This window comes from Epinephelus lanceolatus, chromosome 12 (assembly GCF_041903045.1).
Source record: "Epinephelus lanceolatus isolate andai-2023 chromosome 12, ASM4190304v1, whole genome shotgun sequence".
NCBI lineage: Eukaryota > Metazoa > Chordata > Actinopteri > Perciformes > Serranidae > Epinephelus > Epinephelus lanceolatus.
This window is the reverse complement of record NC_135745.1, coordinates 44,873,070-45,017,248: the sequence shown is the minus strand read 5'-3', so window position 1 is coordinate 45,017,248 and position 144,179 is coordinate 44,873,070. Positions and strand designations below refer to the sequence as shown.

The window sequence follows — 144,179 nt, the reverse complement described above, 5'->3', positions numbered from 1 at the left end:
GTTAACACACTCAGAGTTTCCTTCATCTCAGAGTTAACACACTCAGAGTTTCCCTCATCTCAGAGTTAACACACTCAGAGTTTCCCTCATCTCAGAGTTAACACACTCAGAGTTTCCTTGATCTCAGAGTTAACACGCTCAGAGTTTCCTTGATCTCAGAGTTAACACGCTCAGAGTTTCCTTCATCTCAGAGTTAACACACTCAGAGTTTCCTTGATCTCAGAGTTAACACGCTCAGAGTTTCCCTCATCTCAGAGTTAACACACTCAGAGTTTCCTTGATCTCAGAGTTAACACACTCAGAGTTTCCCTCATCTCAGAGTTAACACACTCAGAGTTTCCCTCATCTCAGAGTTAACACACTCAGAGTGTCCCTCATCTCAGAGTTAACACACTCAGAGTTTCCCTCATCTCAGAGTTAACACACTCAGAGTTTCCCTCATCTCAGAGTTAACACACTCAGAGTTTCCCTCATCTCAGAGTTAACACACTCAGAGTTTCCCTCATCTCAGAGTTAACACACTCAGAGTTTCCCTCATCTCAGAGTTAACACACTCAGAGTGTCCCTCATCTCAGAGTTAACACACTCAGAGTTTCCTTGATCTCAGAGTTAACACACTCAGAGTTTCCCTCATCTCAGAGTTAACACACTCAGAGTTTCCTTGATCTCAGAGTTAACACACTCAGAGTTTCCCTCATCTCAGAGTTAACACACTCAGAGTGTCCTTCATCTCAGAGTTAACACGCTCAGAGTTTCCCTCATCTCAGGGTTAACACACTCAGAGTTTCCCTCATCTCAGAGTTAACACACTCAGAGTTTCCCTCATCTCAGAGTTAACACACTCAGAGTTTCCCTCATCTCAGAGTTAACACACTCAGAGTTTCCCTCATCTCAGAGTTAACATATTCAGAGTGTCCCTCATCTCAGAGTTAACACACTCAGAGTTTCCCTCATCTCAGAGTTAACACGCTCAGAGTTTCCCTCATCTCAGAGTTAACACACTCAGAGTTTCCCTCATCTCAGAGTTAACACACTCAGAGTGTCCTTCATCTCAGAGTTAACACACTCAGAGTTTCCCTCATCTCAGAGTTAACACACTCAGAGTGTCCTTCATCTCAGAGTTAACATATTCAGAGTGTCCCTCATCTCAGAGTTAACACACTCAGAGTGTCCCTCATCTCAGAGTTAACACACTCAGAGTTTCCCTCATCTCAGAGTTAACACACTGAGTTTCCCTCATCTCAGAGTTAACACACTGAGTTTCCCTCATCTCAGGGTTAACACACTCAGAGTTTCCCTCATCTCTGAGTTAACACACTCAGAGTTTCCCTCATCTCAGAGTTAACACGCTCTGAGTTTCCCTCATCTCAGAGTTAACACACTCAGAGTTTCCCTCATCTCAGAGTTAACACACTCAGAGTTTCCCTCATCTCAGAGTTAACACACTCAGAGTTTCCCTCATCTCAGGGTTAACACACTCAGAGTTTCCCTCATCTCAGGGTTAACATACTCAGAGTTTCCTTGATCTCAGAGTTAACACGCTCAGAGTTTCCCTCATCTCAGGGTTAACACACTCAGAGTTTCCCTCATCTCAGGGTTAACATACTCAGAGTTTCCTTGATCTCAGAGTTAACACGCTCAGAGTTTCCCTCATCTCAGGGTTAACACACTCAGAGTTTCCCTCATCTCAGAGTTAACACACTCAGAGTTTCCCTCATCTCAGAGTTAACACACTCAGAGTTTCCCTCATCTCAGAGTTAACACACTCAGAGTTTCCCTCATCTCAGAGTTAACACGCTCTGAGTTTCCCTCATCTCAGGGTTAACACACTCAGAGTTTCCCTCATCTCAGAGTTAACACACTCAGAGTTTCCCTCATCTCAGAGTTAACACACTCAGAGTTTCCCTCATCTCAGAGTTAACACGCTCAGAGTTTCCCTCATCTCAGGGTTAACACACTCAGAGTTTCCCTCATCTCAGAGTTAACACACTCAGAGTTTCCCTCATCTCAGAGTTAACACACTCAGAGTTTCCCTCATCTCAGAGTTAACACACTCAGAGTTTCCCTCATCTCAGAGTTAACATATTCAGAGTGTCCCTCATCTCAGAGTTAACACACTCAGAGTTTCCCTCATCTCAGAGTTAACACGCTCAGAGTTTCCCTCATCTCAGAGTTAACATATTCAGAGTGTCCCTCATCTCAGAGTTAACACACTCAGAGTTTCCCTCATCTCAGAGTTAACACGCTCAGAGTTTCCCTCATCTCAGAGTTAACACGCTCAGAGTTTCCCTCATCTCAGAGTTAACACACTCAGAGTTTCCCTCATCTCAGAGTTAACACACTCAGAGTTTCCCTCATCTCAGAGTTAACATATTCAGAGTGTCCCTCATCTCAGAGTTAACACACTCAGAGTTTCCCTCATCTCAGAGTTAACACACTGAGTTTCCCTCATCTCAGAGGTAACACACTCAGAGTTTCCCTCATCTCAGAGTTAACACACTCAGAGTTTCCCTCATCTCAGAGTTAACACGCTCTGAGTTTCCCTCATCTCAGAGTTAACACACTCAGAGTTTCCCTCATCTCAGAGTTAACACACTCAGAGTTTCCCTCATCTCAGAGTTAACACACTCAGAGTTTCCCTCATCTCAGGGTTAACACACTCAGAGTTTCCCTCATCTCAGGGTTAACATACTCAGAGTTTCCTTGATCTCAGAGTTAACACGCTCAGAGTTTCCCTCATCTCAGGGTTAACACACTCAGAGTTTCCCTCATCTCAGGGTTAACATACTCAGAGTTTCCTTGATCTCAGAGTTAACACGCTCAGAGTTTCCCTCATCTCAGGGTTAACACACTCAGAGTTTCCCTCATCTCAGAGTTAACACACTCAGAGTTTCCCTCATCTCAGAGTTAACACACTCAGAGTTTCCCTCATCTCAGAGTTAACACGCTCTGAGTTTCCCTCATCTCAGAGTTAACACACTCAGAGTTTCCCTCATCTCAGAGTTAACACACTCAGAGTTTCCCTCATCTCAGGGTTAACACACTCAGAGTTTCCCTCATCTCAGGGTTAACATACTCAGAGTTTCCTTGATCTCAGAGTTAACACACTCAGAGTTTCCCTCATCTCAGGGTTAACACACTCAGAGTTTCCCTCATCTCAGAGTTAACACACTCAGAGTTTCCCTCATCTCAGAGTTAACACGCTCTGAGTTTCCCTCATCTCAGAGTTAACACACTCAGAGTTTCCCTCATCTCAGAGTTAACACACTCAGAGTTTCCCTCATCTCAGAGTTAACACGCTGTGAGTTTCCCTCATCTCAGAGTTAACACGCTCAGAGTTTCCCTCATCTCAGAGTTAACACACTCAGAGTTTCCCTCATCTCAGAGTTAACACGCTCTGAGTTTCCCTCATCTCAGAGCTAACACACTCAGAGTTTCCCTCATCTCAGAGTTAACACACTCAGAGTTTCCCTCATCTCAGAGTTAACACACTCAGAGTTTCCTTCATCTCAGAGTTAACACACTCAGAGTTTCCCTCATCTCAGAGTTAACATATTCAGAGTGTCCCTCATCTCAGAGGTAACACACTCAGAGTTTCCCTCATCTCAGAGTTAACACACTCAGAGTTTCCCTCATCTCAGAGGTAACACACTCAGAGTTTCCCTCATCTCAGAGTTAACACACTCAGAGTTTCCCTCATCTCAGAGTTAACACGCTCTGAGTTTCCCTCATCTCAGAGTTAACACACTCAGAGTTTCCCTCATCTCAGAGTTAACACACTCAGAGTTTCCCTCATCTCAGAGTTAACACACTCAGAGTTTCCCTCATCTCAGAGTTAACACACTCAGAGTTTCCCTCATCTCAGAGTTAACATATTCAGAGTGTCCCTCATCTCAGAGGTAACACACTCAGAGTTTCCCTCATCTCAGAGTTAACACACTCAGAGTTTCCCTCATCTCAGAGTTAACACGCTCTGAGTTTCCCTCATCTCAGAGTTAACACACTCAGAGTTTCCCTCATCTCAGAGTTAACACACTCAGAGTGTCCCTCATCTCAGAGTTAACACACTCAGAGTTTCCCTCATCTCAGAGTTAACACACTCAGAGTTTCCCTCATCTCAGAGTTAACACGCTCAGAGTTTCCCTCATCTCAGGGTTAACACACTCAGAGTGTCCCTCATCTCAGAGTTAACACACTCAGAGTTTCCCTCATCTCAGAGTTAACACACTGAGTTTCCCTCATCTCAGAGGTAACACACTCAGAGTTTCCCTCATCTCAGGGTTAACACACTCAGAGTTTCCCTCATCTCAGGGTTAACACACTCAGAGTGTCCCTCATCTCAGAGTTAACACACTCAGAGTTTCCCTCATCTCAGAGTTAACACACTGAGTTTCCCTCATCTCAGAGTTAACACACTCAGAGTTTCCCTCATCTCAGGGTTAACACACTCAGAGTTTCCCTCATCTCAGGGTTAACATACTCAGAGTTTCCTTGATCTCAGAGTTAACACGCTCAGAGTTTCCCTCATCTCAGGGTTAACACACTCAGAGTTTCCCTCATCTCAGGGTTAACATACTCAGAGTTTCCTTGATCTCAGAGTTAACACGCTCAGAGTTTCCCTCATCTCAGGGTTAACACACTCAGAGTTTCCCTCATCTCAGAGTTAACACGCTCTGAGTTTCCCTCATCTCAGAGTTAACACACTCAGAGTTTCCCTCATCTCAGAGTTAACACACTCAGAGTTTCCCTCATCTCAGGGTTAACACACTCAGAGTTTCCCTCATCTCAGGGTTAACATACTCAGAGTTTCCCTCATCTCAGGGTTAACACACTCAGAGTTTCCCTCATCTCAGGGTTAACACACTCAGAGTTTCCCTCATCTCAGAGTTAACATATTCAGAGTGTCCCTCATCTCAGAGGTAACACACTCAGAGTTTCCCTCATCTCAGAGGTAACACACTCAGAGTTTCCCTCATCTCAGAGGTAACACACTCAGAGTTTCCCTCATCTCAGAGTTAACACGCTCTGAGTTTCCCTCATCTCAGAGTTAACACACTCAGAGTTTCCCTCATCTCAGAGTTAACACACTCAGAGTTTCCCTCATCTCAGAGTTAACACGCTCTGAGTTTCCCTCATCTCAGAGTTAACACACTCAGAGTTTCCCTCATCTCAGAGTTAACACACTCAGAGTTTCCCTCATCTCAGAGTTAACACCCTCAGAGTTTCCCTCATCTCAGAGTTAACACGCTCTGAGTTTCCCTCATCTCAGAGTTAACACACTCAGAGTTTCCCTCATCTCAGAGTTAACACACTCAGAGTTTCCCTCATCTCAGAGTTAACACACTCAGAGTTTCCCTCATCTCAGAGTTAACATATTCAGAGTGTCCCTCATCTCAGAGGTAACACACTCAGAGTTTCCCTCATCTCAGAGTTAACACACTCAGAGTTTCCCTCATCTCAGAGGTAACACACTCAGAGTTTCCCTCATCTCAGAGTTAACACACTCAGAGTTTCCCTCATCTCAGAGTTAACACGCTCTGAGTTTCCCTCATCTCAGAGTTAACACACTCAGAGTTTCCCTCATCTCAGAGTTAACACACTCAGAGTTTCCCTCATCTCAGAGTTAACACGCTCTGAGTTTCCCTCATCTCAGAGTTAACACACTCAGAGTGTCCCTCATCTCAGAGTTAACACACTCAGAGTTTCCCTCATCTCAGAGTTAACACGCTCAGAGTTTCCCTCATCTCAGGGTTAACACACTCAGAGTGTCCTTCATCTCAGAGTTAACACGCTCAGAGTTTCCCTCATCTCAGAGTTAACACACTCAGAGTTTCCCTCATCTCAGAGTTAACACACTCAGAGTGTCCCTCATCTCAGAGTTAACACACTCAGAGTTTCCTTGATCTCAGAGTTAACACACTCAGAGTTTCCCTCATCTCAGGGTTAACACACTCAGAGTTTCCCTCATCTCAGAGTTAACACACTCAGAGTTTCCCTCATCTCAGAGTTAACACACTCAGAGTTTCCCTCATCTCAGAGTTAACATACTCAGAGTTTCCTTGATCTCAGAGTTAACACACTCAGAGTTTCCTTGATCTCAGAGTTAACACACTCAGAGTTTCCCTCATCTCAGGGTTAACACACTCAGAGTTTCCCTCATCTCAGAGTTAACACACTCAGAGTTTCCCTCATCTCAGAGTTAACACACTCAGAGTTTCCTTGATCTCAGAGTTAACACACTGAGAGTTTCCCTCATCTCAGGGTTAACACACTCAGAGTTTCCTTGATCTCAGAGTTAACACGCTCAGAGTGTCCCTCATCTCAGAGTTAACACACTCAGAGTTTCCCTCATCTCAGAGTTAACACACTCAGAGTTTCCCTCATCTCAGAGTTAACATACTCAGAGTGTCCCTCATCTCAGAGTTAACACACTCAGAGTTTCCCTCATCTCAGAGTTAACACACTCAGAGTTTCCCTCATCTCAGAGTTAACACACTCAGAGTGTCCTTCATCTCAGAGTTAACACGCTCAGAGTTTCCCTCATCTCAGAGTTAACACACTCAGAGTTTCCCTCATCTCAGAGTTAACACACTCAGAGTGTCCTTCATCTCAGAGTTAACACACTCAGAGTGTCCCTCATCTCAGAGTTAACACACTCAGAGTTTCCCTCATCTCAGAGTTAACACACTCAGAGTTTCCCTCATCTCAGAGTTAACACACTCAGAGTTTCCCTCATCTCAGAGTTAACACACTCAGAGTTTCCCTCATCTCAGAGTTAACACACTCAGAGTGTCCCTCATCTCAGAGTTAACACACTCAGAGTTTCCCTCATCTCAGAGTTAACACACTCAGAGTTTCCCTCATCTCAGGGTTAACACACTCAGAGTTTCCCTCATCTCAGAGTTAACACACTCAGAGTTTCCCTCATCTCAGAGTTAACACACTCAGAGTTTCCCTCATCTCAGGGTTAACACACTCAGAGTTTCCCTCATCTCAGAGTTAACACACTCAGAGTTTCACTCATCTCAGAGTTAACACACTCAAAGTTTCCCTCATCTCAGAGTTAACACACTCAGAGTGTCCCTCATCTCAGGGTTAACACACTCAGAGTTTCCCTCATCTCAGGGTTAACACACTCAGAGTTTCCCTCATCTCAGAGTTAACACACTCAGAGTTTCCTTCATCTCAGAGTTAACACACTCAGAGTTTCCTTCATCTCAGAGTTAACACACTCAGAGTGTCCCTCATCTCAGAGTTAACACACTCAGAGTGTCCCTCATCTCAGGGTTAACACACTCAGAGTTTCCCTCATCTCAGGGTTAACATACTCAGAGTTTCCCTCATCTCAGGGTTAACACACTCAGAGTTTCCCTCATCTCAGGGTTAACATACTCAGAGTTTCCTTGATCTCAGAGTTAACACGCTCAGAGTTTCCCTCATCTCAGGGTTAACACACTCAGAGTTTCCCTCATCTCAGGGTTAACACACTCAGAGTTTCCCTCATCTCAGGGTTAACATACTCAGAGTGTCCCTCATCTCAGAGTTAACACACTCAGAGTTTCCCTCATCTCAGAGTTAACACACTCAAAGTTTCCCTCATCTCAGAGTTAACACACTCAGAGTTTCCCTCATCTCAGAGTTAACACACTCAAAGTTTCCCTCATCTCAGAGTTAACACACTCAGAGTTTCCCTCATCTCAGGGTTAACACACTCAAAGTTTCCCTCATCTCAGAGTTAACACACTCAGAGTGTCCCTCATCTCAGGGTTAACACACTCAGAGTTTCCCTCATCTCAGGGTTAACATACTCAGAGTTTCCTTGATCTCAGATTTAACACGCTCAGAGTTTCCCTCATCTCAGGGTTAACACACTCAGAGTTTCCCTCATCTCAGGGTTAACACACTCAGAGTTTCCCTCATCTCAGGGTTAACATACTCAGAGTGTCCCTCATCTCAGAGTTAACACACTCAGAGTTTCCCTTATCTCAGAGTTAACACACTCAAAGTTTCCCTCATCTCAGAGTTAACACACTCAGAGTTTCCCTCATCTCAGGGTTAACACACTCAAAGTTTCCCTCATCTCAGAGTTAACACGCTCTGAGTTTCCCTCATCTCAGAGTTAACACACTCAGAGTTTCCCTCATCTCAGAGTTAACACACTCAGAGTTTCCTTCATCTCAGAGTTAACACACTCAGAGTTTCCTTCATCTCAGAGTTAACACACTCAGAGTGTCCCTCATCTCAGAGTTAACACACTCAGAGTGTCCCTCATCTCAGGGTTAACACACTCAGAGTTTCCCTCATCTCAGGGTTAACATACTCAGAGTTTCCCTCATCTCAGAGTTAACACACTCAGAGTTTCCCTCATCTCAGAGTTAACACACTCAGAGTGTCCCTCATCTCAGGGTTAACACACTCAGAGTTTCCCTCATCTCAGGGTTAACATACTCAGAGTTTCCTTGATCTCAGAGTTAACACGCTCAGAGTTTCCCTCATCTCAGGGTTAACACACTCAGAGTTTCCCTCATCTCAGGGTTAACACACTCAGAGTTTCCCTCATCTCAGGGTTAACATACTCAGAGTGTCCCTCATCTCAGAGTTAACACACTCAGAGTTTCCCTCATCTCAGAGTTAACACACTCAAAGTTTCCCTCATCTCAGAGTTAACACACTCAGAGTTTCCCTCATCTCAGAGTTAACACACTCAAAGTTTCCCTCATCTCAGAGTTAACACACTCAGAGTTTCCCTCATCTCAGGGTTAACACACTCAAAGTTTCCCTCATCTCAGAGTTAACACACTCAGAGTGTCCCTCATCTCAGGGTTAACACACTCAGAGTTTCCCTCATCTCAGGGTTAACATACTCAGAGTTTCCTTGATCTCAGATTTAACACGCTCAGAGTTTCCCTCATCTCAGGGTTAACACACTCAGAGTTTCCCTCATCTCAGGGTTAACACACTCAGAGTTTCCCTCATCTCAGGGTTAACATACTCAGAGTGTCCCTCATCTCAGAGTTAACACACTCAGAGTTTCCCTTATCTCAGAGTTAACACACTCAAAGTTTCCCTCATCTCAGAGTTAACACACTCAGAGTTTCCCTCATCTCAGGGTTAACACACTCAAAGTTTCCCTCATCTCAGAGTTAACACGCTCTGAGTTTCCCTCATCTCAGAGTTAACACACTCAGAGTTTCCCTCATCTCAGAGTTAACACACTCAAAGTTTCCCTCATCTCAGAGTTAACACACTCAGAGTTTCCCTCATCTCAGGGTTAACACACTCAAAGTTTCCCTCATCTCAGAGTTAACACGCTCAGAGTTTCCCTCATCTCAGAGTTAACACACTCAAAGTTTCCCTCATCTCAGAGTTAACACACTCAGAGCTTCCCTCATCTCAGAGTTAACACACTCAGAGTTTCCCTCATCTCAGAGTTAACACACTCAGAGTTTCCCTCATCTCAGAGTTAACACACTCAGAGTTTCCCTCATCTCAGAGTTAACACACTCAGAGTTTCCCTCATCTCAGAGTTAACATATTCAGAGTGTCCCTCATCTCAGAGGTAACACACTCAGAGTTTCCCTCATCTCAGAGTTAACACACTCAGAGTTTCCCTCATCTCAGAGGTAACACACTCAGAGTTTCCCTCATCTCAGAGTTAACACACTCAGAGTTTCCCTCATCTCAGAGTTAACACGCTCTGAGTTTCCCTCATCTCAGAGTTAACACACTCAGAGTTTCCCTCATCTCAGAGTTAACACACTCAGAGTTTCCCTCATCTCAGAGTTAACACGCTCTGAGTTTCCCTCATCTCAGAGTTAACACACTCAGAGTGTCCCTCATCTCAGAGTTAACACACTCAGAGTTTCCCTCATCTCAGAGTTAACACGCTCAGAGTTTCCCTCATCTCAGGGTTAACACACTCAGAGTGTCCTTCATCTCAGAGTTAACACGCTCAGAGTTTCCCTCATCTCAGAGTTAACACACTCAGAGTTTCCCTCATCTCAGAGTTAACACACTCAGAGTGTCCCTCATCTCAGAGTTAACACACTCAGAGTTTCCTTGATCTCAGAGTTAACACACTCAGAGTTTCCCTCATCTCAGGGTTAACACACTCAGAGTTTCCCTCATCTCAGAGTTAACACACTCAGAGTTTCCCTCATCTCAGAGTTAACACACTCAGAGTTTCCCTCATCTCAGAGTTAACACACTCAAAGTTTCCCTCATCTCAGAGTTAACACGCTCAGAGTTTCCCTCATCTCAGGGTTAACACACTCAGAGTGTCCTTCATCTCAGAGTTAACACGCTCAGAGTTTCCCTCATCTCAGAGTTAACACACTCAGAGTTTCCCTCATCTCAGAGTTAACACACTCAGAGTGTCCCTCATCTCAGAGTTAACACACTCAGAGTTTCCTTGATCTCAGAGTTAACACACTGAGAGTTTCCCTCATCTCAGGGTTAACACACTCAGAGTTTCCTTGATCTCAGAGTTAACACGCTCAGAGTGTCCCTCATCTCAGAGTTAACACACTCAGAGTTTCCCTCATCTCAGAGTTAACACACTCAGAGTTTCCCTCATCTCAGAGTTAACATACTCAGAGTGTCCCTCATCTCAGAGTTAACACACTCAGAGTTTCCCTCATCTCAGAGTTAACACACTCAGAGTTTCCCTCATCTCAGAGTTAACACACTCAGAGTGTCCTTCATCTCAGAGTTAACACGCTCAGAGTTTCCCTCATCTCAGAGTTAACACACTCAGAGTTTCCCTCATCTCAGAGTTAACACACTCAGAGTGTCCTTCATCTCAGAGTTAACACACTCAGAGTGTCCCTCATCTCAGAGTTAACACACTCAGAGTTTCCCTCATCTCAGAGTTAACACACTCAGAGTTTCCCTCATCTCAGAGTTAACACACTCAGAGTTTCCCTCATCTCAGAGTTAACACACTCAGAGTTTCCCTCATGTCAGAGTTAACACACTCAGAGTGTCCCTCATCTCAGAGTTAACACACTCAGAGTTTCCCTCATCTCAGAGTTAACACACTCAGAGTTTCCCTCATCTCAGGGTTAACACACTCAGAGTTTCCCTCATCTCAGAGTTAACACACTCAGAGTTTCCCTCATCTCAGAGTTAACACACTCAGAGTTTCCCTCATCTCAGGGTTAACACACTCAGAGTTTCCCTCATCTCAGAGTTAACACACTCAGAGTTTCACTCATCTCAGAGTTAACACACTCAAAGTTTCCCTCATCTCAGAGTTAACACACTCAGAGTGTCCCTCATCTCAGGGTTAACACACTCAGAGTTTCCCTCATCTCAGGGTTAACACACTCAGAGTTTCCCTCATCTCAGAGTTAACACACTCAGAGTTTCCTTCATCTCAGAGTTAACACACTCAGAGTTTCCTTCATCTCAGAGTTAACACACTCAGAGTGTCCCTCATCTCAGAGTTAACACACTCAGAGTGTCCCTCATCTCAGGGTTAACATACTCAGAGTTTCCCTCATCTCAGGGTTAACACACTCAGAGTTTCCCTCATCTCAGGGTTAACATACTCAGAGTTTCCCTCATCTCAGAGTTAACACACTCAGAGTTTCCCTCATCTCAGAGTTAACACACTCAGAGTGTCCCTCATCTCAGGGTTAACACACTCAGAGTTTCCCTCATCTCAGGGTTAACATACTCAGAGTTTCCTTGATCTCAGAGTTAACACGCTCAGAGTTTCCCTCATCTCAGGGTTAACACACTCAGAGTTTCCCTCATCTCAGGGTTAACACACTCAGAGTTTCCCTCATCTCAGGGTTAACATACTCAGAGTGTCCCTCATCTCAGAGTTAACACACTCAGAGTTTCCCTCATCTCAGAGTTAACACACTCAAAGTTTCCCTCATCTCAGAGTTAACACACTCAGAGTTTCCCTCATCTCAGAGTTAACACACTCAAAGTTTCCCTCATCTCAGAGTTAACACACTCAGAGTTTCCCTCATCTCAGGGTTAACACACTCAAAGTTTCCCTCATCTCAGAGTTAACACACTCAGAGTGTCCCTCATCTCAGGGTTAACACACTCAGAGTTTCCCTCATCTCAGGGTTAACATACTCAGAGTTTCCTTGATCTCAGATTTAACACGCTCAGAGTTTCCCTCATCTCAGGGTTAACACACTCAGAGTTTCCCTCATCTCAGGGTTAACACACTCAGAGTTTCCCTCATCTCAGGGTTAACATACTCAGAGTGTCCCTCATCTCAGAGTTAACACACTCAGAGTTTCCCTTATCTCAGAGTTAACACACTCAAAGTTTCCCTCATCTCAGAGTTAACACACTCAGAGTTTCCCTCATCTCAGGGTTAACACACTCAAAGTTTCCCTCATCTCAGAGTTAACACGCTCTGAGTTTCCCTCATCTCAGAGTTAACACACTCAGAGTTTCCCTCATCTCAGAGTTAACACACTCAGAGTTTCCTTCATCTCAGAGTTAACACACTCAGAGTTTCCTTCATCTCAGAGTTAACACACTCAGAGTGTCCCTCATCTCAGAGTTAACACACTCAGAGTGTCCCTCATCTCAGGGTTAACACACTCAGAGTTTCCCTCATCTCAGGGTTAACATACTCAGAGTTTCCCTCATCTCAGAGTTAACACACTCAGAGTTTCCCTCATCTCAGAGTTAACACACTCAGAGTGTCCCTCATCTCAGGGTTAACACACTCAGAGTTTCCCTCATCTCAGGGTTAACATACTCAGAGTTTCCTTGATCTCAGAGTTAACACGCTCAGAGTTTCCCTCATCTCAGGGTTAACACACTCAGAGTTTCCCTCATCTCAGGGTTAACACACTCAGAGTTTCCCTCATCTCAGGGTTAACATACTCAGAGTGTCCCTCATCTCAGAGTTAACACACTCAGAGTTTCCCTCATCTCAGAGTTAACACACTCAAAGTTTCCCTCATCTCAGAGTTAACACACTCAGAGTTTCCCTCATCTCAGAGTTAACACACTCAAAGTTTCCCTCATCTCAGAGTTAACACACTCAGAGTTTCCCTCATCTCAGGGTTAACACACTCAAAGTTTCCCTCATCTCAGAGTTAACACACTCAGAGTGTCCCTCATCTCAGGGTTAACACACTCAGAGTTTCCCTCATCTCAGGGTTAACATACTCAGAGTTTCCTTGATCTCAGATTTAACACGCTCAGAGTTTCCCTCATCTCAGGGTTAACACACTCAGAGTTTCCCTCATCTCAGGGTTAACACACTCAGAGTTTCCCTCATCTCAGGGTTAACATACTCAGAGTGTCCCTCATCTCAGAGTTAACACACTCAGAGTTTCCCTTATCTCAGAGTTAACACACTCAAAGTTTCCCTCATCTCAGAGTTAACACACTCAGAGTTTCCCTCATCTCAGGGTTAACACACTCAAAGTTTCCCTCATCTCAGAGTTAACACGCTCTGAGTTTCCCTCATCTCAGAGTTAACACACTCAGAGTTTCCCTCATCTCAGAGTTAACACACTCAAAGTTTCCCTCATCTCAGAGTTAACACACTCAGAGTTTCCCTCATCTCAGGGTTAACACACTCAAAGTTTCCCTCATCTCAGAGTTAACACGCTCAGAGTTTCCCTCATCTCAGAGTTAACACACTCAAAGTTTCCCTCATCTCAGAGTTAACACACTCAGAGCTTCCCTCATCTCAGAGTTAACACACTCAGAGTTTCCCTCATCTCAGAGTTAACACACTCAAAGTTTCCCTCATCTCAGAGTTAACACACTCAGAGTTTCCCTCATCTCAGAGTTAACACACTCAGAGCTTCCCTCATCTCAGAGTTAACACACTCAGAGCTTCCCTCATCTCAGAGTTAACACACTCAGAGTTTCCCTCATCTCAGGGTTAACACACTCAAAGTTTCCCTCATCTCAGAGTTAACACACTCAGAGTTTCCCTCATCTCAGGGTTAACACACTCAGAGTTTCCCTCATCTCAGGGTTAACACACTCAGAGTTTCCCTCATCTCAGGGTTAACACACTCAGAGTTTCCTTCATCTCAGAGTTAACACACTCAGAGTGTCCCTCATCTCAGGGTTAACACACTCAGAGTTTCCCTCATCTCAGAGTTAACACACTCAGAGTTTCACTCATCTCAGAGTTAACACACTCAAAGTTTCCCTCATCTCAGAGTTAACACACTCAGAGTGTCCCTCATCTCAGGGTTAACACACTCAGAGTTTCCCTCATCTCAGGGTTAACACACTCAGAGTTTCCCTCATCTCAGGGGTAACACACTCAGAGTTTCCCTCATCTCAGAGTTAACACACTCAAAGTTTCCCTCATCTCAGAGTTAACACACTCAGAGTTTCCCTCATCTCAGAGTTAACACACTCAGAGTTTCCCTCATCTCAGAGTTAACACACTCAGAGTGTCCTTCATCTCAGAGTTAACACACTCAAAGTTTCCCTCATCTCAGAGTTAACACACTCAGAGTTTCCCTCATCTCAGAGTTAACACACTCAAAGTTTCCCTCATCTCAGAGTTAACACACTCAGAGTTTCCCTCATCTCAGAGTTAACACACTCAGAGTTTCCCTCATCTCAGAGTTAACACACTCAGAGTTTCCCTCATCTCAGGGTTAACACACTCAGAGTTTCCCTCATCTCAGGGTTAACATACTCAGAGTTTCCTTGATCTCAGAGTTAACACACTCAGAGTTTCCCTCATCTCAGGGTTAACACACTCAGAGTTTCCCTCATCTCAGAGTTAACACACTCAGAGTGTCCCTCATCTCAGGGTTAACACACTCAGAGTTTCCCTCATCTCAGAGTTAACACACTCAAAGTTTCCCTCATCTCAGAGTTAACACACTCAGAGTTTCCCTCATCTCAGAGTTAACACACTCAGAGTTTCCCTCATCTCAGGGTTAACACACTCAAAGTTTCCCTCATCTCAGAGTTAACACACTCAGAGTGTCCCTCATCTCAGAGTTAACACACTCAAAGTTTCCCTCATCTCAGAGTTAACACACTCAGAGTTTCCCTCATCTCAGAGGTAACACACTCAAGAGTTTCCCTCATCTCAGAGTTAACACACTCAGAGTTTCCCTCATCTCAGAGTTAACACGCTCTGAGTTTCCCTCATCTCAGAGTTAACACACTCAGAGCTTCCCTCATCTCAGAGTTAACACACTCAAAGTTTCCCTCATCTCAGAGTTAACACACTCAAAGTTTCCCTCATCTCAGAGTTAACATATTCAGAGTTTCCCTCATCTCAGAGTTAACACACTCAGAGTTTCCCTCATCTCAGAGTTAACACACTCAGAGTTTCCCTCATCTCAGAGTTAACACACTCAGAGTTTCCCTCATCTCAGAGTTAACACACTCAGAGCTTCCCTCATCTCAGAGTTAACACACTCAAAGTTTCCCTCATCTCAGAGTTAACACACTCAAAGTTTCCCTCATCTCAGAGTTAACATATTCAGAGTTTCCCTCATCTCAGAGTTAACACACTCAGAGTTTCCCTCATCTCAGAGTTAACACACTCAGAGTTTCCCTCATCTCAGAGTTAACACACTCAGAGTTTCCCTCATCTCAGAGTTAACACACTCAGAGTTTCCTTCATCTCAGAGTTAACACGCTCAGAGTTTCCCTCATCTCAGAGTTAACACACTCAGAGTTTCCCTCATCTCAGAGTTAACACACTCAGAGTTTCCTTCATCTCAGAGTTAACACACTCAGAGTTTCCCTCATCTCAGAGTTAACACACTCAGAGTTTCCCTCATCTCAGAGTTAACACACTCAGAGTGTCCCTCATCTCAGAGTTAACACACTCAGAGTTTCCTTCATCTCAGAGTTAACACACTCAGAGTTTCCCTCATCTCAGAGTTAACACACTCAGAGTTTCCCTCATCTCAGGGTTAACACACTCAGAGTGTCCCTCATCTCAGAGTTAACACACTCAGAGTTTCCCTCATCTCAGAGTTAACACACTCAGAGTTTCCCTCATCTCAGAGTTAACACACTCAGAGTTTTCACTCTCTGTTAACCCCCAGGTCGGGGTGGAGAAACCTCTGAGGCACAACTTTACATGAAGAAGGCAACGCATTGTTTAACTTTCTCCTGAAACCTGGCACCTCTTCTAGTCACCTGGTGGGCCGCGTCTGGCCCGCGGGCCATATGTTTGACACCCCCGGTTACATTGTTTGAATATTTATCTTTCTGAATATTTATTTTTATAGTTGTGTCAGTGTTGGGTCAGTGGATGCTAACACGGATCCAAATTAAAAAAATAAGATTAATATTGTTGTTATTATTTGTTCCATTTGTTAATTACTCTTTATTAAAATAATGCACATGAAATATTCTCATTCAGGGACGGTTCTTTATTTATCAGAGGTGGGGGTGAAGCTACAGGTATTTTTTTCTTGACCCTGACAGGCTGAATGAAATGTCACTATTTTAAATTCATATTCATTGATTCATCTTCTAACCACTTCATCCTCTTGAGGATGACCATCACTGGCTTCAGGACCAACAACCACAGAGGAGCTGAAGGCAGCATGGACAGGGCCAATGAACTGAATCTGTTTTTTAACAGATTTGACACTGCTGGACCTGCCCATCCCCCCCCTGACTCTTCTGCTGTCTGTCTTGGTCAACCATCTCCCACTCTGCCCTCCTCCCCCACTCCTCCCTCTCACACCTCAACACCCTCCTGCTTGACCCCCCCCCCCCCCTCCTCCTCACACCTCCTCCCCCCATGGTCAGACTGACTGCTCTCTCCATCATGAGGACTACACCCCTCCCCCACGTGTCGTCACCTCCACAATGTGCTTCACTGCTGACCATGTGAGAAGACAGCTGATGAGACTCCACTCAAATAAGGCTGCAGGCCCTGATGGTGTCAGCCCCAGGGTGCTCAAAGCCTGTGCCCCCCAGCTATGTGGAGTACTTCAGCATGTCTTCAACATGAGCCTGAGTCTCCAGAGGGTCCCCTTGCTGTGGAAGACATCCTGCCTCGTTCCTGTGCCAAAGACGTCACGTCCCAGTGGCTCCAAGGACTACAGACCCGTGGCATTGACCTCCCACATCATGAAGACCCTGGAGAGACTCGTCTTGGAGCAGCTCCAGCCCATGGTCAAGCCACTTTTGGACCCCCTCCAGTTCGCCTATCAGCCCCGACTTGGAGTTGAGGACGCCATCATCTACCTGCTCAACCGCGTCTACGCCCATTTGGACAAGCCGGCGAGCACTGTGAGGGTCATGTTTTTTGACTTCTCTAGTGCATTCAACACCATCCGTCCAGCTCTACTGGGTGACAAGCTGACAGCAGTGCAGGTGGATGCCCCCCTGGTGTCCTGGATTGTAGACTACTTGACTGGCAGACCACAGTATGTGCGCTTGCAACGCTGTGTGTCAGACAGAGTGGTCAGCAATACCGGGGCCCCGCAGGGGACTGTCCTCTCTCCCTTCCTCTTCACCCTCTACACCATGGATTTCAGCTATTGCACTGAGACCTGCCATCTTCAGAAGTTTTCTGATGACTCTGCTATAGTTGGATGTATCACCAAGAGTGATGAGGATGAGTACAGGGCTGTTGTGGATAACTTTGTCACATGGTGTGAGCAGAACCATCTGCAGCTCAACGTGGCAAAGACAAAGGAACTGGCTGTGGATCTGAGGAGGACCAAGACATCGGTGACCCCTGTTTCCATCCAAGGGGTCAGTGTGGACATTGTGGAGGACTATAAGTACCTGGGGGTACACACTGACAATAAACTGGACTGGGTTAAGAACACTAACGCTCTCTACAGGAAGGGCCAGAGCCGTCTCTATTTTCTGAGGCGACTGAGGTCCTTCAACATCTGCCGGACTATGCTGAGGATTTTCTATGAGTCTGTGGTGGCCAGTGCTATCCTCTATGCTGTTGTGTGCTGGGGCAGCAGGCTGAGGGTGGCGGACGCCAACAGACTCAACAAACTGATCCGCAAGGCCAGTGACATTGTGGGAACGGAGTGTGACTCTCTGATGGTGGTGTCAGAGAGGAGGATGCTGTCTAAGCTACGAACTGTCTTGGACAATGTCTCACACCCACTCCACCATGTGCTGGTCAGGCACAAGAGTACTTTCAGTGGGAGACTCATACCACCAAGATGTACCACTGAGCGCCACAGGAAATCATTCCTGCCTGTGGCCATCAAACTGTACAACTCCTCCCTCTGAGTGGCCCTGAGACTTTCACACACTGCAATAATTTAATTTAACTTGTGCAATAACCCCATTCACCCTGACTGTATATATTCTGTTTGTGTAAATTTTGTTTACAATATATATATATATGTATATATATACATACATATATATATATATATATATATATATATATATATATATATATGTATATATATATATATATATATTTATTTACGTTTATGTTTGTTAATAATTCCTGTTTATTTAACTATATATTTGTTAATACTATTGTTTAAATTTCTTATATTTTCATGTATCTTTCCTCTCTTGCAAGGAGCACCTGTAACATAAATAATTTCCCCTCGGGGATCAATAAAGTATTTCTGATTCTGATTCTGAGGGTCACAGGGGGTGGAGCCTATCCCAGCTGACACTGGGCGAGAGGCAGGGTTCACCCTGGACAGGTCACCAGACTATCACAGGACTGACACATAGAGACAGACAACCATTCAGGCTCACATTCACACCTACGGACAATTTAGAGTCACCAATTAACCTGCATGTCTTTGGACTGTGGGAGGAAGCTGGAGCACCTGGAGGAAACCCACGCTGACACAGGGAGAACATGTCAGAGCACCTGGAGGAAACCCACGCTGACACAGGGAGAACATGTCAGAGCACCTGGAGGAAACCCACACTGACACGGGGAGAACATGTCAGAGCACCTGGAGGAAACCCACGCTGACACAGTGAGAACATGTCGGAGCACCTGGAGGAAACCCACACTGACACAGGGAGAACATGCAAACTCCACACAGAAGGGCTCCCACGCCCGGGATCGAACTGGCAACCCTCTTGCTGTGAGGCGACAGTGCTAACCACCACACCACCGTGCCGCCCTAAATTCACATCTGGTTATGTTGTTTTGTAAATGATGGAAGCGTCGTCACACATGTGTCCAAGGGTTGTCGGAGAGCTGACAATTCAACAAAAAATAATATTTTTTATTTCTGGCTGTGATAAACGGTGTCATGGTGTACTTTAATTACTTTTCCAAAGCTTCCACTGATTTCTTTTTACTAATTCCATTATTTTTCCAGGCCTGGAAAATGTGATTATGAAGTTCCATGACTTTCTCCAGTTTTCCATGACTCCAGTCAGCAGTGAAATAAAAACAAAATACAACGTGGGGGGGGTTGAACTTTTCCCCGGAAGTCGCCAGCTACTGCTGCTGCAGGAGGAGGAGAAGAAGAAGAAGTTGGCGCTGTTAGCTCAACACTCAACTTTACAAACGGAGCCGTCGTTGAGCAGTTGGACCGGAGGGATGGACATCGACACGGCTTCACCGGTAAACACACCGACCGACCCCCCGTCCTAACGCCAACCGGAGAGTCTCACAGCGAAGCTGTTAGTGGAGCTAAGCTAACGGTGCTAGCCTCCAGACCTGAGGGGAGCGACCTGTCCCACCAGACTCCATTCAGAAAACACAGCATTTAAGGACCGGCGGCCAGTTCTCTAGCGGTGCACACTAACGTTACCGGACACAAAGATGATAGAACACGTTATTACGGTGCCGCCGTTAATTCGGCCTCAACCCAACAGAACTCCGCTCCAGTTAAACGTTAATGATCCGGTAAAGTTTGGTGCTGCAACAAGACACAGTGAGGACAAACAGGTGAGGCGGCGTTAAGTTTGAATCAATGTGGTGTTAGCCGAATGAAAGAGTCACGTGCATTCATCTGACTTCACCCAAATTTATTGATCTGTCTGTCTGCGTGTGTCTGTCACTGAGGGCAGAAAATACAATGGTCGGATTCTGAATGGAGTTTGGTTCAGGTCCTGTCTGCTGTGGGTCTGCCTGATGTCCACTGCTGTAGAGGCCTGAACCCAGTGTTTCAAACACCAGGATTAACATCTAATACTGCAGGAACAATACTAACACTGGTACTGCACACTAACACTAACACTGGTACTGCACACTAACACTAACACTGGTACTGCGCACTAATACTAACACTAGTACTGCACACTAACACTAACACTGGTACTGCGCACTAATACTAACACTAGTACTGCACACTAACACTAACACTGGTACTGCGCACTAATACTAACACTAGTACTGCGCACTAATACTAACACTGGTACTGCACACTAACACTAACACTGGTACTGCGCACTAATACTAACACTAGTACTGCACACTAACACTAACACTGGTACTGCGCACTAATACTAACACTAGTACTGCACACTAATACTAACACTGGTACTGCGCACTAATACTAACACTAGTACTGCACACTAATACTAACACTGGTACTGCACACTAATACTAACACTAGTACTGCACACTAATACTAACACTAGTACTGCACACTAACACTAACACTGGTACTGCACACTAATACTAACACTAGTACTGCACACTAATACTAACACTGGTACTGCACACTAATACTAACACTAGTACTGCACACTAATATTAACAGTACTGTGCACTAATACTAACACTAGTACTGCACACTAATACTAACACTGGTACTGTGCACTAATACTAACACTAATACTGCACACTAACACTAGTACTGCACACTAATATTAACATTAGTACTGCACACTAATACTAACACTAGTACTGCACACTAATACTAACACTGGTACTGCACACTAATACTAACACTAGTACTGCACACTAATACTAACACTGGTACTGCACACTAATACTAACACTGGTACTGCACACTAATACTAACACTGGTACTGCACACTTGTACTGCGCACTAATACCAACACTGGTACAGCACACTGGTACTGCACACTAATACCAACACTGGTACTGCACACTAATACTAACATTGGTACTGCACACTAATACTAACACTAGTACTGCGCACTAATACTAACACTGGTACTGCACACTAACACTGGTACTGCACACTAATACTAACACTAGTACTGTGCACTAATACTAACACTAATACTGCACACTAACACTAGTACTGCACACTAATATTAACACTGGTACTGCACACTAATACTAACACTAGTACTGCGCACTAATACTAACACTGGTACTGCACACTAATACTAACACTGGTACTGCACACTAATACTAACACTGGTACTGCACACTGGTACTGCGCACTAATACCAACACTGGTACAGCACACTGGTACTGCACACTAATACCAACACTGGTACTGCACACTAATACTAACATTGGTACTGCACACTAATACTAACACTAGTACTGCGCACTAATACTAACACTGGTACTGCACACTAATACTAACACTGGTACTGCACACTGGTACTGCGCACTAATACCAACACTGGTACTGCACACTGGTACTGCGCACTAATACCAACACTGGTACTGCACACTGGTACTGCACACTAATACCAACACTGGTACTGCACACTAATACCAACACTTGTACTGCACACTAATACCAACACTGGTACTGCACACTAATACTAACACTGGTACTGCACACTAATACCAACACTGGTACTGCACACTAACACTGGTACTGCACACTAATACTAACACTGGTACTGCGCACTAATACTAACACTGGTACTGCACACTAATACCAACACTGGTCCTGCACACTAATACTAACACTGGTACTGCACACTAACACTAACACTGGTACTGCGCACTAATACTAACACTGGTACTGCACACTAATACCAACACTGGTACTGCGCACTAATACTAACACTGGTACTGCGCACTAATACCAACACTGGTACTGCACACTAATACTAACACTGGTACTGCACACTAATACTAACACTGGTACTGCACACTAATACTAACACTGGTACTGCACACTAATACCAACACTGGTACTGCACACTGGTACTGCGCACTAATACTAACACTGCGCACTAATACTAACACTGGTACTGCACACTGGTACTGCGCACTAATACTAACACTGGTACTGCACACTAATACTAACACTAGTACTGCACACTAATACTAACACTGGTACTGCACACTAATACTAACACTGGTACTGCACACTAATACTAACACTGGTACTGCACACTTGTACTGCGCACTAATACCAACACTGGTACAGCACACTGGTACTGCACACTAATACCAACACTGGTACTGCACACTAATACTAACATTGGTACTGCACACTAATACTAACACTAGTACTGCGCACTAATACTAACACTGGTACTGCACACTAACACTGGTACTGCACACTAATACTAACACTAGTACTGTGCACTAATACTAACACTAATACTGCACACTAACACTAGTACTGCACACTAATATTAACACTGGTACTGCACACTAATACTAACACTAGTACTGCGCACTAATACTAACACTGGTACTGCACACTAATACTAACACTGGTACTGCACACTAATACTAACACTGGTACTGCACACTGGTACTGCGCACTAATACCAACACTGGTACAGCACACTGGTACTGCACACTAATACCAACACTGGTACTGCACACTAATACTAACATTGGTACTGCACACTAATACTAACACTAGTACTGCGCACTAATACTAACACTGGTACTGCACACTAATACTAACACTGGTACTGCACACTGGTACTGCGCACTAATACCAACACTGGTACTGCACACTGGTACTGCGCACTAATACCAACACTGGTACTGCACACTGGTACTGCACACTAATACCAACACTGGTACTGCACACTAATACCAACACTTGTACTGCACACTAATACCAACACTGGTACTGCACACTAATACTAACACTGGTACTGCACACTAATACCAACACTGGTACTGCACACTAACACTGGTACTGCACACTAATACTAACACTGGTACTGCGCACTAATACTAACACTGGTACTGCACACTAATACCAACACTGGTCCTGCACACTAATACTAACACTGGTACTGCACACTAACACTAACACTGGTACTGCGCACTAATACTAACACTGGTACTGCACACTAATACCAACACTGGTACTGCGCACTAATACTAACACTGGTACTGCGCACTAATACCAACACTGGTACTGCACACTAATACTAACACTGGTACTGCACACTAATACTAACACTGGTACTGCACACTAATACTAACACTGGTACTGCACACTAATACCAACACTGGTACTGCACACTGGTACTGCGCACTAATACTAACACTGCGCACTAATACTAACACTGGTACTGCACACTGGTACTGCGCACTAATACTAACACTGGTACTGCACACTAATACCAACACTGGTACTGCGCACTGGTACTGCGCACTAATACTAACACTGGTACTGCACACTGGTACTGCGCACTAATACTAACACTGGTACTGCACACTAATACCAACACTGGTACTGCGCACTAATACTAACACTGGTACTGCGCACTAATACTAACACTGGTACTGCGCACTAACACTAACACTGGTACTGCACACTAATACCAACACTGGTACTGCACACTAACACTGGTACTGCACACTAATATTAACACTGGTACTGCGCACTAACACTAACACTGGTACTGCACACTAATACCAACACTGGTACTGCACACTGGTACTGCTCACTAATATTAACACTGGTACTGCACACTAATACCAACACTGGTACTGCGCACTAATACTAACACTGGTACTGCGCACTAATACCAACACTGGTACTGCGCACTAATACTAACACTGGTACTGCACACTAATACCAACACTGGTACTGCGCACTGGTACTGCGCACTAATACTAACACTGGTACTGCACACTAATACCAACACTGGTACTGCACACTGGTACTGCGCACTAATACCAACACTGGTACTGCGCACTAATACTAACACTGGTACTGCGCACTAATACTAACACTGGTACTGCGCACTAATACCAACACTGGTACTGCGCACTAATACTAACACTAGTACTGCGCACTAACACTAACACTGGTACTGCGCACTAATACTAACACTGGTACTGCACACTAATACCAACACTGGTACTGCACACTAACACTAACACTGGTACTGCACACTAATACTGGTACTGCACACTAAAACTGGTACTGCACACTAATACCAACACTGGTACTGCACACTAATACTAACACTGGTACTGCACACTAATACCAACACTGGTACTGCGCACTAACACTAACACTGGTACTGCACACTAACACTAACACTGGTACTGCACACTAACACTGGTACTGCACACTAATACTGGTACTGCACACTAATACTAACACTGGTACTGCGCACTAATACCAACACTGGTACTGCGCACTAATACTAACACTGGTACTGCACACTAATACCAACACTGGTACTGCACACTAATACCAACACTGGTACTGCACACTAACACTAACACTGGTACTGCACACTAACACTGGTACTGCACACTAACACTGGTACTGCACACTAAAACTGGTACTGCACACTAATACTAAAACTGGTACTGCACACTAATAGTAACACTGGTACTGCGCACTAATACCAACACTGGTACTGCGCACTAATACCAACACTGGTACTGCGCACTAATACCAACACTGGTACTGCCCACTAATACCAACACTGGTACTGCACACTAACACTGGTACTGCACACTAATACTAACACTGGTACTGCGCACTAATACTAACACTGGTACTGCACACTAATACTAACACTGGTACTGCGCACTAATACCAACACTGGTACTGCCCACTAACACTGGTACTGCACACTAATACCAACACTGGTACTGCACACTAACACTGGTACTGCACACTAATACTAACACTGGTACTGCGCACTAATACCAACACTGGTACTGCCCACTAACACTGGTACTGCACACTAATACCAACACTGGTACTGCACACTAACACTAACACTGGTACTGCACACTAACACTAGTACTGCACACTAATACTAACACTGGTACTGCGCACTAATACTAACACTGGTACTGCACACTAATACCAACACTGGTACTGCACACTAATACCAACACTGGTACTGCACACTAATACCAACACTGGTACTGCACACTAATACCAACACTGGTACTGCACACTAATACCAACACTGGTACTGCACACTAACACTAACACTGGTACTGCACACTAATACTGGTACTGCACACTAAAACTGGTACTGCACACTAATACCAACACTGGTACTGCACACTAATACTAACACTGGTACTGCACACTAATACCAACACTGGTATTGCGCACTAACACTAACACTGGTACTGTGCACTAATACTAACACTGGTACTGCACACTAATACTAACATTGGTACTGCACACTAATACCAACACTGGTACTGCGCACTAACACTAACACTGGTACTGTGCACTAATACTAACACTGGTACTGCACACTAATACCAACACTGGTACTGCGCACTAACACTAACACTGGTACTGTGCACTAATACTAACACTGGTACTGCACACTAATACCAACACTGGTACTGCATACTAACACTAACACTGGTACTGCGCACTAACACTGGTACTGCACACTAATACTGGTACTGCACACTAAAACTGGTACTGCACACTAATACTAACACTGGTACTGCACACTAACACTGGTACTGCACACTAATACTGGTACTGCACACTAAAACTGGTACTGCACACTAATACTAACACTGGTACTGCACACTAATACTAACACTGGTACTGCACACTAATACTAACACTGGTACTGCGCACTAACACTAACACTGGTACTGCGCACTAATACCAACACTAGTACTGCACACTAATACCAACACTGGTACTGCACACTAACACTAACACTGGTACTGCACACTAACACTGGTACTGCACACTAATACTAACACTGGTACTGCGCACTAACACTAACACTGGTACTGCACACTAACACTGGTACTGCGCACTAACACTAACACTGGTACTGCACACTAACACTGGTACTGCACACTAATACCAACACTGGTACTGCGCACTAATACCAACACTGGTACTGCGCACTAATACTAACACTGGTACTGCGCACTAATACCAACACTGGTACTGCGCACTAATACTAACACTGGTACTGCGCACTAATACTAACACTGGTACTGCGCACTAATACTAACACTGGTACTGCGCACTAATACTAACACTGGTACTGCGCACTAATACTAACACTGGTACTGCGCACTAATACCAACACTGGTACTGCGCACTAATACCAACACTGGTACTGCGCACTAATACCAACACTGGTACTGCGCACTAATACCAACACTGGTACTGCGCACTAATACCAACACTGGTACTGCGCACTAATACCAACACTGGTACTGCGCACTAATACTAACACTGGTACTGCGCACTAATACTAACACTGGTACTGCGCACTAATACTAACACTGGTACTGCGCACTAATACTAACACTGGTACTGCGCACTAATACTAACACTGGTACTGCGCACTAATACTAACACTGGTACTGCGCACTAATACTGGTACTGCGCACTAACACTGGTACTGCACACTAACACTGGTACTACACACTAATACTAACACTGGTACTGCACACTAACACTGGTACTGCGCACTAATACTAACACTGGTACTGCACACTAATACTAACACTTGTACTGCATACTAACACTAACACTGGTACTGCACACTAATACTAACACAGGTACTGCACACTAATACTAACACTGGTACTGCACACTAACACAGGTACTGCACACTAATACTAACACTGGTACTGCACACTAACACAGGTACTGCACACTAATACTAACACTGGTACTGCACACTAATTACGAGTTCAGGTTTATTTAAATGAAGTCTGTTTCATGATGGTAGAGATCAGGTTTGGTGAAAGAGATTTCGGGGCTGTTTCTGGTGAAACAAAAAGGATCTTCCTGTTTAACACAAAGCTCTGTTTCTTTAGAGATCCTTTCCATTGTCAGGGTTCCCACAGTCATGGAAAACCTGGAAAAGTCATTGAATTTTTACAGCCTCATTTCTCAGGCCTGTAAAAGTCCTGGAAATTTTGTTTTGTGTAGTAAAATGTATTGTTACAATAATCTGTGGAAAACATTCAGTGTACCATCAGATAACAGTGAATTTACTTTCTGTAGCTGTTGGCTTATCGGAGTTCTGACGTGATTCATTTAGTCTCTGCGTTCGTGTCCACATCTGTCAGTCAGCTGGACTTACGTTTGACTCTTGTAAAGGACAGTGTGCTGAATTTAGACGGTTCTGTTTGTGTTGTATGTTGTGAATCGTCATGGAAACATTATTATGGGTCCTTGAAAGTCATGGAAATGTTTTTAATGTTGACATAATGCGTGGCAACCCTGCAGAGCGTTGTCAGACACAAACACCATGAGCCCGTCAGCCGTCACGTCAGAGTCCACGTTACAAAGTTATTCTTTAATGTCACGTTTGTGTCGCTGACTCTGGATCAGACTGATCAAAGGTGTGATTTCAGGACGCAGCCAAAGATGTTCGGATCAAAATGGAACCAGACGGTGATGTGGAGATCCAGTCGTATCCCGTCCTCATGAAGCTTTGCGTCAAACTGACCGACTGCAGGCTGTGGCTACAGGGGCGGGACTTCCTGTCTCTTGGTAAGAATCAGTCGATAAAATCTAGGGCTGTCCCAAATAATTATTTTTCTAGTGTTTAATCTAGCAGTTATTTTTTTGATTAATCGACTAATCTAACGACAAATTTTTTTTATTAGTTTAACGATTATTTTTTTCAATTATTTGATTAATGAGGCAATTTAAATTTGAATTTGAATTAGTTTTTAAATAATTTGAATACCAAAACATTTCTTATTGACATTAACATTTATTGACACATTAACACTTCAACGCTGCCTTGCAGAGCATTAGTATTCAAGAAAATCATCTTTTACGTGAAATAAAATTCAAGTTGTAGATATTATTTTATCCAAAAAAATAAATTAAATATTCAAGTCACTCGGGGGTAATACAAAAATCAATCAATTTTATTTATAAAGCCCAATATCACAAATCACAATTTGCCTCACAGGGCTTTACAGCATACGACATCCCTCTGTCCTTATGACCCTCACAGCTGATCAGGAAAAACTCCCCAAAAAACCCTTTAACGGGGAAAAAAAACGGTAGAAACCTCAGGAAGAGCAACTGAGGAGGGATCCCTCTTCCAGGACGGACAGACGTGCAATAGATGTCGTACAGAACAGATCAACATGATAAAAAATAAAAATAAAAAATCTCACTTAAGAGTCGGCATTCTTTTTTTCTTTTAGAACAAACAGTAGTAACATTCGAACACAAGCTCAGAACGCCGGTCCCCCTCGCTTTCTCTTTTCTGGCAGCTTTCCTCTTATCTTATGCCAAAAAGTGCAACTTAACTATATAATGAAAACAACAATCTTCTAGTGTAAAGTATTACACTTTAGACCCTCTCTCCCTTTTGCCCTTTTCCTCCTCTCCTTTCTCTATCTCTTAGGAGGATGATGTGTATGTAATTCCTGTGCGTGTGTGTGTGTGTGTGTGTGTGTGTGTGTCTGTTTCAAGACACAGTTAGGCATTCATGTGGAGGAATGTCAACATATCCACATGGTCAGCAGTCAGGCTGGCCATTTTCTTGGTCACTATGTTTCCTGCAGCTGAAAAAAGCCTTTAAGATGGCGTTGATGTAGCAGGTAGAGCCAAATAAGACTTGGCTAGAATAAAGAGGGTGGGGAACCTACCCTCATTTTCCCTCCACCACTGAAGGGGGTCGTTCTCCCTCGGCATACAGTTCTCCCCAAAATAAAGAAGTGCCTCGTTCCTCACCATCACCATCATCATCCTGGCTCATGTCATCGCCACTGTTGCTTTCCTTTGCTTGTGTGTCTGCGTGCGTGGGGGGGTGTTCAGATGTAGCATCTTTTGTGCGCACAAGCCCATTACTTTCAATGTAGACGTGCGTTGTGTGTGCTCACAACCCAAAGCAACACCATAGCGGTGTGCATTTGGTGCTACGTGCTTGTTTTTTTGTCCGGCGCTCAGCTCCACAGACCTGCTTCTCCCTTCGGTGTTGTGTCAGATCCCAGTTCCCCCTCGGGCTGTGTCTCTCCTACTGTTTCCCACGGAGCTCTGCCCCGTTTGAAAGGTGAAGGAAGCCCGTACGTAGAAAGACGTTGCCTCCGAGAATGTGTATTATAGAAGAGAAACACACATTTCAGGTCTGCTGACTTGTATCATCAGAACAGACATGTCCTGTGATTTCCAGCCTCCATTCATATTTAATAGAGGGGGGACAATACCTGACAGTAATATTCTCAGCTGTCAGGATGTGCTTGCTGTAAAGAGTAAATATAATCATAGGAGGCTGAAAATCACAGGACATGTCTGTTCTGATTATACAAGTCAGCAGTGTAAAGCTCAAGCATGTGGGGGCCTCCTTTCATATTTAATAGAGGGGGGGGACCGTATCTAAAAGTACAGCTGTCAAGATGCCCCCCGCCACAGGCCTTTGCCACCTTGGTCTTGAACAAACCCAGGGAAAACCCTGGTCCACTGGTGACCGGTAACTGGTGAGTGTGATTTTAGATGTGACATGTTTTAGCTTAGTTTTCATGGTGTCCATTGAAGTCACACATTTCTTCTCCATCAAATCTGTTAAAGGGGAGTCTAGAGTGAAATGTGTTGACCATTTCACGGTAACCTACTCCTTCCACAATAGCAAGGGGCCTCATGTCATGACAGTCATTGATAGAATGCTGTCTGTCAACACAGCAGCCATCTGTGTGTCGGTGTGCAGGGAGTAGGGGTCTTCTTATGGAAAAAATCCTTCACACTTCTTTGCTGGCTCCTAAAAAGGTGACAAACCCCAAACACAAGGGTCAATGAACTTACTCTTATAACTTATGGTTTAGTTTGTCAATGTACAGTCCACATCATTGCATGTGCTGGTATGCCAGTCATTTGTCAGACATGTAATCAGAACATAGGCTACTGGACCTCAACTTCAGAAAGGATTGCTATTGATTAGACAGTAATCAATAGCAGATCAAGTTAATTGTATTTGGTTTTATTTCCTGTATAGCTCCAGATCACAACAGAAGTCATGTAAGGTTACCTTTCCTATAGAACAGGTCTATACCTGTCCTTTTATTAAACTAACTAAAGAGACTTATGTTATTTATCTTATTCACATGACTGCATGTCATTTCTGTCTCTACATGGTCGCACCTTTACAACTCTCCTCTGCTCTATGTGTCATGCACACAAACACACACACACACACACACACACACACACACACAGGCGGCTCGGGCCGCATTTTCCTAACCGAACCCGACCCAAGTCCGAGACAATTATAACCAATCCCGGCCCAAACCTGCAGCACAACACAGTACACACACTCACAGAAACATACCCGGATGATAAACTGCAAATTTAAACTAGCCTACATTAGTGAGGGTAGGGTACATAAGTAGGCTAACAAAGCAACAGTCAAACGTTACAGTGGACTTAAACTTAGACTAAAACAAACACCCAACATGGGAAAGGGAAAAACTTGACAGAACTTACGGTGTTTTGCCATCTTGATTCACGGCTCCAGGGTGTCGTCTTTTTAGTTGCTCACTCATCGCTGACATGCTTGTATGGTACGACAGCTGCGTTTTACACAATCGCCAAACCTTGGTATCTGCTCCGCTGAATGTGAAGTGTTCCCAAACTTTTGAAGAGCATGTACGACATGATTTTTTAGTTTGTTGAAGCCCTGAGGAGTCGATACCAGCACTGCTGCTGCTGCACACCGCCATTTTTTTGTTTGAACCGACGCGTCCACGCAAATAATTTGTGTCGACGTATTAGCGTAGTTGATGACGTCGACGCATCGCCCCAGCCCTATTAAAATCTGTTGTGATATAAACTCATCAGGAGAATAAATGAATTCTAAAGATTTGGGTCAAGAACAAAAACAGTTTTATGGTTTATTTAGACTTTTATATTAAAGCAGATTTTCAGTGCAGAGCTGCAGAATATGTCATTTATTTATCGTCACCGTGAAGTCGACCTGCGCCATGAACGCATCATGAAACTCAGATTTATTGAGTTAGTTTAAAGAGAGTTTGAGGGGTAAAATGTACGTAACAGAATATTGGAAATAATTTCATTTGATTTTTTTAATTTTCAGTTGTATTTTAGCACTTTGATATCTGTTTATTTATCACAAGTATCATCACATCATGGTGCCGCCATGTTTTACTGTGTCCGTCTGTGAGTCACTTGTTAAAGAAGTTGACCTCTGACCTCTCCTTCCCGCAGACGACCACCCTCAGCTGTGTCCCCAGAGGCCGAGGCAGCACCGGCCGACCAACACGGGCAGGAAGATGGTGTACTGCTGCGACTGTAACAAAGGCTTTTACAAACAGTCCCATCTGGAGGCTCACCGCAGGACCCACCGAGGACAGAAACCCAACGAGTGCTGGCAGTGCGGGAAGACCTACCCGACCCTTATGAGCCTCGTCGTCCACCAGCAGATCCACGACCGCAAGGAGCCCTACCGCTGCTCCTACTGCGACAAGACTTTCGCCCTGAAGAGGGACTGGAAGACCCACCACCGGACGCACTCCGGCACCAAACCCTTCAAGTGCTGGTTCTGTGGGGATGGCTTCAGCGAGCAGGGCGAGCTCAACGATCACCTGGAGCAGCACAAGGGGGAGAAGTGCTACCACTGCAAAATCTGCAACAAGATGTTCGTCTCCTACCAGGGCTTCAACTTCCACCGCAAGTCGCACAAGAACCCGAAGCCGCTGCCCTGCCTCAAGTGCAAGAAGACCTTCAGCAACCCTCAGAGCCTGAAGCTCCACCAGGTGACCCACTCCAACAGGAAGCCGCACAAATGCTCCACCTGCGGCAAAGGCTTCAAGCTGCTGAGCGGCCTGCGCTGCCACCAGCGAACCCACGAGGACCTGAAGGACTACCACTGCACTGAGTGCGGCAAGTGTTTCTCCAGCCTGCAGGGGCTGAAGCTGCACAACCGCACGCACACTGGACTCAAGCCCTACAAGTGCACAGAGTGCGGGAAGAGGTTCACCCAGTCACCGCACCTCAAGTCTCACATGGTCACCCACACCGGAGAGCGACCGTTCCTCTGCATCACCTGCGGCAAGAGATTCACCCAGTCGTCCCACCTGAGGTCTCACATCACACTGTTCCACGTGGGCGAGAAGCCATTCACCTGCGACGACTGCGGCAAGAGCTTCACCATCGCTCACTACCTGAAGATGCACCGGCTGAGCCACACCAAGGAGAAGCTGTACCAGTGCTCATACTGCGAGAAGTCCTTCTCCTACCACAATTCCTGGAGGGCCCACGAGAGGATCCACACCGGTGAGCGTCCCTTCACCTGCAGAGACTGCGGTCAAAGCTTCATCACGTCGGGCTCGCTGCTGAGCCACCAGAGATCCAAACACACGGGAGAGAAGAGCCACTACTGCATCACCTGTGGAGAGTTCTTCTTCACCAGCTCGCTGCTGCGGGTCCACCAGCTCGACCACACCGGAGAGCGGCCGCATGCCTGCAGCTGCGGCAAGACCTTTAAAACCAAAGGAGTGCTGCGCTACCACCTGAAAAGGTTCATCCACCACCGGCCGGCCCAGTGAACGCCTGCTGCTGCTGCTGCTGCTGCTGGGAGTGTGTATGGAGGGCGGGGACAAAGGGACAGGTGCATGCAGGTGGTCTAACAGGAAGTTAGTTATTGTAGTTTATCGGCAGAGGCACACAGATCATAGAAATGAAGATACTCCAACAGTCGTCTTCATCACTCAGTGAAACACGTGTTGATATCAGTCAGTGAGGCTTCATCTGAGTCATCGTCCATAAATCAGCTGAGAAATTGGAGAACAAACAGTTATCATGTTTTCTCCAGAGACAGTCACTCCCTCCACGACTTCACACTGTCTCACACTCATTCAGCCAATCCCTATCAAGTCTGCACGACCTTGTCATTTTGTCCAATCACCACAACTTCACCACAAATCATTACCACATACCACAGAGTGTTTAAAACAGTCACATCTGGTTTTATTGTAGAGCTGCGTGCGGCTCACTGATCCGCTCAGCCCCACTCTGTTTATCATGACGCTGCTGCTCTGGGACAGACTCACTCGCACAGTGACAGGGATAACTATTAGCGTCACACGGCTAATGCTACCCAGTGTTTATGAAGGGGTTTAATGACAGGTCGAGGTGTTAGGGCGTCGATGTGAGCAACACTGGAACTCAAACATGAAAGGCCCTTTTCCTGCAGCTCAGAGCAGGTGAATCTGTCACAGTAAGAACACTCATCATTTAAGACACACAACCACATTTAAAGGTCCAGTGTGTCATATTCAGGAGGATTTAGTGGCGTCCAGCAGTGAAGAAACTTCTCCTGCTCAGAATTCCTTCAGTGTTGATTGTTCAGGAGCTGAATGATTCTCAGAGGAACAGACTAGGAAACACACTGAAGGAAGACGTTTCACAGTAAAACATCTGTTTCTCAGATGCTGTCTGGCTCGTCACAGCTGGGCCGCTCCGCACAGCACCTGATAATGTCCGCTCAACTTTTTTCTCTTTTAACTTCACATTTAAATAAAATGTTTTTCTGATGCTGCTCATCATGGAGGAGCTGCTAACCACGGTGTCCAACATGAACACATGAATGTCTCTATCTAGAGTCAGTGTTTGGTTTGTCCGTTCTGGGCTACTGTAGAATCATGGCGGTGCAACATGGTGATCTCTGTAGACGAGGACCTGCTCCCTGTGGAGATATAAACATTAGATTCTATTTAAATCTGACACACTGGAGCTTTAAGTGTCGACTGTAGAACGCTGTACGCAGATTAGTGTTTAACTGTTGGAACTTTCTGACTTTTCAAACTATCAATTGTCTCAAGCTGTCGAAGGCACAGCGGACTCTCCTTCACCTGACGCTGACGCCACTGTCTGCCTCATCTGTAATGGATTCTATTCTTCCTGTATCACCAGGTCGGCCTGTTTCATCCTCACCGACCTGTCTGTCACCTTCCAAATTTCACTCTGACGGTTGTAACAAAACAAACTTCGGACCAGCAAAGATGTTTTTCAAATATTTGTCTTATTTGACACCAATATGGATTCAGATATTTTTTTTTAAATTCTTATCATGGTAGAAGAAAGTCCTAAAAAATATCACAACATATGTCCTAATGTTTTGTAGACAGGTTGCAGTGAGATCAGACGTTTCAGGCTGCAACAATCACAAAACAACCAGTGAAGTTGTTGAGTGACCGAAGAGCTCTGAGTCAATCAGGTCAGATCACTACCAACGTCACAGCGATTTGTTGCTGCTCAGTTATCAAAGGTTTTTCTCATTGTTGTGGTTCTTTAAGGTCAAAGCTGCTTCTGATGAACTCTGAACATTTTAGTTTTTGTTGTTCAACCTTCCTGTTCTTTTTTTGTTTTTAACAGAAAATGAAATGATTTAAATGATTAAAACGTCTTCTCTGTTTAAAAACTGTTGTTACAAAGAATCAAACACTAAGAAACATTCCAGAGACAAAAGTCCTGACACACAGATCAACTCAGCGTTTTAGGAACGATGTCTCAAACTGAATCACTGACAGATCGACTCTAAAGGAACAGTCCAACATGTCTGTTCAACTGTCCTGTGCGGGTTGTAGTGCCAACGTAAACCATCACTATGAGGACTTTTCTGTATTACGGGGACATTACTACGTTGTGAGGACATTACTACATTGTGTTTGGTCCTCACCTCTTCAGAGGAATGTTTAAGGGTTCAGGGTTAAGCTGCTGGCAGGTGATGACGAGGGCAGGTGATGGCGGCAGGTGATGAGGGCGGGTGATGGCGGCAGGTGATGAGGGCGGGTGATGGCGGCAGGTGATGAGGGCAGATGATGGCGGCAGGTGATGACGGCAGGTGATGAGGGCAGGTGATGGCGGCAGGTGATGAGGGCGGGTGATGGCGGCAGGTGATGAGGAGGGCGGGTGATGGTGGCAGGTGATGAGGAGGGTGGGTGATGGCGGCAGGTGATGAGGAGGGCGGGTGATGGCGGCAGGTGATGAGGAGGGCAGGTGATGGCGGCAGGTGATGAGGAGGGCAGGTGATGAGGAGGGCGGGTGATGGCGGCAGGTGATGAGGGCAGGTGATGGCGGCAGGTGATGAGGGCAGATGATGGCGGCAGGTGATGACGGCAGGTGATGAGGGCAGGTGATGGCGGCAGGTGATGAGGGCAGGTGATGACGGCAGGTGATGACGGCAGGTGATGAGGGCAGGTGATGGCGGCAGGTGATGAGGGCAGGTGATGGCGGCAGGTGATGGCGGCAGGTGATGACGGCAGGTGATGGCGGCAGGTGATGAGGGCGGGTGATGGCGGCAGGTGATGAGGAGGGCGGGTGATGGTGGCAGGTGATGAGGAGGGTGGGTGATGGCGGCAGGTGATGAGGAGGGCGGGTGATGGCGGCAGGTGATGAGGAGGGCAGGTGATGGCGGCAGGTGATGAGGAGGGCAGGTGATGAGGAGGGCGGGTGATGGCGGCAGGTGATGAGGGCAGGTGATGGCGGCAGGTGATGAGGGCAGATGATGGCGGCAGGTGATGACGGCAGGTGATGAGGGCAGGTGATGGCGGCAGGTGATGAGGGCAGGTGATGACGGCAGGTGATGACGGCAGGTGATGAGGGCAGGTGATGGCGGCAGGTGATGAGGGCAGGTGATGGCGGCAGGTGATGGCGGCAGGTGATGACGGCAGGTGATGAGGGCAGGTGATGGCGGCAGGTGATGAGGGCAGGTGATGGCGGCAGGTGATGAGGGCAGGTGATGACGGCAGGTGATGAGGGCAGGTGATGGCGGCAGGTGATGAGGGCAGGTGATGACGGCAGGTGATGAGGGCAGGTGATGGCAGCAGGTGATGAGGGCAGGTGATGACGGCAGGTGATGAGGGCAGGTGATGGCGGCAGGTGATGGCAGCAGGTGATGGCAGCAGGTGATGAGGGCAGGTGATGGCGGCAGGTGATGGCGGCAGGTGATGGCAGCAGGTGATGAGGGCAGGTGATGGCGGCAGGTGATGAGGGCAGATGATGGCGGCAGGTGTCTCTGTGAATGCCGGCAGAAGTGAACGTAACGTGAAGCTGCAGACTGAAACAAAACAACAGAAACCAGTGAAACGACCAAAGAGTTTTACGTATGTGAACAACTTCCTGTCTGATGTTTGGCGGACATGGTGTCACAGGTCCAGTTTTTTTGTCCTGATAAGTTTCCGGCGCTGTGACTCAGACACCGACATCATCAGCTCCTCCTCACGTTGTCTCTCTGCTTCACTGATGCTGTGAAGCAAAATCTGTGCACGAGGGCGGCAACCACTTCATCCCCTGACGGCTGTGTTTAAAACGCCGAGAGGCGGTGAGTTACCACGGCGATGTGGCGGTAGCTTCAGGAGCGATGGAATGTAACAGTGCGTGTCAGGTCATGGATGTTAAAACAAACACGTGTGAAAAACTTTACTTCCTGGGTTCAACGTGAACTGAACAAGTTTTTTTCTTTAATCTCTGTTTGTGTTTTGGTGATGTCATCGTCCAACTGACCTCGGGTCAGAGGTCAAACGTGTCCCAGTGACCTCGCCCTCAGCAAAGGTTGATGGGACAGAATCTGATCACGTCAGACGTACAGGCGTCAGATCTGATCAGCAGTGACGCTGAACTCTTGACTGAACGACTCGACTTCATCCTCCAATTAAAATCAAGTTTAAAAGGCTTCAGCCAATCAGGTGACTCCACTGCCAACAGAGACGTGACGCAGGACTTCATGTGTAGACTTGAGACTGACTCGTGACCTGGTGAACAGTGACTTGGTCCTGTATGAACAGAAACACGTTAAACATCCTGTTTCTTCATCATCATCATCATCATCATCATGTTCTTTCTTCTGTTAAACAATAAAAACTGAATATTGAACATGAATCTGTTTCCTTCAGTTTGTTTGATCAGACTGCTGATAGTCATTAGTTTATCAGGGTTATTGATCACAGTCTGATCTGAATCACATCCTGCAGTAACTTTATTTTTAATCTCAGTTAATGTTGAGACTTCACATTCACACAGTTTCAGGTTTGGATTTTTGCAAGACAATAATTGTTCAGAATATTTTATAAATTCAGGGATCTTGTTTTTCTGGAGTTTGTCTTGGTGATCACAGTGACAGCAGAGGAGATCTATATATCGTTACGTAAAATTAAAATCAGTAGTTTTAATTCAACAAACCCTTTGTTGTTTCTTATTTATGAAACATCGCAGGTTGAACAAAAATATTCCAAATGATACAAATAAAATAAAACACATAAGGAAGTGAATACAAATATGTAATTGTGTTAATAGATAAATATTAAATAGACTTCCTGTGAAATTTGTCATTAAGATTTTGACGTGTTTTATCAGTGAACTGTTTGCAGGGAATCTTGTCATGAGAAAATAAACACACACTTCAGAGTTCAAGAAAATTAGTAATTGTATTTTACCACTAATGCCAATCAGAATCAGAAACACTTTATTAACCCTCACACTGATGTGTTACAGTCGCTCTGATGTAAAGTGTAGAGAATTGTAGAGAGTAGAAATAAGATTATGATTCAGTTTCACTGCAGTATGTAAAATGTTTAAAAAACATGTGTAATGTGCTGAGTGTGTAAAGTCCGTTCAAAGTATGTGCTACATGTCAGTGTGTAGAACTAGTATGTAGGTTAGAAATATAAAATATGGACATTATGCTCCAGTGCACATTATAAACAGAAATAGTTTTAAAATAAGACATATACAGTGAGTGCATCAATATCCTGTAAATATGAATATATTTGTGCAGTAGGAGGATTACATTCCAACTCAGTAACGTTTTTTTTTATTAATAAACTATTTAATTAAAATTGTTCCACAGCTTATAAAGATCATTCACGTGTTGTCTTCCGGTGCTTTTATTGTGAAGGTGTGGAGTCAGACCTCGTGACTTCCGCTCCTTATATAAACAGACAAGATGGCGGGGTCCTGTGTGCGCCGCTCCGTCCTCAGTCTGAGCAGGTTCAGGTGTTCAGGAGTGCACGCGACCCGGAGCTCACCTGGAAGGTCAGTGTGTGTGCGACTCACCTGAGGTGCGTGTCACGTGTCACGGCTTCTTCTACAGTTTGTGTGAACCCGTGTGAACCCGTGTTAAACGGTGTGAAACGGAGTCTTTTCCTGTCGTCCGGTGGGTGCGTCAGAAGTGTCAGCCAATCAGCAGCGACCTGTTCATAAACCAAATTCTGTCAGATGTTTATTTGTTGTCTGTTGTTTGGTTTTTATTTCAGTCTGTCAGTGACGTCAGTAAAGATATTTGAATGGAATTAAACCCGCCATATTGAAAGACAATGCGCCTGCGCGACACAATCAGGTGTTTAACTCACCTGCGTTTGTGTTTAGATGTATAAACGGAGCTGACGAGGACAGACGGACAGACGGACAGACAGGTGTCCGTTTCAGGACAGAGTCACTCACTAAAGTGAATCAGATTTTCGAGTCACTTGAGTCAGACACCCAGAGTGAGCACACTCCTCAGGTGAGGGAGGGGCTCTGTGAGCAGGGAGAGAGTGCGAGGGAGCTTTGTGCTGCCGGTGAGCCGGAGCTACTGAGTGAGTGAAACACTGAGAGGCCGTTTACACGTACACGGTGATTTTGATAAACGGAGACATCTTCCTTCGTTTGTGCCCTTCGTTTACACGCAAACGGAGATTTCTCCTCTGAAAACGAGTCTTTCTAAAAACTCCGGCCAGAGTGGAGATTTTGGAAAACTCCGGTTGCGCGTTTGCATGTAAACTGAGATAAACGCAGATAAACGGAGTTATAGGCAGCTGACGTCACAACATGCGCCGGAAGTTGCGCCTGTGTCAAAAGTGCGACCTATGTTGCTATGGTGACAGTGGATACATGGAAGGCTTGAGCCTCTCGTTACACTGCCACCTACAGGTTTGGCATGCTCTTGTGTATATATACACGGGTAAGTGTAAACGAAGATCTTTTTGAAAACGGAGATGGTGAAATGTCCGTTTATGAAAATAGCCGGCGGCGTGTAAACTGCCTCTGAGCCTGTGACTCAGCTCAGAGACGAGACGAGACGAGACGCACACACATTAACTCAGTGTACAGTGAGAACAGCTGTCTGGTCTCTCTCTGCAGTTAGCGAGTCAGTGAACAAGTTAATGGAGACGATGACTTGTAACTCCTGAGTCAGTAAAAAGAATCCCGGGTTTCAAACAATTCGTTCATGACTCGCACATCGCTAATCTATTGATCTCTTGATGTGACAGAAACATGAAGGCTGCTCTTCATCAGCTTCATCACTCTGCCTCACTGTGTCTCTGCTGTCTCTCCTACAGAGGAACTATCAGACCAGAGAAACGCTCGGCCTGCTGGGTAAATCTCAGCAGACATGAGTCCTTTACCAGAAACTTCCACAACACACAGAGAAGAGGAGGAGGAGGAGGAGGAGTGCTGTGGGCGGCTGTCGGTAAGTTCAGTCACACCCATCTTCATCAGACCAAACTGCAGTCAGAGTTTTGAATATTTTACACCTTTGGTTTTTAATCTGAACTCCAGTCACAGACCAACAGACGTCACACTGACCTGTCCATCAGTAACATCACTGTGTGTGTGTGTGTGTGTGTGTGGGTGTGTGTGTGTGTGTGTGTGTGTGTGTGTGTGAGCAGCATTCTCCTTGTTCAGCAGTACAGATGAAGACCAACGAGATGAAGCTCAGAGGAAAGAGGATGACATGATCCTGCTGCTGAAGAAGGCCAAGGTACCAGGACCTGTAGTAGTACCATCATCAGCAGTATCGTCAGCAGTATTGTTGGTATTACGCCAGGGCCACACCGCCCGCGAAGCGCTGCGAATAGCCTCGACGCGAAGCCAGTTTCCTTTTTTAATTTTAATTTAATTTTTAATTTTATATACTTTATTAATCCCCCTGAGGGGAAATTCAATTTTTCAGTCTGTTGTCAATTACACACAGGTCCGAACACACATGCACAAACTGGACCTATACATGCACTAAGTGGAGAGATGTCAGAGTGAGGGGGCTGCCCTTGGTCAGGCGCTCTGGGTGGTTGGGGGTTTCGGTGCCTTGCTCAGGGGCACCTCGGCAGTGCCCAGGAGGTGAACTGGCACCTCTCCAGCTACCAGTCCACGCTCCATATTTTGGTCCGGACGGGGACTCGAACAGGCGACCCTCCGGTTCCCAACCCAAGTCCCTATGGACAGAGCTACTGCCGCCCCCTTAAATTTAAAAAAAATAAATAAATCAGGGGAGACCACCAGATTCCCACATTTGGGTAATTTGCAGAGGTCAGCTCAATCGGAGTGCAATGACTGAGCCTTGCCGTGGGTGAACCACCTTCTTGATCATGGTATCTCCCCTGCTAGGTGAGTTTCGGCGCCCATGTTAACCGATTGTGTCATCCACACCGGCAGGCGCTGCAGCGATCAGTTTGGCATCTGGTCTATTTTCTGCGCAAGCCATGAGCGAATGTGTCAAGCCGGGCAGGAAGTCAAACAAAGGAACAACAACAGCATCCGGTCAATTTTCAGAATAAAACAAATTTCAAAATAAAACACCCCATTTGATAAATGCGTTGTATATGTGTGTGTGTGTGTGTGTTCATATACATATACTCATTACTAAGAAGTGGACATACAGGTACAGTTGTTTGGAAAACATGGCGTATAATTTTATGAAGTTATTTACTTACCCACGATGGATAAACAGCCTCAGATGTGACGGAGACAACAGCTGGGAGCAGAAGCTCTTGTCGACCAGCGTGGAGAAATGCGTGTCTGATGTGAACGGAAATGCTCAGGCCCGTGCGAGAATTTCGGTGAGCTGCGCTCCGCAGCACTTTGTTGTCAGTGTGGCCCTGGCGTTATTGTCAGCAGTATCATCAGTACTATCGTCAGTAGTATCATCAGTATTATCGTCAGCAGTATCATCAGTACTATCGTCAGTAGTATCGTCAGCAGTATCATCAGTACTATCGTCAGCAGTATCATCAGTACTATCGTCAGCAGTATCATCAGTATTATCGTCAGCAGTATCATCAGCAGTATCATCAGTACTATCGTCAGCAGTATCATCAGTACTATCGTCAGCAGTATCGTCAGCAGTATCATCAGTATTATCGTCAGCAGTATCGTCAGCAGTATCATCAGTACTATCGTCAGTATTATCGTCAGCAGTATCATCAGTACTATCGTCAGCAGTATCATCAGTACTATCGTCAGCAGTATCATCAGTTCTATCGTCAGTAGTATCGTCAGCAGTATCATCAGCAGTATCATCATTATTATCGTCAGCAGTATCATGAGTATTATCGTCAGCAGTATCATCAGTACTATCGTCAGTAGTATCGTCAGCAGTATCGTCAGCAGTATCATCAGTATTATCGTCAGCAGTATCATCAGCAGTATCATCAGTACTATCGTCAGCAGTATCATCAGCAGTATCATCAGTACTATCGTCAGCAGTATCGTCAGCAGTATCATCAGTACTATCGTCAGTAGTATCGTCAGCAGTATCATCAGCAGTATCATCATTATTATCGTCAGCAGTATCATGAGTATTATCGTCAGCAGTATCATCAGTACTATCGTCAGTAGTATCGTCAGCAGTATCGTCAGCAGTATCATCAGTATTATCGTCAGCAGTATCATCAGCAGTATCATCAGTACTATCGTCAGCAGTATCATCAGCACTATCATCAGTACTATCGTCAGCAGTATCATCAGCAGTATCATCAGTACTATCGTCAGCAGTATCATCAGTACTATCGTCAGCAGTATCGTCAGCAGTATCATCAGTATTATCGTCAGCAGTATCGTCAGCAGTATCATCAGTACTATCGTCAGTATTATCGTCAGCAGTATCATCAGTACTATCGTCAGCAGTATCGTCAGCAGTATCATCAGTACTATCGTCAGTAGTATCGTCAGCAGTATCATCAGCAGTATCATCATTATTATCGTCAGCAGTATCATGAGTATTATCGTCAGCAGTATCATCAGTACTATCGTCAGTAGTATCGTCAGCAGTATCGTCAGTATTATCGTCAGCAGTATCATCAGTACTATCGTCAGTAGTATCGTCAGCAGTATCATCAGTACTATCGTCAGTAGTATCGTCAGCAGTATCATCAGTATTATCGTCAGCAGTATCATCAGTACTATCGTCAGTAGTATCATCAGTATTATCGTCAGCAGTATCATCAGTACTATCGTCAGTAGTATCGTCAGCAATATCGTCAGCAGTATCATCAGTACTATCGTCAGCAGTATCATCAGTACTATCGTCAGCAGTATCATCAGCAGTATCATCAGTACTATCGTCAGCAGTATCATCAGTACTATCGTCAGCAGTATCGTCAGCAGTATCATCAGTATTATCGTCAGCAGTATCGTCAGCAGTATCATCAGTACTATCGTCAGTATTATCGTCAGCAGTATCATCAGTACTATCATCAGCAGTATCATCAGTACTATCGTCAGTAGTATCGTCAGCAGTATCATCAGCAGTATCATCATTATTATCGTCAGCAGTATCGTGAGTATTATCGTCAGCAGTATCATCAGTACTATCGTCAGTAGTATCGTCAGCAGTATCGTCAGCAGTATCATCAGTATTATCGTCAGCAGTATCATCAGCAGTATCATCAGTACTATCGTCAGCAGTATCATCAGTACTATCGTCAGCAGTATCGTCAGCAGTATCGTCAGCAGTATCGTCAGCATTATCGTCAGCAGTATCATCAGTACTATCGTCAGTATTATCGTCAGCAGTATCATCAGTACTATCGTCAGCAGTATCATCAGTACTATCGTCAGTAGTATCGTCAGCAGTATCATCAGCAGTATCATCATTATTATCGTCAGCAGTATCATCAGTACTATCGTCAGTAGTATCGTCAGCAGTATCGTCAGCAGTATCGTCAGTACTGTCGTCAGTATTATCGTCAGAAATATCGTCAGCAGTATCGCCAGTAGTATCATCAGTACTATCGTCAGCAGTGTCATCAGTATTATCGTCATTAGTATCGTAGTAATGTCAGTACTATCGTCAGCAGTATCGTCAGTACTGTCGTCAGTATTATCGTCAGCAGTATCGTAGTAATGTCAGTACTATCGTCAGTAGTATCATCAGTAGTATCATCAGTAGTATCGTCAGTAGTATCATCAGTACTATAATCAGTACTATCATCAGTAGTATCGTCAGTACTGTCGTCAGTATTATCGTCATTAGTATCCGTAGTAATGTCAGTACTATCGTCAGCATTATGATCATTAGTATCATCAGTACTATCGTCAGTAGTATCATCAGCACTATCATCAGTACTATCATCAGTAGTATCATCAGTAGTATCGTCAGTACTATCGTCAGTAAGTTATTTACTTACCCACGATGGATAAACAGCCCCAGATGTGACGGGAGCAGAAGCTCTTGTCGACCAGTGTGGAGAAATGCGTGTCTGATGTGAACGGAAATGCTCAGGCCCGTGCGAGAATTTCGGTGAGCTGCGCTCCACGGCACTTTGTTGGCAGTGTGGCCCTGGCGTTATTGTCAGCAGTATCGTCAGTATTATTGTCAGCAGTATCATCAGTATTACTGTCAGCAGTATCGTCAGTACTATCGTCAGCAGTATCATCAGTACTATCGTCAGCAGTATCATCAGTACTGTCGTCAGCAGTATCGTCAATACTATCAATCAATCAATTTTATTTATAAAGCCCAATATCACAAATCACAATTTGCCTCACAGGGCTTTACAGCATACGACATCCCTCTGTCCTTATGACCCTCACAGCTGATCAGGAAAAACTCCCCAAAAAACCCTTTAACGGGGAAAAAAAACGGTAGAAACCTCAGGAAGAGCAACTGAGGAGGGATCCCTCTTCCAGGACGGACAGACGTGCAATAGATGTCGTACAGAACAGATCAGCATAATAAATTAACAGTAATCCGTATGACACAATGAGACAGAGAGAGAGAGAGAGAGAGAGAGAGAGAGAGAGATGCAGGTAATGACAGTAGCTTACAACAACATTATTGAAAGTAATAATATTATAGTTATAGTTCTGGCTACTGTGGTACAATATGTTGAAAGTATGTATTAATATCTGACAGTATACATGTGTGACAATAATCATATGTGTATAATAACAGTAGAAGTATGACTAATGACTAATCTGGCAACAATTAAATCGTAGACTTTGATTTTGTCTAGAAGACGTTTCGCCTCTTATCCAAGCGGCTTCATCAGTTCTCAACGCATCAGTCTGACTAGTCCTCACTAGTCTGACAAACAGTGGAGTAAGACTCAGGTTTTTAACCTCTGTAGAGGTGTACACCCACCACCCTCATAAGACAATACTTCGTTAGTGGAGTTTCACTGGACCATTGTTTGGGTCAGGTGAGTCACACTAGTGAACGACGGTCGTTAGGAGTGGGTGGGGCCACTGGTGAGCAACAGTCGTTAGGCATGATGTGTGGTTTCCAGTGAACGACTGTCGTTGTGTTTCTTTGAGCCACTTGAGGTTAGTTTCGGGCAGTCTTTGTTGTTCAATCTCTTAGGTACAGCAGCAAGGGCCGCATTGTAAATGGGGGATAGGTGGTGTCTCAGGCCACCTCCCCTGTTTAGAGACGGTTTCTCTATTTTAACGTAGATGGATTCTTTCACTCCTCTTTCGAACCATCTGTCCTCTCTGTCCAAGATTTTCACATTGCTGTCCTCAAAGGAGTGAGCCTTCTCCTTTAGATGTAAATAAACAGCAGAAACTGGACCTGAGGAGTTTGCCCTTCTGTGTTGAGCCATGCACTTGTTTAATGGTTGTTTGGTTTCACCAATGTATGAGTCCTTGCATTCCTCACTGCATTGGACAGCATATACCAAGTTGCTTTTTTGAGTGTGTGGTACCCTGTCTTTGGGGTGTACCAGTTTTTGCCTGAGTGTGTTACTTGGTTTGAAACACACAGGAATTTGGTGTTGGTTGAAAATTCTCAGACAGTTTCTCAGACACCCCGGACACGTAGGGTATGACAATGTTCCTGCGCTTGTTTCCTTCCTCAGCCCTCTCTGAGTTATTGTTCTTGTTGGATCGTTTTGTTCTGTTAAACGTCCAGCTAGGATAGCCACAAGTTTCCAACGCTCTCCTCAAATGTTTGTGCTCCCGTACCTTTGCCTGAGTGGTGGTTGGTACATTATCAGCCCTGTGCTGTAAGGTTCTGATAACTCCCAGTTTGTGCTCCAGAGGGTGATGTGAGTCGAAAAGAAGATATTGGTCTGTGTGTGTGGGTTTCCTATATACCCCATTGTGGAGGCTCCTGTTCTCATCCAAGTGTACATCACAGTCTAAGAAAGGTAGGTGGTTATCATTAACATCTTCTCTAGTGAACTTGATGTTCTTGTCCACTGAGTTGATGTGCTCAGTAAAAGCCTCCAGTTCTTGGGATTTGATCTTCACCCATGTGTCATCCACATATCTGAACCAGTGGCTTGGTGATGTACCCTTGTAAGAGTTCAGTGCCTTTTGCTCTACCCTTTCCATATACAGGTTTGCCACAATGGGGGATACTGGTGACCCCATACCACAGCCATGCTTCTGTCTGTAAAAAGTACCGTTAAACTGGAAGTATGTGGTGTTAAGGCACAATTCCAGTAACTGGCAAATTTGTTCTGTATTGAGATTTGTTCTGTCCGGTAACGTTCTGTCCTGTGTAAGATGATGCCTCACCGTTTCCACTGCTTCCCCGGTTGGGATGCAAGTGAATAGGGATGTTACATCATATGATACCATGGTTTCATCCGGTTCTAGCCTTAGACCCTGGATTTTGCCTGCAAATTCGTGCGAGTTTTGTATGTGGTGTGGTGTGTTACCCACCAGAGGAGCTAAAATGTTAGCTACATGTTTTGCAATATTGTATGTCACTGAGTTTATGCTACTGACAATGGGTCTGAGTGGGACCCCTTCTTTATGGATCTTGGGGAGTCCATATAGACATGGGATGGTGTCTTGTGGGTAGAGTCTGAGGTACTGAGGCCGGTCAAACGTTCCATCATTTTGTAATGCCTGTAGACATTGTATCACCCTCTTTTTATACCCGCTGGATGGGTCTCGCTTCAGGAGGAGCAGTATCATCAGTACTATCGTCAGCAGTATCGTCAGTACTGTCGTCAGCAGTATCATCAGTAGTATCGTCAGTAGTATCGTCAGCAGTATCGTCAGTACTATCGTCAGTACTGTCGTCAGTATTATCAGCAGAAATATCGTCAGCAGGATCGCCAGTATTATCATCAGTAGTATCGTCAGTACTGTCGTCAGTATTATCGTCATTAGTATCCATAGTAATGTCAGTACTCTCGTCAGTATTATCATCATTAGTATCATCAGTACTATCATCAGTAGTATCGTCAGCACTATCATCAGTAGTATCGTCAGTAGTATCATTAGTAGTATCATCAGTTGTATCGTCAGCACTATCATCAGTACTATCATCAGTAGTATCATCAGTACTATCATCAGTAGTATCGTCAGCACTATCATCAGTAGTATCATCAGCAGTATCATTAGTAGTATCATCAGTTGTATCGTCAGCACTATCATCAGTACTATCATCAGTAGTATTATCAGTACTATTGTCAGTTGTATCGTCAGTACTGTCATAAGTAGTATCATCAGTACTATCATCAGTTCTATCATCAGTTGTATCGTCAGTAGTATCATCAGTACTAACATCAGTAGTATCATCAGTACTATTGTCAGTAGTATCGTCAGTACTATAATCAGTACTGTCATAAGTAGTATCATCAGTACTATCATCAGTTCTATCATCAGTTGTATCGTCAGTAGTATCATCAGTACTAACATCAGTTCTATCATCAGTTGTATCGTCAGTAGTATCATCAGTACTATCATCAGTTCTATCATCAGTTGTATCGTCAGTAGTATCATCAGTACTAACATCAGTAGTATCGTCAGTACTATTGTCAGTACTATCATCAGTACTATCATCAGTACTATTGTCAGTAGTATCATCAGTACTATCATCAGTACTATTGTCAGTAGTATCGTCAGTAGTATCATCAGTACTATCATCAGTACTATTGTCAGTAGTATCATCAGTACTATTGTCAGTACTATCATCAGTACTATTGTCAGTAGTATCGTCAGTACTATCATCAGTACTATTGTCAGTAGTATCGTCAGTAGTATCATCAGTACTATCATCAGTAGTATCATAAGTAACGTGCCCCGTCTCGTCTCAGCTCAGTGTGTATCGGGGGCAGCTGGACGCCGCCTCTGGTTTCCTCCATCAGGCTGTCGTGCTGGCTCATCAGACTCACAACAACCAGGCCATCATCTACACCTACAGCCTGGTAACACCTTCTCACTGTGACCTCTGATGACCTCTGACCCTGTCTCTGTGACCTTTGACCTCTCCCTGTCTGTCCCCTCAGATGGCGAACCTGGCCTACGTTCAGGGTCAGCTGGACAACGTGAGTAACTGTCCAGTCACAGCTCAGTTTGTTGCTGTCACCGTGGTATTAAGCTGCTCTTTTTTACTATGGCAACGGCAGTGACAACCTGGAGTGTAGAACAGCTAGTTATCCTCTTCATCATCATCGTCGTTTCTCCTCTTCCTCTTCTCAGGCAGAGAAACTCTTCAAAGCAGCGATGAGCTTCATGCTGTCAGGAGGAATGCCACAGGACGACAACGCCATCATCGAGATGTCTCTGAAACTCGCTACCATCTACGCTGAACAGAACAAGTAAGATTGCGCTTTTCATGTGTCTGATCTCTGACCTCACTTCCTGTCAGAGAAGTGACAGTATGTGTGTGTTTGAGGGTGGAGCTTGTGGAGCATGGCTTCAGATTCTGTACGGAGTCTCTGGAGGCCAAACTGCAGAAACAGGAGGAAACACCTGCTGAGGAGCGGACAGGTGAGACTGAAACATGTTCACAACTCAGACGCTTCATTTCCTTTCATTTAAAGACACATGACCCTCTGTCCGACTAATCAGAACACTTCTTACTGAACACCTGAAGTTCAGAGGATCTGACACTGATCAGTGGTTCAGAAGCTGCTGTTGTTGTTGTCTCAGAGGAGGAGGAGGCTCTGAGGAAGGAGACCCGCCTCCTGCTCGGTCTTTGTTTGGACTCACGAGCTCGATACCGGGCGTCAAAGCTGCACCTGAACCAGGCGGGACAGGACTACCAGAATGCCCTGAACATCTGCCGCCAGGAGCAAGGAGACACACACCCACAGGTAGACACACACCCACAAGGAGACACACACCCACAGGTAGACACACACCCACAAGTAGACACACACCCACAGGTAGACACACACCCACAGATAGACACACACCCACAAGGAGACACACACCCACAGGTAGACACACACCCACAGGTAGACACACACCCACAGGTAGACACACACCCACAAGGAGACACACACCCACAAGTGGACACACACCCACAGGTACACACACACCCACAAGTAGACACACACCCACAAGTAGACACACACCCACAAGTAGACACACACCCACAGGTAGACACACACCCACAAGGAGACACACACCCACAGGTAGACACACACCCACAGGTAGACACACACCCACAGGTAGACACACACCCACAAGGAGACACACACCCACAAGTGGACACACACCCACAGGTACACACACACCCACAAGTAGACACACACCCACAAGTAGACACACACCCACAAGGAGACACACACCCACAAGTAGACACACACCCACAGGTAGACACACACCCACAAGTAGACACACACCCACAGGTAGACACACACCCACAAGGAGACACACACCCACAGGTAGACACACACCCACAGGTAGACACACACCCACAAGGAGACACACACCCACAGGTAGACACACACCCACAGGTAGACACACACCCACAAGTAGACACACACCCACAGGTAGACACACACCCACAGGTAGACACACACCAACAAGTAGACACACACCCACAGGTAGACACACACCAACAAGGAGACACACACCCACAGGTACACACACACCCACAAGTAGACACACACCCACAAGTAGACACACACCCACAAGTGGACACACACCCACAAGTAGACACACACCCACAAGTAGACACACACCCACAAGTAGACACACACCCACAAGTAGACACACACCCACAAGGAGACACACACCCACAGGTAGACACACACCCACAGGTAGACACACACCCACAAGGAGACACACACCCACAAGTGGACACACACCCACAGGTACACACACACCCACAAGTAGACACACACCCACAAGTAGACACACACCAACAAGTAGACACACACCAACAAGTAGACACACACCCACAAGGAGACACACACCCACAAGTAGACACACACCCACAAGTAGACACACACCCACAAGGAGACACACACCCACAAGTAGACACACACCCACAAGTAGACACACACCCACAGGTAGACACACACCCACAAGTAGACACACACCCACAAGTGGACACACACCCACAGGTAGACACACACCCACAGGTAGACACACACCCACAGGTAGACACACACCCACAGGTAGACACACACCCACAAGTAGACACACACCCACAGGTAGACACACACCCACAAGTAGACACACACCCACAAGTGGACACACACCCACAAGTGGACACACACCCACAGGTAGACACACACCCACAGGTAGACACACACCCACAGGTAGACACACACCCACAAGTAGACACACACCCACAAGTGGACACACACCCACAAGTAGACACACACCCACAAGTGGACACACACCCACAGGTAGACACACACCCACAAGTAGACACACACCCACAAGTAGACACACACCCACAAGTAGACACACACCCACAGGTGGACACACACCCACAGGTACACACACACCCACAAGGAGACACACACCCACAAGTAGACACACACCCACAGGTAGACACACACCCACAAGTAGACACACACCAACAAGTAGACACACACCAACAAGTAGACACACACCCACAAGTGGACACACACCAACAGGTAGACACACACCAACAAGTGGACACACACCAACAGGTAGACACACACCCACAAGTGGACACACACCAACAGGTAGACACACACCCACAAGTGGACACACACCAACAGGTAGACACACACCCACAAGTGGACACACACCAACAGGTAGACACACACCCACAAGTAGACACACACCAACAAGTAGACACACACCAACAAGTAGACACACACCCACAAGTGGACACACATCCACAGGTAGACACACACCAACAAGTAGACACACACCAACAAGTAGACACACACCCACAGGTAGACACACACCCACAAGTAGACACACACCCACAGGTAGACACACACCCACAAGTAGACACACACCCACAGGTAGACACACACCCACAGGTAGACACACACCCACAAGTGGACACACACCCACAAGTAGACACACACCCACAGGTAGACACACACCCACAGGTAGACACACACCCACAAGTGGACACACACCCACAGGTAGACACACACCAAGTAGACACACACCAACAAGTAGACACACACCCACAGGTAGACACACACCCACAAGTAGACACACACCCACAGGTAGACACACACCCACAAGTAGACACACACCCACAGGTAGACACACACCCACAGGTAGACACACACCCACAAGTGGACACACACCCACAAGTAGACACACACCCACAGGTAGACACACACCCACAGGTAGACACACACCCACAAGTGGACACACACCCACAGGTAGACACACACCAAGTAGACACACACCAACAAGTAGACACACACCCACAGGTAGACACACACCAAGTAGACACACACCAACAAGTAGACACACACCCACAGGTAGACACACACCCACAAGTAGACACACACCAAGTAGACACACACCAACAAGTAGACACACACCCACAGGTAGACACACACCAACAGGTAGACACACACCAAGTAGACACACACCAACAGGTAGACACACACCCACAGGTAGACACACACCCACAAGTGGACACACACCCACAGGTAGACACACACCCACAAGTGGACACACACCCACAGGTAGACACACACCCACAGGTAGACACACACCCACAAGTGGACACACACCCACAGGTAGACACACACCCACAGATAGACACACACCAACAAGTAGACACACACCCACAAGTAGACACACACCCACAAGTGGACACACACCCACAGGTAGACACACACCCACAGGTAGACACACATCCACAGGTAGACACACACCCACAGATAGACACACACCCACAAGTAGACACACACCCACAGGTAGACACACACCCACAGGTAGACACACACCCACAAGTAGACACACACCCACAAGTAGACACACACCAACAAGTAGACACACACCCACAGGTAGACACACACCCACAGGTAGACACACACCCACAGGTAGACACACACCCACAGGTAGACACACACCCACAAGTAGACACACACCCACAAGTAGACACACACCAACAAGTAGACACACACCAACAGGTAGACACACACCCACAAGTAGACACACACCCACAGGTAGACACACACCCACAAGTAGACACACACCCACAAGTAGACACACACCCACAGGTAGACACACACCCACAAGTAGACACACACCCACAGGTAGACACACACCCACAGGTAGACACACACCCACAAGTAGACACACACCCACAGGTAGACACACACCCACAAGTAGACACACACCCACAGGTAGACACACACCCACAGGTAGACACACACCCACAGGTAGACACACACCAACAAGTAGACACACACCCACAAGTAGACACACATCAACAAGTAGACACACACCAACAGGTAGACACACACCCACAGGTAGACACACACCCACAAGTAGACACACACCCACAGGTAGACACACACCCACAGGTAGACACACACCCACAAGTAGACACACACCCACAAGTAGACACACACCCACAGGTAGACACACACCAACAAGTAGACACACACCCACAAGTAGACACACACCAACAAGTAGACACACACCCACAGGTAGACACACACCCACAAGTAGACACACACCCACAAGTAGACACACACCCACAAGTAGACACACACCAACAGGTAGACACACACCCACAGGTAGACACACACCAACAAGTAGACACACACCCACAAGTAGACACACACCCACAAGTAGACACACACCAACAGGTAGACACACACCCACAGGTAGACACACACAAATAGGTAGAGCAACAGATGTGTGATGACATCATCATGTCTCCTATCAGACTCTGGTGCTGATGAGCGACCTGGCCACTGTCTTGGATCTTCAGGGTCGCCATGACGACGCCCTGGCGCTGGTTCAGCAGGCGGTGGATCTGAGCCGCTCCGTCGGACACCCGGACCAACACGTGCTGCTGGGAAATATGGCGGGTATCCTGCTGCACACAGGTGAGGACAGGTCATGGGTCGTACTCTGAGTCAGGTCAGTCTCTTGTCACACAGACACACATCCCAATGAAACGCAGTGTTACAAAGCAGCTGAGAATGTTCTCTCTGCTGATTGGTCAGCTGTGTGGGGGGCGGGGCCAACAGTGTATATACAGGAAGAAGGTGTGATGTCTCAGTCAGGTCGTCACTGTGAATAAGAACTTGTTTCTGATTCAGTCAAGGTGAAGTAAAAGTCATGTGTTAGCGTGTAACTCTGAAAGAAACATTGATATGAAACCTGACGCTGAGGTGTTTGACAGTTACCATGGTAATGCAACAGAAAAATACTGTACACACAGGAAATGTCTTCAGAACAGCTTGTAAAGAAGACGAGCTGCTGCCAGACGACTGAGCAGATTGATGTATGTGATACTGAGCGTGTGCGACTACATGCTAACTGTCAGCATGTTACACTGAAGACGTGTTTGGAGCTCGTGACATACTGACGGTCTTTTATCGCCATCCATTCGACCTGTCGGGTCGTTGGTTAGAGAAAACCACGTCATCCTTTACGAACTGTGTCACACTGAAGGACTTTGCTCACTGAGTCTAATTTTTTTATCTGAAAGTGTGAAAGTATGAAAGTTTCATTTGTCAATAAAATTTTTAGAACAGGTTTGATTTCCTGAGGTCTTTAGAGACGTCTGACTGAGACCAGACAGAGAGACACAGCTGAGACCAGACAGAGAGACACAACTGAGACCAGACAGAGAGACACAACTAAGACCAGACAGAGAGACACAGCTGAGACCAGACAGAGAGACACAACTGAGACCAGACAGAGAGACACAGCTGAGACCAGACAGAGAGACACAGCTGAGACCAGACAGAGAGACACAGCTGAGACCAGACAGAGAGACACAGCTGAGACCAGACAGAGGGACACAGCTGAGACCAGACAGAGAGACACAACTGAGACCAGACAGAGAGACACAGCTGAGACCAGACAGAGAGACACAACTGAGACCAGACAGAGAGACACAGCTGAGACCAGACAGAGAGACACAGCTGAGACCAGACAGAGACACAGCTGGGACCAGACAGAGAGACACAACTGAGACCAGACAGAGACACAGCTGAGACCAGACAGAGAGACACAACTGAGACCAGACAGAGACACAGCTGGGACCAGACAGAGGGACACAGCTAAGACCAGACAGAGACACAGCTGAGACCAGACAGAGAGACACAACTGAGACCAGACAGAGACACAGCTGAGACCAGACAGAGAGACACAGCTGAGACCAGACAGAGAGACACAGCTGAGACCAGACAGAGAGACACAACTGAGACCAGACAGAGACACAGCTGAGACCAGACAGAGACACAGCTGAGACCAGACAGAGAGACACAACTGAGACCAGACAGAGACACAGCTGAGACCAGACAGAGACACAACTGAGACCAGACAGAGACACAGCTGAGACCAGACAGAGAGACACAGCTGAGACCAGACAGAGACACAGCTGAGACCAGACAGAGAGACACAACTGAGACCAGACAGAGAGACACAACTGAGACCAGACAGAGACACAGCTGAGACCAGACAGAGAGACACAGCTAAGACCAGACAGAGAGACACAGCTGAGACCAGACAGAGACACAGCTGAGACCAGACAGAGAGACACAGCTGAGACCAGACAGAGAGACACAGCTGAGACCAGACAGAGGGACACAGCTGAGACCAGACAGAGAGACACAGCTGAGACCAGACAGAGGGACACAGCTGAGACCAGACAGGGACACAGCTGAGACCAGACAGAGAGACACAGCTGAGACCAGACAGAGAGACACAGCTGAGACCAGACAGAGAGACACAGCTGAGACCAGACAGAGACACAGCTGAGACCAGACAGAGAGACACAGCTGAGACCAGACAGAGAGACACAGCTGAGACCAGACAGAGAGACACAGCTGAGACCAGACAGAGAGACACAGCTGAGACCAGACAGAGAGACACAGCTGAGACCAGACAGAGACACAGCTGGGACCAGACAGAGGGACACAGCTAAGACCAGACAGAGACACAGCTGAGACCAGACAGAGAGACACAACTGAGACCAGACAGAGACACAGCTGAGACCAGACAGAGAGACACAGCTGAGACCAGACAGAGAGACACAACTGAGACCAGACAGAGACACAGCTGAGACCAGACAGAGAGACACAGCTGAGACCAGACAGAGAGACACAACTGAGACCAGACAGAGACACAGCTGAGACCAGACAGAGAGACACAACTGAGACCAGACAGAGACACAGCTGAGACCAGACAGAAGGACACAACTGAGACCAGACAGAGACACAGCTGAGACCAGACAGAGAGACACAACTGAGACCAGACAGAGACACAACTGAGACCAGACAGAGACACAGCTGAGACCAGACAGACAGACACAACTGAGACCAGACAGAGACACAGCTGAGACCAGACAGAGAGACACAGCTGAGACCAGACAGAGACACAGCTGAGACCAGACAGAGAGACACAACTGAGACCAGACAGAGACACAGCTGAGACCAGACAGAGAGACACAGCTAAGACCAGACAGAGAGACACAGCTGAGACCAGACAGAGACACAGCTGAGACCAGACAGAGAGACACAGCTGAGACCAGACAGAGGGACACAGCTGAGACCAGACAGGGACACAGCTGAGACCAGACAGAGAGACACAGCTGAGACCAGACAGAGAGACACAGCTGAGACCAGACAGAGGGACACAGCTGAGACCAGACAGGGAGACACAACTGAGACCAGACGGAGAGACACAGCTGAGACCAGACAGAGAGACACAGCTGAGACCAGACAGAGAGACACAGCTGAGACCAGACAGAGAGACACAGCTCAGACCAGACAGAGGGACACAGCTGAGACCAGACAGAGAGACACAACTGAGACCAGACGGAGAGACACAGCTGAGACCAGACAGAGAGACACAGCTGAGACCAGACAGAGAGACACAGCTAAAACCAGACAGAGACACAGCTGAGACCAGACAGAGAGACACAGCTGAGACCAGACAGAGAGACACAACTGAGACCAGACGGAGAGACACAGCTGAGACCAGACGGAGAGACACAGCTGAGACCAGACGGAGAGACACAGCTGAGACCAGACGGAGAGACACAACTGAGACCAGACAGAGAGACACAACTGAGACCAGACAGAGAGACACAGCTAAGACCAGACAGAGAGACACAGCTAAGACCAGACAGAGAGACACAGCTGAGACCAGATAGAGAGACACAGCTGAGACCAGACAGGGACACAGCTAAGACCAGACAGGGACACAGCTAAGACCAGACAGGGACACAGCTGAGACCAGACAGAGAGACACAGCTGAGACCAGACAGAGAGACACAGCTGAGACCAGACAGAGAGACACAACTGAGACCAGACAGAGAGACACAGCTAAGACCAGACAGAGAGACACAACTGAGACCAGACAGAGAGACACAGCTGAGACCAGACAGAGAGACACAACTGAGACCAGACAGAGAGACACAGCTGAGACCAGACAGAGAGACACAGCTGAGACCAGACAGAGAGACACAGCTGAGACCAGACAGAGACACAGCTGGGACCAGACAGAGGGACACAGCTAAGACCAGACAGAGACACAGCTGAGACCAGACAGAGAGACACAACTGAGACCAGACAGAGACACAGCTGAGACCAGACAGAGAGACACAGCTGAGACCAGACAGAGAGACACAACTGAGACCAGACAGAGACACAGCTGAGACCAGACAGAGAGACACAGCTGAGACCAGACAGAGAGACACAGCTGAGACCAGACAGAAGGACACAACTGAGACCAGACAGAGACACAGCTGAGACCAGACAGAGAGACACAACTGAGACCAGACAGAGACACAGCTGAGACCAGACAGAGAGACACAACTGAGACCAGACAGAGACACAGCTGAGACCAGACAGAAGGACACAACTGAGACCAGACAGAGACACAGCTGAGACCAGACAGAGAGACACAACTGAGACCAGACAGAGACACAACTGAGACCAGACAGAGACACAGCTGAGACCAGACAGACAGACACAACTGAGACCAGACAGAGACACAGCTGAGACCAGACAGAGAGACACAACTGAGACCAGACAGAGACACAACTGAGACCAGACAGAGACACAGCTGAGACCAGACAGACAGACACAACTGAGACCAGACAGAGACACAGCTGAGACCAGACAGACAGACACAACTGAGACCAGACAGAGACACAGCTGAGACCAGACAGAGAGACACAGCTGAGACCAGACAGAGAGACACAGCTGAGACCAGACAGAGAGACACAACTGAGACCAGACAGAGACACAGCTGAGACCAGACAGAGACACAGCTGAGACCAGACAGAGGGACACAGCTGAGACCAGACAGAGAGACACAGCTGAGACCAGACAGACGGACACAGCTAAGACCAGACAGAGAGACACAGCTGAGACCAGACAGAGACACAGCTGAGACCAGACAGAGGGACACAGCTGAGACCAGACAGAGAGACACAGCTGAGACCAGACAGAGAGACACAACTAAGACCAGACAGAGAGACACAGCTAAGACCAGACAGAGAGACACAGCTGAGACCAGACAGAGGGACACAGCTGAGACCAGACAGAGGGACACAGCTGAGACCAGACAGAGAGACACAGCTGAGACCAGACAGAGAGACACAGCTGAGACCAGACAGAGAGACACAGCTGAGACCAGACAGACGGACACAGCTAAGACCAGACAGAGAGACACAGCTGAGACCAGACAGAGAGACACAGCTGAGACCAGACAGAGAGACACAACTGAGACCAGACAGAGAGACACAGCTGAGACCAGACAGAGAGACACAGCTGAGACCAGACAGAGAGACACAACTGAGACCAGACAGAGAGACACAGCTGAGACCAGACAGAGAGACACAACTGAGACCAGACAGAGAGACACAGCTGAGACACAGCTGAGACCAGACAGAGAGACACAGCTGAGACCAGACAGAGAGACACAACTGAGACCAGACAGAGAGACACAGCTGAGACCAGACAGAGAGACACAGCTGAGACCAGACAGAGAGACATGGCTGAGACCAGACAGAGACACAGCTGAGACCAGACAGAGAGACACAGCTGAGACCAGACAGAGACACAGCTGAGACCAGACAGAGACACAGCTGAGACCAGACAGAGACACAGCTGAGACCAGACAGAGAGACACAGCTGAGACCAGACAGAGACACAACTGAGACCAGACAGAGACACAGCTGAGACCAGACAGAGAGACACAACTGAGACCAGACAGAGAGACACAGCTGAGACCAGACAGATAGACACAGCTGAGACCAGACAGAGAGACACAGCTGAGACCAGACAGATAGACACAGCTGAGACCAGACAGATAGACACAGCTGAGACCAGACAGAGAGACACAGCTGAGACCAGACAGAGAGACACAACTGAGACCAGACAGAGAGACACGGCTGAGACCAGACAGAGAGACACGGCTGAGACCAGACAGAGACACGGCTGAGACCAGACAGAGGGACACAGCTGAGACCAGACAGAGACACAACTGAGACCAGACAGAGAGACACAACTGAGACCAGACAGAGAGACACAGCTGAGACCAGACAGAGAGACACAACTGAGACCAGACAGAGAGACACAACTGAGACCAGACAGAGAGACACAGCTGAGACCAGACAGAGAGACACAGCTGAGACCAGACAGAGAGACATGGCTGAGACCAGACAGAGACACAGCTGAGACCAGACAGAGAGACACAGCTGAGACCAGACAGAGACACAGCTGAGACCAGACAGAGACACAGCTGAGACCAGACAGAGACACAGCTGAGACCAGACAGAGACACAGCTGAGACCAGACAGAGAGACACAGCTGAGACCAGACAGAGACACAACTGAGACCAGACAGAGAGACACAACTGAGACCAGACAGAGAGACACAGCTGAGACCAGACAGATAGACACAGCTGAGACCAGACAGAGAGACACAGCTGAGACCAGACAGATAGACACAGCTGAGACCAGACAGATAGACACAGCTGAGACCAGACAGAGAGACACAGCTGAGACCAGACAGAGAGACACAACTGAGACCAGACAGAGAGACACGGCTGAGACCAGACAGAGAGACACGGCTGAGACCAGACAGAGACACGGCTGAGACCAGACAGAGGGACACAGCTGAGACCAGACAGAGACATAACTGAGACCAGACAGAGAGACACAACTGAGACCAGACAGAGAGACACAACTGAGACCAGACAGAGAGACACAGCTGAGACCAGACAGATAGACACAGCTGAGACCAGACAGAGACACAGCTGAGACCAGACAGAGACACAGCTGATACCAGACAGAGAGACACAGCTGAGACCAGACAGAGAGACACAGCTGAGACCAGACAGAGAGACACAGCTGAGACCAGACAGAGACACAGCTGAGACCAGACAGAGACACAGCTGAGACCAGACAGAGAGACACAGCTGAGACCAGACAGAGAGACACAGCTGAGACCAGACAGAGACACAGCTGAGACCAGACAGAGACACAGCTGAGACCAGACAGAGAGACACAGCTGAGACCAGACAGAGAGACACAGCTGAGACCAGACAGATAGACACAGCTGAGACCAGACAGAGAGACACAGCTGAGACCAGACAGATAGACACAGCTGAGACCAGACAGATAGACACAGCTGAGACCAGACAGAGAGACACAGCTGAGACCAGACAGAGAGACACAACTGAGACCAGACAGAGAGACACGGCTGAGACCAGACAGAGAGACACGGCTGAGACCAGACAGAGACACGGCTGAGACCAGACAGAGGGACACAGCTGAGACCAGACAGAGACACAACTGAGACCAGACAGAGAGACACAACTGAGACCAGACAGAGAGACACAACTGAGACCAGACAGAGAGACACAGCTGAGACCAGACAGATAGACACAGCTGAGACCAGACAGAGACACAGCTGAGACCAGACAGAGACACAGCTGATACCAGACAGAGAGACACAGCTGAGACCAGACAGAGAGACACAGCTGAGACCAGACAGAGAGACACAGCTGAGACCAGACAGAGACACAGCTGAGACCAGACAGAGACACAGCTGAGACCAGACAGAGAGACACAGCTGAGACCAGACAGAGAGACACAGCTGAGACCAGACAGAGAGACAGCTGAGACCAGACAGAGACACAGCTGAGACCAGACAGAGAGACACAGCTGAGACCAGACAGAGAGACACAGCTGAGACCAGACAGAGAGACACAGCTGAGACCAGACAGAGAGACACAGCTGAGACCAGACAGAGGGACACAGCTGAGACCAGACAGAGGGACACAACTGAGACCAGACAGAGAGACACAACTGAGACCAGACAGAGGGACACAGCTGAGACCAGACAGAGGGACACAACTGAGACCAGACAGAGGGACACAGCTGAGACCAGACAGAGACACAGCTGAGACCAGACTGACACCAGTCAGTAACGTTACTCTGAGTGTACGAAATGATGAAGTCAGTTTGTGACCACAGGCCCGTGGTCATTCGTGACGCAACCATCTTCCAGGTCTCCTCTTTTACACACCTGAACGGTCTCTGTAGTAGACTACAGCAAAGGCTGCACTTTCTTCGCCGTCTCAGGGTTCATGGTGTTGACCAATGATTTATGGCAGTCTTCTATCGAGCAGTCTTGGAAAGCCTTGTCAGATTTGGCATCACAGTTTGGTTTGGTTATCTCTCAGTGCAACTGATGCAGACTGCAGGGAAGATCAGAGCAGTAAGACAGCTCCCCTCTCTGCAGTCCATCAGTGAACAGGCTTCTCTAAGGCAGGCTCATGAGGTAGTTAGTGAAGCAACCCACGTATTACATGATGAGTATGTACTAATGCCTTCTGGGAGAAGGTACAGATTACACAGGTGTAATTTGAACCGATTTAAAAACTCCTTTGTTCCTATGTCAATTAAACTGTTAAACGAAGCATTGAAATAGATGGAACACACAAGACAGGATCACTATAGACACACTGTTACTGTTGGGTCCCGCCCGTGTCTTTTGTATATTTTAGTTGCTGTTTTGTGTATGTGTTTGTTGTGGCTGCAGCAGGGGTGTAAGCCCAAGCCAAATTTCCCTTGTGGACAATTAAGTTTACCTTGACCCTTGACCTTGAAGACTGCAGTCTGAGCTCCCTGCTGTAAACAGGAGGTTTTTATTTTAGAGCGACACGTTCAGGACTATCAGGATTTTTCAAGCAACCGTCTCCTGCTGTTGTTACAGGGAAGTTACAGCTGAATACCATGTTCATATGGTACAGACAAACTCTCAAGTCAGTCAGATCTGATCTGTCGGAGGAGTTTGTTAAAGTACGACCCCTGGAAATTTAATTTGATTTATTTCAAAATGGCTGACTTCCTGTTGGGTTTAAGGTTGGACTCAAGACCTTTTTTTTTTTTTTTTTAACATCTCAGGATGTTACAGGTGCCTTCTGAATTTAATACACGTAGGCGAAACCAGCTTCAGGGGCTGCTTCGTGGAAATTTTGTAGGGGACGCTACTGAGGCATTTTTTCACACCTGATCATGACATCATCATCATCAGATGTAAATTTTCCCCAGTTCTGATGTGCATTCAAAGTTTCAGGAGTTTTTGACCAAACCTAGGATTCATTTCAGAGAACAATAATAATAATAATAATAATAATAATATCTCCTTCAGTTGCAGCGTTGTTTATTTTAGATTGATTTAAATTCAATCATATACACAATCTGTCGCTCCGCCTACAGGAAGTCTGTTTGTACAGGTGAACATGTACAGTTCAGATCGAGATCAGATCATGTGCAGGGTCTCTGTGGTCTCTGTGTCATCGCCACGCTCACACCTGTCCAAACCAATCACACTCTGATTGAAGTGAAGTACAAGGTTCAGGTGTGACAAACACCTGCTGCTCTCTGATCTGGTCTGTGCTCCGGCAGGCCGACTGGAGGACTCGGTGCAGTTCTACCACGAGGCCCTGAGTCTGGCTCGGCAGGCCGGAGACCAGGAGGCCGTGGAGCAGATCCAGGAGGGACTGAAGGAGGTGAAGAAGAGGAGGAACCAGGAGAGTAAGGAGGAGGAAGAGAGGAAGGAGGAGGAGGCTGCAGCACAGGAGTGATGGGTTCACAGTGTGTTAGAGTATGATGATGATGATGATGATGATGATGATGATGATGATGATGATGAGAGTCTGTCTGTTGGTCCACAGCATCAAACTTAGTCTCTTTACCTGCTGGACAGATCTCTAGGATGACCTCTGTGACCTCTGACCTCTGTGGCTTCTGACCTTTCCTCCACCATCAGCTCCTCTGGTTCTCATTAAACACACAGGTGTGATGTTCAGCTCCTCCACATGCTGATTATTGATCAGAGTCACTGATCAGACTGATGAGGAACTCTTAACATGTTGCTTCTGTTTAACTCTGATTGTGAGTAAACTCTGAAATAAAGATTCAAACAGACGATGGCTGTTTGTCTTTAACTCTTAACGAGGCTGCTGGGTAACGAGGGGCGGGGCTCTGGGCTACAACACACGCTCAGACTCACACTTTTTCAGATAGAAAACATTTGTTTATGGATTTTTATGAAAGATGTCAGTAGCTGCGTCTCCCTCACAACAGGGTCCTTAAGTTAAATTTCCTTATTAACATTTAATCTGAGTGAGCTTATATGAACCATATATAGACCACCATTTTGTGTTTTACGTGTCCATCCATCTGGCCATACGTCCGTTCCTTTCTCGTATCGTATGAAATCTCAAGAACGCCTCAAAAGAATTTCTTCAAGTTGGGCGCCTGGACCTGGACCTCTTTCAAAATCAAAGCACTACGTCGGTACAACACCACCAACTGATGTTTTTTGCTTTCAACAACACACACGTGGTTACATTTAGCCAACACACACACACACACACACACGTGGTTACGTTTAGCCGACACACACACGTGGTTACGTTTAGCCGACACACGTGGTTACGTTTAACCAACACACACACACGGTTACGTTTAGCCAACACACACGTGGTTACGTTTAGCCAGCACACACATGTGGTTACGTTTAGCCAACACACACGTGGTTACGTTTAGCCAACACACACACACATACACATGGTTACGTTTAGCCAACACACATACACATGGTTACGTTTAGCTGACACACACACACACACACGTGGTTACGTTTAACCAACACACACACACACGTGGTTACGTTTAGCCAACACACACACGTGGTTACGTTTAGCAGACACACACACGTGGTTACGTTTAGCCAGCACACACATGTGGTTACATTTAACCAACACGCACACACGTGGTTACGTTTAGCCGACACACACACGTGGTTACGTTTAGCCAGCACACACATGTGGTTACATTTAACCAACACGCACACACGTGGTTACGTTTAGCCAGCACACACGTGGTTACATTTAAGCAACACACACACGTGGTTACATTTAGCCAACACACACACACGTGGTTACGTTTAGCCGACACACACACGTGGTTACGTTTAGCCGACACACACACGTGGTTACGTTTAGCCAGCACACACATGTGGTTACGTTTAGCCAACACACACGCGTGGTTACATTTAACCAACACACACACACGGTTACGTTTAGCCGACACACACGTGGTTACGTTTAGCCAGCTCACACATGTGGTTACGTTTAGCCAACACACACGCGTGGTTACATTTAACCAACACACACACACGGTTACGTTTAGCCGACACACACGTGGTTACGTTTAGCCAGCTCACACACGTGGTTACGTTTAGCCAGCTCACACATGTGGTTACGTGTAGCCAACACACACACGTGGTTACATTTAGCCAACACACATACACATGGTTACGTTTAGCCGACACACACGTGGTTACGTTTAGCCGACACACACGTGGTTACGTTTAGCCAGCACACACATGTGGTTACATTTAACCAACACACACACACGGTTACATTTAGCCAACACACACACGTGGTTACGTGCAAACTTTACAGCACTTAACACAGTCCTCCACCGCCGACTAGTGTTGTGGAGGTGTAACTGCAGAGTGACACAGACACACCACAGCACAAGTAAAAACAACATGCAGATTTTTTTTTCCCCCACGTTTAATCCATTACTTGAAGATTATGTGAGACTTTAGTCGACCAAAATTTTCTTTGGTTGGCTATAGCCCTAGAGGAAAGTCCAAGATTTTCCATCTTCATTTAATTACATTTTGTCAGAGCAGTAATACAGTGAGTACTGTAAATGCTTATACAGGACTACCGAGATACTGGTCGTGTGTGTGTGTGTGTGTGTGTGTAAAAATACAAGGTTTCTGCAGGTTCCCACAGAAGGTGACGCAGGTGAACTTCCTCTTGTGTTTACTGAACATGTTAGAATAAAAGCTTGGTGATGACAGTAAACAAACAGAAGACACCACAAACAGGAGTCCACCAAACACAGGATTATCTCACACACACACACACACACACACACACACACATTCTTGTACTTTTATCTTTGTGAGGACCCCAATCATATTGCGAGCAAAGATGATAAAGACATTTGGAGGTGGTCTCGCTGCGTTCAGGTGCTGCTTAAGAAAAGAACTCGTATTATCACCAGTAAACTGTGTTCAAGGATCATTTGAGAAGCTCAACATGAAGTTTGGGGCGAGTGGTTTGTTAATTTATCATTCATGACCAGTTAAAGACAGATGTAATTTATACAGTAAGATACGACATGATGTGAGGAGCTGCCTTACAACAATAGCACAGGAGAAATGATGCGAACACCATAAAAACACAAACTACACATAACATCGCTGCACATAAAGCAGCACACAGCAGAGCAGCATAAAGAAGCACAACGCCGCCCCAAAGCATCAACAAAAATTATTATTAAATCAGTTCAGTCCTCAGCCACGGGTGCGTCGGTTGACGTCCATTTTCTCACGACAGCTTTCTGAGTCTTTCAGTAAAATATTAAACATATTTATTTGAAAGTCCCTCAACAGTGTTTGCTCTCAGACGCAGGTACAACGTCACAAAACTAAATGGGATCAGAACTTTAAACATCTTTTTCATAATAATTTTAATTAGTTTCTGGTAGTTCAGGAACAGTGGGCGGAGCCAGAGAACATGCTGATAGTTTACTTTTTATCCCACAGGAGCTCCAACACAAGTGGTTTTTATCTAAGAAATTATTTTGTGCAGGTGTTTGAAAGAATCTTATTAAATTTTTCAACCCACATTCTCTGAGACACAGCCGAAGTACTGTCCAAGTACTTTCCAAGTGTAATGTAAAATTCCCTTTTTTCCCCCATTTTCCTCATCGTTCCTATTTTAGATAAAATAGTTTTAGTGAATATAAAGATAGTTATTTTATTTTTCAGTTTAACCTTACTCAACTCTATTATTTTTACGAATATTCCACCTCAGTGAGAAGCTGTGGAAACTCAGGAGAAATTTTATAACAACTCTGACTCCTCTGCTCCCTCTGAGTCTGTGGGACTTTATAAAGACTAGTTTTAACAGGCTTTTAACTACATTTATTTGCATGTTTTACACCCACGCTTCTTATTGTGCCAGTGCCACATTAAAGCTGAGAGTAATTTAGAGTTTTTAACCCAAACTAAATCTGACTCTAACCTGAACCTTAAAATAGACATTTAAAGATGTGAAGACTGGCCAAAATGTCCTCACTCTCCAAAATGTCCTCACTCAGTTGCTAAAATATGTTTTTTTTTTCTCACCATGCAGCATCACCAGAACAAGCATATGAACACATACACACATACCACCCTGTACCTTTGTAACTGTGAGGAGCCTCATTAACATGATGTCCTTCGTGGCCCCAACCTTCAGTCTGAACCCTCAAACAGGTGAAGACAGGACCAACTGTCCTCACAAAGATAGTGTCAACCTCAGGTCCTCACAAAGATAGATGTGTAAATACAGACACACACACATGAGAAGGACAGTTTCTTCAGATGTTACTGATGTCATGAGAAGGAGAGGCTGACTGTATGAAAACACACACACACACACACACATATGTATCTATACATTCCCATACGCACACACAAATGAAAACACACAACAGATACACATAATTACATGTAAACACAAAAACACACACATTCAGGTGAAGCTGAAGGTACAAAGATAATTGTTGTTGTGCTGATTTATACACACACACACACACACACACACACACACACACACACACACACACACACACAGGGGATGCTGTGATATAAAAGAAGCTGCAGTTTGTTTCTGTCTCTGCTGGACAACGACGACTCAACACACTGACCAGGTATGAACACACACACACACACACACACACAGTCTCAAACAGGTCTTATCTGATGACCTTCAGTGACGACATGTTTCGCATGATCACGTTTGTCTGAACTCGTTAAAGATCTTAAAACATGGTAACTTATTAAACACACATCCTGCTGCTGTGAGTCACAGTTAATCCTGATCACAAAGAAAAAAAGTTCAACAGCCAGTCGTTTAACTATTGAACAAATCAGCTGATCAGTTTGTGTCTACAGCCAGAAAACAGGATGTGATCAATTCAACAGAACTTAATTTATCCTGAAGGAAAGAGTTGTTCCAGAGAACGCCTCAAATCACAGAGACAACAATCAGATGTTGTGCACCAGTAATAAGCAGAAGGTTCCTGGCTCAGGTCTCTGATTGGGCCCTGGTCTAGATACAACATAGTATTTAATATTTGAAATATTAAATATCAGTCCAAATATTCAAATGTAAAAGATAAGAAGTGTTTTTAAGGAGCAGAAGTAAAAAGCGGTGTCTCACAGAGGACCAACAGGATGCTCCCGACGCTCAGTCACATTATCTTCTATAGTATGAACTGAATGACCTTCTGTTTACTGGAGATGAATATGTAGCGTTTGTTATTTTACACCTGTTGGATATTTGAGGTTGACGAAGTGAAATAGGAAGTGACACGTAAACTTTCAAATGACGAGAGTTGACAACAGCTGAGCAGAAACAGGATGACGATCGTCAGAAAACAGTGAGCGCCGTTTGTGGGTTGAACAACATGTTTCCATGACACGGTGTGTGACGGGCTCTGAGGTGCGTTTGCTCTTGTTTGATGGGTGTGTCAGAGGTGTTAACCAATCAGCAGCGACCTGTGTATGAACTAGATTCTTTGGTAACATCTGTTTCCTACGATGCCGAAAAAGCTTCTTTAAACTGAACTGAATTAAAGGGAACTTCAGCCTTTTTCTAAATTCTTACGTGTTACTCCTCAGGTCTGACACGCTCCAAAAACACACCAACAACTGTCTCGTAAATCTGAAAACTACAGAGCTAAAACTCAAATCTGTGATGTCACAGCTGCTCCACAGACAGTGAACAGTGACAGATGTTGTGGATCAGTGTTTCACAGCTGGTTCAGATTTCACCTCAGTCACTGGTTCGAGGTCCCACAATTTATCCAGCGTCATACCTGTGTTGAGACGTGTCGTCGAGTTAGTTTACTGTCTCTGTTCAGTATCTGTCCGTTAGTCACTCACTCTGCAGCAGGAAACACCACTTCAGAATAAAAGCTCTCTGCTGGAAATTCACTGTACTTCAAAATAAAGTGTGTTTTTATAAACTTGACACGTTTACAGTCCATTCAGAATGAACCTGCGGCCCAGTTTTGGTCTGAGACCCACCAGTTGGGAACCACTGCTGTAGCTAACACTGAGGAGAACGTTCTGGGTGTGTGGGAACATTTTCTGTTACAGATCTGAGAACTTTACAACAGAATGAAAATCAAAGTAAATCAGTCTCCGTTCAGTGTCTGTGGAGCAGCTCCAGATCTTTAGACTCTGTGACGTCACAAGTTTGAGATGTTCACTAACACTGATGAACGCTCCTCCAACATGTTCCTCTTTTTTTTTTGTTAAAGATATTTTTTGGGGCATTTTATTGATTGACAGTGAGAAGGGAGAGAGAGAGAGAGAGAGACAGCAGCACAGTCTTGTATAAAATATGAAGCTTACAGTCAGACAGTGTATTTAGCGTCTGTTGCCGTGGCGACAGGTCAAACTGATGCTGATTTACAGGGTTCATGAACCATCAACATAAACTACAGATCATCTGTAAAACATTTTAATAAATGCATCAATTATAATTAAAACAACTGGAGACTGAAACAAACTGATAATCTGATCATGTTTAAATAAGTCAACATCTTATTGGACAGGAAGTGAGTGTTTCTGTGACTTCCTGTCAGGAAACTGTCCGACTTCACCGCAGCTCGTTGTCTCCACCTGCTGCTGCAGCCACCTGGGGTCCGTTTCACAAAGCAGGTTCAATAAACTCTGAGTCTAATCCTGAACTCTGAGTTGATCTGCTCTGAGATAGGAAACTCTGAGTTTCCGGTTCCAGAACAGCTGATTTGAATCAGTTTAATCAACTCGGAGTAGTTTCACCTGGAGTTAAGCGCGTGCACCACAACTATAAAAAGCCTGCATCAATGGAGCCCCGATTCGACGAGTCACCATGGCAACGGGGAAGAGGAGGGCTGCGTTTTTCAGCCCATTAGAATTAGAAATCTTAATGTGCTCATACTGCGAGTTTGCACACGTTTTCAAAAAGAAGTGCAACACTGCTGCAGCTGCAAAAGAGAGGGAGACGGCGTGGGAGAACATTGCTGCTCTGGTCAATGCAAAGTTTAAATGTAGTCCTTTGCAATCACAATAATATTACAGGGGAAAACTGCTTGAATGGTAGCCTATTAATTTATTTCATTTAGGTTCCCGCGGGGGAGAAGCGCACTTGGCAGCAGTTTAGGATGAAATATAAAAACATTGTTCAAACAGGTAAGACCTCGGCATAATCTCATGGGGGAACCTCATTTTGATCATGTTTTACATTGTAAAGTAAATATTAAGTGGCTGTTTGACTGTGCAGTTGTTTTACCCCCAACATAATGCTGTTTTCACACACATGAATGTCTTCTCATCTGTATCATGTTCTGTTAAATAATTAAGCCTATTTAAACTAACACAGACTTCTACTCAGCCAACAGAAAGAAGGCAGATGCCCGTAAAACGAGCACACTTTTCTGACCGCCCTGCACACAGCTGCCCTACTCAAGTGCTCAGCATCTCTGACATTGTACAAAAAACTTCCATTTGCAAAGAAACACAGCGCAACACACAATATCTGCTGGGATGTGAGAGCATGACTACGATTGGTAATGTTGCAAATAAGGACGGATTAGGTTGTGTATGTAGATGATGGACTGTGACGTGAAACAGTACCGCTCAAAAAGATAATTGTGTGGAAATGCTAGAACATCTATGCGCAGTCTGATAACCATCTCCCGACGAATATTTAATTCTCTGCGCAGTAATGCTGCATCTTCATCCACGGGATCGTTATCAAAAGGACATGCCATGTTAGTGAAAAAAGTCGCCACCTACTGTGCCTAATGGACTTCTAATATACTGACTCTGATTTTTTTAAATGATTTTTAAAATGACAGACGGCAGAACTAGGCTACGCCAAAACTCGCCTGCTGACTGAATGAATGAGGAAATCAAATGGAGTGTGTGGCTCTGAAAGAGGGCGGAGACAGAGAGAAACTCGAGGTTCATTGAGAAAAACCTGGTCCCGACCAGGTTAGGTTCATAGAGTCTGTTACTATGGTAACTGACCGAGAGCTTAAGTTACCTCTCTCCCTGAAACAGGTTAGAGTTACCCCTCTTTCTCTGGTTTGAGTTACCTCCCTTTCTGAAACGGAAAACTCAGAGTTTCCCTCATTTCAGGGTTAACAGACTCTGAGTTTTCACTAAACCTGCTTTGTGAAACGGACCCCAGATCTCATTCACTTTCCAGGTGCAGTTCATCTGGAACAAGCCTACTGTTTTGCTTCGTGTGGTCGGGGCTGAACGCAGCCATCACTTGCTCAGGTGCAGGTAGTTCCCTGACGACCTCTTTAATAATAATAATAATGATAATAATACATTTTATTTGTATTGCACTTTACATTATAGCAATCTCAAAGTGCGACAGAGCAGGATAAAAAAAATTAAAACAGTTAGAATGAATACAATTTAAGAATTATTAAAAAATGATCAGAGACAATAAATAGTTAAAAGGAGAACCTATGAAAGACATTTAGCAGAATGCCTTTGTAAGAAGATATGTTTTTAGGTCTCGTTTAAAACCATGGGGCCCTGAGGTGGTCAAGGAGGGCGTTCCACAGCCTCGGAGCAGCAGAGGAAAAGGTCCGGTCACCCATGGTGCGGAGCTTGGTTCTGGGAGCTTGGAGGGTGTTTGTGTTTGTGGTTGCAGAATGGAGTGTGCGTGAGGAGGTCTGGGGGGTGAGGAGGTCCTTGAGGTAAAAAAGGGGGGCATGTCCGCCCACTGGCTCCAAGGCCAGGAGGCCAAACTGGCCTCAGAGGAAGACAGCAAAGACGGAGGTCACAAAACTTCAAATATTCACAAAAGTTCAACTGTTGGAGAAAAAAAACAAAACAAACACATATATCACCTGTTTTTTCTTCTCAGCTGTGTTTTCAAAGATTTTGGTGATATTAGTTTGAACAGTGTCAGACTGCAGCGTCTGTACGACTCACTGAGCCTCCAGGACGACACCGCCTCACCTCAGGCGATAACGTCACGTCAAACCTGGACTATGTTCGTCTTTTTATAAACTTAAAACAGTGTGTTGGTGATAAAGCTGTGACATCACTCGGCTGGTTTCAGGTGTGTTTGTCCAAAATTTGGTTCAAAATGAGATGAAACAGAAAAACACCGTGTGGACGGTACAAATAATAACTGACTGATCAAATACCAGCGCTGTCAGAGGAGCTGCACGTCAGACTGAGAGACGGTTGGTTTCCTCCTGCATCACTTTCAGGTGTTCACAGACGGCGTGCTGATTTACTCTCGTTAACTTCACTGCGTCTTTTTGAAATAAACTTATGATGTAAACACTTTGTTTTCAGGTTTAATCCTTTAAGTTCAGGAAGAAAAACAGCTGATCAGATTCAGAACACACATTAATTTCATTCAGCTCTACGTGGACTTTGTTGGTGCGTAGCTGCGCGCTGTGATCAGGTGATGATGATGATGATGATGCCGTCAGGTGATGATGATGATGATGATGCAGTCAGGTGATGATGATGCAGTCAGGTGATGATGACGATGCCGTCAGGTGATGATGATGATGATGATGATGATGATGCAGTCAGGTGATGATGACGATGTCGTCAGGTGATGATGATGCAGTCAGGTGATGACGATGATGATGATGATGCAGTCAGGTGATGATGATGATGATGATGATGATGATGCAGTCAGGTGATGATGATGCAGTCAGGTGATGATGACGATGCCGTCAGGTGATGATGATGATGATGATGATGATGCAGTCAGGTGATGATGACGATGTCGTCAGGTGATGATGATGCAGTCAGGTGATGACGATGATGATGATGATGCAGTCAGGTGATGATGACGATGTCGTCAGGTGATGATGATGCAGTCAGGTGATGACGATGATGATGACGATGTCGTCAGGTGATGATGATGCAGTCAGGTGATGACGATGATGATGATGATGCAGTCAGGTGATGATGATGATGATGCAGTCAGGTGGTGATGATGATGATGATGCAGTCAGGTGGTGATTATGATGATGCAGTCAGGTGATGATGATGATGATGATGATGATGCAGTCAGGTGATGATGATGATGATGATGCAGTCAGGTGATGATGATGCAGTCAGGTGATGATGATGATGATGCAGTCAGGTGATGATTATGATGATGCAGTCAGGTGGTGATGATGATGATGCAGTCAGGTGATGATGATGATGATGCAGTCAGGTGGTGATGATGATGCAGTCAGGTGATGATGATGCAGTCAGGTGATGATGATGATGATGATGCAGTCAGGTGATGATGATGATGATGATGCAGTCAGGTGGTGATGATGATGCAGTCAGGTGATGATGATGCAGTCAGGTGATGATGATGATGATGATGCAGTCAGGTGATGATGATGCAGTCAGGTGGTGATGATGATGATGCAGTCAGGTGGTGATGATGATGCAGTCAGGTGGTGATGATGCAGTCAGGTGATGATGATGCAGTCAGGTGGTGATGATGCAGTCAGGTGGTGATGATGATGATGATGCAGTCAGGTGATGATGATGCAGTCAGGTGATGATGATGCAGTCAGGTGGTGATGATGATGATGCAGTCAGGTGATGATGATGCAGTCAGGTGATGATGATGCAGTCAGGTGGTGATGATGATGCAGTCAGGTGATGATGATGATGATGCAGTCAGGTGATGATGATGCAGTCAGGTGGTGATGATGATGCAGTCAGGTGATGATGATGCAGTCAGGTGGTGATGATGATGCAGTCAGGTGATGATGATGCAGTCAGGTGGTGATGATGATGCAGTCAGGTGGTGATGATGATGATGCAGTCAGGTGATGATGATGCAGTCAGGTGATGATGATGCAGTCAGGTGGTGATGATGATGCAGTCAGGTGATGATGATGATGATGCAGTCAGGTGGTGATGATGATGCAGTCAGGTGATGATGATGCAGTCAGGTGGTGATGATGATGCAGTCAGGTGATGATGATGCAGTCAGGTGGTGATGATGATGATGCAGTCAGGTGATGATGATGCAGTCAGGTGATGATGATGCAGTCAGGTGATGATGATGATGATGCAGTCAGGTGATGATGATGATGATGCAGTCAGGTGGTGATGATGATGCAGTCAGGTGATGATGATGCAGTCAGGTGGTGATGATGATGCAGTCAGGTGATGATGATGCAGTCAGGTGGTGATGATGATGATGCAGTCAGGTGATGATGATGCAGTCAGGTGGTGATGATGATGATGCAGTCAGGTGATGATGATGCAGTCAGGTGGTGATGATGATGATGATGATGCAGTCAGGTGATGATGATGCAGTCAGGTGATGATGATGCAGTCAGGTGGTGATGATGATGATGCAGTCAGGTGATGATGATGCAGTCAGGTGATGATGATGCAGTCAGGTGGTGATGATGATGATGCAGTCAGGTGATGATGATGCAGTCAGGTGATGATGATGCAGTCAGGTGATGATGATGATGCAGTCAGGTGATGATGATGATGATGATGATGATGATGATGCAGTCAGGTGATGATGATGCAGTCAGGTGATGATGACGATGCCGTCAGGTGATGATGATGATGATGCAGTCAGGTGATGATGACGATGTCGTCAGGTGATGATGATGCAGTCAGGTGATGATGATGATGATGCAGTCAGGTGATGATGATGCAGTCAGGTGGTGATGATGATGCAGTCAGGTGATGATGATGATGATGCAGTCAGGTGATGATGATGATGATGCAGTCAGGTGATGATGATGCAGTCAGGTGGTGATGATGATGCAGTCAGGTGATGATGATGATGATGATGATGCAGTCAGGTGATGATGATGCAGTCAGGTGGTGATGATGATGATGCAGTCAGGTGATGATGATGCAGTCAGGTGGTGATGATGATGCAGTCAGGTGATGATGATGATGATGCAGTCAGGTGATGATGATGATGATGCAGTCAGGTGATGATGATGCAGTCAGGTGGTGATGATGATGCAGTCAGGTGATGATGATGATGATGATGATGCAGTCAGGTGATGATGATGCAGTCAGGTGATCATGATGCAGTCAGGTGGTGATGATGATGATGATGATGCAGTCAGGTGATGATGATGCAGTCAGGTGGTGATGATGATGCAGTCAGGTGATGATGATGCAGTCAGGTGATGATGATGCAGTCAGGTGGTGATGATGATGATGCAGTCAGGTGATGATGATGATGATGCAGTCAGGTGATGATGATGATGATGCAGTCAGGTGATGATGATGATGATGCAGTCAGGTGGTGATGATGATGATGCAGTCAGGTGATGATGATGATGATGCAGTCAGGTGATGATGATGATGATGCAGTCAGGTGGTGATGATGATGCAGTCAGGTGATGATGATGCAGTCAGGTGGTGATGATGATGCAGTCAGGTGGTGATGATGATGATGCAGTTAGGTGATGATGATGATGATGATGCAGTCAGGTGGTGATGATGATGATGATGCAGTCAGGTGATGATGATGCAGTCAGGTGGTGATGATGATGATGCAGTCAGGTGATGATGATGCAGTCAGGTGGTGATGATGATGATGATGATGCAGTCAGGTGATGATGATGCAGTCAGGTGGTGATGATGATGATGCAGTCAGGTGATGATGATGCAGTCAGGTGATGATGATGCAGTCAGGTGGTGATGATGATGATGCAGTCAGGTGATGATGATGATGCAGTCAGGTGATGATGATGCAGTCAGGTGATGATGATGCAGTCAGGTGATGATGATGCAGTCAGGTGATGATGATGATACAGTCAGGTGATGATGATGCAGTCAGGTGATGATGATGCAGTCAGGTGATGATGATGCAGTCAGGTGGTGATGATGATGATGCAGTCAGGTGATGATGATGCAGTCAGGTGATGATGATGCAGTCAGGTGGTGATGATGATGATGCAGTCAGGTGATGATGATGCAGTCAGGTGATGATGATGATGCAGTCAGGTGATGATGATGCAGTCAGGTGATGATGATGCAGTCAGGTGATGATGATACAGTCAGGTGATGATGATGCAGTCAGGTGGTGATGATGCAGTCAGGTGATGATGATGATGCAGTCAGGTGATGATGATGATGATGATGATGATGATGCAGTCAGGTGATGATGATGCAGTCAGGTGATGATGATGCAGTCAGGTGATGATGATGATGCAGTCAGGTGATGATGATGATGATGATGATGATGATGCAGTCAGGTGATGATGATGCAGTCAGGTGATGATGACGATGCCGTCAGGTGATGATGATGATGATGATGATGATGATGCAGTCAGGTGATGATGACAATGTCGTCAGGTGATGATGATGCAGTCAGGTGATGATGATGATGATGATGATGCAGTCAGGTGATGATGATGCAGTCAGGTGATGATGATGATGATGCAGTCAGGTGATGATGATGCAGTCAGGTGATGATGATGATGATGCAGTCAGGTGATGATGATGATGATGCAGTCAGGTGATGATGATGATGCAGTCAGGTGATGATGATGCAGTCAGGTGATGATGATGATGCAGTCAGGTGATGATGATGCAGTCAGGTGATGATGATGATGATGCAGTCAGGTGGTGATGATGATGATGCAGTCAGGTGATGATGATGATGCAGTCAGGTGATGATGATGATGCAGTCAGGTGATGATGATGCAGTCAGGTGATGATGATGATGCAGTCAGGTGATGATGATGATGCAGTCAGGTGATGATGATGCAGTCAGGTGATGATGATGCAGTCAGGTGATGATGATGCAGTCAGGTGATGATGATGATGATGCAGTCAGGTGATGATGATGATGCAGTCAGGTGATGATGCAGTCAGGTGATGATGCAGTCAGGTGGTGATGATGATGATGCAGTCAGGTGATGATGATGATGATGATGCAGTCAGGTGATGATGATGCAGTCAGGTGGTGATGATGATGATGCAGTCAGGTGATGATGATGATGATGATGCAGTCAGGTGATGATGATGATGATGCAGTCAGGTGATGATGATGCAGTCAGGTGATGATGATGATGCAGTCAGGTGGTGATGATGATGATGCAGTCAGGTGATGATGATGATGATGCAGTCAGGTGATGATGATGCAGTCAGATGATGATGATGATGCAGTCAGGTGGTGATGATGATGCAGTCAGGTGGTGATGATGATGATGCAGTCAGGTGATGATGATGATGCAGTCAGGTGGTGATGATGATGATGCAGTCAGGTGATGATGATGATGCAGTCAGGTGGTGATGATGCAGTCAGGTGATGATGATGATGATGCCGTCAGGTGATGATGATGATGATGATGCCGTCAGGTGATGATGATGATGATGATGCCGTCAGGTGATGATGATGATGTTGATGATGATGATGATGATGATGATGATGATGGTGTAGATGATGATGATGATGATGCAGTCAGGTGATGATGATGATGATGGTGTAGATGATGATGATGATGATGATGCAGTCAGGTGATGATGATGATGATGATGATGCAGTCAGGTGGTGATGATGATGATGCAGTCAGGTGGTGATGATGATGATGATGCAGTCAGGTGATGATGATGATGATGCAGTCAGGTGGTGATGATGATGATGCAGTCAGGTGATGATGATGATGCAGTCAGGTGATGATGATGCAGTCAGATGATGATGATGATGATGCAGTCAGGTGATGATGATGATGCAGTCAGGTGGTGATGATGCAGTCAGGTGATGATGATGCAGTCAGGTGATGATGATGATGCAGTCAGGTGATGATGATGATGCAGTCAGGTGATGATGATGCAGTCAGGTGATGATGATGCAGTCAGGTGGTGATGATGATGATGATGCAGTCAGGTGATGATGATGCAGTCAGGTGGTGATGATGCAGTCAGGTGGTGATGATGATGATGATGCAGTCAGGTGATGATGATGCAGTCAGGTGGTGATGATGATGATGATGCAGTCAGGTGATGATGATGCAGTCAGGTGGTGATGATGATGATGATGCAGTCAGGTGATGATGATGCAGTCAGGTGATGATGATGCAGTCAGGTGGTGATGATGATGATGATGCAGTCAGGTGATGATGATGCAGTCAGGTGGTGATGATGCAGTCAGGTTGTGATGATGATGATGCAGTCAGGTGATGATGATGCAGTCAGGTGATGATGATGATGATGCAGTCAGGTGATGATGATGATGATGCAGTCAGGTGATGATGATGCAGTCAGGTGGTGATGATGATGATGATGCAGTCAGGTGATGATGATGCAGTCAGGTGATGATGATGCAGTCAGGTGGTGATGATGATGATGATGCAGTCAGGTGGTGATGATGATGATGATGCAGTCAGGTGATGATGATGCAGTCAGGTGGTGATGATGATGATGATGCAGTCAGGTGGTGATGATGATGATGATGATGCAGTCAGGTGATGATGATGCAGTCAGGTGATGATGATGCAGTCAGGTGATGATGATGATGATGCAGTCAGGTGATGATGATGATGATGATGCAGTCAGGTGATGATGATGCAGTCAGGTGATGATGATGCAGTCAGGTGGTGATGATGATGATGATGCAGTCAGGTGATGATGATGCAGTCAGGTGATGATGATGCAGTCAGGTTGTGATGATGCAGTCAGGTGATGATGATGATGATGATGATGATGATGATGATGATGCAGTCAGGTCGTGATGATGCAGTCAGGTGATGATGATGCAGTCAGGTGGTGATGATGCAGTCAGGTGGTGATGATGATGATGATGCAGTCAGGTGATGATGATGCAGTCAGGTGGTGATGATGATGATGATGCAGTCAGGTGATGATGATGCAGTCAGGTGATGATGATGCAGTCAGGTGATGATGATGATGATGATGCAGTCAGGTGATGATGATGATGATGATGCAGTCAGGTGATGATGATGCAGTCAGGTGGTGATGATGCAGTCAGGTGGTGATGATGATGATGATGCAGTCAGGTGATGATGATGCAGTCAGGTGATGATGATGCAGTCAGGTGGGTCAGGGACATTGTCAGACCCAACCAACAGTCCATCTGCAACACTCTGTGTGTGTGTGTGTGTGTGTGTGTGTGTGTGGACAGCCAGGGGGTGGGACTAACCTTGACTGACAGCCTGGTTGCCACGGTGACCTTCAGCCAATCAGATTTCTGTAGAAAGAATTAGACCTTTTCTTCTCCCTCTCTGTGTCTGCTCTCGTTCTCTTTTCATCTCTTCTTTCTTCTCACTTCCTTCTCTCCCCCCTCCCTCCCCCTCTCACCCCCTCTGTCTTCACCCTGTCTCCCCCCCCCCCCCCCCGTCTCCCCCCCCCCCCCCCCCCCCCCTTGTCTCCCTCTGTCTCCCCCTCTGTTGGTTTCAGTCTTTGCATTATAATCTCTCTCTTTCAGTGCTGCGAGGACGCTGAGGTAGGCTCCAACTCTCTTCCTGTTTCACACACACACACACACACACACACACACACACACACACACACACACAGACACACACACAGAGTGACATTAAGAGCAGTACTCAGATCAGCTGTTTCTCTATAGAGACATCATGTCCTCGCTGAGTGGACGAACCTGTTTTTAAGGCCAGCGTGATGTTTGATGACAAAGTTTGTTACAGATGGTTTTAGTTTTCTGTGACAGACAGACAGACAGACAGACAGGCAGGCAGGCAGACAGACAGGCAGACAGAGGGACAGACAGACAGACAGACAGACAGACAGACAGGCAGACAGAGGGACAGACAGACAGACAGACAGACAGACAGCAGAGGTATCACACTCTGTTAAATCTTCTGTCTCACTGAGTCAAACAGACGCAGACGTTGATGTTGATGTTTGTGATGTCGCTGTGAACTCTGACCTTCACACATCAACTTCCTGGAGACAACTTCCTGTCTCCTCTCACCTGCTCTGTGATTGGACATTTTCAAGGTTTGTGAACGTTGAGCCAAACCATAATGTTTGTTTCTAAACCATGTGCTTTTGTTGACGTCTCAGCGTTGGTAGTGGCATCCCAGAGCTTCTGCAGCAGACGCAGGAGGACACCTCGTGCTTCATATGTAGACGCGAGAGTCCTCTGATGCGGTGGCGTTAGTTTTAACTCACAATGAGAACGTCTTGAGACAGCAGAGTTTAACCAGCTGAGAGTTCCTCAAGTGTTCGATGCTCAGGCGGGTTTTATACAGAGAAGCAGACGGACAGACGGACAGACTGTGTGTCATCTGGAAATTTTAAACAACTTCCATAAATACAAAATTAGATTTGTAAACTCACAGAAATATTAAAAAGCTATGTAACAGATCTGCAAATAAATAAATTCCACAAATAAAAAAAATCTATGAATTTAATAAACAAATAAATAAAAACAATAAGAACTTTATTTTTATTTCATCTTTCAAAACAACTGTCACCTCAACAACATCCTCACTGCGACCTTGACACGTCTGTCTGTCTGCCTGTCTGTGTCTCTATAAACATTCTGTGTCTCTCAGTGTTTCCTGATGTGCTGACTCACTGTCCTCTGGATGTCCTCACTGTGAGCACGCTCACATTATTAAAAACTGTCTGTGTGATCTTTGACCTGTCCTGATCAGATCAGGGTCACCCTCTCATTCATTCACTCACTCATCCTCTGGCTCCGCCCTCCTCCGCAGCAGTAAATCATTTTCAGCTTCACTTTTATTCACAGACCTGATAACTTCCACTGGTTCCTGCTCCAGGTTCTGCTGCCTGAACTCACCTGCTGACCTCTGACCTCTGACCTGCTAACCCCTGAAGGAGTGATGAGTCATCATCAGAACTGTCTGGGTCCTGGTGACGCAGTGAGTCATATTCATCTCATTAACCTGTGTGAAGACATGATGTTGTGAGCTCATAATGAGGCTGAGCTCTCACTGATTACATAATGTCATTACCATGGTAACAGCAACACATGATGTCATCAGTATGGTCAGATTAACATAAACGCAGGGCATTCAGGAACTAAAAGGAGTGTGGGGTTGTTGTGAACTCTGACATGAGCCTGTTTCCCTGTGTGAAAGAGTGAAGCAGAAACAGCATCATGTCATCAAACACACCAGAGATGTTGCTTTAAAGTTCAGTGACACTCTTCCGTCTGAGACGTCAGAAAATGTCATGACTGTCACCGATCCTCTTCTGTCTTTCTCCAGCCTCTCTCTCCTCCTCCTCCTCCTCCTCCTCCTCCACATTGCCATAGTGATGAAGAAGAGGAGGACCTGAACAAGGCCTTTGATCTTCAAGGGTTTCAGCAGATCCTCTGTCCTGCAGCTCGCAGTCCGCCGGAGAAACACAGGGTCTGTGATGAGCAGGACTTTGAAGGTGTGACTCCAAAACGTTTCTGGTTTCACTCTTTGATGAGGTCCAGACATCTTCAGGAGGTTCTGAAGGTTCTGTCAGAGGTTCCAGGAGGTTCTAGAGACCCTCAGAGTTTCACAGGTTCTTGAGAGGGTTCACCAGGTCGGTAAATGGACTGTATTTATATGACCCATCTCTATTGTTACTGCTACTCTACTGTACAGCCACTCATAAGCCCAGTTCTCACTTTCACCTGCTCTTCCAACAACACTTCGGCATGTAGACTCTAGCAGGCGGGGATCAAACCGTCAGCCCTCTCACTGGTAGACAGCCGCTCAACTCCTGAGCCACAGAACGTCTTCAGGACAATCTACAAGTTACTGAGAGGGTTCCTAAAGTTCTAACTCATGATCTTTTGGGGAGTCCAGTTCAGACCAAAGATTCATGATCAGACAAGTTCAAACAGGAAGCTACTGTCAAACAGGAAGTGACCACCATGAGACAGCGTATCATCTCTAGTCAACAACTCTCTGCGCTTCTGATCTGTAACGTTGACAGGAAGTCAATCAATCAATTCAATCAATTTTATTTATAAAGCCCAATATCACAAATCACAATTTGCCTCACAGGGCTTTACAGCATACGACATCCCTCTGTCCTCATGACCCTCACAGCTGATCAGGAAAAACTCCCCAAAAAAACCCTTTAATGGGGAAAAAAAACGGTAGAAACCTCAGGAAGAGCAACTGAGGAGGGATCCCTCTTCCAGGACGGACAGACGTGCAATAGATGTCGTACAGAACAGATCAACATAATAAATTAACAGTAATCCGTATGACACAATGAGACAGAGAGAGAGACAGAGAGAGAGAGAGAGAGAGAGAGAGAGAGAGAGAGATGCAGGTAATGACAGTAGCTTACAACAACATTAATGAAAGTAATAATATTATAGTTATAGTTCTGGCTACTGTGGTACAATATGTTGAAAGTATGTATTAATATCTGGCAGTATACATGTGTGACAATAGTCATATGTGTATAATAACAGTAGAAGTATGACTAATGACTAATGATGGCAGCAGCAGCAGGAGGCATCTGGCAGGACCACGGCAGCAGCACAACCACACACGTCACGCTGTCCAGGCACCGCTGTGATATGAGTTAATCTGAGAGACAGTGGAGCACAAAGGCTCCGGAGAAGAAGCCGAGTTAGTGACATCCAGAATGGCCGAGTTAGCAAGATGCAGTAATAGAATACGAGAGACAGAGAGAGAAAGAGAGAAGGAGAGAAGGTGCCCGGTGTATTATAGGGGGGTCCTCCGGCAGACTAGGCCTAAGTCAGCCTAACTAGGGGCTGGTACAGGGCAAGCCTGAGCCAGCCCTAACTATAAGCTTTATCAAAGAGGAAAGTCTTAAGTCTAGTCTTAAATGTGGAGACGGTGTCTGCCTCCCGGACCGTAACAGGAAGATGATTCCACAGGAGAGGAGCCTGATAGCTGAAGGCTCTGGCTCCTGATCTACTTTTGGAGACTTTAGGGACCACGAGTAACCCTGCGTTCTCAGAGCGCAGTGTTCTGGTGGGATAATATGGCACTATGAGCTCTCTAAGATATGACGGAGCTTGACCATTTAGAGCTTTATAAGTTAACAGTAGGATTTTAAATTCAATTCTGGATTTTACAGGGAGCCAGTGCAGAGAAGCTAAAACAGGAGAAATATAATCTTGTTTCTTAGTGACCGCCATGAGACGGCGTATCATCTCTAGTCAACGACTCTCTGCGCTTCTGATCTGTAACGTTGACAGGAAGTGACCACCGTGAGACGGCATATCATCTCTAGTCAACGACTCTCTGTGCTTCTGATCTGTAACGTTGACAGGAAGTGACCACCGTGAGACGGCGTATCATCTCTAGCCAACAACTCTCTGCGCTTCTGATCTGTAACGTTGACAGGAAGTGACCGCCATGAGACGGCGCATCATCTCTAGTCAACAACTCTCTGCGCTTCTGATCTGTAACGTCGACAGGAAGTGACCACCATGAGACGGCATATCATCTCTAGTCAACGACTTATTTTGTGGCTGAATATAATTTGTAGCTTCTTAAAATCTGAATGAGGATAGTGATAGTGAGATACTGGCTACAGTGCTGAAACAAAACCAGCATCAGATGGACTGTATTCATAATCAATACGCCACAATAATATAAATAACCAGCGCCAATTCATCAGTCAATGAGAATGTGTGTGTGGGCGGGGCATAAGCACATACAGCCAGCAGCAGTAGAAGAAGAAGAAGGAGGCCTACAGGGCATGGTTGGTCTGTGGGTCTCCAGAAGCAGCTGACGGGTACCGGCGGGCCAAGTGGAGCGCAGTGGTGGCAGTCGCGGAGGCAAAAACTCGGGCGTGGGAGGAGTTCGGTGAGGCCATGGAGAAAGACTATCGATCGGCTCCAAAGAGGTTTTGGCAAACTGTCCGGCGCCTCAGGGGGGGAAGGCAGCAACTTGCTCACACTGTTTACAGTGGGGGCGGGGAGCTGCTGACGTCAACTGGGGACATTGTCAGGCTGTGGAAGGAATACTTTGAGGAGCTCCTCAATCCCACCAGCACGTATTCCAGTGAGGAAACAGAGCCGGGGATCTTGGGGGCAGGTCGTCCAATTTCAGGGGCAGAAGTCGCCGAGGTAGTGAAGGAACTGCGCGGTGGCGGCGCCCCGGGGGTGGATGAGATTCGCCCTGGATATCTCAAGGCTCTGGATGTTGTAGGGCTGTCCTGGCTGACACGCCTCTGCAACATTGCATGGACATCGGGGGCAGTGCCTCTGGAGTGGCAGACCGGGGTGGTGGTCCCCATTTTCAAGAAAGGGGACCAGAGGGTGTGTTCCAACTACAGGGGGATCACATTCCTCAGCCTACCCGGTAAGGTCTACGCCAGGGTGCTGGAGAAGAGGGTCCGGTCGATAGTTGAACCTCAGATTGAGGAGGAGCAATGTGGTTTTTGTCCCGGACGCGGAACCGTGGACCAGCTCTTTACCTTCGCCAGGGTGCTGGAGGGGGCATGGGAGTTTGCCCAACCAGTCCACATGTGTTTTGTGGATTTGGAGAAGGCTTACGACCGTGTCCCCAGGGGCATCCTGTGGGGGGTGCTCTGGGAGTATGGGGTTGGTGGCCCCTTGCTAAGGGCCATCCAGTCCCTGTACTGAAGGAGCATGAGTCTGGTTCGCGTGGCTGGCAGTAAGTCGGACCTGTTCCCGGTGAGGGTTGGACTCCGCCAGGGCTGCCCTTTGTCACTGGTTCTGTTCATAACTTTCATGGACAGAATTTCTAGGCACAGCCGAGTGGTGGAGGGTGTCAGGTTTGGTGACGGGAGGATCTCGTCCCTGCTATTTGCGGATGACGTGGTCCTCCTAGCTCCATCGAACAGTGACCTCCAGCTCTCGCTGGGGCGGTTCGCAGCCCAGTTTGCAGCGGCTGGGATGAGAATCATCACCTCCAAGTCTGAGGCCATGGTCCTCAGCCGGAAAAGGGTGGATTGCCCACTCCAGGTCGGGGGGGAGGTCCTTCCTCAGGTGGAGGAGTTTAAGTACCTCGGGATCTTGTTCACGAGTGAGGGTAGGATGGAGCGGTAGATTGACAGGCGGATTGGGGCGGCGTCAGCAGTGATGCTGACGCTTAACCGGTCCGTTGTGGTGAAAAGGGAACTTCGCCAGAAAGCGAAGCTCTCGATTTACCGGTCGATCTACGTTCCAACCCTCACCTATGGTCACGAGCTCTGGGTAGTGACTGAAAGAACGAGATCGCGAGTACAAGTGGCCGAAATGAGTTTCCTCCGCAGGGTGGCTGGGCTCAGCCTTAGTGATAGGGTGAGGAGCTCGGACATCCGGGAGGGACTCGGAGTAGAGCCGCTGCTCCTCCACATCGAAAGGAGCCAGTTGAGGTGGTTCGGGCATCTGGTAAGGATGCCTTCCGGACGCCTCCCTTGGGAGGTATTCCGGGCACGTCCAACCGGGAGGAGACCTCGGGGCCGCCCCAGGACACGCTGGAGGGACTACATCGCCCGGCTGGCCTGGGAGCGCCTCGGGGTTCCCGCGGAAGAGCTGACGGAGGTGGCTGGGGAGAGGAGTGTCTGGGCTTCTTTGCTGAGGCTGCTGCTCCCGCGACCCGGACCCGGATAAGCGGAGGACGACGAGACGAGACGAGAAGAGACGAGACGAGACGAGACGAGACGAGACGAGACAGCAGCAGCAGCGACCCACTGCCATTTCAACTTGTCTCGTCGCCAATCTTTGGTCTGAACTGGGCTTTACTTTCTTAAACCAGCCGCCGGCCATTTGACCAGCTGAGTGTCAGGTGACACCATCACCCGGCTTGAGTCAAACTCAGACGGCCAGTTCACACCACTGACACTTTTCTCTGTGACGTTCTAAAACGGTTTCATCTCATCGTGAATCTTTGGTCTGAACTGGACATTCTGGGTCCTTAAGACGGTTCTGGAAGATTTTGGTTGGTTTGTGCAGGTGTGAACACACCAAAACAACCGGACCGAGACCTTCTTGAAGAGGTGGTCTCAGTCTGGTTCCAAAGGAACTCTGGTGCGGTTGGTTTGTGGTGAGAAGGTGTTCCGACCTGGATGTGAAGCAACTGCAGTCACATGACACATTGTTTGGGTTAAACATGAGCATGTTACAGTCCTGGAGGATTATTAATGTGCACCTCCTCCTGTACTGCCTTAATATGCACATTCAGCACATCCAATGCATCAAAACATTGTTTTCTAGTTGGAGCCGCGCCTCGTTTTCAAACTGTATGGTTTGACTAAAATGAACAATGACAGCAATATAGTCCACGATGAGCAGCGCTAAAATCAACCTGCGTAGTTGTCCCTCCATTGTGACATTAGAAAGTTTCACATTTATCTTGCAAGTGTACTCTTCTTCAACGTTTGCTTTACTTCCTGGATTTTTCCCACATGGAAATTCTGACCAATCAAGAGCAGCTTTCTCACACAAGGCATTTGATCTGGTCCTCTTGTAAATGCTGCCGTGAGGACACGAACCAACTCTAGGCAATTATACAACTTTGGAACAACATGAGTTCCTGATTCAGACCAGAGGAGACCACTCTAGGGCTGACAGCAGCCAAAGGGTTTCTTGTCTTTCTTCTGTAATCTTTGTTCGAGCATCTTTTGGACGTTTTAAATGTTCTGGCAGTGATTCATGAGTTAAAGGAGTATCTAGGGGTTCTCTACAGATTCTCTTCAGGTGCATCAGGGGTCTGGAGAGGGTACTGGTACAGACTCAGGGGTACGTTGAGAAGGTCACAGGTTCTTTAAAGGATTTTATTAATCTTTGATTGAGTTGAAGCACATTTAGGAGGTTGTAAAGTTCCTGGCAGGTCTCAGGGGACACTTAAAGTGATTCCTCAACTTGTAGATTTTGCTGAGACACATTTCTTAGGTTTCTGCACATGATCTGTTTGGGAGTTCTTGGGGTCCATAACAGGGTTTTAAGAGATTCTGAAAGGGTTCTGGGGTTTTTTAAGGTGGTTCGTCAAACACCTGTAGGCGCTGTCAGGTACCAGCAGGTACTGAGATGGTCCCAGCAAGGAATTCAGGAGGCTCCGTGTTCTCTGAAGAGGTTCAAGGGACACCGATGAAGTTTCAGAGAGTCGAACCATCTGTGTGGAGGTTCTAGAGTTTGTTCTTCTTCTTGGTCATTTTTGGGTGTTTGAGATCCCGTACAGTTTCAGGGATTCTTTACCTTGTATTAACATGTGTCTGCTGTCACAGTTCTCATCAGAAACCTTCCTGCTGATCTCACTCCAGCCTGAAGACGACTTGTTCAGGTTTCTGTAGTGACAGCAGGAGGTGTCCTGGAGGTAACAGAGATCTGACTGTAGCTACAGTCTGAGATCTCAACACTTAGTTCTGTTGTCTGTTCCTGGTTCTTGGACTGAGCTGGACAAAATGTTTTTCTGTGCTCTGCTGCTCTCACCTGGAATAACCTTCAGGAAGAGTTGAAACTACGTGAACTGGTCTCTGCCTGATTTTAAAGCTCTCATAATTACAAGGATGAATAAATCTGTTAGTTCTTGTCAGTGTGTGCAGGTGTTCTAATATTTCTACATGTTCCTGTAGATCTTTTATGTTTTTATTGTGTTGTTGTTTGGTTGTACCTTTTTCAGACGCAGCTGTCTCAGCCAGGTCTCTGTGAAAAGAGATGGTTGATCTCAGCGGGATGCACCTGGCTAAACCTAATCAATCAGCTGTTCCTTGTTCCACTGCAGCGCTTCCAACGTGAGCGACAGAATAAAAATAGAAACAAAAGTCCAGCTCAAAAAACATGCTGCATCGTGCCGTGTCAATTCACGTCACTAGTGGGCAGTTAGGGACAGTCTAACAGAAAACAATGCAGTCAAACTGATTTACTGATTGACGCTCGCATCACATCCTGTCAGGACATGATGTTAACAACTGGAGATGACTCTGATGGTTCCTGGTTCAGGATCTTTTACAGAGTTCTCAGGACCTTGAGGCGGTTCCAGACACAAACAGTGGATTTATAAGGAAGTTGAAGGAAGTTGAAGCAAACCAAACTCAGACCACTTCAGGAAGTGGTCTGAGTTTGGTTTGCTGCAAGTCCTTGGTACGGTTCACTTAACCTGTGACCTGTAGACACAAAGCGCTCCAGGTTCTCTTTGTTCTGTGCCGTTGTATTCAGCCCTCTGGATCACATGATGTTGACCTGGGACGCTTGGAAATACAGACAACACCACGTGGGCCTGTAACGCCTGCAAGGACGCAGCACGAGGAGCAGTTTGGTCCACAGAGGATGCTGCACGTCTCCAGATGTGGAAAGTAGAACACATCAAACAGCAACACAGACACGCTGAGGTTCTCCTCCAGTTTCATACCCTCACTGCAGCGCCACATCAGAGTAAAAACAAAGCTATGTCAGTATACAGTATATTATATCGAGTGTGAACAGAGACAGGACTGAGGTCCTTTTCTGTCGGTCCACTTTTCGGTGCACTTTAAGAGGACTGAGTTTGATTTGTTTAAAAAGGACTGTATGTGAAAACACCGTGAGAGAGGCTCCTGGATCTATGAGGAGGTTCTGCTGGTCCTGAAGAGGTTCCAGGTTTTTGTTGAGGTCAGAAGGTGTCTCCAGGAGACTGAGGTGGAACAGATCGTGGGGTTGGTCCTCACTATTATTACTGTGATATCGTCATCATCACTGAATACCTTTGTTTAGTAATCTTTCTGTCGTCATGTTCCTGCTGCAGATCACCGTCACTTTTCTCCCCATGTCCATCACCCTCTGTCCAAACCGCCCACTGACAGCAGGAGGAAGAGGACCAATGAGGGGAGAAAGGAGGCGAGGCGAGGCTCCGCCCCTAATGCTGCGGCCACCATAGAAGAAGACCAGGAGGAAGAGGAGGGTGAGGAAGAGTCCTCCAGTCAGAATGAGGGAGAGGAGGGGCGGACAACAACACCCACCAAGTGAGTAACACATCTGATGGCTTTGGTAACAAAAACACACCTTCCTGGATTTAAGTCCTCTTAATGTGTAATTCCTCCCCCTCACAGTGACCCACCCACCATATCGTCCAATCACAACGGCCTCTCACCTGGATGCATCATATTGAGTGCTGCCGCTGATGACGCTGAGGAGGCTGACACGCTGACGTCTGTTTACCTGGAGGGAATCAAGAGTCAGTGACCTTTCTTTAACCTTCAGACTTTATACATGACGTCACGTTTAATACATGTTAGATTAAACTAAATAAAAACATATAACACTTAACATTTAATGTAATGCTTTATACATATTTATTTATCAACAACTTAAACACTGTAAATACAGCTGTGATCTGAACTGTAATAACTTTGACTTTTCATCCGGCGCCATCATCAGGTCAGCAATACTCATCCTGAACTGGACTCTGTGTTTACTGATTGTTAGCTTACAGTGGCATGCAGCAGTTTGGGTCACCCGGTCAAACTTTCTTTTATTGTAAGTAGTTCAGTGAGTAGAAGATGAGCTGATCTCCCAAAGACAGAAATTTAAAGATGAAACATGATTTTCAACATTTTCAGCAGGATCAGTACATTCATTTTGTTTTTTACAATTTTAAAGTGAAAAAAAAAAAATGAAAGGAGCACCGTCAACACCTCGAGACATTTGATGTGTGAGACAGCTGTCCCCAGGGTCTCTTGTTGACAGTCATGGTTAGGAAAGACCAGGTGACTCCTTGTAGCATAGTCATCATCAGTCCAGGCACACAGAGCTGCTGGTGTGTCTGCAGGCTGTCATGGTGGACTGGAGCATCTCCCAGCATGCACTGGGGCTCTGGGTGAAAGTCAGAAAACACAACAACAAACTCAGACTCTTTGACGTGTTGTGAAGACAAACTGAAGGAATGTTTCCCAACATGAAAGAGCTTTCTGTCACAACATCATCTTTATCATGTGACCTGAACACAATGCTGTCACCCTACGGGCCGAGCCCACGGCCTCTATCTATTGTTATTGTATGTGTGTGTGTGTGTGTGTGTGTGTGTGTGTGTGTGGTTCTGACTCTGATTCTGGTCCTGGTTGTGGAGGACTGTGTCGGTTTCTCAGATGGACATGAAGTCAGTCTCTGCTCTGGTTGTGATCAAATATTTGAACAGTTTGTTGTTGGACAGACTGAAGGCTGATCTCAGTGAGTACTCACCTGTTTCTGATCTACCTGACGTGTTTGTTTACCTGCTGGACGAACTGGTAGAGACACGCCCACAGGTGGAGTCTAACTACTTACAGAGTACTTTCTGTTTAAATCCAATCAATCTCAGAGGAAAGTCTTGTACATTTTTACTGTTCTACATTCATCCTGTCCACTGAAAACCATGTATCTCCATATGAGTTGGATGTTTGTGATAAACTGAAGGATGAAGTCTTCCTTTATGTGTCGATGTTTGTGATAAACTGAAGGATGAAGTCTTCCTTTATGTGTTGGATGTTTGTGATAAACTGAAGGATGAAGTCTTCCTTTATGTGTGGATGTTTGTGATAAACTGAAGGATGAAGTCTTCCTTTATGTGTGGATGTTTGTGATAAACTGAAGGATGAAGTCTTCCTTTATGTGTGGATGTTTGTGATAAACTGAAGGATGAAGTCTTCCTTTATGTGTTGATGTTTGTGATAAACTGAAGGATGAAGTGTTCCTTTATGTGTTGATGTTTGTGATAAACTGAAGGATGAAGTGTTCCTTTATGTGTTGATGTTTGTGATAAACTGAAGGATGAAGTGTTCCTTTATGTGTGGATGTTTGTGATAAACTGAAGGATGAAGTGTTCCTTTATGTGTGGATGTTTGTGATAAACTGAAGGATGAAGTCTTCCTTTATGTGTCGATGTTTGTGATAAACTGAAGGATGAAGTCTTCCTTTATGTGTGGATGTTTGTGATAAACTGAAGGATGAAGTCTTCCTTTATGTGTCGATGTTTGTGATAAACTGAAGGATGAAGTCTTCCTTTATGTGTGGATGTTTGTGATAAACTGAAGGATGAAGTGTTCCTTTATGTGTTGGATGTTTGTGATAAACTGAAGGATGAAGTCTTCCTTTATGTGTTGGATGTTTGTGATAAACTGAAGGATGAAGTCTTCCTTTATGTGTTGATGTTTGTGATAAACTGAAGGATGAAGTCTTCCTTTATGTGTCGATGTTTGTGATAAACTGAAGGATGAAGTCTTCCTTTATGTGTTGGATGTTTGTGATAAACTGAAGGATGAAGTCTTCCTTTATGTGTTGGATGTTTGTGATAAACTGAAGGATGAAGTCTTCCTTTATGTGTGGATGTTTGTGATAAACTGAAGGATGAAGTCTTCCTTTATGTGTCGATGTTTGTGATAAACTGAAGGATGAAGTCTTCCTTTATGTGTTGGATGTTTGTGATAAACTGAAGGATGAAGTCTTCCTTTATGTGTGGATGTTTGTGATAAACTGAAGGATGAAGTCTTCCTTTATGTGTCGATGTTTGTGATAAACTGAAGGATGAAGTCTTCCTTTATGTGTGGATGTTTGTGATAAACTGAAGGATGAAGTCTTCCTTTATGTGTTGATGTTTGTGATAAACTGAAGGATGAAGTCTTCCTTTATGTGTTGATGTTTGTGATAAACTGAAGGATGAAGTCTTCCTTTATGTGTTGATGTTTGTGATAAACTGAAGGATGAAGTCTTCCTTTATGTGTTGATGTTTGTGATAAACTGAAGGATGAAGTCTTCCTTTATGTGTCGATGTTTGTGATAAACTGAAGGATGAAGTCTTCCTTTATGTGTCGATGTTTGTGATAAACTGAAGGATGAAGTGTTCCTTTATGTGTGGATGTTTGTGATAAACTGAAGGATGAAGTGTTCCTTTATGTGTTGATGTTTGTGATAAACTGAAGGATGAAGTCTTCCTTTATGTGTTGATGTTTGTGATAAACTGAAGGATGAAGTCTTCCTTTATGTGTTGATGTTTGTGATAAACTGAAGGATGAAGTCTTCCTTTATGTGTTGATGTTTGTGATAAACTGAAGGATGAAGTGTTCCTTTATGTGTTGATGTTTGTGATAAACTGAAGGATGAAGTCTTCCTTTATGTGTTGATGTTTGTGATAAACTGAAGGATGAAGTCTTCCTTTATGTGTCGATGTTTGTGATAAACTGAAGGATGAAGTCTTCCTTTATGTGTTGGATGTTTGTGATGAACTGAAGGATGAAGTCTTCCTTTATGTGTTGATGTTTGTGATAAATTGAAGGATGAAGTGTTCCTTTATGTGTTGATGTTTGTGATAAACTGAAGGATGAAGTCTTCCTTTATGTGTTGATGTTTGTGATAAACTGAAGGATGAAGTCTTCCTTTATGTGTTGATGTTTGTGATAAACTGAAGGATGAAGTGTTCCTTTATGTGTTGATGTTTGTGATAAACTGAAGGATGAAGTCTTCCTTTATGTGTCGATGTTTGTGATAAACTGAAGGATGAAGTCTTCCTTTATGTGTTGGATGTTTTGTGATAAACTGACAAAGTGATGGTATTTGATGTGTTTGAGTTGAGAATGTTCTGGTTCACACTGTGATTCACGGCAGGATGTTGAAGCTTGGTTCACCACATTTCATTTACATTTACTGGTTTATTTCGCGGGACAGTGCATATTAATGAACAGTACATACATGATGTAATGTAAATATGCCGGAGTTAGCATGCATGCTAAATTTCATCCGCAGTCCCCAAACAATAAACATAAAAACACGGTCAGCACATTACAATACAAAAGACCAATGTGAAACAGTGTACATGTACAAACATGCATAAATCCCTACAAGTTCATGTACACATACACACACATATAAATAACAACACATATACAAAAGACAAGCCAGGTAGAGGGCGCCGGTCAGCTGACTCTGAGTGCTGGAACATGATTGGCTGCTTGTGTTGATGTTTCCAGGAAACAAAGAAAAGATGTGAAAACGTCCTCTTTCAGAGAAAATCTAATGTTCACAGAAACCTGAGACTCACCTGCTGATTACTGCACCTGTGTATGTGTGTGTGTGTGTGTGTGTGTGTGTGTGTGTGTGTGTGTGTGAGAGAGAGAGAGAGAGAGAGAGAGAGAAAGCTGATTGGATAATTCAGACAATCTCATCTTACAGATTCTTCACTGAAGTTCAGTCAAGCCTGAAACTCAGTTAGACTGCAGAAAGTTCCCATGAGACCACAGAGACTCTGTGTGTGTGTGTGTGTGTGTGTGTGTGTGTGTGTGTGTGTGTGTCAGGTTTTAACCTCTGACCTCTAACTCCATCCCACCCTCATGCTCTGCCCCCTCAGGTCACCGGCTGGACGATGTTCCTGCGGTGCGGCGTCACCTGGTGAGGCGGAGCTCCAGAGGGCCGATTGTCCACGTCACCAAAGATCAGATCAGCGGTCGAACACAGCCACACCTGCAGCACCTGCAGCACCTGCAGCACCTGCAGCCGGACCGCACCCCTCATGAGGTGCTCACACATGCTGACGGTTCAACAATTCACAGTGTTTAGACGTCAGTTTAACTCAGAGGTGTTCAGTGTTACAGCAGCAGCCCACTGAGCGGAGCATGACGTCATGCTCAATGTTACATGTAACATGTTGTCAACTGGTGACAAACTGGACTTAATGAGAGAGACAGAGTCAGACAGGTAGAGTCAGACAGGTAGATTCAGACAGGTAGAGCCAGACAGGTAGATTCAGACAGGTAGAGTCAGACAGGTAGATTCAGACAGGTAGAGTCAGACAGGTAGATTCAGACAGGAAGATTCACACAGGTAGAGCCAGACAGGTAGATTCACACAGGTAGAGTCAGACAGGTAGAGCCAGACAGGTAGATTCAGACAGGAAGATTCACACAGGTAGAGCCAGACAGGTAGAGTCAGACAGGTAGATTCAGACAGGAAGATTCACACAGGTAGAGCCAGACAGGTAGATTCACACAGGTAGAGTCAGACAGGTAGAGCCAGACAGGTAGATTCAGACAGGAAGATTCACACAGGTAGAGCCAGACAGGTAGAGTCAGACAGGTAGAGTCAGAAAGGTAGAGCCAGACAGGTAGAGTCAGACAGGTAGAGTCAGACAGGTAGAGCCAGACAGGTAGATTCAGACAGGTAGAGTCAGACAGGTAGATTCAGACAGGTAGAGTCAGACAGGTAGATTCAGACAGGTAGATTCAGACAGGTAGAGCCAGATAGGTAGAGCCAGACAGGTAGAGTCAGACAGGTAGAGTCAGACAGGTAGATTCAGACAGGTAGATTCAGACAGGTAGATTCAGACAGGTAGAGTCAGAAAGGTAGAGCCAGACAGGTAGAGTCAGACAGGTAGATTCAGACAGGTAGAGCCAGACAGGTAGAGCCAGACAGGTAGAGTCAGACAGGTAGAGTCAGACAGGTAGATTCAGACAGGTAGAGCCAGACAGGTAGAGCCAGACAGGTAGAGTCAGACAGGTAGATTCAGACAGGTAGAGTCAGACAGGTAGAGTCAGACAGGTAGATTCAGACAGGTAGATTCAGACAGGAAGATTCAGACAGGTAGATTCAGACAGGTAGAGTCAGACAGGTAGAGTCAGACAGGTAGAGTCAGACAGGTAGATTCAGACAGGTAGAGCCAGACAGGTAGAGCCAGACAGGTAGATTCAGACAGGTAGAGTCAGACAGGTAGAGCCAGACAGGTAGAGTCAGACAGGTAGATTCAGACAGGTAGAGTCAGACAGGTAGAGTCAGACAGGTAGATTCAGACAGGTAGAGTCAGACAGGTAGAGTCAGACAGGTAGAGCCAGACAGGTAGATTCAGACAGGTAGATTCAGACAGGTAGAGTCAGAAAGGTAGATTCAGACAGGTAGAGTCAGACAGGTAGAGTCAGACAGGTAGATTCAGACAGGTAGAGCCAGACAGGTAGAGCCAGACAGGTAGAGTCAGACAGGTAGAGTCAGACAGGTAGATTCAGACAGGTAGAGCCAGACAGGTAGAGCCAGACAGGTAGATTCAGACAGGTAGAGTCAGACAGGTAGAGCCAGACAGGTAGATTCAGACAGGTAGAGCCAGACAGGTAGATTCAGACAGGTAGAGTCAGACAGGTAGAGCCAGACAGGTAGATTCAGACAGGTAGATTCAGACAGGTAGAGTCAGAAAGGTAGAGCCAGACAGGTAGAGTCAGACAGGTAGATTCAGACAGGTAGAGCCAGACAGGTAGAGTCAGACAGGTAGAGTCAGACAGGTAGATTCAGACAGGTAGATTCAGACAGGTAGAGTCAGACAGGTAGAGTCAGAAAGGTAGAGCCAGACAGGTAGAGCCAGACAGGTAGAGTCAGACAGGTAGATTCAGACAGGTAGAGCCAGACAGGTAGAGTCAGACAGGTAGATTCAGACAGGTAGAGTCAGACAGGTAGAGTCAGACAGGTAGATTCAGACAGGTAGATTCAGACAGGAAGATTCACACAGGTAGAGCCAGACAGGTAGAGTCAGACAGGTAGAGTCAGAAAGGTAGAGCCAGACAGGTAGATTCAGACAGGTAGAGTCAGACAGGTAGATTCAGACAGGTAGATTCAGACAGGTAGAGTCAGACAGGTAGATTCAGACAGGTAGAGCCAGATAGGTAGAGCCAGACAGGTAGAGTCAGACAGGTAGAGTCAGACAGGTAGATTCAGACAGGTAGAGTCAGACAGGTAGATTCAGACAGGTAGATTCAGACAGGTAGAGCCAGACAGGTAGATTCAGACAGGTAGATTCAGACAGGTAGAGTCAGACAGGTAGAGTCAGAAAGGTAGAGCCAGACAGGTAGAGTCAGACAGGTAGAGTCAGACAGGTAGATTCAGACAGGTAGATTCAGACAGGTAGAGTCAGAAAGGTAGAGCCAGACAGGTAGATTCAGACAGGTAGAGTCAGACAGGTAGATTCAGACAGGTAGAGTCAGACAGGTAGAGTCAGACAGGTAGATTCAGACAGGTAGAGTCAGACAGGTAGATTCAGACAGGTAGATTCAGACAGGTAGATTCAGACAGGTAGAGTCAGACAGGTAGATTCAGACAGGTAGATTCAGACAGGTAGAGTCAGACAGGTAGAGGGAGGTAACCTCAGAGGTGAGAGTCTCTGGGGGCTCAGTTAGTTGTGGTCTCCAGGATGGTGGGTTTGGACCTGAGGAGTGGACACAGTAAGGTACACACAGATTCGTCCTGCTTCAGTCTGGGTTTGTTTTTCTTTACTCAGTTTAATTTTGTCTTGTTTCCACGTTCAGCCCAGTTGGTTCTGGTTAAACCAAATCACTCAGTTTAATTTCTGACAGTTCATCCTGAAATCTGTATTTTCATTTTAATTATTTTTGTCAGATTGAGAGAAGCGTACGTGTGCTCGGCCTGGTTTCACCTCTGGGTCGACCTCAGTCTGGTTCGGTCCTGTTTTATGGCACTGTGGGATTCAGCCTGATTGAATTTGTCTGTGAGGTTTCATGTTGAGGTTCAGTATGAACGGAGCTCGGTGTGGGAGCTGGGTTTGTTGGATCTGTGACAGAAAGAAAAACAGAATGAAAACTGGATCATTGTATTTTGACTTTACCTCAGTTAGAACTGGTTAATGTGACCTGGTTCTGTCTTTGTTAATCTGGATTGAGCCTGACGTGGACGTGGTTCATGTGTCTACTCAGTGTGTGTTTGTCTCAGTGTGAGGATGCTCTGGTCTCTGTAGGTTTAAAGGTTTGTTGGTCAGACCCCCTTTTAAATTTTGGACAGTATGGCCACTTTCACAGGGGTCCCTTGACCTCTGACCTCAAGATATGTGAATGAAAACAGGTTCAGAATCAGAAAAACTTTATTGATCACTGAAGGGAAACTGTGATTCATTACAGTCACTGTGATGTAAAGAACAGAGAATTATAAGAATAAGAGTATGAGATAGAACTATGTAAGTATAAATTAAAAAAAAACAGAAATATAAATGTGCTAAAGTTAATACTTCAGATATTAAAGAATAAAATACATGTTTTCACTGTGCTGAGTCTGTAAGTGTCAGGGGGCAAAAATACAAACAAACAACCCTGACAAAGACCTTAGGGTTGAATCCAGTCGGTGTTTTAATGTAAGGAGCCATGTTTTGGAATAAAGGCTGTTTAACTTAAATGAAATGCATCTGTTCCTGCTCCACGCATTAGTGTCTGAACTTTATTTTTCTTCCCATGTGCTGACCCTTTTCTTCAAGAGCACCTGCGTTTTTTTTTTGAGTATCATATGATAAAGACGGTCCTCGAGCACATGACTATCTCCTTCTCCAACTTAACTGGTCAGGAACATGTCCGTCACTGACTTCCATCATAATGTTCTCAGCCTCTGTGCACTGTTAGACTTTAAAAATTCAAACAGGCGTCTGACCAAACACAATATTTATTACAGATTTATGACTAGAAAACTCAACACACAGCTCTGAGCTGAATCTCCAATTAATCTTCAGGTTCTGAACTTTCAGATGATGTAAAGCACGTCTGCGTGTTATCTTCTGTCGACCTGCTGTTCCCCCTTAAAAGACAGAAATACGTCTGTGTGGGTCTCGAAGGGTTAAAATTAATTTGGTCCACTCGCTCAGCAGCAACAGAGAGAAATGTTAGAATAACTTTAAATATATAAAAAATATAAATATAGAACAAGAGTTAACTTTATTAAAATGCAAATATATGAGTGCTCTGAGTAAAGATAAGTGCTGAGGAATCTGAGCTGTGGTGGTGATGGTAAAGGTTGTGGAAAGTGTCCTGGGAATGAAGTGAGTCGTTACATGTCCCCATAAGTGACAGAAACGAGTTTGTGTGTGTGTCCAGGTGTTTGTGGAGCTGAACGAGCTGGTGATCGACAGGAACCAGGAGCTGCAGTGGAGGGAGACGGCTCGTTGGATCAAGTTTGAGGAGGAGGTGGAGGAGGAGACGGAGCGCTGGGGGAGACCTCACGTCGCCTCCCTGTCCTTCCGCTCCCTGCTGGAGCTCCGAAAAACCATCTCCCACGGTAAGGAGGCTCTCTGCTGCCCCCGGTGAACAAACACTTACACTGCACACAACCACAGGTTAAACTCCCCTTAAAAATCCCATTAATTCACCTTTAATTTCCCCTTAAAACACACAGGCATCTTTATCTAAATCAGTGTCTGTGTGGTCAAAACTCTTTCATTTTGTTTTAATTTGAAAATCTAATTCCCTTAAAAACATCTTAATTTGAGAAGTCTTTAATCAACAGATTTTAAGGATTTAATGACTTTCCAAATGAATGTGAAATATTTGACAGCAATCAATGAATGGTGAGTTAAAGGCACGCTAAGCACCGTTGGGTGTCACTTCTGTTTACGTTCAACAATGTTATCAAACACAACAGAGCTAGAGCTAAAGTTGTTTGGAAAAACCTCATTTGAACTCTGACTGCCTCTCTGGGCACCACCTTCATGTGTGTGTGCTCGCTTTCACTGGTCTGGCGCTGGCTGGTTGGTGCAGCCTGGACCCAGATGTTTTTGTTGCCATGTGTGGAGCCTGGGCTGCCTACAGAGACCAGACTTTTTCACAGCATATTCAGAGGACATGTAGCTAGCGGATCGTGAGGAGATGTTTGCTGTATGTGACAAAACTTTTCAAGCTTAGGAAGACTTAGAGAGCCTTTAAGATATTTTTAAGGTTCAGGGATTTTAGTTTCAATATTTTTGAGATGTTAATTATAAGATTTTATTTTAATTCTTATTCAATATTTTAACAGGGTAACTTGATTTAGGACTGATTCATGGAAACATTCATGGACTGAAGTATATTAAGGACAGGAGTGACTAACATGCCTTAATCTATACCTAAATGGCCATAATTTGTCTATTTAAGGTGTAAATTCAGGGGTCCGCCCTGAGTTAAAGGTTAATCAGTGGATGAAGTATTGGATTATAGCACATTGGTTTTTGAATGATTATTGTCACAGTTTAAGGGTTTTCTCATAGGGGGAAAAATCCTTAATGTTTATCTAGTAACATGACAACCATCTCTGGGTTTTCACCTTAACTGAAGAATGAACAATGTTTTTAAGGGAAAAATTAAGGGATGCTTTCATGTTGGGTTTCTCTCCCATATGTTACAATTCACTCATTCATCTGACTGGAAGGATCCACTGGAGACAACAGAGGAGGTTTTGTAAGTTAAGGGAAAAGTCCTGTATCCTCAGACGTCTGCATGATGGACGTCCTGTAAACCAGTGGACTGATGTGGTCTGGATGTTGTCTTTAATCATCTGCAGAATATCGAGGGCAGTGTAGAGATATGTTACAGAGAACAGTGTAGAGTGTAGTCAGCATACAGTGAAAAACAGCAATCAAAAATACAACTGGTCCTCAAACTGACCCTTGAGGCACACCGTTCTTTACATGAGAAAATGATTATGTAAGTGTGTGATGTCATGGTGTTGTGTTTTCAGGGGCAGTGCTCCTGGATCTGAAGCAGAGGACTCTGCCAGGAATCGCTCAGCAGGTGGTGGAGCAGATGGTGATCTCAGATCAGATCAAAGCTGAAGACCGAGCTAACGTCCTCCGAGCTCTGCTGCTCAAACACAGGTTTATGTCCATGATCCATCCATCCATCCATCCATTCATCCATCCATCCATCCATCCAATGACTCATCCATTTGGTGATTCATTATCCACTGATTCATCCATTTAATGATTTATCCATCCAGTGATTCATACATTCACTCAGTAATCTAGCCATCCATCTAATGATTCATTCTTCCATCTAATGATTCATCCATTCAATGATTCATCCATCCAGTGATTCATTTATCCACCTGATGATTCATCCGTCCATCCAGTTATTTAATAATCCACCCGATCATTCATCCATTCACTGCAGCTCACAAAAGCGACAGGAACATTTCTTTCATTAATATAGTTTTGTTTGTTTGTTTATCAGTCACCCCAGCGATGAGAAAGATCACAGCTTGTTCAGCAAGAACATCTCTGCAGCCAACATGGCTGCCCTGATGGACAAACACAATGGCCAATCAGAGCCCTCCGTCATTCAGACCAATCACAAAGAGGCTGACGGAGAGAAGAACAAGGTACAAAGAAACCTGTCGCCTGTTAAAGTCTGAGAACAATCTGAAGTTCATGTCATTTTCATTTAGATTTAATGCCACCAGACTCTGAGTGCGTCCTTCAACCAAACATTATAAATGAGCTACAAGCTTTCAGGGTTAAGTGACTAACTAACACGTCATCCCTTAATTTATCCCTTTACCTCAAATTTTAAATCCGGTCCCAGACTGTTTCCATAAATTTGTCCCAAATCTGGTAAAGCTGTTAAATGTCTGAATTCTGAATAGAAATTAAAATCCCCAAACTCTGAACCTTAAAAACACCTTAAACTTATCACTCATGGATTCGTTAAGTATTTCACATTCATGTGGAAACTAAGGGGGAAATCATAAAGCCCTTAAAATCTGCTTTGTGTATTCATTAAGGGCTTTTCAAAAGAAGGTGTTTGTTGTGTGTTTTGGGGGTAAATTAAAGATTAATGTAGGTGTTTGAAAGGGATTTTTGTTTCATTGTGCAGGTTGGCACCACCACATTATTGTCAGTGGTGATTGATGAGGCATCCTCCTCCTCACACCTGCTCAGTCTTGTCCAGGTGGAGCTCTGGGTAGTGCCTCTACACCCATTGTGAGACACCTGTCAGACAAACACTATGTAAGAACAGCAGAGTGTCGTCAGTGTAGCAGTATGGGAGGAGAAGTCATGTGAGTGTCAGGACGTCCATTAATCTGATGTGTGTACTTGTGTTCAGAAAGACGCCCCGCCCATCGGTCACTCCAGATCCAAACATGAAGTGAAGCTGATGGAGAAGATTCCCGAGAGAGCCGAGGCCACCGTCGTCCTCGTGGGTACGCGTCACATCATCACCTTCATCCCTGTGTCAGTCTGTAGTTTGTGAGCTTCAGTGGGTTCATTGTGTCCCTCTGCTGTGTCTGCAGGCAGCGTGGACTTCCTGGAGCAGCCTTCCATGGCGTTTGTGCGGCTGCAGGAGGCGGTCCTGCTGGAGTCCGTCCTGGAGGTTCCTGTCCCAGTTAGGTTCCTCTTTCTCCTGCTGGGCCCGCCTACAGCCAACATCGACTACCACCAGATCGGACGCTCAATCTCCACGCTGATGTCAGACAAGGTGAGTCCCTCAAGTGTTAAAACTGTGTGTCTCTGTTTGGATACGACCACCAGAGGGCGCCACACAATAGCTCATCTCTACCTTCGTCTGCTTCCTCAGCACTTCCACGAGGCGGCATACCAGGCTGACGACCGCCAGGACCTGCTGACAGCCATCAACCGGTTTTTGGACTGTAGTATCGTCATCCCTCCCTCCGACGTCGGCGGTGATGAACTGCTCCACTCAGTCGCTCGCTTCCAACGAGAAATGCTGCGAAAGAGGGAGGAGCAGAGCGGCAAACTGCAGGAGAAACAGCCCAGCATTCAGCAGGATGAAGGTCAGTTAGGCGATCCTTTTTAATCGGTACTCCTTTGGTATCGATGATATTTTGTTGCAAAGTTTGTTTTTGGGTTTTTTAGCTTTTATGAGATGAGAGACAGAGAATCGTTAGCAGGAAATGAGAGAGATCAGAGATGACATCTGATAAATGAACTAAATCGAGGTTATATGAACAGCATCTCAACCACCAGGAAACGCTACCATACAGGAAAGTGTCCACTTTAACGTCTTAAATTTGTCCAAAAATTATTGCTTGCATCTTTATGAGTTGAGAGTTTAACACTAAGCTGTTTACTGTCAAACACTGCCTGGGAGGAGGTTCAAACTCTGCGTATTTTGGGGTTTTTCTCCATTTTTACTAACATACCTTTCTATCAGTGCTCTCAGCTGAGTATGTCATCCAGTGTCCCAGTCATAGTCTCTGAGCCTCTGTGTGTTGCTGAATCAACATTGTAACTGTATCCTGACTTCTTACCTGCTTTTGTTGCTGTAAATGCAGCTGTATATATCCTGACCTTTCCTTAAATAGTACCTGCTTATGCTACTGCAAACAGGGCAGAAAATGTCCCAGATTCTTGTTAAAAAATATCTGCTTTTGTTGCTGCTGCTCTTTTGTCACAATTAGAAATTTCCTGACATGTTGGTAAAAAATACCAGCATGGTTGCTTCAAATGTGGCTGTCCCAAAGTCTTGTTTTAAAAAAAAATGTCTGAGCTCTTTAAAATATGCCTACTTGGTTGCAACAACCACAACTGGAAATGTCCCAGATTTTTTAGGTTAAAAAAAAATACCCACTTTATTTCTAAAACCATGGCTGGAGATATCTGTCTCTTGTTAAAAAAAATCTGCTTTTGTCACTACAAATATGGCTGGAAACATCCCAAAGGCTTGTTAAAAACACCTGTTTTTGTTGCTACAAACACAATTGGAAATATCCCAATTTGCTGGTAAAAATACCTGCTTGGTTGCGCCAAACGTGGCTGGAAATGTCCGAAAGTCTTGTTTAAAAAATGGAAATGTATGAGCTTTTTAAAATACCTGCTTTTGTCACTACAAACACAGCTAGAAATGTCCCGACATGTCATTACAAAAGTACCTGCTCTTGTTGCTGCCAAGTTTGAGCTTTCCCATGATGCCATTCTTTGAAACCATTATGTAACAGACTTTAGAGCAACATTTAGTCAGGGTAAAAGTAGAATAAAGACTCAAAGAGGGCCTTTTGGCAGAAGCTCGGTTTGAAGCTTACATCTAGTGGAAGACTTCGTCTTCTTAGGAAGGTAAATCAGCATGTCATCAGCAGAACACTGAATGTTTCTCTCATGTTTTGTAAATTAAAATCTAGGTGTGGTATCCAGAGTCCATATGCTGATGTTCTGATGTCATGGTGTGATGTCAGCTCTTCATCAGACAGTAACAGAGCTCTGTTCTTATCTACCAGACTCCCTCGTTCCCTCCAAACCAGGTGAAGAGCCTCTGAGGCGCACAGGGCGTCTCTTTGGAGGTCTGATCAAAGACGTGACTCGGCGCTACCCCCAGTACCTCAGCGACATCCGAGATGCTCTGAACCCTCAGTGCATGGCAGCCATCATCTTCATCTACTTTGCTGCACTGTCGCCTGCCATCACCTTTGGTGGTCTTCTGGGTGAGTCTGATGGGAACAAACTACCTGATGAGGTTTGGCTGATGTTTCAAATCACTGCAAGCTGACTGATCCAGAGGGTTCCTGGATCCTCAGACTCTTCTTCAATCATTACATCTATGGCGATGTTCTCTTCTCCTGTGACACAGGTGAGAAGACAGAGGGTCTGATTGGTGTGTCTGAGCTGATAGTTGCCACAGCGATGCAGGGCATAATATTCAGCGTGCTAGGCGCTCAGCCTCTGCTGGTGATCGGATTCTCTGGACCACTGCTGGTGTTTGAAGAGGCCTTCTACACTGTAAGCTCACCTGAGAGAGAACCTACACACCTGTATCAGCCAAGACACAATTAACAGCAACATGTCTGTTTAGAAAGAGAGTCCCTGTTACTCTGGTAAATCTACTGAACACACCAGAGAACCATTTTCTGTGTTCTGTGTTTCTGTGTTCTCTATTCATTATCCCCTAATCTTATTTCAACAGCACCATCTCCATTACTGTGGTATCTCTGCCTCCTCGTCTTAAACCCTGTGAAAGATATGTGGTGTTCCTCAGGGTTCTATCTTCGGTCCTCTTTTGTTTGCCTTGTACATGTTTCCCCTTTAACACATGAGTATTTAGTAAGTATTTATAATATTTATAGTATTTATAATATTTATAACATACAGCTCCTCCAGGATGTTGCAAATTCAGCCAGTGCCTGTGAATTCTGCGTGACTTTGCAATTTTATCCAACCACTGCATCTTTACCACAAATTTATTATAAAAACAGGTAAAATCTTATTTTATCGTAAAGCTGTGTGCAGCGCATTGATTCACTCAGCCAGTCTGTTTATCAGGAGGCTGCTGCTGCAGAACAGGAGCTCTACACCTGGGACAGAGTCACACACACAGTGACAGAGCTAACTGTTAGCATCACACAGCTAATGGTTATTACAGAGTTTAACAACAAAGTCCGTTGTGATGTTGGTGTGAGTTTGTTGGGACTGGTTACTCAGGACTCGGTGTTGGATGTTTAGCAGCTGCTGTTGTGTTAGCTTGTGCTAACTGGGCAGAGAGAGCAGAGGGAGTGGCTCAGGGAAACGATCCTTCAGCTGATTGCTGGTGATGCCCCTTTCCCCCACCTGCCCACCCCCAACCATCACAAATTGATCTCATAATAAAAGGTTCTGAATTTGACACAGTGTAACAACTATTTTGCAGTTTCCACTGTCCCTGCAATTTCATTGTGAGAAAACTATAAGCATTCACAACATGCATTGCAATTTTTTAGAAAAGCTGCTGTGAAATCAGACATTTCAGGCTGCAACAGCCTCCCAAACAGCCTGTGAAGTCCTGGAGGGGCTAAATGTAAGTGTCTGAAGGTTCATTCTTGACTTATAGCGTTTGATGAAAACAGTTCTGATGAAAACAAGGTTCATTCCCTCTTCTCTCTTATTACCTGTAAGTGGTCCAGAGTGCTGCTGCAAAGCAAAGTCTCCTGTTAGTTAACCTATCACCTGAAACCTACCTGGTGTGTGTCTGTGTGTAGTTTTGTAAAGATAATGGGGTGGAGTATCTGACGGGTCGGCTGTGGATCGGTTTCTGGCTGGTGCTCATTGTTCTCCTCACCGTGGCCTTCGAGGGAAGCATCTTGGTTCGCTTTGTCTCCCGTTTTACTCAGGAGATCTTCTCCTTCCTCATCTCCCTCATTTTCATCTACGAGACCTTCGCCAAACTGATCAAGGTGAGGACAGAGGTCATGAAGCATCTGTGATGTTTTAATGAATGACAGGTTGATTTTTGAACCCCAGAGTTTGGTTGAATTTCCTTCACCCTGGAAATTCAACAAATGCCTCGAGAACATTAAAAACGTATCAACAAACATCAACAGAGCTTCTCTGACTTTTTCTTCTTTGTGTTGGTCTTTTCCAGATCTTTCAGGAGCATCCTCTCCAAAACTGTTACCATGGAAACAACACAGTGTCTCGACCTCTGTGCAACTTCACTGTAGCTGCTGGGAATACTGGGAAGGTTATTGGAGAACCAAACACAGCACTGCTGTCCTTTGTTCTCATGATGGGAACGTATTTCATCGCTTTCTACCTACGCAAGTTCAAGAACAGCTCCTTCTTCCCCGGCAGGGTCAGTAAACACAAGAACATGTATGGGTACAGGTACAGATACAGGTAGAGATACAGATACATAATGTTATGTTTGATGCACCTTGAGGAGACATTTTTGGGTCCAAAGTCCAATCCCAGTTCTCCCCCTTGGCCTTACACCTGTAGTTTCGAGTGCCCTCAACTGAGTAGCAGCCCTTCAGAATGGCGTCTGCAGGTTCAAACCAAATCACTGATCAATAAGCTGATGCTCTGTGTGTTTCAGCTCCGTAGGATCATTGGAGACTTTGGAGTCCCCATTGCCATCCTCATCATGGTGCTTGTGGACTACAGTGTGGAGGACACCTACACCCAGGTCAGATTTTATTAACTCACAGTGAGTCCTGTGGTGACATGACACACTGTGACAGACTCACAGTTAAATTCCTCTCTTCCTATTGGCTGACAGAAACTGAGCGTACCCAGCGGATTCTCAGTGTCCACTCCGGAGAAGCGTGGTTGGTTGATTTCTCCTCTGGGGTCGGACGGGCAGTTTCCTGTTTGGATGATGGCCGCCAGCATCCTGCCAGCCATCCTCGTCTTCATCCTCATCTTCATGGAGTCCCAGATCACAGCGTACAACACGTTCTTCCTCTCTTTCTGTTTGTTCTGTGGTTTTGTGATTCCTGTCCGAAGGCACTGACCTAAAATCATAATTATAATAACTTTATTCATGTAGCACCAAAGTTTGTTGCTATAATCAAGTCTGGAGGAGATAAAAGCATGACTGGCAGGAAATTTTCGAGTGTCCAGTTCTTCATTTCAGTTAAGCAGGACATAAAAAACATTTGTGGTTCCAGGCTTTAACAGGACATAAAGCTGTGTATCATTGTGTAATAGTATAAATCTTTACTGTGTTTCCCATAATTTACCCCAGGGGTAGCATGGATATAGTAAATAGGAGGGGACCCAAGATAGACCCCTGGGGAACGCCACAGAAGAGAGGCACATGAGAGGAGCAGGTATCTCCAAGCACGACAGAGAGGGACCTGTATGACTGACAGGACACAGATGAACCAATCCAGAGCCACATCACTGATACCAACAACGTTTGTCAGGCGGCTGATGAAGACATGTGGTGTCAATGGCTGAGCTGAGGTCACAGAGTATGAAAATGGAGAACAGGCCTGACGCCTGGTTTCCACTTACGTATGTGACTGGTACGGATGGTGCCTCTAGTGTGCAACACAAGGAAGTGCATTTCAATATGGATGGATAGAAACACCTATAGCCATGGGGGGAGGGGCTGATTTTGTCTGATTTTCACCATGCAGTTGTTTGGGATATGAGCTTTGAACATTACTGGGACTAAAACAGGACCAATATTTTTTTTAACATTCCTCAGATTCACAGAGCATTCAAATGAGGTAAACAAGTTTCTTTACAATCAGACAAACTCACGATCAACAGGATGATGATCTTAAGGAAACAGCCCGTCAGCCAGTTAGCAGCCTGTTAGCTGGATTTTACAGGGATTTTTTTATTTCCCCTGTTAAAGGTTTTTTTTTTGGGGGGGAGTTTTTCCTGATCAGCTGTGAGGAATGTCATTGGCTGTAAAGCCTCTGAGGCAAATTGTGATTTGCGATATTGGGATTTATAAATAAAATTGAATTGAACTGAATTAGCTAAGCTAGCACATAGTCATAAGGTCTCTCCAAAATCCACAGCAAAAGTCATTTTTTTCAAACGTACTTTAATGTTTGGTAAATTCCACACCAAAATATAAGAGGGGAGATTTGCAGGCACATCAGATATCATGGAGATTCCCATAGGAATGAATGGACTTCCTGTTGCCTCGTCTCTGTACACATACGTAAGTGGAAACAAGGCGTGAGTTGACAGTGAGCAGTAAATCATTGGAGATCTTGAGCAGAGCAGTGTCAGTGCTGAGTTAAGAGCAGAAACCTGATCTGACTTTCTCAAAGATGTGACTGTTGTTCATAAAAGAATTCAGTTGATGAGAGACGACTGTTTCTAAAATCCTAGATATGAAAACAAGCAGCTTAGAACTAGGCCTAAAATTACTTAAAATGGAGGGATCTACAGAGGGCTTCTTTAAGAGGGGGGCACAGTGATGTAACCCGCAGAGCATTAATGTAATATTTTCCCTGCCCTCTGTCTGTCAGGCTGATTGTCAGTAAGAAGGAGAGGATGCTGGTGAAGGGAACTGGTTTTCACCTTGACCTCCTCATCATCGTGGTGGTGGGTGGAGTCTCAGCGCTGTTTGGTTTGCCCTGGTTATCAGCTGCCACGGTTCGCTCCGTCACCCATACCAACGCCCTCACTGTCATGAGCAAAGCCGTCGCCCCCGGAGACAAGCCCCGCATCCAGGAGGTCAAGGAGCAGAGGGTGACAGGCTTCCTGGTGGCTGTTTTAGTGGGTACGACTGTCACCGTAGAGTTCTACTATCAACCATCATTTATTCATCACACTAAATCAGACAAGGTTCACCTCAAGCTGTCATCCATCAGCTCCTTTAACTTCCTCACTGTAGTTCAGTCCTTTTTATCGTCTTCTTCCATCAATGCTGCTGCTGTTTAACCCTCCGTCTTTCTGGATGGTTCTGATATCCATGGTTATTGTCCACACATCCCGACTTCAACAAGATGGCCTCATGGTTGCTCCTCCTGAACACGGGCAGCGCTCTGCAGCCACTTCTGAGCTGTGGACAGTAGTGATCCACAGCAGGAACAGGACAGCAGCTCACATTCACACCATCACACCAGGCCTTATTAAAGCCACGCCCCCTCTCCATGTCTCCCAGAATCCTCTGCTCCATCAGATCAGCTGATAGAAACAGAGTCACCTGGGTGGATGGAGCTGTGCAGGATTTAGTTTCCTCTGACGTGGTCCCCGTCTGTCCTCAGGTCTGTCCATCGTGATCGGGGACGTCCTGCGTCAGATCCCTCTGGCGGTGCTGTTTGGGATCTTCCTCTACATGGGTGTGATGTCACTGAACGGGATCCAGCTCACTGAGCGACTCATCCTATTGCTGATGCCCCCAAAGTACCACCCCGACCACAACTACGTCCGCAAGGTTAGCTCCGCCCTCTGACCTTGGACAAACACATCAGCCAGTTCCAGAGGTGCTGACTTGAGTTGTATGACGAGGACTTGACTCACAGCTCCGGTGACTTTATTCTTCATTTTCCAGACAACAGATTATCTGTACTACAGTACTATGACTAATGCTGACAGCAGCTGTCAGGAGACAGGAGGGACAGGTGAGACAGAGCAGACCAGCAGACAGACAAATGATGTAGACTTGTTGGGCCTGACTTGGAACAAAGACTAAGGACTTGTGTCTCTTGATTTGTCTGTCTCTCTGTGTCTCTGCTCTCACAGGTGCTGATGTTAAGGATGCACCTGTTCACTGTCGTCCAGCTGACCTGTCTGTCTCCGTCTCACCTATCTGTCTCCGTCTCACCTGTCTGTCTCACCTGTCTGTCTTACTTATTTGCCTGTCTTTGTCTCATCTGTCTGTCTCACCTGTGTGTCTCCGTCTCATCTGTCTGTCCTCCAAGGTGCCTCTTGCCTGGGGCGCCCAGAGTGTCTTGAAACAGCTCTGCCTGTATGTGTTACCTGTCTGTCTCACCTATTTGTCTCACCTGTCTGTCCTCGTCTCATCTGTCTCTCTGGGCCTCTGCTCTCTCACAGGTGCGGACATTAAGGATGCACCTGTTCACTGTCGTTCAGCTGACCTGTCTGTCTGTCCTGTGGGTCGTCATGGCGACGGCGGCAGCGCTGGCGTTTCCCTTCATGCTGCTGCTGACCATCCCAGTGAGGATGCTGCTGCTGCCCCGCCTCTTCAGCCGGAGAGAGCTGCAGAGTGTGAGTCACGCCTCCTTCACAAATCCTGACATCATCATTAGCACAGGGTGGACGACGTCTGCTAACATGGCTGGTAAAAGTTAGCTGGTAACAGTTTGCTGGTTAAAGTTAGCTGGTAAAAGTAAGCTGGTTACAGTTAGCTGGTAACAATTAGTTGATTACAGTTAGCTGATTACAATTAGCTGGTAAAAGTTAGCTGGTTACATTTAGCTGGTAACAATTAGTTGATTACAGTTAGCTGGTAACAATTAGCTGGTAAAAGTTAGCTGGTAAAAGTTAGCTGGTTACATTTAGCTGGTAACAATTAGTTGATTACAGTTAGCTGGTAAAAGTTAGCTGGTAAAAGTTAGCTGGTTACATTTAGCTGGTAACAATTAGTTGATTACAGTTAGTTGCTAACAATTAGTTGATTACAGTTAGCTGGTAACAATTAGCTGGTAAAAGTTAGCTGGTTACAGTTAGCTGGTAAAAGTTAGCTGGTTACATTTAGCTGGTAACAATTAGTTGTTTACAGTTAGCTGGTAAAAGTTAGCTGGTTACAGTTTGGTTGTTACAGTTAGCTGGTAAAAGTTAGCTGGTTACAGTTAGCTTGTTACAGTTAGCTGGTTACAGTTTGCTTGTTACAGTTAGCTGGTAACAGTTAGCTGGTAACAATTAGTTGATTACAATTAGCTGTTAAAAGTTAGCTCATTACAGTTAGCTGGTAAAAGTTAGCTGGTAACAATTAGTTGATTACAGTTAGCTGGTAACAATTAGTTGATTACAGTTAGCTGATTTCAGTTAGCTGGTAAAAGTTAGCTGGTTACAGTTAGCTGGTAACAGTTGATTACAGTTAGCTGGTTACAGTTTGCTTGTTACAGTTAGCTGGTTACAGTTAGCTGGTAACAGTTAGCTGGTTAAAGCTAGCTGGTAACAATTAGTTGACTACAGTTAACTGATAACAGTTAGCTGGTAACAATTAGTTGACTACAGTTAGCTGGTAACAGTTAGCTGGTAACAATTAGGTGACTCCAGTTAACTGATAACAGTTAGCTGGTAACAATTAGTTGACTACAGTTAGCTGGTAACAGTTGATTACAGTTAGCTGGTTAAAGCTAGCTGGTAACAGTTAGCTGGTAACAATTAGTTGACTACAGTTAGCTGGTAACAGTTAGCTGGTTAAAGCTAGCTGGTAACAGTTAGCTGGTAACAATTAGTTGACTACAGTTAGCTGGTAACAGTTAGCTCGTAACAATTAGTTGACTACAGTTAACTGATAACAGTTAGCTGGTAACAGTTAACTGGTGACAGCTGGTAACAATTAGTTGACTACAGTTAACTGATAACAGTTAGCTGGTAACAATTAGTTGACTACAGTTAACTGATAACAGTTAGCTGGTAACAATTAGTTGACTACAGTTAGCTGGTAACAATTAGTTGACTACAGTTAGCTGGTAACAATTAGTTGACTACAGTTAACTGATAACAGTTAGCTGGTAACAATTAGTTGACTACAGTTAACTGATAACAGTTAGCTGGTAACAATTAGTTGACTACAGTTAGCTGGTAACAATTAGTTGACTACAGTTAGCTGGTAACAGTTAGCTGGTAACAGTTAACTGGTGACACTTAGCTGGTAACAATTAGTTGACTACAGTTAACTGGTGACACTTAGCTGGTAACAATTAGTTGACTACAGTTAACTGGTGACACTTAGCTGGTAACAATTAGTTGACTACAGTTAACTGGTGACAGTTAGCTGGTAACAGTTAGCTGACTGAAATAAACTGAACTGTTGTCTGACTTCTGGTCTCTGACCTGTGACCTGTGGTCCTGTAGTTGGACGCTGATGATGCGGAGCCTCACCTGGAGGAGAAGGAGGGGCAGGACGAGTACTCACAGCTGCAGATGCCTGTGTGACCCAGTAGCAGCCTTCTCATTGGTCGATCCACCTTCTTCATTAGCATATCTGACATGTATCCTGTAGCAGCGCTGGGCAGGTGGACTGAACACGTCTGAAATCTGTTTTTATAGACCTGACTGTGTGTTTTTGGGGAGTGGGTTTGTTTCTGCTGCTGAGAGCTGAAGTCTGTTTCCTGGTGTCTGTCTGCTCGTCTGTAACTCACCTTCTGTTTTAAAGATCACGCTGACTGAAACATGCCTTGTTCTGTTTCTCTGTCTGTCATTAAAATGCACATTTTATCTTTAAACATAGATCTTTGCAGTTTTACTTGCACATTATGAGGTAGTCATTGTGTAAGCCCCGCCCATCAGGTTATGTCATATTCACTGAGGGGTGAAGCGCAGTATAAACATGCTCACAAGACTGTATGTGCACATGCTCAGGAGAGATGGCTGCCAGCTGCAGATCACGGTTTGAGACCAGCAAACAACGAAAGCGCTTGTATTTAAGCAAGACGTCGGCAGAACTTCAAACGGTGATTGTGTCACTAAAACCAGGTGTTTTTTTGCGAGACAGTGGCAGTGTTTCCAACTGCACCACCAAAAGCAGTTATTTTAAGCCAAAACCAAGTGTTTTTTTACCTAAACTTGTTGACCACAGTGTTGTTCAAAGTTTTAACTAACAGTCAAACTTTCATTTACTGTGAGTTCAGTGGAAGATTAAATGAACTGGAAGACATGAAGTTAATAATGACACATTTCTTCAATATTTTAAACAAGATGATTTTTTAATTTCATCTTTCACAGTTTCAGAATAACAAAAAATAAAAAGGTCCTGAAGCCAAAGTTTGGCCCCTACATGGTCAGTGCTCAGTAGCGCCCCCTTCTTCTAAACCCTGTTTGTATCCAGCTCAGAGTCTCTCAGTTCTTTCTTCATGCTCTGCTCTTTGAGCTCTGTCCACAGATGTTTAATGATGTTTAGGTGTGGGGACTGTGAGGGGCGTGGCCTAACCTTCAGCTGGCAGCGCCGACATTACTGCAGACGCCACACTAAACCACCGATCCATGTCACGCTCCATTCTACCCTCACTGTGAACAAGACTCTAAGATACTTGAACTCGTTCTCTTGTTGCAGCAACATTTGCTCATTATGGTCTGTTTGACCTTCATCCGTCATCAGGACGTGTCTCCATAAAGCATCAGGCTCTGAATGTAGTGGTGAGGACACAGGACAGGTTTTCTTCTGATGACTCTTCCATGAAGCTCATACCTGTCCAGGTGTGTCTGCACAGTACAACAGTGCACCACCACTCTTCCTCTCTCACACAGTTTTCAGCTTGACCTCCACACTTCCTGTTAACGTCCAACAGCTCCCTGAAAACACTTTGCTATCTTCCTCTAGTCTTCATCAGGTCTCTGAGTGTTCAGAGTGCAGGCAGCTGTTTAGAGGAGCCCATGGCTGCTGAGTGTTGGGACAAGCTGTCAGGAGTCACCTGCTCTGTCCTCACCATCACTGTCAACAAGAGACCCTGGGGACAGCTGTCTCACTGCTCAGCTGTCTCACTGCTCAAACTTTTGGACGGTGCTCTTTTCATTTTTTTCACTTTGAAATTGTACAAAACAAAATGAACACACTGATGTTGATTAAAATACAAACATTGAGGAAATGTTGCATCTTTACCTTCATGTCATTTGGAGATCAGTTCATCTTCTACTTACAGTAAATGAAAGCTTGACCAGGGGGGCAAACTTTTTCATGACACTGTTACATATCTGTGGTTTACAGAAACCTACAATTCAAACATTTATACTGATGCTTCCATTAGTCCAAAGAATGTGTGCTCCATAGCCACAGTTTGTCTCTGGACTGCACACGAATGATGTTGAACATCCAGCTGTCTGTTGGCTGAAGCTGCTCACTTCCCCTGAACAGATCATATAGTAGTTACATCTGCCTGTCTGCAGCTTCATCATTAGCTGCTATAAAACTCCATCTTGATGGCTTCGCCCCCGCAGTGGAAGTCCTTCACCTTCAAGATAACTGATGGATCCAAAAAGCAGCTTCAGAACTCAAACAACAACAACAACACCAGCAATCAGCTGTTGCTGATTTTCACTTGCCCCCAGATTTTATCACAAAAACAATTCAGACATCATTCAGGCAGCAACAATCCCAGAAACATCTTGCGAAATTATGGCGGGATTGAAAATATGATATGTAATACATGAATTAATAAAAATGTTTGTTACCATCAACCAAAGCTGACCTTTCATCCGCAGTGTTCCTGCGTACATGACATCAAACTCGGCAACTCGTGAAACATTTTCTGAGTTGTTGTTTTGACTTGAGGTGGATTGTTTTGATTCTACAGACACCACATGAATGCAATGTTCATTATGACATATAAACTTCAGAGGAGACAAAAACACAGATGTCAGTAACAAAACAAAAACTCCCTCATTATAACACTGCCAGACTGTCCTGAAACATCCCACCAGACTTTGATCTCTTCAGTTTTTGATAACCTGTTTTGTTCCAGCGTGTGAGTCAGTGGGATAAAACCTTTGTTCCCAATAAAATCAGCTGCTCTGATCACAGATACCAGCTGCTCATTATGATTTTAGTCATTTTAAACAACATGTCCTTTATAAAGATTTCTATAAAATCTCAGCTGTTCAGGGACCTCAAAAGAAAAACTGAAGTTTGTTTGAAGAACTTTCTACAAGACGTGAAATGAAAGCAGAGAAAAGTGAGAGCACTTTTTCTCCACCCTCATTATTATTTGTCTGACGCAGCACTTTTAATTTATAACTTTACAACAACAACAATCAGCTCTGATGATCGAGCTGCTGTTAAACAGCTCTTTCCCAGAAACACATCCTCAGTACTGACGGAAGTCTGTCAACCTGAAGAAGAAACGTGCACTCAGAGCTACAGTGAAGGTAAAGTCTGCTCATGAGTATTTTATTCAGTCAGTAACAAACTTCATGAAGTCGTAATGTTCAGTTTGAGCTACTGTGTTTTTAATGTTTTTATCCACAGTGAGGACAGACTTCATTGCAGGGCTGCTGCATTCATTTAGCTCAGTGTACTTAATAAACTGGACACTGACACATAATACAGTACATCTTGTTGCATTTTATTCTAATGAGAATATTAAGATAACTTAGTTTATACCCAAACATATATTTATGAATCAATAAACTTTACTTTAGCAAAACGTTTGAAGCAAAGAAACAAAATTCTGCCGGGATCCAAGATTGTGATGATTTTTTTTGGGCAGAACGTCGACAAACAAAATGTGGTCTTCTGTTTTATTACTGATCATGAAGACGTGTGGAATCAATGTTTCAGACTGTTGTAAATCTAAAGTTCTCAGAGAGTGAGGTAATGACTCAGAATATAAACAGAAGTACCTTCAGTTAGCTTTTTAATATATAGTCATGGAAATATTAACGTAGTCACCTGATCAGCGGACCCTAATTATACTTCCTGTTTCTGTAAAATAAACCAGTGTAAAACATCTTCTACAAAACTAAAACTTCTCTCTGTAACAGACTGGTGATTAAAAATGTTCCAGCGGTTCATCACTCTGCTGTTTCTGCTCCTTATGGCTGCCTGTTCAGCTCAGAGCACAGGTGAGTCCACAGGTGAGTCCACAGGTGAGTCCACAGGTGTGTCCACAGATAAAAGGGGATTTATGGTTGTGCGTAGACCCACAAGCCTATGGCATTTTACATTGTATAAATTAGCCTAGCAGCTAGCAGACTTTTCCTCTTCTCATATAAAGCCAGGGACAACAGCAACATGTAACAAAGGTAACGGCACACAGTTTGGCTCCATTACAACTCACAAGGTTCACTGACAAAACAACTGTCTGATACTAAACATGTTTTCCAAACAAATACAACATGCTAACGTTATTAGCACAAGCCTATGGCATTTTACATTGTATAAATTAGCCTAGCAGCTAGCAGAGATTTGCTCTGCTCATATTTCAGCCAGGATAAATCACACACAGTGTGTGGAGGCTTTATTGTCTTCACAATTTATTGTTTCTTATCTGTGAAATTAAAGTAAATCAAAGCTTTGTTTCCACTGAGGGAAATGGTTTCAGCTCACAGAGACAGACAGGAGGTCTGCGTCACTGTGACGCTGTGGAGTTACATTTCTGGGGAGGTGCACGTCAGGCTACAGCGTAGGCTTGACGTAGAGTCCACAGGTGGGCCTACAGTTTGAGTCTACAGACTACCATATTTTTGTGTTCCTGGGGGGTATTCCAGTATTTTGTGGCTGCCTAAAGACTCACCTGTGGACTCACCTTTGCTCTGTGCTGAACAAAGAGCCACAAAATACTGGAAAACCCCCAGAAACACAAAATATTAACTGAGCTGTGTATCCACAGACAAAGTGTCTGCCTGGTATTTTAACTGAATTGATTAACATATAAAGACAACACACATTAATCAACACGTGTCAGTCAGCAGGATAAATATATACTGTGGCTGATTATATCGGATATCTGACGTGAGAGTTAGCGCCACAGTGTTATTCACAGTTCAATCTGTTTGCTATATAATGTTGATGTTTTGTAATTAACCCTTGCTTGTCCTCAGGGTCTGTGGCCACCAGCTGTGAGGCGTGTCACAGACTGGCTCGATGCCGCACCTCCCTCCATGACAACAGTGTGGAGACTGTGGGCGTGTTCTGCTGCTGTGAAGATGGTTTGGTGGGAGATGGCTTCACCTGCTACAACAAAACCACCTGCAACGATGACTGCTGCGGCAAAGGGTACCGCTGGTTGCCACCGCAGGGCTGCATGGACATAGATGAGTGTTCGCTGCCCCATCCTCCGTGCGGTCCTGGCCTGATTTGTGAAAACACACCGGGCTCCTTCACCTGCCTGCTGACCCCTGATCTACAACCTCACACCAACACCGAAACCAAACCCCGCTCAGTGACGTTTGCCTGCGGCGGCACACAGTGCCCTTTCGGTCAGGACTGCCTCCAGGTGGATGGCACATCTCGCTGCATTGACCCGTGTCAGCACTACACTCCACTACAAGACGACTGGCGAGCTACAGACTTCAGGGTGGACCCGGAGTCCGTGGCCTGTGACAGCCGTACTGATTGGCAGGGCTGGTACCGCCTGTTCATTGGTAACAGTAGTGTTCAGATGCCAGAGAGGTGCATTGAGAGTCACATGTGTGGGACTGACGCTCCGCTGTGGCTGAGGAGTCCCCACCCACTGGATTCTGAGGGCATCATCCGGGCAGAGGTCTGTGGCAGCTGGGAGGGAGGCTGCTGCCAGTTTCAGTCCAACATCATCCATGTGAAAGCCTGCCCAAGAAACTACTACGTCTACAAGTTTGTGAGCCCCAACTTGTGTCGGCTAGCTTACTGCGCAGGTAAGAAACAAGTATTCATGATATGGAGTCACACTGTAGAGTCAAGGTTGAGCTAAATACTAGGATCCTGATCCTGAAGAGTCTCAAAGGAACACTCCAACATCTGGTGCAATCCTCTTTATTTCACTGTAAGATGTAGATCAGTGGTTCAGGACCTGAAATGTGTGCTTGAAGGTTATTATGTCTTAAAGGACAGTTCAGAGCTTAGACCATCAGAATCTTTAGTGGACTTTGTTGTTCTGTTCTCAGATGTCAATACCATGGTGTGTAATACCTGCGCTGAAGGTGAGACCTGTGTGAGCAATGACAAGATCAACTGGAGTTGTGGACGTCCAGGTTAGTGACCACTGACACACAACTTGTCTTCAAGAGAGTTCTATGTGTCCAAAAGAGGATCTAGAATTGCCTCTCTGAGACTCATGGTTGGTTACCCCTGACTCAGGTGTTCTTAAAGGGTTTCCATACGTCCTTAAAGAGTTTCTACATGCACGTTCTTTAGGAGGTTGTAGAGGTTACACTGGATCTCTGAAGAGGTTCCACAGGTTGTAGGGTCATTTGGGGAGATCAACTGGTCCTGAAGAGTTTCCACATGTCTTCCATTGGTTTTCATAAGTCCTTAAACGTGTTTTAGTGGTCTCCCAGAATATTACATAAGTCCCTAAAGAGATTCCAGGGCTCCTTCAGAGTCAGGACCCACAGGTCCTTGGAGAGGTTTTTGTGGTCCTTCAACAGGAGTTCTATGGTTCCCTTGAGAGATTCTCGAGTTTCCGACAGATTTCTTGAGATCCTTTAAAAATGTCCTTCAAGGGATTCCACATGTCCTTAAGAGGATCAAGAACTGCATTTCTGAAGCTCATGGTCAGCCGTCTTGACCCAGACAGTCTTAAAGGGTTTAAGTCCATAAAGACTTCTTAAAGAGGTCATAGAGGTTACACTGGATCCTTAGAGAGGTTTCTTAGGTCCTTCAACGGGAGTTCCAAGGTTTCCTTAAGAGATTCTAGAGGTTCCAACAGATCCCTTGAGATCCTTTAAAGAATGTCCTTCAAGGCGGTTCTACGTGTCAAAGAGGATCAAGAACTGCATTTCTGGGGCCCAGACATTCTTAAAGGGTTTCCATATGTCTTTAATGAGTTCTTAAAGAGGTTGCAGAGGTTACATTGGGTCTTTTAAGAGATTCTATAAATTCTGGGGTCATTTGGGGAGGTCAACTGGTCCCAAAGAGTTTCCATATGTCCTCCCACAAGGCTTTAAACAGGTCCTGCAGATCCCTTGAGATAATAATGATAATCATAATAATAATAATAATAATAATAATAATAATAATAATAATAATAATGATAATAATAATAATAATCCATTTTATTTATAGAGCGCTTCATGGTACTCAAAGACACTTTACATTGGTGAAAAACAATCACAAAATAGACTACAATAAAATACACACAACGTCATTCACACATTTAAAGCCGTTTTGAAAGGATGGGATTTGAACTGGGAGAGGTCAGTGCAGTCTGGAGCCAGTGGAGGTTCTGGAGGACAGGGGTGATGTGATCGTGGGATCGGGAAAGGGTGAGCAGATGGGCAGCAGAGCTCTGGATGTACTTCTTTTAAAAAATGTCCTTGATGGGAGTTCCATGGTTCCTGAAGAAATTATAGATTCCTTTCAGGAGTTCCAATACCTTTACTTACTCAGTTAGGTTCTAGTGGTGGTCCAGGCTGTTCACATGACTTTAAAATGGTTCTAGAGGTTCCTAACACTTCCCCATTGGTCCTTGAAAAAGTTCCAGGAATTTCTGAATTCAGGAGCTATATTTCAGATATTATTGTTTACATTTCATGGACCCTTAAGAGGGAGTCTTTTTTTATCGTGGGGGATAGATCTTAAGATAGGTTTTAAAGAAAATCCAATAAATTAAAACAATTAATCAGTTGTGACAAAAATGGAATTTTATATTTTCTGTTTTTGCCTGAATGTTTGTGTCACAGTTCTGTTTCATCCAATTTCTACTAATTAAAATCAATTCTGATAAATTCACATTTTGTCTAAATAATTAAATGTATGAAAAGTTATTCCTTGTTCACTGTTTCTCTGTTTTAATGTTTAGCTTCTGAATTTCGGCTGAGGTTGGTCAATGGTAACACACCGTGCTCTGGTAGAGTGGAGGTTCTTCATAACAGCCAGTGGGGAACAGTGTGTGATGATTTGTGGGATATAAACGACGCCCAGGTGGTCTGCAGACAGCTGCAATGTGGCCCCGCCCAGTCTGCAACTAGTTCCGCCCACTTTGGACAGGGCCTTGGACAGATCTGGATGGATGACGTTGCCTGTACAGGCAGTGAGTCTTCATTAACAGAGTGTGGCCATCCAGGGTTTGGTACTCATAACTGCAACCACGCTGAAGATGCTGGAGTCATCTGCTCAGGTCAGAACGAATGACAGCCACATCAGCCTCAGCTGGACTCTGTGACTGGCTAATGTTAGCATGCTAACACACTAAGCGAAAGATGGTTAACATGTAGACATTACACCTGCTAAACATTAGCGTGTTAGCATTGTGACATTGAGCATGTTAGAATTTAGGGTACTGTTTACATCACGGTCCATCTCTCCCCCATGGACCCCAAGTGGCCACTGAAATTTTATGATGAGTCCTTTAAAAGTCACAAATTGTTTTGAAACTTTGTCGATGAAAATGTGCGGGAACCCTGTGAAATGAAAAATGACTCACATACCCATAATGCCTTGTTCCTGCTGTGTTGTGTTTGCTTCAGATGAACTCGGTGGTTTTCAAGAGCCGGAGCTGGACTGTGGACAGGATCACCTGCGTCTGACAGTCCAGAAGAGGCAGCTGGAGGAACGAGGGCTGAACGGGTCGTCCGCTCACCTGATCGACCCGCGCTGCCACCAGCAGGTCGAACACCAGGAGACCATGTGGTACCTGGTGGAGCGAAGGAAGGGCATCTGTGGAAACGTGGTGGAGGTGCGTTTGGTTTGATGTTCTTTCCCCCGTTAAAGGTTTTTTTGGGGGAGTTTTTCCTGATCAGCTGTGAGGGTTCTAAGGACAGAGGGATGTCGTATGCTGTAAAGCCCTGTGAGGCAAATTGTGATTTGTGATATTGGGCTTTATAAATAAAATTGATTGATTGATTGATTGATTGATGTTCTCCATATCTGTTCAGCTTCATATCTGGATATTTAATACCTTCTGACCACTAGGGGGCAGAGGAACTCCACATTAAACTGACAGGCCTGCTGTATCATCATCTTATAGCATGTGCCTAATGTTAGTGAACAGCAAACACGGAGTGACATGATCACCCTGTTGAAGATCAGTGTCATGGAGTTCCTCAGGGCTCTACTGTTGGTCCTTTATATTTTAAATTTGGTTAAAGCTGCATTATTTTGTTGCTTTAAACACAACATCAGGCATGTTATCAGGTTATTAAGTAGCTGAAGTTGTTTATTTCCTCATCCAGCAGTGATGATGATATCATGATGACGTTTTATCTTGTTGACAAAACAAAAGTTAAAATCATGTTTTACCAATTTCATCATTTTATCTGTTTTTATTTGTTCCAGACAAATGGCTCCCACATCACGTACACCAACATTTTGTTTTTGTACCCATCTGGTCAGACCCACGCCACGCCCCCGATGAGTATCCCTTTCTCCTGCGTCTTCCCGCTGGATGACATCACCAGCCTAGACGCCCCCCTTCAATACCAGCTGCCGTGAGTTCACCATCAGCGCATCGCTGAGTTTAAAGTGTGACGACCTTCAGTTAACTGAAGCATCAGTGCTGTTGCTTACCTGCAGCAAACAGACACCTGTCAGCCAATCACAGAGCAAGACTTCTCCGACCAGCATAGATCCCTTAAAATCTCATCAATTAACCCTTAATTAGTCCTTTTCCCCTGAAAACACACAAACATCTTAATGTAAACCAGTGTGTTTGTGCTCAGAGATACTTCCCCTTAAAATCACCTTATTAAAAACATAAAGTACTTAATGAACACATTAAGTAGATTTTAAGGGCTTCATGACTTTTTCCTTAGTTTCCACATGTATGTGAAATATTTGAGAAATCTATGAATGATAAGTTTAAGGCATTTTTAAGATTAAGAGTTTTTGGTTTCAGTTTTTTTTTGAGCTGCTAATCAGTGAGATTTTATTCTATTCAGTATTCGGATATTTTAGTTTTAAGGCTGCAGATTTAAGGTTATTTAATGGGGGAATCTCAGTACTAGTACCCCTTAATTTGTATCTTTAAATGACCTAATTTATAATTTAGGAGCAAAATCAGAGTTTCAACCTTAATTTAAGGATGAATGACAGATTACGATAGACCATTTACTAAACATTATGAAATTAATATCAGAGTTTTTTTAATACCATTAAATAAAACATTAATGCATTTTGAGGTATAAATAAATGGACATATAGCCTTATTGTTATTTGTGTTACTTTACATTTTTTAACCTCTTAAATCTACTTAAGTCTTAAATATTATTCTGCTGCTGAACATGTTCACCAGATTTGGTGAACATTTAGTACGTTTTACGTACCATAACGCCCTTAAAAGTCTACCCTTATGTTTCCAGTCTTAACTTCAGGATTTCACTTTAAAATGTTTCTCTTCTTTACATTTGTATTTTAATGTTTTTGCACTGTTTATGTTTTTTTGCATTTGTTAATAAAATGTGTCATTCATATAACGTTGCTTTGCCTAACACTAATAGAATAAGTTAAAGGCTTTTAAATGTTTGTATTCACGGACACCTTAAATTCAGGTTAAGAGGATCAGATTCTGGCGTTCACCCCATATTTAAGGCTTATTTGTGGATGAATAAATGGATTTTAAAATATTAAGGGGTTTGTAATGATTATCTGCACACATACAAAACAAATACATGAAATGCATCCCTTAATTTTCACCTTAATTAAAAAATGTAAGTCCTTTAAAGGTTTAAATTAAGGGCCTTTTGGCTATTTGGTCAGTTCTAAGGGGGTTTCTACTCTTTAAAAATCCCTTAAATCCAACAACCCATTAACTAATAGAATACTGTAATGGCATCATTATTAATGGGTTAAGGGTATTTTAAGATGAAAAATAAAGAGTCCAGTTTGTCTGAAAAGTCTCTGAGTGTCGGGTTTTTCTCAGTTCACCTGTGTGTCGTTTCCTCAGGTGTTTGTCAGTCACGTGTCTCGTCTCTCGGCAGGAGTCGGAGAGTTGGAGTGGTGCGTTCAGGTGCGCCCACCAGAGCAGGGATGACTCTGTACCAGAGACCGGACTACAGCGAGCCGTTCCCCGCTGGCCCGGTCAGACTGCCGCTGGGCGTCCCCCTGCACGTTGGCGTCTCCGTGGAAAACTACGACAACAACCTCTTCAAGCTTCTCCTGGAAAACTGCTACGTCACAAACTCCCCCAGCGCTGACGATCCTGCCAGATACGTCCTGATCCAGAGCAGGTGACGAGTCCTGACCAATAAAATCAGTTTGACTGACAGAGCTGCAGCGATCAGTCGTTTGATGATCGATCGATTCTTCAATCGTCTCAAAATTTATTGGAAACTTTTTTTTTTAATGATTTTTGAAGTTTTCTGCAAACTGAATCTCTGTTTGGCCCCTGAATGTCACACACATCCCACAAGAAGACAGATTTTCACAATAAATGTTCCGCTCAGCAGCCGTGTTGACGACACGTGAAAACAGATTTTCAGCTGTGGTCTGATTGGTTGTCTCCTGCAGGTGTCCAGTGGACCGCCGTCACGTGAGGGTGGAGGAAAGCGGTGTGTCACAGCGTGCTCGTTTCTCGGTGCTGTTCTTTCTGTTCCACGGCACTTATGAGGACGTTTACCTGCACTGCAGGATCAGCCTGTGTGACGGGGACAGCGCCCCCTGCAGCCCTGTGAGTGTACTGCAGCTGCTCCACACTCAGGAACACCTGGGTCTGGTTCCACAGGTTCTACAGCGGGTGTCGTGGTTCCTCGACAGGTTTCAGGAGTTCCCTCACTTCTTTAGATAAGTTCTAAATACCCTTCAGAGGATTCTAAGAGTCCTTAATGAGTTCCCACAGGTTCTGTAAGAGAGTAGCATGGGTTCTTCTTACTCTAGACAGGTTCTAGAGGTTCTTAAGGTGTTCTCATAGGTCCAGGTCAAGGTTATAGATGTCAGGAGTCCATGAGTCCTTAAAGTGTTCTAGAGGTCTATAAGGTTCCAGAGGTTCTTAAGCAGGTTGCATGGGTTTTATTCAGGTTCTAAAGGTTTTAGAAATTCTTAAGGGGGGCCTATAAAGGCCTATAAAATGATTCTACAGGGTCTTAAGGGGTACTATGGGTTATTAAAGAGGTTCTAGATGTTCTTAAGTGGTGTCATGATTCCTGAAGAGGTTCCTTAGTTTTTTAATTAGGTTCTAGACATCCTTAAGAGGATTTTATGAGTTCCAATGGTTCTTCAGAGTTCCTGCAGGTTCTGCAGGAAGAGAATAAGAGAGTAGGATGGGTTCTTACTGTACAGGTTCTAGAGGTTCTTAAGGGATTCTTATAGGTCCGGGTCAGAGGTCAAGGCTATAGATGTCAGGAGGAGGTTCACGAGCCCTGCTCTAGAAGTTCTAGGAGTTCTTGAAGGGAACCCACAGGTCCTTAAAAAAGGTTCTAGCAGTTCATAAATGGGTACCGGGGTTCTTCAAGACGTTCTGGGGGTTCCTAATGAGGTCAGAGGGTTACTTCAGGGATTCCAGGAAGTCCAGGGGTCTTTAATCTATTTTTCTGTGTTTAATAAATGTTCTTTTGATTTCTTCTCTGTAGAACTGTTCTGGACGACGGGCTCGGTCCGCCGCTGTGGCCTCACCCAGTCAGTTTCCTGTGACTGTTGGACCAATCAGCTGTGAGTATTTCCTTTAATGATGTCACAGAATAAAACAAACACTCAGTTCCGCCATGTTCTGATCCTGGTGTTGTGTTCAGGGTCATAAACTGATCTGGGGACGGATCAGAGGACGTTCCTGCTGGGGATCCAACTTCCTGCTTCTGACTCAATCTTCAATATTTCTCATCACCACAGGACAGTCTGTGTTTTCTAATGAAGCTTATTGAACGTCACATGATCTCAATCATCTTCTCACAAACAGTGAAAGAAAACAAACTGAATATCTGATTTTCTGTGATTAAATAAAAATAAAGACGAACACGTTCTGCTGATCTGATGTTTTTATTCTTTAGTAACAGAAGAACATGTTTCTGATCAGTGTCCTCATGGAAAGACACAGATATTAATATTTATTAATGTTACTGAACACAAACACAACTTTCACTTCATCAGTGAAACTTCTCAGTTCTCTTCTCAGAGTGTGACACTCTGAAGTCCTGCAGAACCTGAAGGCAACACACACAATAATAACCCAGTAACTTTATATCTGTAGCATTATCATTGTTACTGCTGCTTCTCATGACTGGACGCTGTCTGTCTGTCTGTCTGCACCCCCTCCCTGACTCACCCGGTTGTCATGGCGACCTTCCCTCCTCCCTGTCACAATGCATCCACTGGAGCGTCTCAGTGAAACCTGAGCAGGCGTGGCGGCTCGTGGTCACCTGAGCTGAGCAGCTGCTGAATGTTTGATGGAGGCGTCAGAGATCCTCTCGGCCACAGGCGGACCACAAACACCTGAACAGGTAGAAGACAGGCAGAGGACAGGTAGAAGACAGGCAGAGGACAGGTAGAAGACAGGCAGAGGACAGGCAGAGGACAGGTAGAAGACAGGCAGAGGACAGGTAGAAGACAGGCAGAGGACAGGTAGAGGCTTGGTCGAGACGCTCTAAGGCTCCAGCAGCAGGTACCAGCTCCATCACTCTGCTCTTTAACTCTCAGCTTCAGCCTTTCTTTTTCTTTACAGGTAGAATCAGTGTGACATCATCAGGTGTATCATGTGTTACTTGTCTAAAGAGACAGCAAAGGTTTGAAGGTAAAATATCGTGTTAATATTCTTCATGCGGTTTTTACAGGATGACTCTGTCAGATGGGAATCCTCTGACACGTTTGTCAGTTGCGTGATTTGAATAGAGTGGAAAGAGTTTCAATGACTGAGCTCAGATCAGCTGTTTGGTTCTTGTGTCTCTTTTTCTAACGTGGCTGTAAAGATGTGGATCATCAGCCTTCAGCTTTTGCTTTTCAATCTACAGTATATATATATATATACATATATATATATATATATATATAAGAGTATATGTATGACGTATACTTGTAATATAATGTGCAATGATTGAAATGAAACATCAGTATTGATGGTGGTGCAGAGCGTCTGTTCTGATGTGCTGTTGTGGCTCTGATGTTTGTGTTATTCAGACATGGATCACTAATATCAAGATCAATAATATGATGTCATTTCTGCACGGTCACTGTCAGGGGCGGAGCATCAGATACTGGGGCCCTGTGCTGTAGCACTCACTGTGGGCCCCCACCCTCCCTCACTTCATGTCTCTCACACACTGTTTGAATTTTGTCAGTTTGAATTGGCGTCGGAGCGCATCGGTGAATGACCTCCCTCTGACTGTCAGCTGAGCTCAGGTGAGGAGCAGAGGAGCATCAGTGAGTAAAGGAGGAGCTAAAGTCCAAAACCAACTTGTTCCATGAGGTCAGATTATTTTTCTCTTCAGCAGAAACGTTTCCTGATGGTTTGTGTTATTGTTCACTGGCGCACGGTAAATATGCTCTGATTGTGTTGTTCATGTGCTAACTGGCTAACTAGCATCAAGACGCTCTTCCTGTTTCCCTTTTTCAATGATGAATACAGACGATTGCCGTCTGCTGCTGTGGAGACTCAGCGTACGAGCTGATTGGCTGTCAGCTGGAGACTTTGTGGTGTGTTCAGGTGCAACTTTTTGGCTGAGACTCATGAGGCGACTCAACAGTCGGCTTTTGTCGCTGCTAGGTATCTGAGGCTCGGTGTGTCTGGTCCACCACTTATAATCAAAAAGTCTCTGTGACTCCCTGTGAAGCTCTGGCGACCCCTAATGGGGGCGATGCTGAATGATTCTGAGCACGTCAGAGGTGTTGTGGACACGTCCAACTGGTAGGAGGCCGAAACACACTGGAGTGATGATATATCTCATGTGGTCTGGGAATGCCGCGGGGTCCTCCAGGAGGAGCTGGAAAGTGTCGCTGAGGAGTGAGATGACTGGGAAGCTTTGCTGGGCCTGCTGGCTCTGTGACCTGGCCTCAGATACGAGGAGGAAAACGGATGGATGGATTCTGAGCATGTGAACTAATTGTTCCAAACATCAGTGGAACCACTTTAATGTTTGTCTTTGTCCTGCTCTGTTTCCCGCTGACACTGCCGGGCGAGTTAGACAGCAACAGGCTGCGTATCATGCCGGTGTTAAAGTACGCCTTTCTTTGTTGGTCTCAGACACCACGAGTCACTGCTCAGGCGCTTGACTTTGACAACTTCAGAGTGTAAAGTTAAAGACTGATTATTCTGCAGGAGCTGTGATGACGAAGCTCTGATATAGTTCTGCTCTTGAAGGTGGACTCTAATCAATCAATCAATCAATCAATCAGCATGTTCACTGTTTTCAGGTGAAGGTTCTGCAGGTGAAGTGTTCCTATAACAGGACCAGAAGAGTTCTTATTTTAAACAGTCACACTGTGCCATGACTTTTACATCATTCAGGGTTTTTTTGCCTCAGATTATATTTGAATAATTATCCTAAATATGTAATAACTTATTACATTACACACACACACACACACACACACACACACACCTGTTGCTCCGTGATGCACTCATGGTTTTCTTACATTTAAATCATTATTAAATCATTATGAGTTCCTACAGGGACGTCCAACACTGTGGAAACTCTTACGTGCTCTAAAACATATGAGAACTGATTTATATTTTATTACTGTTTATTATTATGAAGACAAAATGAACGGATCAATAAATCTCACAATGAATCTGTGTCTTAGACACCAGATGGATTTACTGGCGCTCACAGTGACTGACATGATGACGAATTATTTGACGTAATGACTATGACTTATATTCACTATAGTAACAAACTGCTGCTGTGTTCATGGAGTGTGTTGCTCAGTCCTGTGTTCAGTGTTGATAAAGAATTATTGAATCAATCACCTGAAGAATTAAATGTGCATAAATATGGTTTGTTCCTGGCTGACGTGTGTCCACCTGCGACAGGTGATGCGTTCAGGATGTCTGACGGGAGGCAGCGAACTTTGTCCACCTCTGGAGAGTCTCTGTATCAGGTCCTGGGTCTGGAGAAAGGCTGTTGCCATGACGACATCAAGAAGTCCTACAGGTAAGACAACTGCAGCCCCGCCCACTGACATGGATCACATGTTTGATGTAGAATGGATTTATAAAGTGTTAACATGAGCGTGTGTGTGATGTCAGGAAGCTGGCGCTGCGCTACCACCCCGATAAGAACCCCGACAACCCGGAGGCGGCGGAGAAGTTCAAGGAGCTGAACAGTGCTCACGCCGTCCTGTCCGACCTCACCAAGAGGAACATCTACGACTCGTACGGATCTCTGGGGCTCTACGTCGCCCAGCAGTTCGGAGAGGACAACGTCAACACCTACTTCATGCTGTCCACCTGGTGGGCCAAGGTGGGCGGGGCTTACACTGCCTCTGTGTGTGTGTGTGTGTGTGTGTGACCAAACAGGAAACATGTAGCTGCTGTTCCACGTGCTTCTGTAGGTCCATCAGGTCTCAGTCTTTGTGTCTCGCGTCAAAAATGTCACCTCAGCGAGACGGCTGCCAAACTGTAGACCGACAAACATCAAAGCTGTGTGTTTTTTCAGCGTCGCATCACCGTGTTTGTTTGTGTCATATGTTTCTCTCCCAGGGTCTGTTCCTGGTCTGCGGCGTCCTGACGGGCTGTTACTGCTGCTGCTGTCTCTGCTGCTGCTGTAACTGTTGTTGTGGGAAACTGAAGCCGACGCCCACAGGTGAGGGGGCGGGGCCAGAATACGTCTCCCCCGACGACCTGGAGGAGGAGATACGCAACGACCCCGACAACGGTGAGACGACAGGAAACTTGGGGGGTTTATTTTGACAGTCACACACATCAGTGTTTAACGTCTCTTTAAACTGAGCTTCATCTTCATCATCATCATCATCATCATCATCATCACCATCACAAACAGCTTCAGAGAGTTAAATCAGTCAGGTGATTTGTTATCGAACATTTATTGATTAATTTCTGAGGCAGTATCGACCTGATGTCACCTGCTGACCTTAAAACATACCGACCAGTGATGATGTCATTAAGGTGAGACACTGCAGGTGAATAGGGTAACATTTTATCATCATCATGAAACTTCCCCAGTTGATTACTTACAATGCTATGAGACAAAAATTTATTACAAGTTTTTAAAATTTTAATGTTTAATTACGCAAATTAGGCATTGTGTCATTAAATATGCTCTAATCTGCATAGATTTTATGAAGATAAATCTGAACATCTGATAAAGCAGGTGCAAAATTCGTTTTTCATTTTGTTTACATATATGATTATGAAAAAATTACAGAGGGATTTAAGGATATCTGCTTTTATTACCCAGAAAATCAAAATATACTGTCTGTTAAACCGTAAGTGAACGGGCAATCTTCAAGTGCAAAGTTAGTCCACTAAACAAGCTTTTTCTCCACAAAGACCGCCTCATATCATTAGGATAAATGTCAGAGAACATATAGAAAACGACATGTAAACGTGTTGTCTTACCTTACCGCTGTGCTGCCATGTTTGTTTACCATTTAGCTCTGCTTTCCAAAGCGCGGCTGAAATATATCTGGCGAGCTCTAGATAAAGCCCAGCTGGATACTACTCCAGGTGGAGGTGTCTCGTCCTCGGTCACATCCAGACCTTGAAAATAAGGCTGCAACTGGTCCCATTCCTTGCAACAGAGGCATTCCTCTTCTGTGGGCACTGGGGCACAGCATTCACAGGTACACCACCAATCTCCAGAGCTACGCAGCCTTGCAGCAGCCATTCCTCCTCTCTCGTCCTCTACCTGTTGCGCCTCTCTCTCTCTCTCCTCCTCCGTTCTTCAATTTCATGAAGCTCTTCGTCAGTGTATTCTGGCTCAAATAAATAAGGGCGGCCATCAAACTCTGCAAAATCAAATTCCTCCTCCACAAAGTCGAAGTCTGGCAAAAAGTCAGCCATTATTCTATAAATCTTTCATAAAATAAATGAATGAACTTTTCAGGCTACTGTCCGTTTCTGCCTTCCAGCTGTTGCTGCTTGTTCTCGCCAGATATATTTCGGCCGTGCTTTGGAAAGCAGAGTTAAATGGTAAACAAACATGGCAGCACACCGGTAAGGTAAGACAACACGTTTACATGTCGTTTTCTATATGTTCTCTGACATTTATCCTAACGATATGAGGCGGTCTTTGTGGAAACAAAGCTTGTTTAGTGGACTAACTTTGCACTTGAAGGTTGCCCATTCACTTACGGTTTAACAGGTCTGACGCTACTATGCGCCCCGGCTGTATCTAGGCTAACGGCTAACATGCTAACTATTATTTTTATGTCACTAGTCACTTGAAACAAATTTAGGACGATAGGAGACAGGTTGAAATAAACCCAAATTTCCTTCTAAAGTAATTATCTGCAGTCATCTGCTGTTTAAGGGATTTCAAATTATTTTAAGCATGAAAGACGTCCCTTAATTTATACCTTAGAGCCTTTCATTGTTAGATTAACATAAAAGTTTGTTTGTTAGTTAATACATGCAGATAATCCATTAAAAACCATCCCCGTTAATTAATCCATGAAAGAAACCTCTTAATTTATGCTTTCAGGGAGAAACCTGATGAATTAACAGCTGAACATCAACAACACACACTCCTGTATTTTTAAATGTGACGTTTGTTTCCTGTTTGTTTCTCTGCAGACGTTGAAACACCGATTGTTCAGCAGCCAACGAACGCCAGCGAGAAAACTCAGCTCATCAGTGACGGACACCGCAGATATGGAGATACCTACACATGAACCAGGAAACAGGAAACGCATCACTGCAGGTGCATGATGTCACTGCATCAAAACATCCCCTCGCTCTGTGTAACAGCTGTTCAGTACAAACTGAATGAGACGGATTTCATGTCAACAGAGAAACACAATGAGGACAACAGTATGTGGACACTAACGTCCACATACTGTTGTCCTGCTGTGACTCAGACGATAAACAGAACGACACTTTGATATTTCCTCTCATCATATCGTCTTCATGGTTGTTAATCTTTATGTTGTGTGTGCGTCATTAAAATAATCACATGTCCCACTGTTGTTGATGTAAGTTGCAGTGCAGCGAGGCTTTTATTAAACTGACGCTCTGATTGGTTGTTTGATGGTTTGAGTGCTGACGGAGGGGCGGAGCTTCAAACAGCAGACTGATTCAGTCTTTAATATTTTATAAACTATAATCACGATAACGTTCATCAGTGTTGTTGATGTAAATAAAGTTTTGGTTTGGATGATGGAACAGGTGACACCTGTAGTGATGTCATGGATGATGTCACCTCCTCACACCTTTCTTCATCATGTTAATGATCCCTGGTGATCAGATGAGTCACAGCTGATGACGTCTTCACTGATTGGTCACAAAAACCAACACGTGTAGCGTGTAGCATGCAGCATGTAGCATGATTTTTCTTGATAGTTCCGGATCATTGGACCAAACAAGTGTTTGAATCAAACACCTGGTTTCTTCCTTTCAACTCATCGTATGTTATAAATGTACGATCAGATGTTTCTTATTAATCATCAATGAAGCATCGTTACATCAGCTATTAATTAATAAAGACAAACGTGCCGTTTGATGCCCTGATACCAACGTTTAAAATAATTTCACCAACAGCTGATACCGATTATTTTACATAAGTGTTTGTTGTTGTTATTTATTCTTCTGTTGTTTCCAATCTACACTATAAAAATAAAGTCATTCAGTCCTCACACCTTTGAATGAGAATGAATTCAATAATACACATTTATGAAACAACCTTTAACATAACCTTCATTCACATGAAAAATATCTTTGGAAAAATAATCTCTAATATCTGTTTTATATTCCTGTGAAAACATCGACACATTTCTCCTTCAAACAGCTGATTTACTCACGTTTACCACCAAAGGCTACAATTTACGAGATTACACTGAACACATCATGAGAACATTATAATTTACCTTCACCCAGTACTCATTTTTACTGACCAGAGCCTGAATGCTTCACAATGTAAATCAATGCAACCTCTGTCAGCTATTGGTTGTGTTCACCAGCTGCTAAGAGGTAGTGATAATAAGCTGCTAACTGCTAACAGCTAACTGCTTAGATGGACTGCTAACTGCTAACAGCTAGTTGCTAACTGCTGACAGCTAGCTGCTAACAGCTAACTGCTAACCAATAACAACTACCAGCTCTAAGATAACTGCTAACAGCTAAAAGCTAACCACTAACAGCTAACTGCTAACATATAACAACTAGCTGCTAACTGCTTACAAATACCTGCTAACTACTATCAGCTAACAGTTAACTGCTCGCAGCTAAAAGCTAACTACTAACAGCTACAAGTGAACAGCTAACTGCTAGCTGCCAACAGCTAACTGCTAAGAACTAGCTGCTAGCTGCTAACAGCTAACTGCTGACAACTAACCATTAACAGCTACCAGCTAAAAGCTAACAGCTAACCACTAACAGCTAACAGCCAGCTGCTAACTGCTTACCGCTAAAAGCTAACTGCTAATAGCTAAAAGCTAACCACTAACAGCTAACCGCTAACAATTAAAAGCTAACAACTAGCTGCTAACTGATAGCTGCTAACTGCTTACAGCTAACTGCTAGCTGCTAACAGCAAACTCAACAGGCTCTCAGTGGTATCGTGGTAGTTAAGTGGTTTTGACAGGATAATGCTGTAGCGTGTTTCGGGCTCATGTGATGTCAGATAACTCCGCCCATCTCTCCCAGAGAGCAGGTAAAGTGTAACGAGCTGAGGATGGGGGGGGGCAGGGGGGGGCTCTCTGTTATTCAGCAGTCTTTGCTGTGTTGTTGTGTTGTTGTGTAGTTGTGTTGTCCTTCTGTCATACTTCAGAATAACAGCAGTAACACAACAATAAACATTTAGATTCTTTTTTCTTTCCCTTTTTTGTGGCGCCCCCGTGTGGATGACAGCACTCTTAGCATTAACACTGTTAATGCTGACAGAGGAATTATCAGACAGTGTTTCACTCTGATATTAAACTGTCACAATGGCTCTGGCTTTAGGATGACGACCACAGCAACAGACAAGTTACAAATTTTAAAAAGAAATTTAAATTAAAAAGATTTTTTTAAAAGATGATTTCTGAGAGGTGATTTAAAGACGTCACAGATTCTGCAGCGTCAGATGTTTCTGATGTGAAGAGTCCAGCAGGAGGCGCTGCAGCATCCTCAGCTCCTCCTCTTGCTTCATACTGTGGACTGTCCCTTTAACAACCCCCCCTCCCCCCACTGCTCTGTCATGTCTCCTCGTGACCTTTGACATATAAGGGCATGTCGGCATGGCAACACCTGACGTCTGTCAGTCTAAAAACAGACTGAGTGCTGCTCTGTCCGCAGTCTGCAGGCCTTCACTGCTCCGCTCCTTCTTCTTCTTCTTCTTCTTCTTCTTTATTTTATCTAACGTCCTCCCCCGTCCTGTCCGGGTGACGGCCGTCTCCCCCGAGTTTCTCACCCACTGAGACATCATGGAGAGTCTGGAGAAGCAGCTCATCTGTCCCATCTGTCTGGAGATGTTCACCAAGCCGGTGGTCATCTTGCCCTGCCAACACAACCTCTGCAGGAAGTGTGCCAATGACGTGTTCCAGGTCAGTAACATGCACACACACACTAACAGACACATATACACACTCAGTAACACACAAAAAACATTTCGGAGCATTTGAGTTGTCTCATGTCGTCATTCTACTGACATCAAATCAGGAAGTTTATGAGTCACTTCCTGTCAGTGTTCCTGTTGTTAACCACTCTACCTGTGTGATGCTCCGCCCCCTGCAGGCGTCCAATCCCTACCTGTCGACGAGGAGCGGCTCCACGGTGACATCAGGTGGTCGTTTCCGCTGCCCGTCCTGCCGACATGAGGTGGTTCTGGATCGGCACGGTGTGTACGGGCTGCAGAGGAACCTGCTGGTGGAGAACATCATCGACATGTACAAACAGGGCAGCAGCAGGTAACACACACCTGGACACGGCAGGTAGGGTCAGACAAAAGGGTCAGACAAAAGTCTGACTGAGGCAGGTGGGAGGGGTCCAACAAACACTGGAGGCCGGTGTTCACTTCCTGTAAGATTGTAAAGCCAAACCCTGTTCTTTTTTCCTAAACATAATTACGTGTTGGCTAAACGTAACCACATGTGTGTGTGTTGGCTAAACGTAACCACGTGTGTGTGTGTTGGCTAAACGTAACCACGTGTGTGTGTGTTGGCTAAACGTAACCACGTGTGTGTGTTGGCTAAATGTAACCACGTGTGTGTCAGTTAAACGTAACCACGTGTGTGTGTCAGTTAAACATAACCACGTGTGTGTGTTGGCTAAATGTAACCACGTGTGTGTCAGTTAAACGTAACCACGTGTGTGTGTCAGTTAAACATAACCACGTGTGTGTGTTGGCTAAATGTAACCACGTGTGTGTCAGCTAAACGTAACCACGTGTGTGTGTCGGCTAAACGTAACCACGTGTGTGTGTTGGCTAAACGTAACCACGTGTGTGTCAGCTAAACGTAACCACGTGTGTGTGTGTGTGTGTGTTGGCTAAACGTAACCACGTGTGTGTCAGTTAAACGTAACCACGTGTGTGTGTCAGTTAAACATAACCACGTGTGTGTGTTGGCTAAACATAACCACGTGTGTGTGTTGGCTAAATGTAAACATGTGTGTGTGTGTCAGCTAAACGTAACCACGTGTGTGTGTTGGCTAAACGTAACCAGGTGTGTGTGTGTTGGCTAAACGTAACCATGTGTGTGTCAGCTAAACGTAACCACGTGTGTGTGTTGGCTAAACGTAACCATGTGTGTGTGTTGGCTAAACGTAACCACGTGTGTGTCAGCTAAACGTAACCACGTGTGTGTGTTGGCTAAACGTAACCATGTGTGTGTGTTGGCTAAACGTAACCACGTGTGTGTCAGCTAAACATAACCACGTGTGTGTGTCGGCTAAACGTAACCACATGTGTGTGTCGGCTAAATGTAACCACGTGTGTGTGTTGGCTAAACATAACCACGTGTGTGTGTGTTGGCTAAATGTAACCACGTGTGTGTGTTGGCTAAACGTAACCGTGTGTGTGTCAGTTAAACGTAACCACGTGTGTGTGTTGGCTAAATGTAACCACGCGTGTGTGTGTTGGCTAAATGTAACCACGCGTGTGTGTGTTGGCTAAACGTAACCACGCGTGTGTGTGTTGGCTAAACGTAACCAGGTGTGTGTGTGTTGGCTAAACGTAACCAGGTGTGTGTGTGTTGGCTAAACGTAACCAGGTGTGTGTGTGTGTTGGCTAAACGTAACCAGGTGTGTGTGTGTGTTGGCTAAACGTAACCAGGTGTGTGTGTGTTGGCTAAACGTAACCAGGTGTGTGTGTGTGTTGGCTAAACGTAACCAGGTGTGTGTGTGTTGGCTAAACGTAACCAGGTGTGTGTGTGTGTTGGCTAAACGTAACCATGTGTGTGTTGTTGAAGGAAAAAACATCAGTTGGTGTTGTCCCAACGTAGTGCTTTTATTTTGGAAGAGACTGTATGCAAACTGTACATTTCCTGTGAAAACAGAAGTGTATTTTGAAAACAGACAATGCATGTAACAGGCTGAAGTTGACACGGCGTCCCAGAACGTCAACAACCAACACACCCAGGGTACCTTGGACGTCATATGTGGACGTGGAAAGTCCATGACCAAACGTGGACACATGACGAGGTCACAGTGAGGATGATGATGGACTGTGGAGCATTATCGCCAAAATTTGACCTCTATCTCCGCCCACACATAAACTGCACTTATGCCAAAACTTCAGTAACATTACTGATTAAAATGCGCGGCCGTAGTTTGGAACAAGTTAGCTAGCAAGCTAACGTTAGCAGTCTCATTATTGTTGTTGGTACCAAATCATGACAGACCCAACAAACATCACTGACGGCTTCTATTCGACAACAGTTTTGGTGCTTAGTGTAAAAACATGTCTTACTAACAGGCTCTGTGTCGTCCGCAGCAGCCTTGTTGACAGTTAAGATGGCGACCGCTGAAGGTGAGAAGTGTCCGTTATTCCACACTCAACTTTTGGACTGTTCACTGCATTTTCCTGTACTAGTGTGACAGCACTCAGAACATGAAGTGTTTAGTAGTGTGTGACTTGAGACGGTGACTTGGTGACTTGGTGACAGTTTATATTTGATTAGTGCTGATTAGTTTTACTGTTTGATCAGATTTAGGTCTGAGTTTGAGACTTTGTGTGGGCAGTGGTGGTGTGAAATAAGAAAATACAACCTGCTGACTGTTTCCTTTGTGAAACATCGGGTGTTGAATAAAGTTGGAAGTTGTTGCGTCTTCAGTTATTTTCCAGCTGCACATTTTGCAGACTGCCGTCTGTTATTTATCTGTTATCTGTTTTTGTACATGAACAAAACGATCTTTGGTGTCATCATTTTCCAAACTGGTGCTCAGTAACGTAACGTTAGTTCCTCATGGGTCTCTCCTGTAACGTGATTGGATGATGTCAGACTGGTTCAAACAAAATGGATCTGAGGACTGAGGTGTCGACTCGCTGAGAGTGAAGAGCATCACTGTGACCTGAGACCTGTCACACTTTAACACTCTTTCTAATCTTTGGAGGAAGGTGTCAGGTGTCTTCAAGTCCAGTCACAAGTCTTTGGTGTTAAAGTCCAAGTCGAGCTGCAGGTCTCCTTTGATTTTATCTAAAGTCATTACATTTGTGACTCAAGTCTGATTAGAGTCCAAGTCTTGTGACTGGAGCTCACACCTCTGTTTTGAATGAAAAACAGGTGGATCATGTGACCTGACATGTTTTCACAACAACAACATGTTTTCACAGAGCAGTGGGTCTGTGATTCCTCACTAAGGCCTCGACCACACTGAGACACATCATGAGCAACACGTCACCAACAACCCCCCCGTCTTCCTGTGTGTTCCTCTCCTGCGCAGCGTGTTGTGTTTTTGTAGCGGTTTGTAGACGTGCAGAAAAGTTGAAAATAGGCCTGTCAAAATAACGTGTTCATTTCAATAATTCATCACTGAAAAAATACTGCTGTAAAAGAATTAACTCTCATTAACGGCGCTCCGTGGTGCCCTTTGCATCATTAAAGGCCACAGTGTGTTTGTCACATGATGGAGGAAGACGAGATGACGCTGCTCGGCCCCGTGAGCGGAACATTTACCCAGATTGAACTGTTGATAGCAGCAGCGTTCTCTGCAGGAAGGAATTTTTGTACCATCACAGAACTTGAGTCTGAAATATCACCTCAACACAAAACACTATTTTGTTTCCTGTTAACTTTCCAATTAACTAAGACTGAGGGTGCGTTCAGAAACACTCTCTCTGAGTGCCGCAGAGAACTCACAAACTGGACCGTTCAGTTTTCCAGAACACCAGACTCTGGGAGCAGCAGAGCGTCAGGCACCGTGAACGTGTGATGAACTTAAAAGTTTGTTACTCCATTTAGAAATGAAACGCTCTCTGTCTTCAACTATGAGTCCTGCTAGCTTAGCTTCCCAGTGCAGTTAGCTCAGTTTTAGCTCATAGGTCCTGTTAGCTTACACTTACCGTCTCAGTCTAGCTAGCTGAGTGTCTCCCAGTGTTTGTGCTAAGCTATGCTAAGTGACCACAGAGATGACAGTGATCTCCATGTGTGACAGTTGGTCAACAGGATGTTTACAGTGAGTCAGGACTCAGCTGAAGGTGACAGGTGTGTGTTAGCCGTTAGCCGTTAGCTGTGACACTCACTCAGACTCTGGCTCTATTTTTAAATGTGGGTCAGTGAGACAGCAGCTCCTCTATTTCAGTGGTCGACATTCTTTGGACGGCAGGACAACGAGCTGATAAACATGTTCAGGACAAACACCTCAGCTGGAAGCTTCCTGTTTATCATGACAACATGTTTAAAATCAAATAATCATGTCAGTGTAATGAGACACTGTGACGTCACACAGATTACTGCAGGGAAATCTGTGAAGGTGTTGATTTCTCTTGTTTCAGCTGGAACATTTAAAGAAGGATCGTTGAAGCTCTGTGTTGTTTCTGCTGTCATGCTTTATTTAATAAACCAAGTCTATGGACACAGAGGCTGAACAGTGTCCTGCTGTGGACGGGGTCGAAGCTAAAAGTGTTTCAGACACCTGAGATATCAAAATCAGTTTGTGTGAACTATGTGACCTCACACACTGGAACACTGGCTGTGTCCTGACAGTGGAGCTGGAGGATGTATTGAAGACACCGCCTCTCACTTCCTGCACGCTACTCTGGAGCCTGTCAGAGCACATGCAGCTATAGACTGCGACCGCAGCACGCCACAGGACATCTTTTCTACCTGTATAACTCCGCCCCCTCCTGTAGGGAGCAGCTGACTCAAAGGACACTGACAGCAACAGCCACCAACACGAGGTGCATGATCACGTCATGTGATGCACATCACTACTTTTCAATATGTTGTGTAATATTATTCTTCAGTATCATGATCACTGTTCAGTGAGGTGTGACATCATCATTACTGCGCCCCCACCCCAGCAATACTTTAATAAAGTTTGCTGATGACATCACAGTGATCGGACTCATCTCTGGGGGGATGAATTGGCCTACAGTGGCGACGTGGAGCGGCTGTCCAGGTGGTACGGCGATAAGGCGTACGCCTGCCTCCTCGTCTTTAATGTAGGACTACGTCTTCGTTTTCGTCACTTACACCTCAGAGCGCTGCTATCCTCGCTCACTCTTTGGTTACATCTCATGTTGATCATCACAGCTCTGACCTCTGTCTTCATGAACTCCAGTTGGTCCAGAATTCAGCCGCCGGTTTCATCACCAGAACCTCCTCCATAGATCACATCAGTCCTGTTCTCCTGCAGCTTCACTGACTTCCTGTTAAATATCACGATATCGATTTCAAGATCTGCTCCTCATTTTTAAGGCCCTTCATAGCCACGCCCCCTCGTAACCACGCCCTTTCCTACCTGTCTGAACTCCTTCATATCTTCAGGTCTTCACCATCTGCCTGCTGCTCCACCATGGGTTCACACCTTTTCAAGCTGGCGTACACACACACACACGCACACACACACACACAGTGACCTGCGCTGATGATAACTTTATATCTAATATTTATGACTATGATTTTTGTCTCGTTATTTTATTTATTTTTATTGTATATTACTGAATAGTTTGACTTTATGATCCATGGACACTCCTGCTGCTTGTTTTCTACCTGTGTCCTGTCAGGTGTCTCTGAGTGAATTATTATTATTATTATTATTATCACCCAGAAGTTACTGTAAACAAACATTGACATATATCATCATCATCATCATCATCACCATGTCTGTGTCCCTCTGAGCAGCAGGCCGGTCCCGGAGGTGAAGGTGGAGCAGCCGATGTGTGAGACTCATGAAGACGAGAAGATCAACATCTACTGCGTCACCTGCAGCGCCCCCACCTGTTCTCTGTGTAAAGTGTTCGGAGTTCACAAAGACTGTGAGGTCGCTCCGCTGGACGCCGTCTTCCACAAGCAGAAGGTGACACGACACACCTGTACATGAACACAGTGAGCACATGACACACAGTTTACCTCAGGAGACGTCACAGTGCAGGTGACATCATGTGACCAGCAGAGGGCACTCAGACATCAGCCAATCAGCTGCTCTGAAACATGACTGTCATCTCTACATCACCTCTGTGTGTGTGTGTGTGTGTGTGTGTGTGTGTGTGTGTGCGTGTGTGCGTGTGTGCGTGTGCAGGCCGAGCTGACTGATTGTATCTCCATGTTAGTCGGGAACAACGAGAGGACGCAGGCCATCATCAGTCAGCTGGAGGAAACCTGCAGAGCTGTGGACGTGAGTTCATCCACCTGCTGACTCATCACAGTTCTGACTTTACTGACTCAGCTGACCTTAGTCTGTTTCCATGACGACAGAGAAAACAGATTTATATAAATCCCTGTAAACATGTCAGTGTGAGTGAAATGGTCCTGCAGTGAATGTGTCACAGTGGGACTAACACACCCAGATCATGTGACTCCTGCATGTATACAGTCAATCAGACCCAAACTGGCCGAGGCGCTCTGAGCATGCTCCACAGTTTCCGCCCCGGGCTTTGACCCGGAAGTCCAATAGCATTAAATGTGTAAGAGAAGAAGAAGCCGGTAACAACATGGAGAAATCTACATCCAGAGCCGTGACTTTTTGGACGGACCAAATGTACAGAGTTGTAAAGTTGTCCACCATGGTAGCAGTTAGCTGCTAGCTAACCGTAGCTAACTTGTTTGTCCATTGTTTGGTCTGTGACGTAATAGGTCAACAGGAAAAAGGTCCAATACTAACAAGCTGAAAGGGGGCATATCTCCACCTATCGTAGAGGAGTCGCACATACTTGGCTCAATAAATGGATTCCCCTCCCGTGCTTGTATACTGGGACAAGGACAGTAGGCCAGTTAGATGTCCTCGTCCAGCTGGAACTGTAGCTCCATTTCACTGTTACCATGGAAACAGAAAGAGTGATTCAGCTGAAGTAAAACTCACTCTGCTGCATCCCAACAGCTTTAATTATTATTTCTGATTATATAATGATTCAAATGTTTGGAGCAGCGTTCACACGCGTTTGTGCTGACGTTACTGACTCTGAGTGTTTTCAGGAGAATGGTCGCAGGCAGAAGTCGAAGGTGTGCGAGGCGTTCGATCACCTGTATGCTCTGATGGAGGAGAGGAAAGGCGAGATGACTCTGAGGATCAACTCCGAGCAGGAGGAGAAACTCGACTACATCAGAGGTCTGAGGAGGAAGTACACCGAGCACCTGGAGAGCACCGCCAAGCTGCTGGAGACCGCCATCCAGACCATGGATGAGTCCGAGATGGCTGTGTTCCTGCAGGTGAACCTGAACGCACCCAGACTGACAGGAGGGTGTGCCTCTTATTTTGAAATAAAGGGCTCTTACTCTGAAATAAAGGGCTCTTATTTTGAAATAAAGGGTTCTTACTCTGAAATAAAAGCCTACCATTTTGAAATAAAGGTGTCTTATTTTGAAATGAAAGCCTCCTATTTTGAAATAAAGGGCTCTTATATTGAAATAAAGGTGTCTTATTTTGAAATGAAACCCTCCTATTTTGAAATAAAGGCCTCTTGTTTTGAAATAAAGGGCTCTTGTTTTGAAATAAAGGGCTCTTGTTTTCATGTAAAAGCCTCTTACTTTGAAATAAAGGTGTCTTATTTTGAAAGGCAACACTTGAATGAATGTAAATGTGTCAGCAGTAACGTTATTTTGTCCTCCCACAGACGACCAAACCTCTGCTACAGAAGTGAGTCTAACAGCCGCAGTCTTTGATTGATAATAACGATGATATTGATCAGATATTATTGGTTATTAACAATGACCTGTGTTCAGGATCGTGGAGGGAACCAACACGTCTCACATGGATAAAGTCCAACATGGCTACGAGAAGATGGATCACTTCACGGCTAACTTTGAGCGTCAGAGGAGAGCGCTGATGAGCGTCGACTTCATCAAACGTAAGAAACAGGAAGTCCTCACAGGTGACCTCAGCAGCTTATTGGCTCTCACATTAACCCTCTGCTGCCTCCTCAGTTGATGAAGATGATGAAGACGATGAAGACGAAGCAGTGGAGGTCAGAGGGACGACCTCACCCAATCAGCAGCCTGCGCCGCCTCCTGTTCAGCCTGCAGGTGTTCAGCTCTCAGCCCCGCCCTCTCAGAGACCCCCAGAGGCTCCGCCCGCCGTGACACAGACACCGCCAACACAGTCAAAAAGCCCCACCCCCTCCGCAACCACACAGGCCCCTCCTCCTCCACCCCTCCCCACTCAAGGCCACGCCCCTTCGGTATGACATCACACGGTGCATTCAGGAACATGAAGTCAATTCTTCAACATGATTTAGATTCGTTACATAAATTTATATATTACATTAATGTATTATATTTATATATTTATATATATATATATATACAGTACAGGCCAAAAGTTTGGACACACCTTCTCATTCAATGCGTTTTCTTTATTTTCATGACTATTTACATTGTAGATTCTCACTGAAGGCATCAAAACTATGAATGAACACATGTGGAGTTATGTACTTAACAAAAAAAGGTGAAATAACTGAAAACATGTTTTATATTCTAGTTTCTTCAAAATAGCCACCCTTTGCTCTGATTACTGCTTTGCACACTCTTGGCATTCTCTCCATGAGCTTCAAGAGGTAGTCACCTGAAATGGTTTTCCAACAGTCTTGAAGGAGTTCCCAGAGGTGTTTAGCACTTGTTGGCCCCTTTGCCTTCACTCTGCGGTCCAGCTCACCCCAAACCATCTGGATTGGGTTCCGGTCCGGTGACTGTGGAGGCCAGGTCATCTGCCGCAGCACTCCATCACTCTCCTTCTTGGTCAAATAGCCCTTACACAGCCTGGAGGTGTGTTTGGGGTCATTGTCCTGTTGAAAAATAAATGATCGTCCAACTAAACGCAAACCGGATGGGATGGCATGTCGCTGCAGGATGCTGTGGTAGCCATGCTGGTTCAGTGTGCCTTCAATTTTGAATAAATCCCCAACAGTGTCACCAGCAAAACACCCCCACACCATCACACCTCCTCCTCCATGCTTCACAGTGGGAACCAGGCATGTGGAATCCATCCGTTCACCTTTTCTGCGTCTCACAAAGACACGGCGGTTGGAACCAAAGATCTCAAATTTGGACTCATCAGACCAAAGCACAGATTTCCACTGGTCTAATGTCCATTCCTTGTGTTTCTTGGCCCAAACAAATCTCTTCTGCTTGTTGCCTCTCCTTAGCAGTGGTTTCCTAGCAGCTATTTGACCATGAAGGCCTGAGTGGCGCAGTCTCCTCTTAACAGTTGTTCTAGAGATGGGTCTGCTGCTAGAACTCTGTGTGGCATTCATCTGGTCTCTGATCTGAGCTGCTGTTAACTTGCCATTTCTGAGGCTGGTGACTCGGATGAACTTATCCTCAGAAGCAGAGGTGACTCTTGGTCTTCCTTTCCTGGGTCGGTCCTCATGTGTGCCAGTTTGGTTGTAGCGCTTGATGGTTTTTGCGACTCCACTTGGGGACACATTTAAAGTTTTTGCAATTTTCCGGACTGACTGACCTTCATTTCTTAAAGTAATGATGGCCACTGGTTTTTCTTTAGTTAGCTGATTGGTTCTTGCCATAATATGAATTTTAACAGTTGTCCAATAGGGCTGTCGGCTGTGTATTAACCTGACTTCTGCACAACACAACTGATGGTCCCAACCCCATTGATAAAGCAAGAAATTCCACTAATTAACCCTGATAAGGCACACCTGTGAAGTGGAAACCATTTCAGGTGACTACCTCTTGAAGCTCATGGAGAGAATGCCAAGAGTGTGCAAAGCAGTAATCAGAGCAAAGGGTGGCTATTTTGAAGAAACTAGAATATAAAACATGTTTTCAGTTATTTCACCTTTTTTTGTTAAGTACATAACTCCACATGTGTTCATTCATAGTTTTGATGCCTTCAGTGAGAATCTACGATGTAAATAGTCATGAAAATAAAGAAAACGCATTGAATGAGAAGGTGTGTCCAAACTTTTGGCCTGTACTGTATATGTATTGTATTTATATCACGTTTTAATCTGTTGAAAATTTTAAATATTATTTAATTAAAGAGGCAGCAGATAGGATTCATTTGTTTTTAGCTTGGCGCCACCTAGCGTCAGTGGTGTTGCGTCGCACTGTGGCAACGACCAAATTGAGCGTGGGGATCAGACATAATGAATAAAATGTGGGCTGTAAAGCCACCAGTATACCTCTATGTATATGTAGAATGAGAAGGTGTGTGGACACTCTACTAAATAAATGAGTAAAGAGGCCGAGCAACAATTATCAGATTTATCTGAAGAAAAAACAAATAGTAATGCAAATAATTATAGCAGAATGTACAGTATCAGTACAAACAACAGTAGACACAGTGGAATTATACCAATATGCACATGTAAACAGTCCCCATTCTAGAATAAACGCTACCGTATGGAAACCATGCGGCCGGTTGGAGCTCAAATTGAATGGGAAACAAAGTCCAGTGTTCACTTAGCTGGGCGTAACTTAGCTGGGCGATGTCCGTGGATAGCTGCCTCCGTGAGAAGAGAACAGAAGGAAGGGAGGGGGGTATCACTGTCCGAGGGCTGCCGTAGAATGGCAACCAGGATGTCAGCCGACCAACACTTGCTACCCGCTCCCTGGTTGCGGCGATTTGATTTAGCCGTGTTACTTACTGATCCATTAGAAAGAAAGCTAGCTGGACATGGGTTTTGAAGCCTCTTTGGTCACAGAGCTCCCTCCATCTCTTGAACGCCTGACTGAGGTTTACTCTTGTTTTTCCTCTTCTTTTATCACTCTCCTTTTTGCTCTTCTTTGCCTCCTCACACAGAGGAGCTCCTTTTCTTTTGCTAGGCCGTTTTTCACTTGTCTCCAAACTTTGTCCGTCTGCCATTGTGCTCGTGACTCAACTATCTCACGCCCAACTCCTCATAAGGACCAGCTCCAGTCCCTGATTGGCTGACTGACCAGTTTCACAATACATGACACGTTTCCTGCCATAAAGCAGATTTTTTACACAAAATTTCGGCACCGGTGGCAGAAGCTTATTGCAAAGATTGCAGAGCCACTAAGTAACCTATGTAAACGCTGATAGTCTGATTTTACTGTGGACACTACCCTGTGCAACCCACATTATTTTCATCATGATATGTTTAGGAAAAGATGCTGTCTGTTGCCTCTTTAAATAATCTCATTTATGGAGCAAATATATTTTTAAGCTTTTTTTTTTTTTTTTTTTTTTACATATTCACAACACAGTTACTTTACAAAATAATCCTTCTCCTCCTTCTTTTCCTTTTTTCTCTCCTTCCACCTCTTCTTTATCTTCCTCTCCTACTTCATCATCATCTTCTTCCTTTTCCTTTGTTGTTCTTCTTCTTCCTGTTCTTCCTCTTCCTCCTCCTGGTCTTCCTCAGCTGCTGCAGGTCCAGTCTGATCAGCAGAACGAGTCGGAGGACAAAGATGGACCCAAACACGTCTTCTCCTTCAGCTGGCTGAACCAGAAGTGACATAAGATCAGGACCTGGATCAGTCTTTTATTTAACATCAGTAACGTTCACACGTGTTTTTACTGTCACTGTGACATCACTGTGACATCACTGTGACAACACTGTGACATCACTGTGACATCACTGTGACATCACTGTGACGTCACTGTGACGTCACAGTGATGTCACTGTTACAGGATGTTTGCTGAGTTTGTTCTGAATCTAAGAGATGTAAATCAATATTTAAAAATGTGAAACATTTTGTGGTTTAAACTCAAACTCTCAGTTTGTTTCTTCGGATCAAATATTTTCTGTTCATGTGTCAAATAAATGATTCTGTTTTTATTATGAATCCTGATTTTCTTCTTCTGCTGAAACTGACTCAGTGTTTCTGTCAGGTGACATCAGACTCAGTGTAGAGAGTCATCTGAAACCTTCATCCCATCACACGTGATAATGTTCAGTCAAATATTTCTCATTCAAATGTCCTGAAAACATTTTATGTCTGAAACTGGTTGAAATCACTGAGAGTCAGTTTTCTTATTAAGTCAAAGAGACTTGTGTCCGAGTCCTTCCCTCCAGGGAGGAGGAGTCAAAGCAGGAACGGCTTTCCTCTAACAGGTGAACGTCTGTCACCCGCCCCGCTGTGTGACTTCAGCCATGCGCGGATCAGCCGGCTGGTTGTGGTGCACCCTGACAGCAGCTTGAAAACAGCCTGACAGGGGTGTTAGTCCTGTCCATGGCACTGATTGGTTAATAGTTAGCCATCTGTGGTGCTCATTGGTTGTTTTTTATTTTAACTGACAAACTGCTGTTTGATGTCAAGATGCCGGACCTGAATCAATCAACTCGTCCTCAGTGTAGTGGGCGGAGTCAAAGCTCTGGACCCAGGCGACCTGCAGACGTGACTTTGAGAGGTTTTATTGTGAATCTAAAGTGACCACTGATTTTATGACAAACAAACATCCAGAGAGCATCATGTGACCCGTCAGACTGACGCTCGACTCGAATGTAAACAACACAAACCGTCATCAAAAGTTCAGTCAGCTTTATTGTTTTTCTTACAGTGCAGAGATTCACTGATTATTGGTAGCTTTAATTTGATTATTTCAGCATTTATTTCTTTTTGATTGATGAATGTCATTTTCATCTTTCATAGATCAAATATTGAAATCAGCAGTTTGAATTTCTGTCAGGTTTTAATGTGAACGCTGACTGTAGCTGAAGTGTTTGTGTGTGAACGCTGACTGTAGCTGAAGTGACTGTGTGTGAACGCTGACTGTAGCTGAAGTGACTGTGTGTGAACGCTGACTGTAGCTGAAGTGACTGTGTGTGAACGCTGACTGTAGCTGAAGTGACTGTGTGTGAACGCTGACTGTAGCTGAAGTGATTGTGTGTGAACGCTGACTGTAGCTGAAGTGACTGTGTGTGAACGCTGACTGTAGCTGAAGTGATTGTGTGTGAACGCTGACTGTAGCTGAAGTGATTGTGTGTGAATGCTGACTGTAGCTGAAGTGATTGTGTGTGAACGCTGACTGTAGCTGAAGTGATTGTGTGTGAATGCTGACTGTAGCTGAAGTGATTGTGTGTGAACGCTGACTGTAGCTGAAGTGATTGTGTGTGAACGCTGACTGTAGCTGAAGTGACTGTGTGTGAACGCTGACTGTAGCTGAAGTGATTGTGTGTGAACGCTGACTGTAGCTGAAGTGACTGTGTGTGAACGCTGACTGTAGCTGAAGTGATTGTGTGTGAACGCTGACTGTAGCTGAAGTGACTGTGTGTGAATGCTGACTGTAGCTGAAGTGACTGTGTGTGAACGCTGACTGTAGCTGAAGTGACTGTGTGTGAATGCTGACTGTAGCTGAAGTGACTGTGTGTGAACGCTGACTGTAGCTGAAGTGATTGTGTGTGAACGCTGACTGTAGCTGAAGTGACTGTGTGTGAACGCTGACTGTAGCTGAAGTGATTGTGTGTGAACGCTGACTGTAGCTGAAGTGATTGTGTGTGAACGCTGACTGTAGCTGAAGTGATTGTGTGTGAACGCTGACTGTAGCTGAAGTGACTGTGTGTGAATGCTGACTGTAGCT

The 144,179-nt window shown here is 45.2% G+C and overlaps 6 protein-coding genes and 1 pseudogene across 13 annotated transcripts; 6 read left to right on the top strand and 1 right to left on the bottom strand.

Annotated features, from left to right (window-relative positions):
- Positions 1–19,394: 19,394 nt before the first annotated feature.
- LOC117272456 (uncharacterized) lies at positions 19,395–37,142 on the top strand. Of its 2 annotated transcripts, none has more exons than XM_033651396.2 (3): positions 19,395–19,519; positions 27,644–27,782; positions 31,470–37,142. In XM_033651396.2, the coding sequence occupies exons 1-3, from the start codon at positions 19,496–19,498 to the stop codon at positions 32,807–32,809; spliced, it is 1,503 nt and encodes a 500-aa protein (XP_033507287.1). In that variant the 5' UTR covers positions 19,395–19,495; the 3' UTR covers positions 32,810–37,142. The 2 variants fall into 2 exon arrangements, with proteins under 2 accessions (XP_033507287.1, XP_078029599.1); XM_078173473.1 differs by lacking the exon at positions 19,395–19,519 and adding an exon at positions 19,527–19,846.
- Positions 37,143–38,159: 1,017 nt separating this feature from the next.
- ttc19 (tetratricopeptide repeat domain 19) lies at positions 38,160–62,295 on the top strand. 4 transcript variants are annotated; one of them, XM_033649563.2, is made up of 10 exons: positions 38,160–38,294; positions 39,581–39,711; positions 39,911–40,002; positions 47,513–47,623; positions 47,705–47,743; positions 47,898–48,016; positions 48,094–48,188; positions 48,351–48,514; positions 52,603–52,720; positions 61,774–62,295. In XM_033649563.2, exons 1-10 carry the CDS (start codon positions 38,206–38,208, stop codon positions 61,950–61,952), a joined length of 1,137 nt encoding a protein of 378 aa, XP_033505454.1. In that variant the 5' UTR covers positions 38,160–38,205; the 3' UTR covers positions 61,953–62,295. The 4 variants fall into 4 exon arrangements, with proteins under 4 accessions (XP_033505454.1, XP_033505453.1, XP_033505456.1 ...); XM_033649562.2 differs by having other exon boundaries at positions 52,558–52,720; XM_078173475.1 differs by having other exon boundaries at positions 38,184–38,320; positions 52,558–52,720.
- LOC117272560 (U1 spliceosomal RNA) lies at positions 40,508–40,633 on the bottom strand (annotated as a pseudogene).
- Positions 62,296–79,246: 16,951 nt separating the features above from the next.
- slc4a2a (solute carrier family 4 member 2a) lies at positions 79,247–109,658 on the top strand. 2 transcript variants are annotated; one of them, XM_078173466.1, is made up of 21 exons: positions 79,247–79,350; positions 79,699–79,867; positions 87,124–87,340; positions 87,428–87,552; positions 91,693–91,859; positions 96,191–96,371; positions 97,806–97,941; positions 98,297–98,444; positions 99,170–99,266; positions 99,357–99,541; positions 99,641–99,857; positions 101,298–101,501; positions 101,648–101,796; positions 103,029–103,223; positions 103,412–103,621; positions 103,865–103,954; positions 104,048–104,214; positions 105,765–106,018; positions 106,506–106,675; positions 107,296–107,469; positions 109,288–109,658. In XM_078173466.1, exons 1-21 carry the CDS (start codon positions 79,312–79,314, stop codon positions 109,366–109,368), a joined length of 3,375 nt encoding a protein of 1,124 aa, XP_078029592.1. In that variant the 5' UTR covers positions 79,247–79,311; the 3' UTR covers positions 109,369–109,658. The 2 variants fall into 2 exon arrangements, with proteins under 2 accessions (XP_078029592.1, XP_033507426.1); XM_033651535.2 differs by lacking the exons at positions 79,247–79,350; positions 79,699–79,867; positions 87,124–87,340; positions 87,428–87,552; positions 91,693–91,859 and adding an exon at positions 94,484–94,545.
- A 2,501-nt stretch (positions 109,659–112,159) lies between these two features.
- LOC117271788 (pancreatic secretory granule membrane major glycoprotein GP2-like) lies at positions 112,160–121,959 on the top strand. 2 transcript variants are annotated; one of them, XM_033650174.2, is made up of 11 exons: positions 112,160–112,293; positions 112,909–112,989; positions 113,968–114,759; positions 115,009–115,095; positions 116,865–117,182; positions 117,532–117,740; positions 118,340–118,491; positions 119,980–120,228; positions 120,509–120,668; positions 121,567–121,645; positions 121,726–121,959. In XM_033650174.2, exons 2-11 carry the CDS (start codon positions 112,923–112,925, stop codon positions 121,731–121,733), a joined length of 2,121 nt encoding a protein of 706 aa, XP_033506065.1. In that variant the 5' UTR covers positions 112,160–112,293; positions 112,909–112,922; the 3' UTR covers positions 121,734–121,959. The 2 variants fall into 2 exon arrangements, with proteins under 2 accessions (XP_033506065.1, XP_033506064.1); XM_033650173.2 differs by having other exon boundaries at positions 112,909–113,001.
- Positions 121,960–122,114: 155 nt separating this feature from the next.
- Positions 122,115–128,725, top strand: dnajc5b (DnaJ (Hsp40) homolog, subfamily C, member 5 beta). 2 transcript variants are annotated; one of them, XM_078173469.1, is made up of 7 exons: positions 122,115–122,452; positions 122,486–122,507; positions 122,541–122,591; positions 124,956–125,076; positions 125,172–125,385; positions 125,625–125,799; positions 127,680–128,725. In XM_078173469.1, exons 4-7 carry the CDS (start codon positions 124,970–124,972, stop codon positions 127,775–127,777), a joined length of 594 nt encoding a protein of 197 aa, XP_078029595.1. In that variant the 5' UTR covers positions 122,115–122,452; positions 122,486–122,507; positions 122,541–122,591; positions 124,956–124,969; the 3' UTR covers positions 127,778–128,725. The 2 variants fall into 2 exon arrangements, with proteins under 2 accessions (XP_078029595.1, XP_078029594.1); XM_078173468.1 differs by lacking the exon at positions 122,486–122,507.
- Positions 128,726–130,079: 1,354 nt separating this feature from the next.
- On the top strand, positions 130,080–142,441 carry LOC117271398 (E3 ubiquitin-protein ligase TRIM63-like). The gene is made up of 9 exons (XM_033649527.2): positions 130,080–130,624; positions 130,815–130,987; positions 136,364–136,538; positions 136,761–136,856; positions 137,654–137,887; positions 138,292–138,314; positions 138,401–138,525; positions 138,602–138,855; positions 142,021–142,441. Exons 1-9 carry the CDS (start codon positions 130,505–130,507, stop codon positions 142,111–142,113), a joined length of 1,293 nt encoding a protein of 430 aa, XP_033505418.2. The 5' UTR covers positions 130,080–130,504; the 3' UTR covers positions 142,114–142,441.
- The last annotated feature ends 1,738 nt before the right edge of the window (positions 142,442–144,179 follow it).

Coding starts and splice junctions, on each gene's coding strand:
- LOC117272456 (XM_078173473.1), top strand. CDS start 19,721: ATGATAGAACACGTTATTACGGTGCCGCCGTTAATTCGGCCTCAACCC. Junction 19,847..27,643: donor GACACAGTGAGGACAAACAG/GTGAGGCGGCGT, acceptor GTGTGATTTCAG/GACGCAGCCAAAGATGTTCG. Junction 27,783..31,469: donor GCGGGACTTCCTGTCTCTTG/GTAAGAATCAGT, acceptor TCCTTCCCGCAG/ACGACCACCCTCAGCTGTGT.
- ttc19 (XM_033649562.2), top strand. CDS start 38,206: ATGGCGGGGTCCTGTGTGCGCCGCTCCGTCCTCAGTCTGAGCAGGTTC. Junction 48,189..48,350: donor ACCTGCTGAGGAGCGGACAG/GTGAGACTGAAA, acceptor TTGTTGTCTCAG/AGGAGGAGGAGGCTCTGAGG. Junction 48,515..52,557: donor AAGGAGACACACACCCACAG/GTAGACACACAC, acceptor GTCTCCTATCAG/ACTCTGGTGCTGATGAGCGA.
- slc4a2a (XM_078173466.1), top strand. CDS start 79,312: ATGAGTCATCATCAGAACTGTCTGGGTCCTGGTGACGCA. Junction 106,676..107,295: donor ACCACAACTACGTCCGCAAG/GTTAGCTCCGCC, acceptor GCTCTCTCACAG/GTGCGGACATTAAGGATGCA. Junction 107,470..109,287: donor GCCGGAGAGAGCTGCAGAGT/GTGAGTCACGCC, acceptor GTGGTCCTGTAG/TTGGACGCTGATGATGCGGA.
- LOC117271788 (XM_033650173.2), top strand. CDS start 112,923: ATGTTCCAGCGGTTCATCACTCTGCTGTTTCTGCTCCTTATGGCTGCC. Junction 117,741..118,339: donor TCTGTGGAAACGTGGTGGAG/GTGCGTTTGGTT, acceptor TATTTGTTCCAG/ACAAATGGCTCCCACATCAC. Junction 120,669..121,566: donor ACAGCGCCCCCTGCAGCCCT/GTGAGTGTACTG, acceptor TCTTCTCTGTAG/AACTGTTCTGGACGACGGGC.
- dnajc5b (XM_078173468.1), top strand. CDS start 122,377: ATGGAGGCGTCAGAGATCCTCTCGGCCACAGGCGGACCACAAACACCT. Junction 122,592..124,955: donor CTCTAAGGCTCCAGCAGCAG/GTACCAGCTCCA, acceptor CACCTGCGACAG/GTGATGCGTTCAGGATGTCT. Junction 125,386..125,624: donor TGTCCACCTGGTGGGCCAAG/GTGGGCGGGGCT, acceptor TTTCTCTCCCAG/GGTCTGTTCCTGGTCTGCGG.
- LOC117271398 (XM_033649527.2), top strand. CDS start 130,505: ATGGAGAGTCTGGAGAAGCAGCTCATCTGTCCCATCTGTCTGGAGATG. Junction 130,625..130,814: donor GTGCCAATGACGTGTTCCAG/GTCAGTAACATG, acceptor CGCCCCCTGCAG/GCGTCCAATCCCTACCTGTC. Junction 130,988..136,363: donor TACAAACAGGGCAGCAGCAG/GTAACACACACC, acceptor CCCTCTGAGCAG/CAGGCCGGTCCCGGAGGTGA.